We start from the raw sequence: 112,640 nt of genomic DNA, 5'->3' as shown, positions 1-112,640 counted from the left end.
TCTGTATTATAACCTCTTTTTTCTAAAATTCTAATACTCATTTTTGGTTTTCATGAGCTGTACATCCTAATCATCAAAATTAAAACAAAATATTGCTTGAACTATTTCAAGTTATATCTAAGAATCTAAAATATATGAAAGATCCACTTTATAAAATAAATTAGGGGGACCCACCTAAGACCCACCTGTTAACATTAGAATGTGTACATTTCGCATCATTACACACATTTCAACATGATGGCAAATAATGGAAAACCATTATGGGGCACTGAGTGAAGACTAGATCCAAGAATGAAGGTTTTAGTTTCAAAATCAACAACATTTAACTCCTGAGTCTAATTTTTTATTTCTGGTTTATTCAAATTAGTTGAATGTATGTATCACTTATAACAATAAACATTGTTTAAAGGCATACACCTCACACAATCTTTTTTCAGTTAACACATGATTTTAAGTGGATTTTATTTCTCTTGATATGAACATTTGTTTTTCAATAATCAAAGATTCAAATGTCTTAATTAAAAAACTATTTTAAACTATTCAAATACTTTGTTGTGTTTGTTCCTTTTTGGCACAGGTTTCCTGTAATGTGTTTGGTTCTTTTAAATGTTGACAGTTACATTTCTGTTTACACACGTTTATCCAACAACTTTATGAAGTTTAAACATGCCAATGTGAAGAAATTACTCATTATCAGTCTATTGAAAATTAAATTTCAAAACACTGAAAACATGGAGTTTTAATTCACAATAATGATACCAACATATAAAACCCAGAACTTTCAATATAACATTTTGGAAACATTTTACTTAGAGCAGGTTTCTTAAATGCATTGTAAATGTATTCACGATGATTTATCAAATTGTTATATAGAGTGGTCCTTTTTGGGTAACACTTTACTTAAATTCAGTATGAACAAGGCATTATAAACACATTCATGAAGGGAAGTATTTGTAACGCTTCATAATGATGCACTTGTGTTTGTATAACTATTTGCTGTCAGGTCTGCACTCATAAAACATTACGATGATATAGTATCAGAATGCATAATGCAGCTTCTTTTACCTCTTGACAGTGACAAAGACAACATCTTTGCCTTCTGTTAAATGCTCACTGTCAAGTCCACTGTTGGAAGGCATATATGGCATAGAAGACTTCATGATAATATATGTGTGGGGCTTACAGTACCCCCCCCCCCCCCCCCGGATATTTCCCCCTTCATGCTTTTATAAATGGAATCTTGATCAATTTAATTTGGCCTTTTTTACTGTAATTTACAAAAATCCCCTCTTTAATGTCAAAGTGAGAGCAGATTTCCACAAAGTAATGTTAATGAATTAAAACATATAATGCAAAATAATATTTGTAGTGAATATTTATTGTATAGTATTAAAGACACCTATGTCTGGAAGGTCCAGTCACTGGTCAATCCTGGCCACCATGAAGAAAACAGAACACTCTAAATAACTCTAAACTACTTTTTTATTGAAAAGCATTAGGGGATGGACACAAAATAATTCGCAAGTCACTGAACATCCTCTGGAGTTCAGTGAAATCCATCATTAAGCAATATAAAGAGTGTGGAAAATGTGTAAATCTGCCTAGAGCAGGCCGTCACCACTGATTGACGGTTCATGAAGAATACTGGTGGGGAGGACAACTCAGAAGAAGCTAAAAGCTTCAGCAGCTGAGATGGAAGACTGCATATAACAACTATTGCCCGAGTTCTTCACAAACCAAAGCTCTATGGGTGAGTGGTAGCCTAGAAATCTAGACGCACCCTAGCAGCAGTAGCAACTCTCCGTTGGCTTGCGAGCTGGAAAAATGAAACTTCGATCAGGCCAATCACATCATGTATAGAGTCGGTGGGCGGGCATTAAACATAATGATGGCAGAGTTGCAACGGTTTCAATTCCCTGCTACTTGAAACTTGAAGAACAAAGAAGATGGACGCTGCTGCTGGCAAACAGCGTGACACGAGTTAAGCTTTTGTTAAGTTGGCAAAAGTTTGATCAACTAGCCAACTAGCTCCGCTGGTGGGAAAATGCATGGGACTCATGAGTTGTAGCACTATCCTATTGCGTGCAGAGGGAATTTGAAAGACAACTGTTTATCCTGCCCCTCGGATTGAGCACTGCGAATGGTGAGTTCCCAGACCCTATATCTTGATGATGATACTTTATTATCCCAAAGGGAAATTTGTTTTGGACTCATGCGCTGCATACAATGGCTACAATACAATCAAAACTCACAAGACAGACAACACAGCATAAATAACACATAACAGACTGTGACCCCCCCCCAATATTGCACACATCCCATAAACATAACAAACATAAACACCATGGCACCATTGCACAGTGACTACAGCCTCAGGTAGCCTTGTTTTTTTTAAAGCGGTTCAATTTACAGTGTGGGACTCTGTATCGTCTACCAGAGGGCAAATGTTCATACTCTGTGTGTAGGATATGTGATGGGTCAGTCAATATCCTCTAAGCTTGCCTAAGAACAGACTGGTCAAATAGAGACTGAAGGGACTGGTACTCCTTCCTTCCCATCACCTTCATAGCCGTGTGGATCAGACGACTGAGCTTGTTTTTCAACTGCACAGTGAGGTTGCCGAACCATACTGACATCCCATACCTGACCAAGCTCTCCAATACAGCCTGATAGAATACAAACATAATCCTCTGGTCCACACCAAACACTCTGAGTCTACGTAAGAAATATATTACTGTATTCGAGAACTCTCAACATGTACCTTCTAACTAAAAGTGTTATCCAGGTGAATTCCTAGGTACTTGTATGAACTCACCTGACTAATGTGTGTGTCATGTATGACCACAGGACTGTGGTCCCCTACAGACCTGGGGTCCAGGATCATCTCCTTTGTCTTAGAGACGTTTAAAATGAGATGGTTAGCTTTGCACCACTGCACAAAGTTTCCTATTTCTGAGAAATAGGCTGATGTACATGTGTCTTTATGCAGTAGGCTAAGGATGGCTGTGTCATCTGAAAATGTAAAAAAACATAGTTCCCAGGGTGACTGCTTGAGCATTCAACGGTATACAGAGTGAAAAGGAATGGTGAGCTAACACACCCCTGTGGGGCACCTGCGCTGACTGTTCTCTCTACAGAGGGTGTTGTTGACTCTGACACACTGACTACGGTTGGTTAAAAAGGAAAAGTACCATTTGATTAAAAAAGGATTCTAATTCATGTGCTTCAACTTTGAAATAAGTAGATGAGGCTGGAGAGTGTTGAAGGTTGAGCTTAAATCCACAAATAAAATAAGTACGTATGGGGATCCTCTAAGTGTTTGATGGATGATGAGGTGGGTGATGCTGGCTATGGTGTCATCCGTTGCCCTGCTATGTCTATATGCAAACTAATATGGGTCAAGTGCTGGATTGACCCCTAGCTTGAGAACAGACACCATGTACTTTTCAAAACACTTCATATGATGTTAATGCCACAGGTCTAAAGTTATTTTCAGTTAGGCAGTTCTTTTTGGCTATTGGCACTAAGATTGTTTTTTTCCAGAGGGTGGAGACAGTATGTAAGTCCACAGACTTCTGAAAAATGGTGCACTACACTGGAGGGAGCTCTTTTGCACATGCCTTTAAGAGCATTGCAGAGATGCCATCAGGGCCTGTGGCTTTTTTAGTGCATGTGTGTTTAAAATTGGACTGAATCCACTGAGAGTTAACTACAATCCTACACCCAGGGTCAGTAGGGATGTTTTGTATTAAGTTGTCACCTTCCTCTGTAAAGTTACTGTTTTCAAACCTAGAGAAAAACACATTTAATTAATTTGCTTTGTCCAGATCATTATCTGTGAACATGCATTTCCTGGTTGTATTCATATTAGTAATGGCCTTGATGTGGGTCTTGATGTGGGTCTGGCTCGTCAGGCTAGATGAGTGGTAAAGCTCTTATAATCTTGACTAAAGTTCGCCAAGACATGTGGGAGACTCCAAGGTCAAATGGAAGAAGGTTCTTCGTTCTGATGAGACCAAAGTTGAGCTCTTTGCTCAGACTAAATGCACCATCCCTAATTTGAAGCATAGTGGTGTTAGCATCATGCTTATAAGGTAAAGTTAAAGTGAAATGGGCAAAATATATGGAAATCCTGGAGGACAATCTGATTCAGTCTGCAAGAGAACTACAACTTGGAATAAGATTTACTTTCCAGCAAGACAATGAGCTGAAGCATACAGCGAAAACTACACAGAAAAGACAACAAGGTGAATGTTCTGAAGTGACCTAATCAAAGCCCAGACCTCAATTCTATAGAAAATCTGTGGCTGGACTTGAAAAAGGCTGTTCACACTCGATCCCCTTCCAACCTGACAGAGCTTGAGCAGTATTGCAAAGAAAAATGGAGTAAAATTGCAGTATCCAAGCAAGCTTAATTCACCCCTATCCACGCAGACTATTTAACGCAGATGCTTTAATCTACTAAATGCTGACTTGAAGGGGGTGAATATTTATGCAATTGCTTATTTTGCATTATACTGTATATTTCTAATTAATTAACATTACTTTGTAGAAATCTGCTTTCACGTTGACATTACAAAGGGGATATTTGTTAATTATTGTAAAAAAAAAAGACAATATTAAATTGATCAAGATTCCATTCATAAAAGTAGTAAAAGGGGAAATATCCAAGGGGGTAAATACATTTTATAAGAACTGTACTACATCATCAAGACATTTTTGGTGCAGGCAGGTGCAATGATGCATTATGAATACATTATAAACATTTATGATATGTTTATAATGCTTCAAGAACACTGAGTTTAAGTAAAGTGTTACCCATTTTGACATAGACTTACACATTTTGTTTGAATAGGTCCATACTGCAGCAAGTATCGTAATTCACAAAATACATTACCCGTTTTGAAAATGAAACTGGTGCCACTAACTAATAATACACTGCCATTTTCATCTTATGTTCTATATTGTTACATTTACATGATATAGTGGTATGTTAACACCAATACATGTAGCAGACATACCTGCTGTAAGTAAAGTGTCATGGAAATGTATTTTGATAACATTCAGAGAATGTACTGTGTTAAAGCAGGTGAGGACATAGGAACATGAGACTGACTGTGTGCACTGACTTTCATCCTGAAGGACTTTCATGTGAATACATGATTTGATGGAGTGCTGAAAAATATGTCAAAATGAGTCTTAGTATGGTTGGTATGGTTTGTATGTCTGTGCTTTCATTGTGTGTGTGTATGTGTGTTATAGCACTCCCTCCATGAAACTAGTATTCAGGTGTTGTATAAGGACACGTATGAAGCTCATCTCCTTCCGAGTGTTCTCAAAGATAATACGTGGTTCATCTGACATGCAGCGTAGAACATTTGGGGCCATCACCATTGCTAGATTATTCACATCCATTTTAGTTACACTGACGTTCGAGGACTGGGCAAAGACCTGTTAAAAACAGAGAAAGTGACAGTAAATATATTTAGGTATGAAACACAACTGCAAAATGGCTATATATATAATGTAATCCACCTGTGGTAATAATGAACAGTACACTACTCTCTAGGCTCGAAATGTTTTTAGACGTGTCTGACATGGATACAGATAGGGATCCTAATCAATGGTTTTGTATCTCCACTTTTGGCTCTTGAAATATTTTGATCTGGTGATGGCAGTGCATCCAAGGCCAAGCCAGGATGAGTAGGTGCGACTAGGTCGAGCCAGGTGTAATTCTCATAAATGCCCATTCAAAGTTGTCTTAAAAAGGTGTGAACGTGTTTTGAAAAGGGTGAAATGGAAAAACGCACCATAGCCTAAGGCTTTGTTCAGACTAGTGTTATTTTTTGCAGCTGCCAGCGTCCGTTTTACTTTATAATCCTATGGAGTAGACTGTGTTTTCAAAAAAGCCCTTTTAAAGTTTAGCGCCCTACATCATACGTTTTTTGACAGCTGACCAATTACAAGTTGAGTATGAGACATTCGTATTCAGTAGAAACTGAGATGGTAGCAGTGAAGAAATGTATTATGATCAATGTATTATGATCAAATCGACAGTCTAACTTCATTATACCTATACTTATAAAACCTATATAAAAATGTACGTACGAAAAGAGTACGATCACAAATATGTGATTAGAACGTTTTCAAAAAAGGTTCTATAACATGACGCAACAATTACCCTCAGGGACTTTTCTGCCATTAAACAATTTTAAGAACACTGAAACTATAGAACGTTCGTGTAGAATTCTAGAAGTAGCCAGGAAAATAATTCACTCTCTGGGGAACGGCATTGTCTTAAAGAATTCACTCCTCAACAGGTTAAGACAGTATTATCTGAGACTTTGCTTCATTTATTGTAGTATCATGTATTCATTATTGTGGTTGTAAGTAATTATCATATTTCACTACTTGACAGACTAAATAAATACATTTTGGAGACCCCTTAAATGATAAAGTTCAGCAGCAGACAAGCTTTTTTTGGACACACACCTGCAAGAAGCGGATGAGGTAGCAGAGCACAAGTTTGTTGATATGTGGCAGGCTGAGTGCCACATTCACAGCAGCTTCAGGAGAGTCGCAGTGAGATATACACTCCTCATAATATGCATGTGGAATCACAGGTTCCTCCAGTTCCCTATACCATAACTTCAAAAGAGATGCTAAAACAGAAAATGAGACACAGAAAGAGAGAAAAACAGTCTCAGTAGTACAACAGAGAAGGGATAAGAAACAATAGCATATCCTGGTGAGCGGAATCAAATCTGCTGTGAAATGTTCACTTTTTCTTATAAAAGTAAGAAACCTGGTACACTAGCACAGTTTTATGCTTTTCACATATCACCTGGAATATAAGGCAAAAAAATAGGTGAAAGAGGAAATAAGGATAATTTGTGCTCATATGAGAATGGGTTGGCACAATTATGGGGGAATCTTAGAATAAGGATCATGTATTAAAAAGCTTGCTACCAGCTGGATGCCAAGCTACTGAGCACTGCATTGAAAATCATTTTGTATATTGACTGTGAGCCCTCCCATATACACGTTTTGAAAAGAGTCACTAATTGAAGCAATTATAAACAAATAAACAGACTATTGAAGTATCATGCTAGCATTTTGGCATGATAGAGACTCATTCCACGTCGATTCAAATGCCTCAGACACTTAACATTTCAGGATAGAGTAAATTCAGGCTGGCTTCAAGGCTAGGTTGAAATCGGCCCCATAATCAAATCCTAATGACATGTTACCGGACTCAATTTCCTATAAGCTGCCCAGTGGATATATTGGCAGCATCTCAACAGAAATACACATATGCCTGCTCCAACAACTACCCTGCTTCATCAGAGTGTTGAGGAATCACAAGCGCCTGCATCTAAATTATGGGCACAAGCAACCTTCATTCAAGAGACTGATTAGTTATGCAGTGAGCTTTTGCTTTTGGGATATCAAATTTAGTTTTGGTTATGCATTCAGATAACACTGACAAGATATGTAAAAAAGTCCATGTGTGCTAGTTTGCTAACATCAAAACATTGCTAACTGATGGGCTTATGTTTTCGGGGTGACCGTAGCTTTGGCTATCTGTTTGCACTCGGCTAACATTGACAGAGTTATTGTGATATTACGTTGAGAGAACAAGTTTGAAACTGTAAAACATATATTTATATAACCTCAATGGTAATCATCAAAAACAAAATCAGGTTTCTAGGCCAAGTATACTTGCATATACAAGGAATTTAGTCTCTGCATTTATCCCATCCATGAATTAGTGAACACACAGAGCACACAGTGATCACACAGTGAGGTGAAGCACACACTAATCCCAGCGCAGTGAGCTGCCTGCAACAACAGCGGCGCTCGGGGAGCAGTGAGGTGTTAGGTGCCTTGCTCAACGGCACTTAAGCTGTGCCTACTGGTCGGGGTTCGAACCGGCGGCAACCCTCCGGTTACAAGTCCGAAGCGCTAACCAGTAGGCCACGGCTGCCACTAGGGTTAGACAGGGTTCCTACGCAGTATGGAAAATCTGGAAAAGTATGGAATTTGATTTTAGTAATTTCCAGGTCTGGATAAATATGGAAAAAAGAAACAAGGGTATGGAGAAATATTTGTGTTTCCAGACTATTGCATCTACAGTACTCACTTCACTCAGGTCATAATGAACCATTCCCTGTTGTGTAGCTTAACTGTCAGTCCACATCATCAAGATACAATTGAATGGGGGTCCTCAGAGAAAAAATTCTCCCACAAGGGGGCCCTGGTACCAAAACCAAATTGAGAACCCCTGTTCTATGCAAGTGCCCTACACCATTGTGCACTGGTATGTTTGCGTAGCTCTGCTATTTTCGGCTAAAACACTGGTAGACTTTTTTGATTTTGTAAAACATACCAAGACATGGATACTGCATTATCTGATAAACTGTATGATGATTTATGAGGCCTCTGCCAGCAGTGCACTAGTCTCCAACATATGTAGGCTATGCTGTATCTACAGAGAACTAAAAATGTGAGTGCACCTTCCAACACAGCACTGTTCAACGAAAAGTATCCAAGGACTACCAAGTTAATAATAAACATTATTATACAGCTCTTCACAATGCTAGTAGAACGCTCCATTGACAATGTCTAGAATATGGTCAGAAAAATGAACTGTGGCCCCAGCCGTGGCGCAACTGGCTGGGTCACCAACACCGTATGCCGGCGACCCGGGTTCGATTGCCGCCCCGTGGTCCTTTCCCGATCCCACCCCGACTCTCTCTCCCCCTTACTTCCTGTCACTCTCCACTATCCTGTCGCATTAAAGGCATAAAAGCCCAAAGAAATATACTTTAAAAATAAAGAAAATAAAAAAAATGTACCGAAAACTTTGAAAATTTGAGTATGGAATTTTGAAATGGAAAATGTGTAGGAACCCTGGTTAGATGCCTTGCTCAAGGGCACTTCAGCCGTTCCTACTGGCCAGGGATCTAACTGGCACCCCTTCGGTTCCAAGCCTGAAGCCCTAACCAGTAGGCCACGACTGCCCCATCATGTAATACAAAAAAACAAACTATTTACACTATGACTCTGTGAAAGAACTAACCAGTTACAAGGAAGGCAATGTAAAAAGTTCATAAAAGGATTGTGATCTTTTAGTATTGATGGAATGTCAACATAATAAATAATAATGTGGGTAGTAGTTAGGAGTGAATACGCAAAGCAACAACATTTCAGAAAAACTAAAAGCTTAAAACAAATAATAAAACCTTGCCATCCCACTGGAACTGTTGGATGCAACAGGGTGGGGCAGATTAGCTGTTACTAATTAAGCTTGATTGAGTGACAGATGAGAGAAAGATCTAAGAGTGAGCATGCATGCAATGTGTGAATGGAGCGATGTACCTGGGGTCTTAATTATATTGACAACCAGGACAATACGTAACTTATCCCATTTTTTGTTGACATTAAAGATGTCAAAAGGAGGGAGGGATAGGAAATTAATTTGAATAACAGTATATAGACATTGCAGAAATATATTGCAAATTCCAACTCCATACCCTGCTCCAAGTTCAATACCTATTCCAGGTCCAGCCCCAGTCCTATGCCAAAGAACTCAAGCTCCAATACCTGAAACCGTACCAGGTACATCGGGTGCTATGTTATTGTAGAATCAAGGCATTCAAAGTGTTTTACAACAAGGTTGAACTGGACTGGGATATGCGGGACAATAACACCAGTTCATCAGTTCTTTTACTCTAAGATAAAATCGTCAAGGAAGAGACCAAGAGCATAATACCAAAGAAAGAGAATATACCATTATAGAAGTAACAATAAAGATCCCATTCATGACCGCATCAATGCTAGTAGCATGAGCAGGGCCCACACCAAAAGAACCATGAAATGAACACAAGGTACCAGCAACAAGATCAGTAGGAGAACCAACAACTCAACGACCAACCATGCATGTTAATGGTGATAATTACCTCTACCCATTTAGATGCTCTTCGAGTCAAGTCAGAGATACAGTAGAAGCCAGTATGAGAATGAGATAGGAAGGGTAATTTTTTACTTTGCAAATCTTTTTTGGAAAGATTTTTGGAATGGCATCTTTTTGTGCAAGTCTCAAAGGAGGGAATGGGGAATGTGGAATAAATGTGGAATAAATTATCACTATGGTTTGTAGACATCAAGATGAGAGAACGAGTTTGAAACTGTAAAACATATATTTATATAACCTCAATGGTATTCATGTAATACACTGAAGTTACTCTGCATTGGTGGGTTGTGTTAAGGGGGGGGGGGGGGGTAGAAACAGAGTACCGGCAGACGGTGGATCACTTTGTGGAGTGGTGTGGTAGCAACCACCTGCTCTTGAATGTGGCCAAGACCAAAGAGATGGTGGTGGACTTTAGCAGGAACAGGACAAAGCCAAACACCCTCACTGTCCTGGGGGAAGAGGTGGAGGTGGTGGAGAACTATAAATATCTGGGGGTTCACATAGACAATAAACTGGACTGGAAGCATAACACTGAGGCTGTCTACAAGAAGCAGACTCTATTTCTTGAGGAAAGAAAGCAGGCTCTATTTCTTGAGGAAGCTTAAGTCTTTTAATGTGTCCACTAAGATGTTACAAATGTTTTATCAGTCTGTGGTAGCAAGTGCAATTTTCTTTGCTGTCATCTGCTGGGGTAGCAGTATCAGGGCCAGTGACTCTAACAGACTGAACAAACTGATTAGGAAAGCAGGCTCTGTGCTGGGGACTACTCTAGAGCTGGTAGTGGAGGAGGATGTTGCAGAAGGATGTTGCAGAAATTGTTACACATCATGGACAATGCATCACATCCCCTACAGTACATTGGCAAAACAATAAAAAGTGTTTAGTTGGCGGTTTCGCCAACTCAGTTGCAGTAAGGACAGATATAAGAAAACCTTCTTACCCACAGCAATAGCACTTTACAACGACTCTCCTTTGAGTAGAGAGAGACAACTTATCTTTTAAATCTTTTATATCTAATATGGAGGCAATTGTCTTGATTTATGTCTTATTAGGCAGTTACACTTTGGTACTTGGAAGTGTATGGTACCTTGACAGCTATCATATGCTATGTCTTGTGGGTGAAAGTAATTTTTTGTTTATGTATGTGGACTATGTGTGCGTGTGTGTGTGCTTGCTGTATGTTCTTAAGGCTGCTGAAAAAACTGAATTTCCCTGTGGGATAATTAACGTATATCTATCTATCTATCTATTCCTAACTAACATTAAATAACTTTAACTAATACTAATTATTAGTACTAATTATTATAGTATTACTAACTTATACTAATTATTAGTACTAATACTAATAGGTGCTCTAAGCGATGCTGGGTAACTTCTGTTGACTTCCAAACAAAACAGAGAGCTAGCTCGCTACTTCCTCCCCCTCCCTCCCGTGCTCCTCCCGTGCAATTGAAACTCTCCTAAATGCGCATCTTGTCTGTGATTTGCTGAAACAGTTTGTTATGTCTTTATGGGCTAGGTTTGCCCAGGTTGTTTTGTTGCCGTTTTTGGAGCCTGGGCTGTCCACAGAGATCACATTTTTTTTACAGTGTATGTTTGCAGTAAGTGACATAAAATGTTTTAGCCTAAAAAACGCGTGGCATGGCTTAGAGCACCTTTAACATACTAAAGCTATTCTAGCTAATCTTTGTGTGTTCTGTATCCCAATGTCTCTCTGTTCCTCACTGTGGCTGGGTGAATCCTGTTTAAAAAAAGTGATCTCGGCCTTGCAGCTGCGGACATAAACCGTCATCAGAGACGGGCTCTACTCAAAACAGCTAGTAAAGAGCAAACAAGTGAACGATACTGTATGTAACCCATGAACAATGTGTGACCTGTGATCACTGTATAAACCCTTGAACTTTGTGCAACCCTCTGAATTTGTGTTACGGTGAAAAGTTTGTACACTTGGCAACAACAGTACTGACTAGCAAAAGATAAGACCGAACAACGTTCCACTCATAACGTCACATGTGGGTTCGAAGTTGCCAAATGTTGTGTCAGTATCTAAGGAGGGTTATAAATATTTGGTGTTTGACAATTGTTCGGGAGTGCGATCGTGCAATCCACTCAGGCTCTGGGCTATGTAGACATTAAAGGAATTTTGCACGGAACTCTGCCGGACTTTTGCACCCTCTTTTTGGGATAAGTTTTTGACTTCAGCACTTATAATGGGGTATTTTTTTTACGTTGTGGACACGATGTTTGGACTTAAATTAAATTCGTAGGCTGGATTGCCTCACGGCAACAATTGTGTTTAAATGTAGGCTAGTGCTGCTTCAGCCTCTGGCAAGCTCAGAAGGGGGCGGCAAGCGACTGGTATCTTGAGAGCGACGTGTTGGAGACCCATGGTGTAATAGAACAACGACTTTTCATTGGCAACAGTAGGAAGTGTATAATCAAAGATCTTTGAATATAGGCTACCGCTTGGACCTATATTCAAAACAGGTCGCCTGTGACGACCAATTGAAATTGGCAGCAAAGCCACCAAACACCAAGTGAACTGATATCTCAGCAAAGCTTTCACGCATCAAAACCAAACTCGGTACATGGGCTCAGGACCCAATTAGGAGGAGGCTCAATAAATTTGATGACCTTTGACCACTAGGGGGGCGCTATAATCACAAGAAGTAGGCTCATATCTCAGCAATGCTTTCATATAACCAAACTTGGTATATGGACTTGGGACCCCATCCTGAGGACACACAATCCAATCCAATCCAATTCAATTCAACCCAACCCAACCCAACCCAATCCCAATCCCAGCTCAACTATTTGCCCCCCTCATTGCTGCTTGCAGCTATATTTTGCTTTATGTTTGTTTATTTTCTGAATTATAAATATTATAATTTATTTTCAGAATGAAGTCTGATCTGAAGTTATTGCAAAGATCCTCTTGAACTGTCAGTCAACGTGCCAGCCAATCAAACGTTCTAATTCAGCGGTAGGCCCGCTCCACCTGATTACTGTTGCTACCTACTGTATGTATGGCGTTCAGAGAGGGGGACATGGGAGAGCTGAGGCGCTTGCAAGGGGAAATCAAAGTCAAGCTGAAGGAGGCTAAGGAGGACTACAGAAGGAAGGTGGAACAGAAGTTGCAGGAAAACAACATGAAGGAGGCATGGGACGGCATGAAGGTTATCACTGGCCTGAAGAAGAGCAGCAGCTCTGTGGAGGGGGACCTGGACAGGGAGAACCAGTTGAACCACTTCTACAACAGGTTTGACTGCCCTGCTCCAGCTCCAATGGCGGTGGTCTATCCACCACCCCCAGCTGACTCAGACACAGCTCTTGTTTGCGTGCCTGCCCTACCCCCACCTCCCAGCCTCCAAGTCTCGACACCCAACGACCTAAGCCACCATCACCTCATGCCCTTCCCCCGCCTGACGCCTCCTTGCCTGTGCCTGTTGAGGTGTCCACGACTCTTAGAGCTTAGATCGGGCCCAAAAAATCAAGCCCGACCCTACCCGAGCCCGTGCACATTGTGCCCGAGCCCGACCCGGCCCGACACGTTAACTGTAATTATGAGCCCGAGCCAGATTTAAACCCGACATTTTTTAAATACGTGGGCCATTATAACTGACGTTCTCAACTAATTCCGAGCTGTTTGAGCTACAGAAATCCGTTTAGAGGACATTGAGAGGACAAAAGAGGACATTGAAGGCTGGCTATCATTATTTATGCCATGGCAAGCCTGCTTCATGTTCATCTTAAAGTATTTTTGCTGTCATAGGTGAACATCGTGCGCACTTAATGCACGCAACAAAGCATACCTGACAAATGCATACCTCTGACTTTTCTCCAAACTTCAAAAAGTTATTTCTCCTGTTTTCATTTTTTTTTCTTTACATCTTCAAGCTTCACGTTGCACTTAAGCTACACAATACAGCACAGCATACGGCCCGGTGTGATGTGTGCGAGTGGAGAAGCTGCGCATGACACTTGTTGCGCAGATGACATTACAATTGACGTTTTGTAACTCTGAGCCTAACTTATTTAACTTTGTATACACTTGTTACTTAGGCCTACTTTGATAAATATAAAATATTTATCTGACGTGAAAACAGGAGTTTTTTTTTATTTTTTATCTGTAGCCTAGGCAGCACCCGGTGCGTAATGGACGCACTGTGTTATTCATAGGGAAGCGCTTGTGTCAAGGCAGCTCAGTCCCGACCTGAATGAGATTTTGAACAAGGTTGTGAGAGTGATGAATTTCATCAAGGCCCGGCCCTTAAAAGCGCGCCTGTTCCCCGCACTTTACGAGGAGATGGGAGCTGACCACACAGCTGTTGCCTACTGTTTCACAGCGAAGCAAGGTGGCTTTCCCAAGGTAAAGTGCGCGCGTGTTTGAGCTCCGTGCTCCTAGCGATATATTTGGAAAGCTCAATGAGTTAAATCTCCCAGTTACAAGGCAAAGACAAGCACCTACCTCAGATAAGATTACTGCATTCACCAAAAAACTCGAGGTATAGGCGCCTCGATCGCGACAGTATTAATTAATGCCTTTGAGAATCTGAGTGAAATCGCAGAAACGTCTGATTCGAGAGCCACTCTTGTGATCCCATGTATTAAACAGTAGGCCTACATCACATCCCTGCAAAGTTTATTTCAAAAATATTTCCCAACCAGCAGTGCTCAGTATGACTGGATTATGGATCCATTTAATACAGCATGTTGGTAGGCTATTTCATTTAATATATTGAAGCCTGCAATGCTGTAAAATATTGGCCTGCTTGCTAATATGTTGTTGGAAAACAGAAATATGTGTGCTTAATTTACAGTGGCACATTATGTTTATTTATATCATATCTGCAGCACCAGCTGATTTTAACTCTGCTGAAGAGGACATATTTAGAACTTGTCGTTATTTCAATAAATTTGACGATTTTAAACTTGATGCACTTTCTTAGAGTGATGATGGACAGGTGGGGCTCGAAAATGCCCCCTTGATCAAAGTGGGGAATGAAAGAAAAAGTTTGAGAACCACTGGATTATGGAGTGATATGACTCAGAAATGACGTCGGGCAATAGCAGTGGGAAATGTTCAGAACATAAGAGCTAAAACTTCTACAAGCTCAACATCCACAGCGGGAAAAAAAAGGTAAGAAAAATAGTCGGAAAACTTAGATGTGTAAGGCAAGCAAGCAAGTTTGGCGGTGTTACTAAAAATGTGAACATGCACGTTGCACTGTTGTGCGTTGGACTTTCGGAATGAATAGTCATTTCTTTAATATTGAGGCGCCATAGTTTACACATTTTTATCAACTACTTGTGCAACTGTATTTAAGTAGGGAAAACGTGGATGTGTTTGATTACTGCTATGTTCCTCCCTGTATGGCTACGTCTGAGGCCGCTAGCATAGCAACATGCTAACACATTCACGCCGCGAGCCAGTGCGTTTGAGTGCACGTACCCACACGGGAGAGGTATGACTCAACTCGTAAAAGTTAAGGTAAGAACATATATTACTACTGACTTTGGGTGGCGTGTTCCTTTAAGGGAAGAGGAGAGATAGACTTCTCTGCATAGTCTGTCTGCCTCTTCACCCCCTCCATGTTTGGATACTGTCTGTCCACTAGCCACTTTTTACCACTGTCTTTCTGCCTCACTGTTTGCGTGCTATATTAGCACATATGCATAACCCCTCCCTCCATGCCACAGCCGAACTGTGGCCACACTTATACCTTTCTTAAAATAGTTATATACAGATATATAGACTTTATTCTTGCACTTATCTTACTCATTTGCACTATCACCATGACACTCACTCACTCACACAGAGCACCTTACCTTACCTTACTATGCACAGAGAATCACAGGCTCAGTCCATACCTCAGTCATTGCAAGCGCCTCTAGATTGATTAATCACCACTATGTGGATACTGTTTTTAGAATTGATTTAGATTAAGTGTTAGTTAGTATAATTTGTATTTTAGTATATTTAGTATATTCTTTATCTTATACTGTCCTTATTGCTTAGTTGTGTTTTTATATTATATACTTTTAATTACTTTTTCTGCTGTTAGTGAATGTGTGTGTGTTGTCTGTATGCTACTGAGACCTTGAATTTCCCCTGGGGATCTATTTATCTATCTATCTATGTACAACTTTAGCTCACGTCCAAAATGATACGTCCTATATGCTGGAGTTCCAAAGTGGAAATCTTCCCACTTCCCAGCTGCACGAACACACAATTACAAGTGTGCTAGAATATTTGATCAGAATAGCTACAGCGGGCAACTCGATTGACCGTATATACATGTCTGTTCAATCGGAATGTATTACACCATCCCTTTCATTCCAATTAAAATTCTAATCGGATCGGCAGTTTTATTCTGATTAAGGGGTTATGTCATATTTATTCTGATATAGCCAAAAAGTGTCCATGTAAACCCACCTACAGATAGAAAGGGGGGCTTATAAGTTACATTCATTTCCTGAGGAAGTATCAGTGCAAAACATTTAAGAGATGGTTGAAATTTGATTGCACTGTAATAATTGGTTTTGTAAGCTAAAGCTTCAGTTAAAAAAATGCACATTTCCCATTAGACCCCCCTCTCCAAACTATTTTTAGTGACCCTACCCCTGTGGTGACCATTTTGATAGTGTATGGGCATGTGATGGACTGATAAACATACCTGTTGCCCAGTAGTCATGAAGGCTATACACAATGTAGTTCTCAGGGTTCCCACAGGTCATGGAATTTCTGGAATATCATGGCATTTTGAAAAGTCTATTCCAGATATGGAAAGTCAGGGAATTTTATCATTTTTGGGCAAAGTACAGTAATAGCCTGCAAAATCCAAATTCATTCACAAAGTGAATAGTATACTGTCCTCGGTGTGCTAACTCCAACTAGACAGTGAGCTAAACTCTCTTCTATTCATGAACATGAAGAATGCCTTAAATTCTTATTTGCAGATTTATTTTCACTCTTCACATTGTACTGAATCCACATTGATAAGATCAAGAGATCAAATGACGAAAGAGAGTGAAACTAGAAAACAAACAGCAAAGTATTGCAATTAGTTACGTCACCTAGTTTCCATGAACACTACCTTAAGTATAGAAATCACATGTAAAGCTAACTGTTAACATTTCCTAGAGCTAACATTATCCTGAAGGCATCCACATGTTGAAACTAGCATCCATAGTTTTTAACATTTCCACTTAGTTTTTAGCCTTATAACTCAGTTTTTTACATCATGAAATTAACATTACTAATGAGCTAACTTAGTTACAACAAAAATGTGATACATACAAGCGATGCCTCTGCTGGGGAATCAACATGTAAGAAGCAGTTTCTCTGAGGTAATGACCATCTGCACTTAATCAACCTGCCGTTTCTAGCGTTTTCCACACACAATTCGAACGTGATCTAAACTATTTTCCTGCCTACTTCCTGTACAGCCCAAAAATACAAATGTCGAAATAAAAGTCTGGATGAAACTGAAATTGTACAAATTAAAAGCATTAAATTCAAATGAAATGCCTGAAGGGCAGAACAATTCCCATCTGACCTTAAAGGTCACTATGAACTTTTAAATGTCTCTGTCCCTTAACTTCAGTCTTTTGGCAGAAGAACTACTTCTGACACTGGTCTGAGGAACACCTTCGGAGAACCTTGATCCGATGTCCTGAGCTCCACCTTCCTTACTTTGCTGTCTCTCCCTGGAAAGACAGCTGTGATCACCGCCATAGGCCACACGTTGCGTGCAGCTTGATTTTCTTTCAGGAGCACAATGTCCCCTTCTTTCAGGTCCTGGTGGGAATCTCTCCATTTCCGGCGGGCTTGTAGAGTGGGGAGGAACTCCTGACGCCAGCGACGCCAGAATCTGTCAGCGAGGGCTTGGAGGTCTCCACTGCCTGCTAAGAAGATCCTTGTCTGTGAAGTCTCTGTGCAGTGGGGTTACCCCAACCTTCTGGGTAAGTATCATTGCGGGAGATAATATGAAGGGTGACTCTGGGTCAGTGGACACTGGAACGAGAGGTCTGGCATTGATTATTGCAGACACTTCCATCATGAGTGTGCACAGGACGTCATGGGTGAGTTGAATGTTCTCTTGAAGTAGGATAGCGTCCAGAATCCATCTCGACAGGCCTATCATACGTTCCCATGATCCTCCCATATGGGACGCATGAGGAGGATTGAACACCCATGAGCACCCTTGCTGACTCAAGAAGTTCTGAACTGTGCTGTCAGGTTGTTGTTGGCTCATTCCTAGTTCCTTTGCTGCGGCTACAAAATATGTTCCGCAGTCCGATCTTATCTGCTTCGCAGGTCCTCGTATGGCAAAGAAACGTCTCAATGCATTAATGCAACTGGATGTGTCCATGGAGTCAATGATCTCGATGTGCACAGCTCGGGAACTCATGCAGCAAAAGAGCATCGCCCATCTCTTGCTTTGGGCCTCCACCCTGTGTGCACCTGGAGATGACTTGCCATGGTCCAAACACATCCACTCCTACATAGGTGAAGGGTGGGCATGTGTGCAGGCGTTCTTGTGGTAAGTCGGCCATGAGTTGTACCTCTGTTCTTCGGCGTAACTTTCTACACATTTGTGCAGGACTGAGGCAATTAACCTTTTTCCGCCTATGACCCAGAAGCCCGCTGTTCTCAGGGCCCCTTCTGTGAAGTGACGGCCTTGATGTTTGACATCTTCGTGATACTGTCGAACCAGTAGCAGAGAAACATGACTGTTCTTGGGCAAGATGATGGGGTTCTTTTCCAGAGTGCTCAAGTCAGCGTGTTTCAATCTTCCACCCACACGAATGAGGTCACCCTCAAGAATAGGTCTGAGCTTCTGAATGAAACAGTCTTTGGTTACAGCCTGTCCGAGCTCCAGAGCTGAGCTCTTTTGTGAAGACATCTTCTTGAGCGGCTCTGATGATGACGTGTCTTGCCTGATCCAACTCATCCGGAGTACGTGGAAGGCTGCAGTGGTGCCATCCTTTACAGTCACTGGACGTGCCAGTGAACCATGTTGTCTTTGTCAGTTGGGACGCAGGAACTGATCTGGATGCGTGGTCAGCCGGGTTGTCCTCTGTGTTGACGTAGAACCATTGGGTCTCGTGGACTGATGAATTCGGCGGACTTGATTATGGACATAAATGTAGAAGCGTTTGGTCTGATTGTGAATGTACCCAAGCACGACCTTGCTATCACAAAAGAATTTGATTGTATCCAGCTTCGTGTCCAGTTCATCTTGGATGAGTTCAGCGACCTCCACGGCTAATACTGCGGCACACAATTCCAACTGAGGGATGGTAGGTTCGGACTGTGGGGCCAGCTTAGCCCTCCCTAAGATGAATCCTACTTCGACTTGTCCCTCAGCTTGAATGGTTCTGAGATATGCCACAGCTCCAATGGCCTTTGTGGACGCATCAGAGAATACACATAACTCTGTGTGTTCTGCATTGGAAAGTGACGTTGCTGTGTATGCACGTGGGATGTGCAGCTTGCTTAACTCATTGAGTGCCAAAAACGTAATATTACGTTTTTCCTTCCCATGTGTTGAGTTCCAAAAACGTAATATTAAGTTTTTTAGCTTTTTTTTTTTTTAATTACGAAACTAGACACTCTAACACACCTTATATGTGATTTTGGGAACTCTGTGATGAATGGAAATGAAATATATGACGATCGAAAACTCATGAAAACGCACAATCTGGACATTTTATCATAACTCGGTTGCCGCTTTGGGTCGAATCAGTGATGCATGCACGTCAGGTCAAAACCAGGCCATTTTTGTGGGTCTATCACTAGGTGGCAGTCTCGCCAGGTCTCGCTGATTACTTCCCGGAAAGTTTACACAAGTAAGTAACAGGCAACACATCATATTTCATGAAAGACGTTATATCTCCATTTCTAGAAAAAAACAGCGATTTTGATGAAAACTAGCCACTGTTTAGCTTGGGATTTCTCAGGAACAGAGGCGTGTAGAAATACACGGTTTGCACCCACCGAGAGCTTAACGTCTCACCTTTTAATCGAGCCATTGTATGTGTTCATAGCTATAACACAGAATATGCTGTGGCTGTACAAAATCATCAACAATGGTCTAGATTGCTGGCACTCTAGGACAAAGCTCCCGAAAACAGCTTGGCATTCAATGAGTTAAGTCATGCAGTGACTCTCGCCACGCTTCCCATTGCTTCAGCTTTTGTTCTGGAAGAGGTGCATCCCAGTCACATGTGTCAACACTGAGTTCCCTCAACAGACTTTTGCCTTCAATGGTCACAGGTGCGACCATGCCTAAAGGATCAAAGACGCTATTCACTGTTGACAGAACTCCCCTGCGAGTGAAGGCCTTCTTGTGCTCTGAGACTGCAAATGTGAAAGTGTCTGTCGTTGTCTCCCACAGCAGTCCTAAACTGTGTTGCACTGGTGTGGCTTCACCACTGAGGTCAAGGTCTTTCAAGACGGCTCTGTCTTCAGGTGCGAATGCCTGTAGGACGGCTTCCCTGTTTGAGGCGAACTTGTGCAGCCTTAGGTTCGATTCACTGAGAGAGGTCTGCGTTCTCTGCAGGAGACTGATGGCTTCTGCTTCGGTGGGCACACTGATAAGCCCATCGTCTACATAGAAATGACGTTCGACAAACTGGACTGTGTCTTCTCCATGTTTGTGTGCACATTCGTGGATAGCTCTCCTCAGTCCATAGATGGCCACGGATGGGGACGGACTGTTGTCAAAAACGTGAACTGTCATCCTGTCGTCGACGATGTCCTTCGACATGTCATTGTCTCTATACCACAGAAACCTCAAGTAGTTCCTGTGGTCTTTGCGGACGAGGAAGCAGTGGAACATCTGCTGTATGTTGGCAATCACTGCTACCTGTTCCTTGCGAAAGTGGATCAGCACCCCAATGAGTGAGTTATTGAGGTCTGGGCCTGTTAGAAGAACATAATTTAGAGATGTGCCAAAGTACTTTGCGCTGGAATCAAACACCACGCGGATGCTGCCAGGCTTTTGCGGGTGGTAGACTCCGAAGGTTGGCAGGTACCAACACTCTTCGTTCTCCTCTAGTGGTCTCTCATCTCTGGTTTTCTCCGCAGCGTTTTCTCCAGGGAGATGAAGCGAGTGAATACCTGTTCGCGGTTGTTGGATAAACGTTGCCGGGGAACTCTAAAGGGAAGAGGGGCAACCCAGTTGTTTGATGTCCCTCTGTACATTTCTCGTTCCATGATTTCCAAAAAGATTATGTCCTCAATGAATGGGGCAGGTTTGTTGTTGGAATCCGTCTCGTTGAAGACCTGTAGTCCGAGGGCCTCCAATGATGCCTTGTGTGGTGGGTTCTTCAGCTCCCCTCCCTGGGACATATCTTCAGTAAGCTTGATGAAGCCTTCGCAAGGTTTGAGAAAAGTGGGTCGGCCATTCTCTAGCACATTTGTCTTGAATGTGCCCACAGCTGGCTTATGTGCGTTCCCTAGGCACACGTCTCCTACTAGAACCCATCCCAAATCAAGTCTTTGTGCAAAGGGGGCGTTGTGAGGCCCGCTCACTTGCTGTCAGACTTTATGGATCCTCACAATGTCTCTGCCTAGCAAGATGAGGATTTCCGCCTTGGGGTCGAGCTCAGGTAAGTGCGGCGCTAGACTTCGCAGGTGTGGATGGTGACAGGCTGCGTCAGGGGTCGGTATTTCGGAGCGGTCGATGAGTATGTCATTACACTCAATTAGTGATGGTAGTTGTAGGCTGGTCTGCCCATCGAGTGATTCGACCTGAAAACCCTCTGCCTTCCTGCCTGACGTCTCAACTAGCCCAGCACAGGTCTTGAGTGAGTAGGGGAATGGTTGGCCCTTGATGTTGAAAAGCTCAAAGAAATCTGATCGCACAAGTAAACGGTTACTTTGATCGTCCAAAATCACATACACATTGGCTGCTTTCTCACGTTTACCTTGTGGATATACTCGAACCAGACAGATCTTCGCACAGGATCTTGCTGTTCGACCTGGGCCACACACCTGGGTACAGTGTGAGCTGATGGCTGTGCTGTCGCCGCTGTGCTCCTCTTCCTCCCCGCCATTGTCTAATGGGGGTGTAGGCCTTCTGAAGACTTGAGGTGGTGGACCTGGATACATAGCAGCATGATGTCGGTCGCTGTCACACTCCGCACACTTTACTTTTACTTTACAGTCTCTTGCAAGATGGCTAGCTGAAGTGCAGCATTTGAAACAAATTCCATGCTCTTTGAGAAGGCTTTTTCGTTCTTCGAGAATCTTCCCTGTAAATGTTTTGCATTTCCTCAGTGCATGTGGTTAGTTGTGAATGGGACAGTTTTTCTCTGGCCCATCAGGCTTTCCCTCAGGTGAGTTTGCAGGTGGATCTTTACCTGGAGAGATGTCTGTCTTGTGAACGGATATTTTCCTCCCATAACTGTTAGAGGCTACTTTGTCTGACTTCAACCCGTTACTGCTCGCACATGAAAGGATAAAACTGGGGTCATTCCTCCGGCGTGCTTCATGACAGATGAAATCGGCAAAGTAATCAAATGGAGGGTTGTAGCCGTTGTTTTCTTCTTTAAACCTCGAGGCTACTGTTTGCCATTACTGTTGCCATTTTTCCTGTAGCCCATGAGGGAGTTTCTCCATGATGGGCCCTATGCCCCTGGCTGTATCCAGGTAGGTCAATCCTGTGAGGTAACCTTCTTCTCTGGCACCCTGAAGTTTCATAAGATCGCCTAGGTCCTTCAGCTTTCCATAATCTTTGGTTGATATTCTTGGGAATTCATCCAGTCTATTAAACAGAGACTTCTCCATTACTTCTGGTGCGGCGTAGCACTCTTGGAGGCGTTCCCAGGCCTTTTTCAATGCTACGTCTGGATTTCCGACGTGCACAGAGCGGATCCTTTTGATGTGCTTGACAGACTCCACTCCGAGCCACTTAATCAGTAGATCCAACATTTCAGTTGTTGTGAGTCCTAAGCCTGTAGTAGCATTAGTGAATGATGACTGCCATGCTAGATAATTTTCAGGCTTATCATCGAATTGGTAGAGACTTGTACTCTCTAAATCACGACGAGCCAGGTATCGTGCCAGGTGTTCGGTTTCAGGTGCCACGCTTGCAGTGGATGGAGCATACACGGGTACGTATGATGGAGCTGTTGCCTTAAGTGGTGATTTGCGAGGATGTGTTGTCTTGGGTTTTGTAGGTCGTCCGCTGTCTCTAGCAGGTGTTGTGTGATGTCCACTATCTCCAATGTTCGTTGTATGCTGTCCATGGCATCTTACCTGACCTGTATGACCTCCATTGAGTGGTGCGCTGACATGAGTTACTTGCCTAGATTTAGCGCCGGGAAATTGCTGCCTCGGTGTTGCATCATGCCTAGATGGTCTGTAAGGAGTTTCATCCTCTTTTAGGTCTTCCTGTGGTTCAGAGTTGTGCTCTGCTGGAGGATGCCATGTGACGTAGCTCGCCTCTGATAAGGCTACCCCAGGTGATGTGGCATGGATGGATGCCTGAGTCCGTGATACGTCAAGCCCGGCTTGTGCTTCAACATATTCGTTAGTGCGTGTTGCAATTTCATTTTGCAGATTTTCTAATGAAGATGGATCGGTCTTGAACGAATCTCCTATGTCTAGTTCAGCTGCTTCTAATGCCTCGGCTTGGGCAATAGCTGCAGCTGCCTCTCTTTGAAGTGCGAGTGCGCTCAATTCAGCGTCCAGCTTTGCTTTTCCAAATTGTAGCTCTGCTTCCTTCTCTGCTTTTTGTACCTTGAGTGTCGCCTCTCTCTCTCTGCAAATGTTGCTCGGGCCTTCGCCGCCTCTGCTTTAGCGCGCGCCTTTACTGCTGCACTCGATGTCGATGAGCACGAACTCTTTGATTTTTTCGTATGCACAGATGCATTATCAGACTTAGCTAATTCCATTTTTCTTATCTTGCTTTTCTACTTGCTTCTTTGGACGTTGAAACTCCAGTTGAATAACGCTTTTTCACTGTACTGTCCTCGGTGAGGTGTGCTAACTCTAACTAGACAGTGAGCTAAACTCTCTTCTATTCATGAACATGAAGAATGCCTTAAATTCTTATTTGCAGATTTATTTTCACTCTTCACATTGTACTGAATCCACATTGATGAGATCAAGAGATCAAATGACGAAAGAGAGTGAAACTAGAAAACAAACAGCAAAGTATTGCAATTAGTTACGTCACCTAGTTTCCATGAACAATACCTTAAGTATAGAAATCACATGTAAAGCTAACTGTTAACATTTCCTAGAGCTAACATTGTCCTGAAGGTATCCACATGTTGAAACTAGCATCCATAGTTTTTAACATTTCCACTTAGTTTTTAGCCTTATAACTCAGTTTTTTACATCATGAAATTAACATACTAATGAGCTAACTTAGTTACAACAAAAATGTGATACATACAAGCGATGCCTCTGCTGGGGAATCAACATGTAAGAAGCAGTTTCTCTGAGGTAATGACCCGTCTGCACTTTTAATCAACCTGCCGTTTCTAGCGTTTTCCACACACAATTCGAAAGTGATCTAAACTATTTTCCTGCCTACTTCCTGTTCAGCCCAAAAATACAAACATCAAAATAAAAGTCTGGATGAAACTGAAATTGTACAAATTAAAAGCATTAAATTCAAATTAAATGCCTGAAGGGCAGAACAAATAGAGTCTAGTCACTCATGATTGGGATTCTTTACAAGCTTGCATGGTGATGGGTGTAGAACTTCTAAATCATTGGTCCAGCCTAACCAATCACATTGATCAGAGATTCTTCCCGAAGCCCCATTGTACCAAATTTGGTTGCAGTTCCACCAGAGTTACATTGGGGGTGATTGTGGGCGAGTGCAAAATTAATGGGAGTCATTGGAGCTAGACGGCTACATTTTTCTCCTTCACCTGATAGTTGTTGAAAAAAATGCAGATTTTATTGTAGTTTCTGCAAGTTCAATATGGATTATAGGTCGAAAGTTGAATGAACGAGTACTTATGTCATTTCTTGCAGGTTGGGTCGTTGTTGTCCATAACAAGCTAACATTCTGCTAATGAATGATGTCATTAACATTTTTGAAAGGCTTTTTAGAACAAATAAGCGATTTTAAAAATATATAACACTCAGCAGTGTGTATTATCTTTCCCTCCCCCTTTTGAATGCAACATTGAAATTACTAAACTAAAATGCTCCATCCATTCATTCTACACTCGTCGTCGAGCGCCCTCACGTGGAACCAGAGAAGGTACTGCAACCAGTTCAGAAAACGGAAGTTTTCCCGAGAGTGAAAGTTCTCCCTTTTTTATTAGACATTCTCTGCCTAAACTACAAACTAACAATAAAGCATCGGTAGTCAGGAAACAATGTTCACGCGGGAATTCATGCGGAACCGTCACAACTCGGCCGTCATTATGTTAAGCCTTGCTATACTACCCTGGCTGCAAATTACATTTGCTGCCGCTAGGGTACACCTAGATTTCTAGGCTACATTTATTCATCTCCTGCTGCTCTAAAAAAGTAAAAGATTCTTGAACACTACGAGTCTACTCTGAAATCATTGGTCGGTATATTGTACCATTCATGATATAGTAAGTCATGGAAGTTAAGGTTTTTTTGTTGGGGGGAAAAAAAGGGAAAAGTCATGGAATTTTGCATTTGACTTAGAGTGGGAACCCTGAGTTATGTGGTCTGGGAAATATTTAAGAAAAGCTTTCACAGCTTAACAATGGCACTGACCAAATTGGCATGCTAGCAATGTTTTGCCAATGACAACTCTGATGTACACAATGCCAACTTGGTGTAAACAGTTACAAACAGAACAGTACACAAAATGGACCAGGTTATGGTGTTTGTAAAATAAAATACCTGGAATGTGAGGGTCCTCAAGGCCAGTGGGGACTTTCCATTGATCGATTTGAATTTTTAAATCATTCACCTCATCAATATCACCAGGGACTCTACAAATACAAAAAAGGGTACCGAAAACCACAAAGCTTGACAGGGTTGAGCATAGGCTTTTGGCAGAGGTGAGGAATACAATTGTACATTACACATTTTATACACAGAGGAAATTAAATGTGCCTTACATAAGTAAAAGCAAAAAGTTGAAAACAAATAAAGACAAAAGTGCTTAAGAGTACTCAAGCACACAGAAAGATAAAATGTGTTTAACCTTGATTTAAACATTTGAGGCAAAGGGCATTTTCTTTCAATTGCATGCAGCTAACAGCTAAATGCTGTTTTACCCGTTCTAGTTGTATATCTGTAAATGCAAATGTTTCCCACCTAAAGATTCCTTCAGTCTGATCTCCATTGAGTGCAAGTACTTCCTCAGACAGGCGTGTCTGTATCCATGGTAACTGTCTTTCAGGGTATCGTTCCTTCTGTAGTGACATAATTTCCTCTAAACAGGAACCAAACATGGAGGGGTTGAATATGGCATTCCGTGCGTGAATTATTTCTTCCAAACAGGGTGTATTCAAACCCTGCAAAGAGAGAAAAATAGTAGAATTGGGAAATCTGTTTAGTGTACAATTGATATTCATGAATAGAAACAAAATACATAAATGAATACATACACTACCTTTTTAGCACCTGTCAGGGCAGCCTTCTGGAGTCTCCGATAACAATATTTAGCATAACTGCTGATGGCCACACCTGGAAACAGAAATAGGAAGTAAGGGTAGAGCAATATATCTGAGGGGCAGTGTTGGTTTCTTTGCATACATGCAACTGTATTCAAATGTTCCTACCCTTGTTGTCATTAAGAGGGTCCATGTGTCTGTATATGTACCCTTCCAAGTAAGAGTGGAATCGGGGTGTAGGAGGAAAGAAAGCCAGACAGATGGCCATTAGCTCCCAGCCCCTCTCTAGGCTGTCATAGCGAAAGTTTTCAGTTGTTTGACGACACAACTGGATGTACAACTCATCCCGAAGACCTTGTAAGCTCCACCCCCTCACCACTATCTCCAGTGCAACAGTCAATGGTTCTGCCTTCCCTCGGCGATCTCCCATATAGGTCTGGATGAGTTTGAAGAGATCAACTGCTTCTCGTTTGATTATCCTATCTGATGTCATAATCATGGGCTTCTTAATGGCCTCACTGCTCCAAGCCAGCATATTAGCAATTGACACCTTTCTCCGAAACAAGCCCTATTAAGCAAATTAAAGGGAGGCACATATAGTTGATTATACTCCATCACACACTGTTAATGTGATATACAGATATTTTCATGCAACATTTTAATTAGTGTATATGAAATTATGAAGTTACATACCTGTGTGTGTGTATTAAAATGTTTGGATGCCCAGTTTTCAATATCAGTCTCAGAGGAGGGCTTTCTTAGAGAAAAATTTGGGAAAATGCCACAACTGGAACTTGGCATCATATTTCGGGCATTCCGCACATTCTCAAACTGAAAACATGCTCCCAAATCCTCTGACTAAAAGACAGAGAGAGATAATTAAATATATATTATTTATTATACACCCACAAACATTAACATTACCATGTCCTAACCAGTGGTTCTTTGCCTAACTGCTACAATCTGATAAAGAACTGCATCAGCAGGCGAGAAACAATGTATTTTCCTTTTCTGTATAAATGTACATATTCCTCCAATTTTTGTGTTTGTAAGCATTGCTACTACCATTTACCACAACCACTTTCGATTTCGAAATTAATGTCATCCCCTCTCGTCACTGATTGACCCACCATCCTGGTGGCTAAGGAAAACGTAATCACATGGAGATGAGCCACACTAGTATCTCAGTTAAATGAAAATGAGGCTATAGACCTCTCCGGAATAAGTCCCGCCTCCGAAGCAGCCATGTCCACCCAACTTCCGGGCGTCGAATGTCTATGGGAAATAACATGGTGTTTCGAAATATCATACCTGTCAAACATCTGTAGGTGGCGAAGTAGAAAAAAATGGTAGGCCGATTGGCCTACACACTTCTGCCATCTAGTTTCCACTGGATTTTTTGATTGTCGGTGCCGTTAAAGTAGAAATATATCAGTAAGAAGCACTAAGCTAACGCACGCTTCAGACGCCGTGACTCCCCCAGTCAAGGTTGCATAGCAACGGCAATGTTTCAGTTTGTCTTCACCGAAATGGAGTTCGTGGCACCAAAGTCTACAGAGGTAGCACTAACCCTAAAATCATCATGTTTGATAGGTTGTTAATACATTCTGAAAATGTTACTGTTCTGATCAAGGTCATGCAAAATAAAGTTATCGACTCAATACGACTCTGCCTCTGATTCCTAGTCTGCTTATCATTATCTGTTTTTCGTGAAAAAAAATCTCCTCTCGTCATGTCTTTAGTGTCTTTGTCGGCGATTTCTTTCTTTTTCAAATATCTCAATAACAGCCAACAAACTCGCAGTCAACCCAAAGTCTTGTTGAAAAGAGGCTGAACCTTGCAAACGATTTACTTTTATAGACCACTGAAATCACGCATGAATCACACGTGAAAATGACCATCACGTTAGGTTGTGACTGGTTGTGAGCAAGATCTAACGCCCTCCTCTGCCCGCGTACATCGGAACTAGCTCCCGGTTAGCATTAATAATCGTTTACTACTTTAACGGCACCGACAATCAAAAAATCCAGTGGAAACTAGATGGCAGAAGTATGTAAGCCAATCGGCCCACCAGCTTTTTCTACTTTGCCACCTACAGACTTTGACAGGTACGACTTTTCGAAACGCCATGTTATTTCCCATAGACATTTGACGACCGGAAGTTGGGTGGATACAGAAGTTATGGAGGCGGGACTTATTCTGGAGAGGTCAATAGCAGAGTTGCCTGTGACAGTGAAATGACAATGGGCCAATCCCAAAGTGAGCCCTGAGGACTAAGGACTAAAGACTGACAGGCTTAATTGATCTTAGGTGCTAAGTGAGTGAGTGTGTGAGACCACATGGGCTCAGTATAAATGGGATTGGGACAGCACTTCAGATGTTTAATAACAAAGACGTTGCTGACACATGCACCATGCACGTGTGTCATGCTGTTGTTTACTTTTGTAATTTCCGGATTTCCCTATGGAAGTGTATGACGAATGTCTGAGAAACTCCATCGCTACCTTGCATGCCTGGCATGCATGTGTGTAGTGCTATAAAGCAATTTGTTAAATTGCGAGACCGCGAGACTTTCTGACTCTGAGGCCGGCGGTCTGCCGGACCAAAGTTGCAAGGCTAGTTTTTCCGCTCACAGACGGTAGGGGGAAGCAAGATGGTCACCATTAAATCCGGAAAAAAACATTTCAATGACTCCGAAGCTGTTAAAGGAACACGCCACCCAATGTCAGTAGTAATATATGTTCTTACCTTAACTTTCACGAGTTGAGTCATACCTCTCCCGTGTCGGTACGTGCACTCAAACGCTCTGGTGCGTGGCTGGACTGTGTTAGCATGTTGCTATGCTAGCGGGCTTTGCCGTAACTAAGCGTAGAAGTAATCAAAAACATCCACGTTTTCCCGACTTAAATACAGTTGCACGAGTAGTTGATAGAAATGCTACGGCCACGCAACATGAAACGTGGCGATTTTCCAAGCGAATAAACAGGAGAACTACAATGTGTGGCGCAATAGCACTTGGGAGTACTTCGACCTAGCGTAGTAGTATTGTTAACACCTAATTGTAGATCCTATCCACCACAGAGTTTAGAATCCATGCTGGATCGACCCTCAGCCTCTCCCTCCCCTCTGAGCGAGAGAGAGGCACATACACTAGAGATGCGCTGATGGGCTATTATTTCAACCATAACTGCATAGCAAAACTTATCATCCACCAGCACCAACGTTTTTTGACCAATTTTCGAAACGGCACCCGCCCACCATCCGCTGGTTGTTTTAATGTAGGCTATATGGGTGATGCAGCGCTGCTGACGTGAGGCTAGAAATCCTTTCCTGTGCTAGAAAGACTCCAAATAAAGTCTCCAAATAAAACGCACATCGGCCTGTTGCCTATTCTGCCAGCTTGTGACAATATATCGTCCAAAATGCTTGATTGCATTGCATTCTCCACATTTTTAGCTAAATTTTCATGTACCACATCAGCATTTTTGTTCAGTGAATCTGTTGTAAATTGCTTTACAATTACCGTCGGGCCTATAGGCCTATTGCCTGGCTTGCCTCAGCTTCGATCACATCCTTTTACAATTTTATCGTTGTAATAAAAAACGCAATTTGCCACATAATTTCAACATGCTCCTGGCCTACTAATTAATGCCTATTGTACTTTATTTTTTGCAAAAAGAAAGAAATCCTTGATAAAATAACAAGTCATTCACATTATAGGCTACTTTACACACTGTTATTTCAGGGTGACTGACAAGCCTGTTCTGAAGACTCCCATTTATTTTGACTGCACGAGCGCGTCTTTTTCAGACAGACAGCGCAATTCATTTTAAAGCAATTTACAAAAGATTCATTGAACAAAAATGCTGATGTAGTACATGAAAATTTTGCTAAAAATGTGGAGAATGCAATGCAATCAAGCATTTTCGACGATATATTGTCACAAGCTGGCAGAATAGGCAACAGGCCGAACACAGTCCAGCCGCGCACCAGAGCGTTTGAGTGCACGTACCGACACGGGAGAGGTATGACTCAACTCGTGAAAGTTAAGGCAAGAACATATATTACTACTGACATTGGGTGGCGTGTTCCTTTAAGTTAAGGTAAATTAAGCTAAAAAAAAACTGTATAGTTACCCTTTAAACATGGCATTGCATGTAAGAACAGACTGCACATGAATGCAACACACAACTGTAGTACTGAATGGCAAGCTGCACTTCTCTTTCTCATGCATACATTTATGGCAAAGGTCGAGGTAAAAGTAGGAGTTTTGTGCAAAAACATGAGAGCAGAGTCTTAACAGCGAGACATGGCTGTTAGTTTAAGTGATGCTATGGTAACACATAATAATAGGGTAATATCAAGTTGATTTGATCACTTGCATCTTTCAAGTTTGTGTTGCTAACCTACCTACAGTAGGATATAGGATTTGGGTCATTTAGGCCTACTATTTGGGTTTAATGTAATTTAGAAATAGGTTACGCAACCATGGCAAACTTTTACATCTGGAGAGAGCTCCTTGCTAACTATCCCGCTAGCTCAGGTCACATCTGTCAGTAGTGCTCACTAAAATAATTAATGAACATTGCTAGACACTTAGTTAGAAAGTTAGAAAGATTTTCTTCAACTTGTTAGTTTTTTGAACATTAATTTTATCTAATGACATAGAAAACATAATCAATTGCATCCACATATCCTTATGCACTATGCGGAACTTTTATTCACTAGCCTAAAATCATTAGACTGAAGGCTAATTACTCTCACATATTTCTTAAAGTGACAGGCACTCAATTACACCTACACATCACCATACACACCACATTAAAGATATGCGTAATAGTTTAAAAATCAATATGGACTATTTAAATTACTAAATATCTTTAGTTAATAGTAATTATGCAGATTATAAAATACTATACATTATTAACTAAATACACTTTATATGAATTTCAAAATATCAAACATATTTCAAAATAGAAACATATGACATAAGCCATCATTTTCCGTGTGTGTTTGTGTGTGTGTGGAGAGTCAAGCAGAATCTAGGATGGCCACTGGTGTAAATGATCACACTACAGTATATTCAATATTACTGATGACGTCAAGGTGGTGGGGGCCCCAAATCAAATAGATTTTTAAAAAAGTATCGAAGAAGTAATGAAATCGCAATTCTTGACTTGATAGCGCATTTCTCTCTGGTTTGAGAAATGCGCCAAATCGACTGAGAAAAACTGTAGTAAAAGTGTAGTAAATCTTGGTAGATAGAATCATCTGGGTAGTTCCATCAATCAATCGCAAAAACGTTTGGTGGATATTTTGCAGTTGTCAACATTTTAATTGCATTAGTTTGGCTACATTGACCCTTTACATCTATACCTGAACACCCTCCAGCTGAGTATTTCACTTATCATAACATTTTAAATTCACACTTACTCATCTTGAGTGCATGGTGGTTAGACACAACTAATTACATACACTCATTTACACATTGGAACACAACAGAAAAAATTTCTTTCATTCATTATACGTTGGGTGTGCATTCTCAGTAATTACTATGCATGATGCAGTTCTATAGATGCTCTAGTAAATGTGTAGGACTATTTTGTTTTACTATTTACTATTGTCAGTGTTTTTAATCACAGATCTTGCTATTTTCTACCAAACAACACTTTCTAGACACAGTCCTATTTTTTCTTCAATAATAGTTAATCAATGGTTCCTTTCTTGATATTTTGTCCTGGGCTCATCTCCTCCATGCAAGTGTTAACAAGTTTGACCCTAATTACTGTACAGACATCAGTCACATCGTACCACGGTGGTTTAGCAATAACAAAGTTAACTTTTTTAGAAACACACCCCTGCTCAGTTCAGGTCATGGATTTTCTTTTTTTTAAATCAGGACTCCAAAACCCAAAAGCTGTATGCTACTCCAAACACTCAAAAAATACCTTTTAAAGTAAATTTGCTTGTATGTGGATAAAACTAGAGATTGATAGGATATGAGTAGGGAGAGAGAGATGGGAGTAGGATTGGGAAATGACAGGTCAAACACAAAACCTGTGTCCCTATGGGCAATTGGACCCAAATGCCATATGGATGCTGCCACTTTCACCACAGCTACCCCAAAGTCAAGTTAACAACGTTATCCCAGTGGACTGGACATTAATAAGGACAGAGGAAAAACTATGAACAGCACATTTTCGCTAACATGGCATTAGAAGAAAACATGGCTTTATGGTTGCTCAGCATGGAATACTGTGAGAGGTTGTAGTCATCTTCAGCAGTGTAAGGAACTATCCTTCTCTCAATGATGAAATATTGGAGTAATCTATTTTCAGACATGGTTTTAGTTTATCAAGGCTGGATCTACTGTTTGTACTCGTGTAAGGATCTTTTGAGATCTGTTTGCTACAGCTGTGTTTTGTTTGCTGTCCCTTTGCTGAACATTTTAATTTTTAAAGGACACTACACAATTATTTTCCAGGACACAACTAGTAAGTTTTGTTGTAAAGGATGGATGGATGGAAAGGGAGAGAGAGGAGAGAGAGGAGATAGATAGATAGATACTTTAGGATACAGATAGATAGATAGATAGATAGATACTTTATTGCCACACAATAATTACAAGGTTTAGACACTTTCCAACAATGAGGCCATCCTACCAGAATACAGTATGTTAACACTGGCTGAGATCATTCTGAAATGTAAAGTAACTCTTTAACATTATCAAGTTTCTTGGAATCATTAATGAACCCTAAGGTTTTTCCAAATGCATCTTCTATGTTATTAAAATGTGTAGGACAAAATGAGCACATGATAAACTTACAGGACTTAATATTTTCTTAGGACCCTCCATAAAAACTTAGGAAGATATTTGCTCAAGGCAATTACACAATATCAACAACATAATAAAACACTGTTAACAATTAAATCTGGGAACAGTGGTCCAAATTTTGGAACAAAATCATTTTGAAAAAATATATGAAAAACAACCAGTTAATAACAGCAATTAATAAGACCGATCAAGCCCTCCTTTACAGTAACTGTTCAAAATAGTTAATCAATGGTTCCTTTCTTGATATTTGGTAATGACCCTAATAATGGCAAAGGCATTGTGGCCACTGCACTGACCAAGGGAAGATGTCCTGATGTACTGGACAGTTTATAAAAATGCTTTCCTCTGAGTCTTTGACATAGGTACAAAAGATCATACAGATGTACTTGGCCTTTTAAAGTGGACTGCAAGAAAGAAGGTGGAGAGAAGGATACACACTGTAAAAAATACAACTTGCCTTTAGTACTGCCAAATAACTTTTCTGACTAAACAGAACTCAAATAATCAAATAGTGTAGTGAAACTCATTATAACAAGTTTTCACAACTAATTTGGGAATTTCACCTAACAAACTTAAGAAACTGAGTTGACTCAACTTGTATAATTAAGTATCTATAAGAGAGAAGTTTCCCAAAGTTCACTGAACTTTTTAGTCAAGTTGGCGCAAGCGCATTGTTTCCTAACGTATCAAGGCGACCTGTGGGCTGCGGCTTGAATTTGTCAGGAGGACAGAAGCCAGACACCTTCCCTACCTGTATGCAGCGTGGAGCAAATGACAACAGCGTTGTCAAAGGTAAGTAAGGCATTTAGTTTTATCCAATTGTTATGATAGTCAGTCTTTCTCGGTGTCGTGTTGCTTTAGCTAAGCTGATCTGACTGCCCACATTCCGTTAGCAGCTATCACTAGCTAACGTTAGTGATGTCTAGTTATGACTGTGAATGTTAGAAGCTTGCAATGTTCTGGGAAGACATAACCGATAGCTGCTAATGCTGAACAAGGATGTTCCTAAAACATTCACTTTCAGGAACAACTTTGTGTAAAATGGATGTCAGCAAGGAACGTTCTTGGAAATAGTGTGGTGTTGAAATAGTAGCTGCTAGCTATTAGGCTAAGCTAGCCTGCTAGCTAATCTTAGTGGCTAAATTCCACCATAGTGATAGCCATACAGCTCAATTAGCTGCTACAGCTCAATTATCAAGGCAATGCAATAGTATAATTGTCTGGTTAGCTATTTACCTGTTTTGCTGAAAACATGTATGTTCCTAAAATATTAACCTTTATAGAAAGACCTTTGTATTGGATGCCAGCGAGGATAGCTATCTCACTGTGGAGTAAGCTAAACCCCCTCACTCCCGCCCAAAGTTTTTAGCAATGTCTTCCAACTGCTGCCACTCGATCTGCAGAGGCGCTGCATATAGGTTGAAAAAAATTAAATGGCAATGTAATTTTTAATGCAACATATGTCAATAGAATGCAGGCACATAAAACAATGGCAACCCCACATTCGCCGATCGCGCTCCCTTAAAAATGCTTGATCAGAGCCAACAAATGGACAAGTTATAGCTTCATCACTACAGTACGTAAATGTCCTCCAAGATCTTTAAAAAAAGTCCACTACACTACAAACCTATATAAAAAAAAAAACAATTTTCTATTCTTGTTTGTTGTTGCAGACTCTTCTGTTGCTATGCAATGTAAGGACTGTCCATTTTCTCACCCGGAGAGACCCTCCTGACCCATTACAGGCTTCATCACGGTCACTAGGGAAAAAGCTGGCTCTGCCTCCACCCCCAGTGCGTGTGCATCTTTAAGACTTCAGGTAAGCTTACATTAAAATTTAATTTGGCATGGTACCATGCAAAAGACAAATCACCTCAGGTCGAAACTACATTCAGTTGTCAATAGTGTACATTCCAATGTGATTGCAGTGCAGTGGACTTTTTTAAACATCTTGGAGGACATTTACGTCGTGGTGAAGCTATAACTTTCCATTTGTAGGCTGCGACCATAGCATTGGCAATGTACAAAACTTTGCGACACACAAAAGTAGGAAGCACAAACTTCATAATTAGGGAACTCGGAAATGCAGTAGGTGCACCAGTTAATGATGAACTCAACGTGTTTTAAAATGTATGCAAATTATCGCATATTTAATTAGATACTGCCTAATTTGCATATGTAAACACTAAATTACAGAAAACTTGTAATACTTTTTTTTTCATATTAATGTAAGTAATACATTAATATGAGTATAAGTAATACAACTGGGAAAGTTTCATAGTGATATCTGCTAGTTAAAAATGTTACCCTATTCACCTCTAGTGTCTCGCGTTCCTCTCCTTCTCTTTACATTTTCTGTCCTGGCCTGGTTGCACCAGATGGTCGCTAAAAGGCACACGTGCGGAGAACTTTTAATTTATTTTTTGCAAATTTAGTGATGTAGTTCTGTGCTTTTCCACCAAGGATGCAGATGCTGAGGAGGACTAGAGGCATGAAAATTGGAATCTTGACCGTCATTGAAGACGACCACGCCATGAAAGCACCGGACACTGTCACCAATATCGCCATCGTCCTGGAAGAGACTGTTGTTCTACAGGACATCTTATACTTATACTCAATGCTTATGACCCCTGTATTTTAAGGAAGAACATTTATTTATTTATGATACATTATTCATTCACAAAGAAAATTGGTGTTCTAATATGTTGGATATTCCCTCATTTTTTAACTTAAGGCATTAAGATCAATTTCCAAAAGATGATTTAATATTCTTCTTTTTAGTCAGCTTTTGCAGAGGTGCCAATAATTCTGGAGGGTACTGTAGGTCAGGGGTGTTCACACTGGCTAAAAATAAAAACATAGTTTGATCTATTTGGATTTTTGAGTTGTTATTTACACTTGTTTTTGGTTAGAGTCAATGTATTAGTTGGCATTAATATATATTTTCAAGTTGGGAGCATTTGTTGATTCAACTTGCTTATTTAAGTTCTTTACTGTCAAGTAGAACTTATTCAAAAAAGCTAGTGAAATGTGTTGACTTGTTTTTTTAAGTTGGAAGAACTTTTGATTCAACTTGAATTTTTGAGTTGCCTACCTAATGTAAGTCCACCTTACTTACAATACTAAGTTGGCATTACTAGATATTTCAAGTTAAAAGCACTTGATTCAACTTGAATTTTTGAGTTGCTAACCTACTGTAAGTCCACCTTACTCACAATACTAAGTTGGCATTACTAGATATTTCAAGTTGGGAGCATTTGTTGATTTAACTTGATTATTTGAGTTCTTCACTGTCAAGTTGAAATTACTCAAAAAAGCTAGTGAAATGTGTTGACTTGTTTTTTTAAGTAAACACAGAGAGTTTTTTTTACAGTGCAGTTCCATTTCAATATGACAGCATATCCAAACACTAACACTAGCATATCACAAATATTAACATATGAGCACCCACAGACATATTGGTAAAGATGCCTGTGTGTCAATTTCAGCCTCAATTTGCCAGTTGCCATCAGACTATAGAAGATCCTGACAAAATCCCCAAATTGACCGATCGCAAGCCCCACCCATAGAACGCAGATGAGCCAATTGCAGTTCAGTAGACTTCTGCGCAGGCAGAGACACTCCGACATGACAAAAATGACCACAATAGGTGACACTATACAGCTGAATGGGACTTTTTTCCCCTTCATAGATATCCTCATACATTTATACCAGTTTAATCTTCATATTAAGATGCAAATTAGGTAATATCTCATTAAACATACGTACATATAAACTCTTGAAGCTGCAGATTTTCTGAGGTGATCACAATGTTTGGTAGAAAAACAGTAGTTCCTCCGCTCTTCTGTAGGTTGCTATCTGCTGCGTCAACAGGAGGACTAATTCTAGCCAAAGACAGGGGCGGAGTGGGGCACTAAAATCCACCGGGAAAATTCTGACGGCACCGGCCCCCCTTTTTGTAAATTTAAAAAAGGCCTAGCCTACAGACAATGTCAACCTAATAACACAGGTAATTAAATAATTGAAAAACCAGGCACTTTGAATAGAAGAGAACGATTAAAGTAGGCCTATATAGGCTTACATATAGACAGTTCCAACGAGTTCCACAAACCATTCATAAGCCTGAGTGGCCCATTAATTAGTCCCAGCCAGGCTAGGCCTAGGCTACATATCAACATAAGAGTTTCTGCCTAGCAATAACGTCAATGCTTTAGCTCCGCTAACCTTTCTCTCTGCCTTCCATCCATGTGTAAAACAGCAAGCAACCACGCAAATCCGTCGACTGTCAAAAATCCTGTAGTTTACCTCGAACTTGATCGATCATGCCATTAGACGAGGGGCCGCACATTTATCCCCCTACATTTCTGTAAATAGACTTGACCTGCAATTGGTTCATTGGATAAACCAGAAACACATCCCCCATTCCCAGGAGGCTTTGCTCCATTCTAGCCTTAGGCCTGCGTTAATTTAAGAACAAATAAACAAATTGTCATTTTTTTTATTTGTGAGCATGAAAGTTCTGTAACGCCTGAATAAGCCAAAAAATGTATTAAGATAAAAAAAATAATCCTATAGCCTACACAAAAATCAGCATGGGAGAGATGAGGGATGATGGGACAGATGATGTGCAGGGTAACCATGAATGACATATAGACAGTGAGCGAGTGGTATAAATATTTGTTGGACTTCTTAGAACTCTGAAGTGTAGATCTCGGAGATTTTCGCAGAAAATTCTAAATGCAATTATCATGTACGACTTGCGGCCGCGATAAAAGCTCTATGGGCCGGCCCGCACCTCGGCCGGCCGACCTAGAATACTCCCGACCGTCCCGATTGCCACTCCGCCTCTGGGCAAAGAGGAGTTTTACCGGAGCAACACAGATGTAAAACTTCAGATTTTATTTGAAGTGGCAACATAAGGGACTAACGTTTCGACGTTCTGCCACGTCTTCGTCAGAGTCTAGTATGGCAAGCATAGGTAGTGGTACCTTATTTGCCCTTGTGGGTTGGTATACACTGGACAGACAAATTGTCAAAAAGTCAATTAAAAATGAGAATATCAGAACACAAAACAGCAATACGCACTAAAAATACTACATACGCCATGGCAAGACATTATATGCAGGCTAACCATGGTTCTCCAGCCTCATTAAAATTTTGGGGGATAGAAAGAATCACCACACCCTCCAGAGGCGGAGACATTATAAAAAAAACTCTTATGCAGAGAAGCGTTTTGGATATTTACTCTGAATACACTGGAACCTCATGAACTCAATGAGGAATTGAACCTATCTTGTTTCTTGTAGGCCAATGTGCATATTTAATCAATTTGTGAACGGTTTCTATTGATCTTCATGACTTGTTATACTATATATGAAATATGAAATTGAGATGTTACCATGTATGTGATATCTATGTCTATTTTCTCTATGTAATAGCGTCCCTGTTAGTATAATTATTTGTTATGCATACACCATTAAGGGCTGTTAATGTTTTGAGTGCAGCCTATGTCTATGGTAGCCATGTGAAGATTGAGATATCGCCCCCTGCACCTGTCAGGTGTTCCTGTTTAGCTTAATAAGGTACCACTACCTATGCTTGCCATAGACTCTGACGAAGATGTGGCAGAATGTCGAAACGTTAGTCCCTTATGTTGGCACATAAAATCTGAAGTTTATACATCTGTGTTGCTCCGGTGATCACAATGTTTACAATGACCGTGTAAGTGTAAGAATTCTGGTTTGACATTTTTGATAGTGTTTAGATGATCAGTGTGGATGTTGTGTGTGTGTGTGTGTGTGTGTGGGGGGGGGGGGGGGTTGTCCTGTTTAGTGCTGTATTCAATGGAAAATGATAAATACAATTGTATATAAACAAGGGACTGTTTTTTAAAAGAACGAATATACAGACATTTTATATCCAACATTGCTATTATCATTGGAATGTTAAAGGGGTGGTTCAGGATTTTGGACACAGGACCTCACTTCCAAGTTAGCAAGTGTGATATGTATCAGTGGAGACCATTTTCAACACATTTCATCCAGTCCTTCTAGTTGCAAAGTTCGCAGTTGCTAGGCTAGCGCAAGTCATCAGTATGTGTTAGCCTGCCACTAAAAACCAAAGTACACCTGAGGCAAATAAATTATAATGCCAGACAATTGATGTAAATGTCTGTAACTTAAAGTAAAAAATACAGAACAGGTTTATTCCCTGTGTTGCAAGGTAAAACTTTCACAACCGAGTCCAGGTATGGGGATGATGATGAGATCTCATTCAGTGATAGGATTTTTACAACTATTGCCTCCTTTGCATTTGCAGTACTTGCAACAACGGATGCAGCTACCCGACAGGGACAGCCATTCTTGTGTGCACACCAGTAGGCACCTAACCCCTCACTTCCCCGAGCACCGCTGTAGCAAGGCAGCTCTGCTCTGGGTTAGTGTGTGCTTCACCTCAGTGTGTTTTCACTGTGTGCTCTGTGTGTTCACTAATTCACTGATGGGATAAATGCAGAGACAAAATTCCTTGTATACACAAGTATACTTCGCCAATAAACCTGATTTACATTTACATTGCCACACCAGCAGGGATCTGGCTAACCTTCAGATTATAATCTCAGGGACTGATAAACTGGCCTTTCTTACAAAACCATAAGCATCTGCATTTAAGATAAAGGTGGCGTCTGTAAATGGTGCTTGAACCCAAAGCTGCTGTTGACAATAGGCTCTTTGTATATGTTTTTTTGCATTAGTTGAGGTGCAAGCGGCCCTCTCAAAGTCAATCTTAAGGGCATTACTACGGTATAGAATGCAGCAATGCGCAGGTCGTCAAATGTCTCCATGTCCGTTGATGGTTTGAGACATTTGACCAAGAATGTTTCCGCCATTTGTATTGCACTCTCTGTTAGCTGTGGACAGTTGAAATTGAGAATCAGAGAAGAGTTGTCTGGTTTGTGGACAGTGTTCAGAGCTGCAAGTTTGGTTGATATTTTGCTGCTTGTATCATACCCAGTCAGTGCATGTAGAGCTGGGAGACATTGTGTGAGCTCATCTCCCAGCGCTATGCAGATATTGTGAAGTGGTAATATTGATCTTTTTACTCCTGAGTTGCGGATGAGCCAGAACAATTGTTATGTGGTATAATACAGTAGGTACACAAAGACATCTGTGTCACCTGATGACAGTGTCAGTGATGTAGATCCTGTGGATGAGTTGCAGTGTTTCCCATAGAATTGAATTCTATTTGTGGTGGTAGGTTTGCAGAATTAACTTCAATGCAACAGTTTTTAACAAATTAGCGCAGCATGGTTATGATCGAGATTTAAGCACAATTTAGCCAGTCGACTTTTATGCCAACAATTGCAAGATTGTTAATTTTTTCTTTAAACGTGCATGTAAGTTTGTTGAGACACAAGGAGAGGCTGTGCAAAGGTGCATAGCTCTACAATAAACTAATTCCATCCGATTTAAATAGTGCGCCGCCACAAATGAGTTAATGTATGGGAAACACCATCTGTCACTCTCTCCAGATCTTTTCGAATTTTGTAAAATACGATTTCAAATGAATAACTGGTATGTACCAACTTATCTGTTCTTTGTGAGGAATAATGTATATTTATGCATATTTAACAATATATTGCCTCATTTGCATATTTTATTTTATTTTTTAGGTTAAGTGTAATACAAAAAGTATTTATCTTAATATTAAGATTAATCTGGTAGAAATGTATGAGGATATTTATAAAGGGGGAAAAATGTCCCATTCACCTGTGTTGTGATAATAGTGTCTCGTATTATGTTCATTTTCAGGACTTTCGTCCGGGTAGAGATTTTGGCACACATCCCACGTTGTTCAATGGGGTCATATTAGTCTATAACAGTTGAGATATTCTCCGCTAAATGAAGTGCATACAAATCGAAGTTGCATTGTTAAAACTGTAAAATTCTCCAGAGCTGTGAAGGAGGAAAGTCAATGTATACCAACAACCATGGACTGAAAACAGAATGATCTTCATTTTGGTTCGTTCTGAGCTAAAACATTATTTTTCCGTTCCTGTTCCAGTGTTCCAAGGTCTCTCTAAATAGTAACCGGTTAGAACCTTATAGAAGAACGGTTAATAACGTTCCTTTACGTTCCTTCACGTTTTCTTTTGCCCAACATCCTTAAAGCTTAAATCAAATCACATTCGATCAAGGCTAACTGTTAAAATCACTGTGCTTGAATTCAAACGTGGGGCAAGATTTGGAAGTAGGCAAGTAGGCCTATATAATAATAGATCTTAAAAAATGTCTGATAGCCTAACTTCAGGCACAGAAAATGTCCTTGCTTTAAGCCCTGTAATAGCCTAACCTATGTGTGGTGCAATCAACTGCATGACAGGCCTATAGGTATTTTCCTCTCTGATAGCCTTTGCTATTTCACAAAATGTTTCATCCTTTTAAAAGTCAGTTAGATAGTGTTGGATATGAAAATCCTTTTTATCAACTAGTAGTTCTAGCCATACAAGGGAGACACTGATTAATAATTAATAATCGGACTAAATTCAGGGGTCTGGGGAACACTGTGGGCAGGTTACTTTCCATGACTTTTGAATAATATTAAAACAAAGGTTAACCCTTTAGCCGCCAGGGTTTAAAATATATAAATTGGATTTTTACATCAAAATTTCAAAAGGCCATGGCTTGCAAGTGGTCAGAGATAAAGTCCTACTGTAAATGTGAAAATCATTGAGTATGACCAGAAGCTTATGAAGGGGGTAAATGTACTCATCTAATTTGCATATTATGACGTCACTGGATGGCAACCACCGTGAATTATGCACATTTCAGTAAATACTAGATGTTGAACATATTTAAGCAGTTTTACTTTCTTTTTTTGTGATTTCACCGACATAACAAATGAACAGGAAAACAGTCACATGTAAACCAACAATAGTAAACTATTACTTTAATCACAAACCCTATGCTACTATACAATAAAGTAGCATGGTCAAATCAGTTCCATATCGCGGGTGACTTTGAAGTTCTTCAGAGCCCTATTTTTACAACCCCTGCTGTCTATACCATGTCCATTACGGACACTATCATCACTACTGTCACTGGCACCTCCAGCTATGTTGGGCAGAGGGTCGAAATAAGCATGGTATGCTTAGTGGACACTGTCGAAAAAGACGCACCTCCATTCACAGACGCTCCGTGACTATCAGTCAATAGACGATCTATCATATTTGGAGAATCTACAACAGGTCTGCACAATGAATTTTGAAAGGCAACTGCGACTATTGTACGTCTGCCCCATTTCTGATACCGTGGGAGAAGAAAATTAAACCGTGGGGGGCCGCCACTACCAAATCAACATAGAGGAAACACTGTAGTGGTCAAGAGTACAAATGAGATTTTACACTGTACTCGCGTCTATCGTCTGTTTTATTCAGTAATGACGTTTGTTGCAATATTGCGACATGGGCGGTTAGAGGGTTAATCGGAACGATTAGTATTAACCGGTTATCTAAAATTTAAAATAACATTTTCACTCCAGAACAAGTGAAATTGGTTTTGTTCCCATTTTCGGTTATGTTCATCCAAAAACTGTGTTCATTTTCATTTACGAATCCCTGCCATAAACAACAAATGTAGTCCTTTAGCCAGCCAATGGAAATTTTAGGGTTTTATTTCCTAAACCTAAACACATTTATATGTATCCAATGTACTTCATGTGTATGTTGTTGTGCAAAATAATAATGAATGCATGAAGTTACATTGAAATCTCTTACCTGCAAATGCTATACATTTTATTTGTATATTTTAGTTTTACAAAGCTTAAGTAAAGATTCTAAAATTAACTACTTCTGCATCAGATCTGCCAACCTAACAAGCTGGACACCACACTTTAAAAGGGGCACAATAGTAAAAATGCACATCTGCACTGCAGTCCTGTAAGCAGAAACAACAGCAAATTAATCATCATGGCACAACATAGTGAATAAACTGACTTTCACTAACCTTTTCAAATCAGATCACTAATGTTCAGCTGCTCTGGTGTAAACAAACTTTTTGCAAACATTCTCTTACAGCACTGATGCAAACTTTCTGTTGCGAGTTCAACTGCCCTGATAGCACATGCTCAAGCAGAAGCCGTTTACAGCAAAACAAAAGGCTGAAATGTAAGGAGAAAAAGCTGAACTACAAACAAGCTTGCATAAACTACAGATGAAAAGACAGCTGTGCAGAAAATTCTGAAGCAAAGTATTATAAGTAGCTGCTGAGAATGAGGATGAGTATGGACAGTTATATCATCTAAGCAGAAAAAAATAGTCTCAGATCAGCTGAACATCACAGTGAAAGTCCTGTGGTTAACTCCATGCCAATGTCTCAGTCTCTAGTCTTTCTAGAGATTTGAAGCCTCAAATCTATCACATGCTACAAAGCCACCCAGTTTCACACCCACTAATTTACCAGCCAGGCATAGACAGAGGTGAAGCAGCGAGGAGCTACATACAGTAGAACAGGTTGATACACAGAGTAAAATCAGCAACCATGAGTTCATGGAGTTAGATCCACAACACTAATTGAAATAAGACACTACCTTGAAGACAATCCACATCACTGTAAATCCCCTGAAAATGCCATACAGTTATAAAGAGCTTCCTCAAAACATTAAACACACTAGTCATCATGATTACCAATCTCCTCTGCGGTATCTAGCCCATTCAGCTCCTCTGTACAGCACAAGCCCATCCACTCCAGCAGCAAAGTAATAGATGCAACAGGAGACGGTGTGTTCAGGCTTACTGAAAGGCTTACTGAAATCCAATGATCATCCAGAGGATTACTGGACCTCAAAAACATCCTTCCACAGCTGTTTTGATGACTTGAAACCCTCCACTAGAGAAGAGAATTATGCCACTCCCTTTTGGAACTTCAGGCAGCCAGAACAGATGGCTACCTACCTGGTCTGTTGTACCACAAAATATCACATGGGGTCACTCCAAATGTCCAGAGACTCCCACATAATCTGTAAGAAAAATGGATCACAGTAGGATCATGCTAGAAAGAGGAGCAAAGTCCTCCCTCATCCTCCATTCTCAATTTTTGTGAAGCAAAAGTTTCACAGAGTTTGCGATCAGCAATATTACGTAATGATCTAAACTTTGCCAGCATAACAACAGGAGCCTTGTGGCACCAAGACAGAGGAAAGTGTTCATCGAAACACCATGCTGAAACATCAGTAGGAAAGAGAAAACTCAACAGATGACAAAAACAGTGCAGACACTTTAGTGGTCAGAAAGGACCCTAAAAAGCAGTGCTCACTACATAATCACACAGTGCTCACATCTAACATTCCCGAGGACTGTGACAAGGCTGTACAGTTCAAAAACTGATGTTCAAGTAGGCACTATGGATCCAGTTGGGCAAGTCAAGTGACATCAAAATCAAGGTTATTATAGTTAGTTTTTCTCAGTTGCTTTGGTGCATTTCTCGAATCATCATTAACATTTGCACAACTGTGCATTTCTCAAAACAATTAATGCAAACTGCACCACATAGTGGATTACCTGCAAAAGCGTGTATCTTGCGCAAAATGCTTTGTTTATGTCTCAAAAGTAAATATTTAAAAATGATCAATACACAGCAAAACACCTCTTGGTCAGAGCTGTGCACTGTACATCATTCTATACGCCCTGACATTCCTGTCTGTCAGGTCACATATATGTATAGACAGGTTATGATAACTAGTTCAACACATTTGCATGTAATGACACGAGCAATGAAATAAGGCCAATTTATTTTATGGGGTAGGGCTATTCAGCAGGGAACCAGTATAGTGCATTTGACCAACATGACATTAGCAATTGAAAATTGCTATTTGTTCAGGATGGGGAGAAATTGCTTTAATGATGTGCATATAAGATGGTAAGATGATGGAGTTTGAACAAACAGTTTTGAAAATGGCACATGAGATGGGTAAAACATTATATGCAGATAGATGGGTTAAAGTAAAAGAAAGAGAAGGGTGGACTTAGGAATATTATATATAGAAGCGAAAAAAACATTTTTTTTTTAATATAAGTATACTCATAAAATATACTCTCTTCCTGGGGAGGGGGGCGATTTGGTAGGGGTTAATATATAATTTAAAATGTGCATGTGGGGGCAAACTAAATGAAATATGTAAGGTATTTTTTCTTTGTTTTTCTTTAAATATATGTCTTTTGTTTAGATTTTTGAATTGTTATGAATTGTTATTGAATAATGCTTGTAGAAAAAAAAAAACAAAAAAAAACAATACAAAACAAAAAGTTAAGTCCCCCAATGAGGGGGGGGGGGGGTGGTGGTGGGTTTAAAAAAAAAAAAAAAAAAAAGTTTTGAAAATGTCAATTCTAATCTGAGAAATGCGCCAAAGCAACTGAGAAAAACTGTAACAAAAACTGAAAGGAAGTATAAACATTCAAACAAAATACTAAAATGAAAGGTGCTCTAAGCGATGTTGGGTAACGTCACTTCTGGTGATGTTCAAACAAAACAGAGAGCTAGCTTGTTACTCCCTCCCCCTCCCACCCGTGCCATTGAAACTCTCCTAAACTGCCATCTCGTCGGTGATTGGGTTGGAAGAGTTTGTTATGATTTATGGTCCAGGCTGGACTAAGTTGTTTTTGATGTCATTTTTGGAACCTGGCTTGTTATGTAAATGATGTTATTTTATTCAGCTTCCCAGGTAGCCTAGAAATCTAGACGCACCCTAGCGGCGGCAAATTAATTTGCTCAGCCTGTACGTCTAGTAGCAAACCATAGGGATTTCTATTGGCTGACGCCATGGACGTCATCCAATCACAGCGGTCTATTTTGTTAGAGCGTCTTAAGGCGGGCTTAACAGGATGACGACAGTCCTGCGACGGTGAACAACAAGGAAGGTGGCTATGGCGAACGAAGAGCGGTTGTTTGAATCGGCGTTGGCGTCAACTTTGGAGGAGATTTTCTTTGAAAGTTGAGCAACACAATGCACTTAAGTCATTCCTTTCGAAGAAGGATGTATTTGCCGTTTTGCCGACCAGATACGGATATGGTCGTAGCGCTGGCCTATTGCATGCATAGGCAGTTTGAAAGACAATTCTCTGCCCGGCCCTTGGATTAAAGGAATTATCCGGAGTAAAATGCACTTTAGATCGATTTCCGGATGATTGGGGGTATATACGTTGAGTTGACATCAAAATTATGTCATTCGGATGTGTTTTGAGAAAGTTTGATTGTACCGTTTTCAGTCACAACTCGTAGCCTGGAAGTGAGCGGGGCATTTCAATTGCGCCGCTACAAATCGCTATTTTTGTACCTCTTCTACAGTTCCAAACAACATAACACTTACGTGGTAGTGAGTAGAGGGTCCCCAAAGCCAAACCGAAGTATCCCGAGGTCTTTATGTGGTCGAATAGAGAGTCCAGAATGAATTTCATCAAGCCAGTACCTTTCCGGGAATGTTGCCATCTTTGCCGCCACCTTGAGGGGAAAGTCCGTAGGAGTCTTATTGCTGTGTAACACGCTCTGGAAATTCACAATTTCGTCGCCGTTTAAAAAAAAAAAAAAACATAGTCCAGTCCATACAACTTCATTTCAATTTCGAAAGAAATACTGGACTATGTTTTTTTTTTTTTTTAAACGGCGAGGAAATTGTGAATTTCCAGAGCGTGTTACAACACACTCAGCAATAAGACTCCTACGGACTTTCCCCTCAAGGTGGCGGCAAAGATGGCAACATTTCTGTAAAGGCACTGGCTTGATGAAATTCATCAATTCATACAATCGAACTTTCTCAAAACACATCCGAATGACATAATTTTGATGTCAACTCAACGTATGTACCCCCAATCATCCGGAGATCGATCTAAAGTGCATTTTACTCCGCATTTTACATTTTACTCCGCAAGGTGAATGGGTCAATTCCAGACTATACATTTCAATGATATAGGTTGGACCGCCAGGCTACTTCCCAGGCACTTCCCATGTTAAACACAGCCAACCGCTAGCATTTCGCTAATCGCTAGCATCTAGCTAACAAATTACACAGCAATGGACAACGGCTGTTCAAACGAGGGTAAGCAAACAAATGTTTAGTCATCGTTAATATTCCACATCTGGCAGAAAGGAGACATCATCACAACAAACTGTGCAACCAGGAACTGACATTTTAATTTACTTGTCACCAAGCTAATCAACATCAAGCTGGCGGAATAGTGTAGCTGAATAACTGTGTTACGTTAACACACCTCTTAATTCCAAATGGAGACACCGTTGACCGAGTCGATTCCAGTGCAGTTAAGAGCAGGTAAAAAGTTGAGGCTGGCTTGCGAAAGAATAGTTCTTTATTTTGAATGTACGTCTGATACAGGACGTGATATGAAAACCATCGTTGTCAGGATCACGGTTGTCATCCACTCTGTGCATCCTCTCATGTCACTATGATCACTGCTGGTGTCGTCAAACGGCTGTTTGGGGGTTGTGGTCACGGACAGTCGTTTCTGAAATAACAAATAAAAACACAGCAGCAGTATACTAATGTTCACAGAAAATTGGAAAAAAGCATTCATATTAATTTGAAAACAAACATCTATCAAATTATAAAAGGGTCATATCATTTCATCAAATAGCCTAAGGTTCATGTAATTTCTAGTAGTTATGATATGTTAAATATCAAAGGACAGGACTCCAGGATTAGCTATGGTCGTCTGAGACTGCATCACTGGGTGCCCAGCACCCTGTCGAACTCGGCACAAACAGCTGTAGTAAAACCCAGGCTGTCCATTTTAGGCAGCGGTTGACATGCTTGTCCAATCTAAATCTTGGTCACAGGTTGTGTCTTGTTAAAGATCATTTCCTCGCCTTCAACATCACAAAGAGATCGGATGTGGTTTGTGACCGGCAGAATTTGTTCATTTAAACGTAGGGATAGACGTTGCAGTTTCCCCCATGCTCGCTGCAAATCGGCCATAGGCCCGAAATTACCATCATCATTGACGATGCCATATTTCATTTCAATCCTTTTCTCGGTCTCCTCCATCCTGAGATGACTGTTCAAAACATTTCTCACCATTGTTACTATTTCATCTTCACTAATTTGGGGCGGTGCCACCCCACCTATCTCAGTTGTAGGGATCTGGCTGGCACAGGCCCTGTTCCTTTTACTGAACATTGTATGTTAGATGTTAAGATGAAAAAAATAGATATCTAACAAGATGTTACTGGTAGGCTAAGCCTATAAGACGCAGTCTTACAGCCCAGTGCAAAATATTAACAAGCACATAAAAAACTGTGCACTATCAAATTTCTCCTACCTCGCAGCGAAACAATATGCCTGCCTAGCCTCAGCTATGCACCACACCAAATCCAGTCATTCTTTGTTACACCCTCACATCCTGCACCATAGAACTACAGAATAAGACTTGAAACGCTGTCTTACAGCGCAGTGGGAAATACTAACAAGCACATAGTAGCTACAAACTGTAACTTAACCTTAAGCTACAGTTAGCCTCTAATTTAGTCAGTCATCACTACTAAATTAGCCAAGAGATAGAGGACCCTATAATGACCGTCTAAAGCGCATCGTCACTCGTCAAAAGCTTATTCAAATTTAGTAGGATGTCCAGTCCACATTGGGAGTGGGAGTGAACGGCGCAAAGCATGACGTCAAAGAATGCATCTGTATTTTGACAGTCAACTTCGCATTTGAAGGAGGCTGCCTGCAAGACTGTATGGAATAGTCATTTCACTAAACCATGCTTTACTAAAACCTAGCATAGCCTTCACACATTTGCACTCGTCTATTAGTTGAACTCATTGGCAAAGTGAAACTAACTTCACCATGATGTCAGTCAACAACAATACAGTTACAGTACTGTATATGCAGTAAGTTACTTTCACTATTGACTGACAATGGGTTACCATCGAAAACATAGGCTGGAAAAAGCAACATTATCCTAATATTGCTCAAATGACTGAATAAAACAACATTTATCCTGCAGAGGAGTTGCTTATATCTCGTGACAGTGCGTCTTCAGCTGTGCTCCATACATGTCTCTCGCCTCTCCCATAATCACTTTTAACCGTCATTACCAATTTGCAAATGATGGTGAATAACTACTCATCATGAGATCTACAGTATTTCGTAATATCTTTATTCTAATTATGCATCCCATTGTAATCATCAAAACTTGCTCAACACACTGGTACACTCTAGTCAAACTGCATGAAAAAATTAAAAACAACTCACCGTTGAAACAGACTGTTGTCCTCTTCAGGATGAATCTTGTTTTTTCCTTATTTCATGTACAACTGGGTGGAAACACCAACTAATGAATGCTATTAAAAATTGTCTCCTTAAATCCAAATGGAGACACCGTTGACCGAGTCGATTCCAGTGTAGTTAAGAGCAGGTAAAAACTTGAGGCTGGCTTGCGAAAGAATAGTTCTTTATTCTGGATGTAACAACAGAGCTCTGGTAGCCCTGTTGCATGCACAGCACAGCACAGTGTTGCAAGGTGAAGCCAAGGTAATAATGAAGCAAAGATCTAGGAAACTCCTGGCTAATTATAATTCCAGAATATACATTCACGTCTGGGGTCAAATTAGAGGGGGGGAAATGGGTAGTGATATAGCCTTATTCAATTAAGATTTCTCTTGTGGGCGAACAATTAGTTAGGTACACCATTTGCTGTTGTAAGGTGACAACATTCTGTCTGCTTACAATAAATGTCCTGTTCCCGCCGTTTCTGTGGTATTAAACAAAGAACCAAAAGAATGACAAACAGAAAACCACTAAAATCTAACATCCTTTTGTTCTGTGTGCTATTGTGTAGTTGAATATTATTATTATTATTATTATAACCTTTATTTAACCAGGTTAGTCTCATTGAGATATAAAATCTCTTTTTCAAGAGAGACCTGGCCAAGATAGCAGAACAAATAGTTACACATCACAATCACAAAACAAACACAAAAGAGGCAAAGACAACTCAAATGCATTCCAGATTAAATAAAAGTGCGATTAATTAAAACATTTGCACTAGATGGACTCATGTTCTATGGCTTTAACAACAACTTGCCTTTCCAGATACAGGGCCCTATTTTAATGGTCTGAAACGGAAGTGTCTTCGCGCAAAACGCAAGTGACTTTGTGGGCGGATCTTGGGTGCTGATGCTATTTTACCGGCGGGATATTGACTGTTGCGCCCGACGCAAATCTAAAATGGGGTGGTCTGAAGTAGCTACATTAATCATGGGTGTGGTTTGGGCGTAACGTGCAATAAACCAATCAGAGCATCATCTCACAATCCCTTTAACAACAGGCACGCTTGTTCCATAGCTGATTGCTATTATGGTGGCGTATTTGCCAGGCACAGCCAGGAGCGTTCACAGCGCTATAATCACTGTTCAGTTGGGAACAGTTAGCTATTGATTTTTCATCTTGACAAAATGTAATACAGAATTGTCACAAAGACATACTTTCCGATGTTTTGGGATCATTCTCACTGAATCACGAGGTTGCATGGTGATATATTTGCAATGTACAATGTAATCTAACATTACCTCTCTATAGACCAGGGATGGGCAAACTACGGCCCGCGGGCCGGATGCGGCCCGCCAAGCACTTTCATCCGGCCCGCCGAGCATTTCATTTAGGCTAGTTATCAGGCTGCTCGCTATTTTTTTCCTGCGATAGACGTTGGTTAGCTTTACTGCAAACTGCTTTTCACTCTCCTTAGATAACGTTTACAATGTCAATGTCAAAACATCATGTTAAATAGAGATAACATCATGTTAAACTAAGTTAACTCTTAGTTATCTCCTTTGCAGCAGATCTAACGTGAACATATGCAATCCATTTAATTGGGAACGCGTCTGCACTCACGAGAGGGAGAGAGAGCCGCAGGTTCCAGCTGGCTTGTGATTGTTGATAATTGATATCTCCTCCTTATCAGAAAGTTTTAAAAGGAAATCATGAAGGCAACAGTAGTTCCCACTACTGACCATTTAAAAACTGTGAGAGGGCCCAGCCGTAGGTACAGCACTAGCCATAGTGGAGCAGGCAGAAGATCATTGAGAAATAAACGTGAATTAAAGCGACTGTCTTAAAGCGATAGTGTACAATTTATACATTTGTTAAACAGCATAAAATTAGCAGTATTTTTAAAACAAATTAGCAGTATTTTAAAACAAATACTTTTCATACTAAATTATAGGCTATAAAAAAATGTTTTTTTTTAGGCGTGCGTCGTTGGGGGGGTTGTGTGGCCCGCCGGCCAATTTTCAAAACCCAATGTGGCCCTTGAGCCAAAAAGTTTGCCCACCCCTGCTATAGACAATGCATATCTTCCGTCAGTTAATCTGGGCATTTGGGTTAAATGGCATCGGCATGCAGTTCAACATCACGTCTCCTTAAGTCCTCTAACATTTCCTAATTTATGTCATCAACACATCAGTGATTCGTGAAAATGTGTACGCTAGATTTATGCCTATTTTTTCACATGGACACCACACTGATTTCCCTCGAGTGGTAATATTTTTCTTTGAAATTATGTATGGTTTACAGAAATGTGGGAACTACATTGTATAGATGAGAGGAGCTAAGTGTGCGTTGCGCAGCACAGGCGGCCAAGCAAGGGCTTCGTTTAAGTTGACCTAACTTTCAACTCTGCACAGTATCCCATTAACTGCGTGACAGTAGACTATTTACTAGAGATGTCCGATAATATCGGCCCACCGATATTATCGGCCCGATATTAGCATAAAAATGTAATATCTGTTAATATCGTTATCGGATTTTTTTTGCCTTAAAACCGATAAAATAATGCTTGCGTTACACCCAAATAGTGCCTATGCGCTCCTGAAGCGTTTACCGGCGCAAAGATGATGACCTCATCAAGCTGCGTCTTGAAGCATACAAACAAGCGTGGATGGCTGCAGTAACAAACTTGCTCGCTCTGTTTCAACATTATGTCTGTGGTTTGGAATTGGCCATGGCCGTCGTAGCCCCTTGAGTTGGCCGTGACGCCCCTTTGAAAATCAGAGGTTTACAGGCCACGGTGGCCTTGGTGCCCCCTTCTTTAAATATTCTGCTTTGCGTCCTACTAATAGCGATATATATTTAGCCTATGGCCAAATTATGCAGTGGAGAAAGTGACAGCGCAAGAAAGTGCGTCCAAATTAACCCATTCTTCTCAGTTGAACTACTCGCGAAGTAGCCTAGCAGCTACTCATCACACAGACATCACAAGTATCACATGGAAGAGCTTTTTCTCAGCTTTTAAACGATGTTAGCTGCTAATTGCTGTGGTGAACGGTTCGCGAGAAAAGTAAATCATATCATTCAATCATAAATTCTACTGAAGGTTTTGCGTCCATCTCCCTACCCATTCATCTCGGTGGAATACTTCAGAACCCTTCGTTTAACATATGACGAACCATATATCAGAATAAACAGCAGACCTTACCGAAAAGAAAGGTGTAAATCAGTCCGTTCAAACCGTTCCAGACTAATCCCGTTTTGAATTTGCAGTAAATTTCAACATACATGGATGTCTCCAAATTTGGGATTTAAGTTTTACACTGTGTTTAAATTGTTCCACATTATTTCATAACGGGCCAAATACAAAACAAATATTACAAATGTCGCCTAGATATCGGTAAATCAGAGGACAGCTGACTGTAAGAGTTTGTGAAAGTAGCCTTAATGATCACAAAATGCTAAGCATGCATCTAGGCTATTTGAGTTTCTTAAAGCTGAGCTGTGCTTAAATTGTTCAATACATGATGCTCCTTCTCAGCCAGCATCACCGCTGCTAAGACGGCTTTCTACAATGACAAAATCAACAGTGCTACAGACACTCGAAAACTTTTTTCAACCTTCAAATCGCTACTCAACCCTCAGATGCCTCCTCCTCCATCCAGCCTTACTGCAGATACCCTCGCCTCATTTTTTACAAACAAAGTGGCGGCAATCAGCGGTCAATTCTCTACATGCCCACTCAACGCATCGGACTCAGATACCGCACTCCTACAACCTCTAGGGACTGCTAGATCATCTTTTTCAGCATTCACGCCTCTCTCCGAGAATGAAGTATCTAGACTCCTGACATGCAGCCGTCCTACCACATGCTCGCTGGACCCCATACCTACAAGCCTACTTCAGTCCATCAGCCCGACCATCGCACCAGCTATCACACACGTGATCAATGCATCGCTAACCTCCGGCACATTTCCAACAGCGTTCAAAACGGCCCGGGTAACACCGTTACTTAAGAAAGCTTCTCTCAACCCTGCTCAAGTCGAGAACTACCGCCCTGTCTCACTCCTGCCTTTCTTATCCAAAGGCATTGAACGAGCAGTCTCCAAACAGGTCTCTGACTTCCTTTCACAGAACAACCTTCTGGATCCAAATCAGTCTGGGTTCAAAAGCGGCCACTCTACCGAAACGGCTCTGCTGTCTGTAACAGAAGCCTTAAAAGAAGCCAGGGCGACCGCTCGGTCATCAGTACTCATTCTGCTTGACTTATCGGCTGCCTTTGACACGGTTAATCACCGCATCCTTCTCTCTATACTCGCTAACATGGGAATCTCCGGTTCTGCTCTCTCCTGGTTTGAATCCTACCTCACAGGACGCTCGTTTAACGTATCATGGCTTGGTCAGCTATCTGCACCTCACCATCTCACCACAGGGGTCCCCCAGGGCTCAGTACTGGGCCCCCTTCTCTTTGCTATCTACACCACCTCCTTGGGACAGATTATCCGTTCGCATGGCTTCTCATACCACTGCTATGCAGACGACACACAGCTCTATCTGTCCTTTCCACCTGATGACCCCTTGGTTTCAGCACGGATCTCGGATTGCCTCTCAGACATAGCTACATGGATGAAGGCACACCACCTCCAGCTGAACCTCTCAAAGACTGAACTGCTGGTCCTCCCAGCTAAACCTACCATACACCACGACATCAACATCAAATTTGACTCTCTGTCTGTTTCACCTACCAGGACTGCAAGAAATCTAGGAGTTGTTCTCGACAACCAACTAAACTTCTCAGATCATGTTGCCTCAGTCGCCCGGTCATGCCGTTTCGCACTCTACAATATACGGAAAATCAGGACTTACTTAACTCAAGATGCCACCCAACTTCTGGTTCAGGCAATAGTCATCTCACGACTCGACTACTGCAACGCCCTCCTGACAGGTCTCCCAGCCTGCGCAGTGAAACCACTTCAGATGATCCAGAACGCGGCAGCGCGCCTGGTCTACAACCAACCCAAGAGGGCACATGTTACCCCGCTACTCATCCAGCTACATTGGCTACCTATGGCGGCCCGCATCAAATTCAAGGCTCTAACGCTTGCCTACAAAGTAGTCTCCGGTTCTGCTCCCACCTACTTGAATGCCTTCATACAGACATACGCTACCTCCAGACCGCTGCGCTCCTCAGACGAACGACGTCTAGCTCTACCTCCGGTACGCTCAGGCCAATCAAAACTTTTCTCATCTGTTGTTCCTCGCTGGTGGAACACACTGCCAGTTCCTACAAGGGCAGGGACATCCCTCTCCATTTTCAAAAAACTCCTGAAGACCCAGCTCTTTAGAGAACATCTCCTCTCATAGCAACACTTACAACAAGTCTTGCTGATCCTAGCACTCACCAGCCGTCTTAAACTGACACGTAACTGTTAAAAACAGCACTCACTGATGCACTTATTCTTACTGTACTCTAATGTTTTTTTAAATTGTCCTAATATTGTTGAGAATTGCTCTAAACTTAAACTGTTTACCATGTTGTTAGTCGCTTTGGCTAAAAATGCGTCAGCCAAATGTAATGTAATGTAATGTAATGTAATGTAATAACAGGCCAAATATAAAATAAATGTTAAATATAGCCTAGATAACTGAAAATATTAGATGATCAGATGATTTACAGTTATATGTAATATGTCATGTTTTATGTTTTTGTATACAGTGATGCAGGTCTACTGCAGTGAATACAACTTTGATCATTTTTATAGCCTACTACTGTATAGTTAACTTTGGCCTTGGTGCCCTGACATGTGGCCTTTGTGCCCCCCACCAAATATGCCCAACTGAAGGCCAAGTGGCCTTGCCCCTAAAATGGTGAAATTCCAAGCCTGATTGTGGGTATGGCCCGTTATGTACTTCACCTCAAGCCTGAAGTATTTTTTGTAGCTCAAACAAATGTTTTCAAAATTGTGCAGTATAGTTGCTTGCCACATTGTAATTGACTCATATTTGTGCATTCATTCAATTAAGGTGATTGAGTTTCAGTTAAAGAAACAGTTCATGAAGCATCCTACAAATGCAGGCTCATTTAACACAGAAAAAGGGTAGCCTGTCATACACTATGCCTGTTATTTTAGTTGGCTTTACATTCTGCTATGTTGCACATAGTTGTTCAGGTACAATGTTTTATCATTTGTGAATTTGTGAAGTCAAATTTGCCATATTTGTTGTGGGCATTGTCAAGATTATCTCAGGGAGAGTGTAATCCAAACTGTTGTTTGAGACAATTAAAAAATAAAAAATAAACATGGCACTTTTTCCCTAAATTACGTTGAAGTATTTTTCTTATTTTGCACAGACAATGTTAACATTTGGAAAGCCTTGTTGCATTCAAGAATGCATCCAGTGGGGCATCACAATAACATTAAGCATGTTGTGTTAATTCCACAACAGGAGATATGTGATGTTACCTAAATTAGTTTTGAGGAAAAATAACCCACATATCGACATCGGTATCGGCTGATATCGGAATCGAAATTTGAGAGTTGGACAATATCGGCATATCGGATATCGGCAAAAAAGCCAATATCGGACATCCCTACTATTTACAATATTTTCTGTAAAGCAGAGTTTGTAAACACATTATCATCAACTTAATTCACGCACAACTTTTATTTGAGCAGTAGAGAGAATAACAATGAATGGATGCAGCAACTACAGAAATTGTACAGAAAATGTAACCATACTTGCTGCTTTCTTGTACTATCTGTTGCTGGTTAACAGCACATGAAAAGCTGATTTAAGCTAATTCACTAACTCAAGACTTCAAGGCCATCATGGATATAAAACGTTTTTTGAAAATAACGAAAGGATGGAGGGAACATAGGGAGCTTGGAGTTATTTCAGATGGGCTACAACAAGGTAGGCAAAATTATGGTGCTTAAAACCTTACACAACGGTAAATTGGAACAAAACTAAAAGTAACTTTAGCCTTTATAGGGCTGTAGCCTATAAAGTTGTCCAGATTAATAGGTCGTAATTAGGCGTTGTTGTAAAGATATTGCATGTAGATGTTGTACTTTATAGGCTACTAAATATTTAGGTCACCAATGCACGAACAAAACCGGGAAATGGACAAATATTATCAAGGCTTTGAATGTTTCCGTCTGTGCACGGGGGTGTCTGTAGATTGGTGTGCAACGCATTCATTCATGCAGGCCTGTGGTCATGCATGCGCCCTTAAAATAGCATCTGCATTTTCGCCACAGACTTTAGACCAGGGAGTTCCTGGTCTGTGGCGGAATTGTTTTCTGAAACTGCAAAATATCAACAGTGAACGTTTGCGCCGGAACACGCCCCATCTTTTCGCTGAACCGCCCCCGTGGGCGCAATCGAATTCCCTAATTTACAGGCATGTACCTGTGGAGGGAAAATTCCAATATGCGCTGACTGCAAAATAGGAAAGACAAACGCGCGAGTATACAAAGTCAATTGCGCCGGGACGGAAAATAGAGCCCTAAATGTCTGTTCTTGGTCTTGGATTTCGTGAATACATTTCTAAATAAATGCGACTTATAGTCCAGTGCGATTTACATATGTTTTAGGACTGTCAAAATAACTGATTAATTTCAATTTATTAATTTGAGAAAAAATAACTGATTAAAAAAAATAACTGATTAAAAAAAATAGCGCAGATTAATCGATTCCGTATGACCTTTGACCCCGAGCCGTTGTAGTCAGTAACCATTAGACTGTAAAATGAAGGAGAGAGAAGAAAATGTGCTGCCTAGATCATTGATTGGAACATTTACGGCCTGATGGTGTTGATAAAAATTCACAATTTCGTCACCGTTTAAAAAAAAAAAAAAAAAACATAGTCCAGTATTTCTTTCGAAATTGAAATGAAGTTGTATGCAACAGCAAACCCTAGCTTACTAACAGGTTGGAATTTTGAAATGTCACGTGACGTGATGTCTCGTGTGAGGCGTTGCTGTTGCATACAACTTCATTTCAATTTCGAAAGAAATACTGGACTATGTTTTTTTTTTTTTAAAACGCCGACGAAATTGTGAATTTCCAGAGCGTGTTACTCCACACTCGGCAATCGACTCCTACGGACTTTCCCCTAAAGATGGCAGCTGCAGCAGCAACATTTCCGGAAAGGTACTGGCTTGATGAAGTTCATTCTGGACTCTCTATCCGACCACATAAAGACCTCGGGATACTTCGGTTTGGCTTTAGGGACCCTCTACTCAATACCACGTAAGTGTAATGTTGTCTGGAACTGTAGAAGAGGTATAAAAATAGTGTTTTGTAGCGGCGAAATGACATGCCCGGATCACTTCCAGGCTAACGAGTTTTGACTAAAAACGGTAAAATCGAACTTTCTCAAAACACATCCGAATGACATGATTTTGATGTCAACTCAACGTATGTACTCCCAATCATCCGTAAATTGATCTAAAGTGCATTTTACTCCAGATAATTCCTTTAACACCCAGCACACACTGAGGAAATCTAGGCAAAGACTGTACTGTACTTCCTACGTCAGCTGAGGAAGTTCAAAGTATCAGCACCCATCTTGAAGGCCTTTTACTCCTCAGCTGTGGAGAGTGTCCTGACAAGTTGCATCATCACTTGGTATGGGAACTGTACAGCCCGTGACTGCAGTGCCCTACAGAGAGTGGTGCGATCTGCCGAACGTACCATCAGAGCACCTGTCCCTACCCTGCAAGAGACCTACAAGAAAATACTATGTACCAGGGCCCAACGTATCTTAAAGGACTCGTCACATCCTGATCATGGACTTTTCAAAAGACTGAGGTCAGGCAAACGTCTTTGCTGCTACAAGCACCACTTAAGAAGTTTTTTTGTCTTAAGAAGGCTTTGTGAATACGGCCCTAGAATAGAGAGACTGAGGAGGAGCTTCTATCCTCAAGCAATCCGTATCCTGAACACACACAAGACTATATAAACTTTTTTTTTTTTTACACACTTGCACATGGACTGTATACACACTGCACTTTTTATTCTCTCTTGCTATTTATTAAAATATTTCTTGATCTTTCTTTCTTCACACTTGCACAGAAAAAGCTGAACACCAAATGAAATTTCACTACATGTTTTACATTAGTATTGCGATGTATGTGACAAATAAACCTCCTTGTATCCTTGTATCCTTTGATTGTCTCCATGTGAATTTTAGACCAATTATATTTCTATTTTAGATATAGAAACGAGAAGTGTTAAATTATTTGTGCTATAGGTAGGGGCAGGCTTGGAATTTCACCATTCTGGGGGCAAGGCCACTTGGCCTTCAGTTGGGCATATTTGGTGGGGGGCACAAAGGCCACATGTCAGGGCACCAAGGCCAAAGTTAACTATACAGTAGTAGGCTATAAAAATGATCAAAGTTGTATTTAGCCTATTCACTGCAGTAGACCTGCATCACTGTATGAAACATTACTGAAACATGACATATTACATAGAACTGTAAATCATCTGATCATCTAATATTTGCAGATATCTAGGCTATATATAACATTTATTTTATATTTGGCCTGTTATGAAATCATGTATTGAACAATTTAAGCACAGCTCAGCTTTAAGAAACTCAAATAGCCTAGATGCATGCTTAGCATTTTGTGATCATTAAGGCTACTTTCACAAACTCTTAGTCTGCTGTCCTATGATTTACCAATATAGGCGATATTTGTAACATTTATTTTGTATTTGGCCCGTTATGAAATCATGTGGAACAATTTAAACACATTGGTAAAGCCCAAATTTGGAGACATCCATGCATGTCGAAATTTACTGCAAATTCAAAACTAGATTACTCTGGAACGGCTAACTGTACAGGGGACTGCTTTACACTTTTGTGTTCGGTAAGGTCTGCTGTTTATTCTGATATATGGTTTGTCATGTGTTAAAAGAAGGGTTCGTGAAGTATTCCACCGAGATTAATGGGTAGGGAGATCATGGGACGCAAAACCTTCAGTAGAATGTATGATTAAATTGAATTATATTATTTACTTTTCTCGCGAACCGTTCAACACAGCAATTATCGGCTAACATCGTTTAAAAGCTGAGAAAAAGCTCTTTCATGTGATACTTGTGATGTCTGTGTGATGAATAGGCTACTTCGCGAGTAGTTCAACTGAGAAGAATGGGTGAATTTGGACGCACTTTCTTTCTTGCGCTGTCACTTTCTCCACTGCATAAAAGACTAAATTAATTTGCGCTGTGAATGCTAAGATTATTTTGACAGGCCACAGGCTAAATAAAAATCGCTATTAGTAGGACGCAAAGCAGAATATTGAAAGAACGGGGCACCAAGGCCACCGTGGCCTGTAAACCTCTGATTTTCAAAGGGGCCTCACGGCCAGTGCAAGGGGCTACGACGGCCATGGCCGTCGTGGCCGCCGTGAAATTCCTACCATGGGTAGGGGATTTCCCATTGTGGCCATTCAACAACCAAGCCTATTTAACATTACTTAACATGACTCAGGATACAACGACAATGTACAGTTGGCAAACACGCCATTTGATGTGCCCAGGATACGCAATGGCCTTCCTTCAAGGTACCACATGCGCTGCTAGTAGCCTGAATGCCCAAACAAGGATCCAAAGGACAAAGTTGACAACAAAGCAAGCTTTGTGTGCAAAAAAACAGCATTACCAACAGAGCAGCCCTGTATCAAGCAACTGTATCAAGCAAACACCTTTCATCATTTGTGTTTCGTTAGTTAGTTAGGCCCACAACACCTCCAAAAGGCTAAACAGTAGTGTCTGGTGTCCCAGATCCATCCCCCTCCACTCTCATGATGGGTTCAGTAACAACAAATCCTTCGGCCATTCTTCTTTGTTGCTGTGGCCATTTATGGTCCAATCAATAACAAAACCAGACAAACCCTTGATGTCAGCACCAACAAATATTTTTAAAAAAGTCAATTCACCTTATTCACTCGAAAACCAAAACGAGGCTGAGGTGTACACTGACCAGACTAGATCATGTTAACGCTATAGGACATCATTTATTATTTATTGACCAATGTATATCCTAACACCAGAGTTTCCTTTTCAGGAAAGAGTTAGCATGAGCGTCTCCTGTTATTCTCAAACAGTGGGCCTTGTCTAGGCCTACCTGACTCAGCCCAGAGTTTTAAGGCTTCTCTGGCTGCAGTATGTAGCTCACCCACATGTTCATTCCAGCCAGGTTTTATGTTATTATGAACCTTACCTCTAGGTCTAGTAAGAGAAGCACTTGATGTATTAAGGCTATTGACAATGCTGTCATACATGGAACATATAATACAAGGCCATGGTTATGATCTTTACAATTAATGTCCTGACACAGCAATGCATCTTTGGGTAATTTAATGAGGTGAGGTAAGACCAATCGTCTTTACAAAATCTCTCCAGATCGTCCAGATTCCTAGGTCCACACTTGTGCATTCTTCTCACCCCACTGTTTTTTCTATTCAGTTTAGATCAGGGGACTAAGATGGCAATGGGAGAAGTTTGATTTTGTGTTCAGTAAACCATATTTGTTTTGTTCTGGACGTTTGTTTTGGTTCATTGACCTGATTAATAACCAATCATGACCCACACTTTTAGTGTCTTGGTAGAGATGACAGATTTCCTTTATTTTTCTTGTTTCTTGGTTTTTCTTGGGGTTTATGATACCATGCACCTTAATTAGGTTCCCAATGCCTTTGGGAATAAAAACACCCCTACAATATCACAGCCCCTCCACCATAATTCCCATTAAACATGGTGTTCTTTTCAGTATAGTCATTATTCGTGCTCCAAACACACCTAAAGTTTTTCTAGCCAAAGAGCGCAATTTTAGACCACACTTCCAGACAAAGTCACTGTACCATTCAGTAACTCCTGCTATTTACATTGGTAATTAAAGGACTGGACAGGCTTTCACCTGGCATGCCCTTTAAATAATCTATTAGCAGTGAGGTCACTTTTGAAGATTTTTTGGGGGACTTGGTGACCCCAAGATGATAGCTTTTTCTGTAACTCTCCAACAGTGGTTCTTATGGGTTTTCCCCCTGTTACCATCCTCCATACTCTACGTGGGGGCAAGATAACCATGGGTCTTTGTCCAAGCATGTTTGTCACATTTCCAGTTGATTAGAACCTTTTAATCATTGTTTTAACTGTAAATATAGGCATTTTCAACAAAGTACCTAGTTTTTATAGATATTCCCTTACTTACAAATGTCAGCACACTTTCTTTTTATTTAAATTTAGTGTATTCTCTTGTCTTTCCGATGTTGAAAAATGACTAGAGGATTTAGCCTCTGTGTCACTTTATTTTCATACCTTAGTGAAAAAGAAAGTCATGAACTACTTCTGAAAGTTCACAGACACTCTGAACTTAAATAAGTAGAAATGAAATAGGAAAATGCTTCTGTTATGTTTTGTATATAAGATTTGTCTAGGGGTGCCCATAATGAGCAATGTGTTTTTGTTAAAAATATTTATTTCTTTATGAGATTTTATTTTTCTCAGAATACATTTTCTTCCTTTCAAGGATGGATTTTCCCTCATTGTTTTCATTGTGAGAGTACAATAAATCACCAAAAGATGAGGGTACTGTATATACTAGGGTTGTCAAAATAACATGTTAATTTGATTAATTACAGAAAGAATAACACGTTAAAAAATGAATGCTGATTAATTGCATTTCTTAGTGTCATTTGACCCAGTGCAGTCTGGCTATAGTGACTGAAGGAGTCACTTCCATTTGCATTTATCATGCTAAAAATCACCAGCCTGCTCCAAAGGGAAATTTATGATAAAAGAGAGAGAGGTTGAACTTTAAAGTCTATAATGTTGGTTTGGCTCTTCATTGATTCACCCATCTGCCAAAATTGTTTTTTAAATATATGTTCATAGCAAAAATGGATGCATGTGATTAATTTAGATTAATTAATCAGAGTATGTAATTAATTAAATACATGTTTTTAATCGCTTGACATATATACACTTACTTGGTTACATTGTATAGTATACCTATGGGTTTTCATTCTTAGCCTGAGTCAAAACAATGATTTTGACTCAATTTATTTAGCTATGGTACAACATTACAGCACTTTGTACACAAAATGCCCATACACTGAGCTACTTTCACATAGATTTTCAAGTGCCTACTAGCTACCCCACAAACCATTTTAATCCTATGACAATGACCAAAAAACACAACTTCCCCTTGTATAATCCTTAAAATATTCAAGCCCATTATATGTGGAGAGCTCAAATATTGGTACATTAATAAAATATAAGTAAGTATAAGTATATATACTCTTTTGATCCCGTAAGGGAAATTTGGTCTCTGCATTTATCCCAATCCGTGAATTAGTGAAATACACTCAGCACACAGTGAACACACAGTGAGGTGAAGCACACACTAATCCCGGTGCAGTGAGCTGCCTGCAACAACAAATCTGAGACGGTGCAGCAACAACCTTATCTGATTTGACACGGAATGACCCATGTACCATTTGTAGGTCAGACTATGTTCCATTAGGTCGCTACTATGACCTTTCTTTCCTTTCTCTGGCCATTACAGGCAGGAAAGGGAAAAGTCAAATTTGAAAATCCCACTACGTCCCCTAGTCACATCATGTATATCATCATATTGTTATTTGAAAGCCAACAAGAAACAATGATTTCCTTCAAATGTTTTCAGATTTCCAAACATATCAATGTTTTTTTTTTTTTTTACCTGGGATGGGTGAAGTGAGGGTTCAGGTGAAGCCAAGTTGGTCTGCACAGACTGACTTTTCTCAAGCAGACTGTGTGTGAAAGCCAGTCTATCAAGGGTGTGAGTATTCCTCCTCCAGTGACTGTCACTCTGAGCCAGCGCTTCATCTTCACTGAGCGCACGCACAACAGGACCTGGCAGGGGAAGGGGCATAGCCCCATCACTTTCATAGCCATCCTTGGCCCTGCTATGCTGTAATGAAGCTCCACCACCTTGGTCCCACCTCATACGAAGTTTCAGAGCCTGTTGTGCCTCCTGTGCCAATTGTGCCTTTAGCAAGGCAGACTCAGCATTTTCCTGGGCTAAGATCCCACCCTCCAGAGAGGGTTTATATGACTTGTGCTTGCGCTTTCCCCCCACAGCAGTATGCTGCAGTGTGAAGGAGCCACTAAAAGTTGACGCATTCCCCATGTTGTTATAGCATGCCATATGCTCCGCAGTCCTGAAGCCAGATTGTTCCACATAAACTAGTTGCTTAACATACTCTCGTCCAGCTGCACTGTATTCCCGCCCACTAGAACTACAGCTTTGCTCAGTAGAGGTGTAAACTCGTCTCCCAGTGCTGCAGTCAGGCCCACTATGGCAGTAGTCTTGAAATTCTAGGTTAGAATTGTTTTGCTGACTGGCTGGTTTCTGCCGGGTTAGCACCAGCTGGCTGTAAGGGGAGTGACTTTGTTTAGGTGAGGGGTAACTAATGGTGGGCTTCCGTGCTGGAGACATATCAGAGCTGTAATGGGAGGAGTCACGATGCATATCAGTAGGAGGTTCTTCATAAATGGGAGGTGCCTGATATTCAGTGGGTGGTTCCTCATATAGAGGGGGCTCATAGGTATATCTGGGGGAGGGTGGTTGTGATTCCCCAGATGAATGCCTCTGTATGCTCAACTCTGTTCTCCTCAAGTAGGGTGACTGCGATTGGCAATCGGGATGGAGGACAGGTGAGGCCTGAGGCTCAGGAGAAGTATTATCAGGACAGTGATGTGGATGGGTACAGGAGACTGAGAAACCATTCCCCTCAGACAAATAGCTGGGCTCCCGATCTGACACTTTAATCAGCATTCTGAACCTGCAAAACAATGTACAAATTTCCATGTAATCCCATACCCCAAAGAGCACGCATGATCTATATCTAAATCTTAAATTGAAAAAAAAAAAATGCAACCAAAAAGAGCCTTTTACTTATTAGTTTATTAACACTACCCAAGAATGTAGATGGCACAAATGAATTACATTATTTGCTATGATGAAAACTTAAGCTTGCAATAATGGATGATGGAATTAAGTGTAAAATCACAGGATATAAACACAATTGTTTATTTTACAATAGTCTATTTTAAACTTAAAACTCATGTAAAATACAGATGTCTAAAGCCATCTAAATGACTGTAAAGATGTGCATTATGAAGAGACTTTCATTTTAAAATGGTTATTACAAAAACTAATTTTGGGGAGAGACTTGGTGGGCTTTTTTTCTTTGAACTTTAAAATTTGAACGATGGTGCGTAAAAATGGCCAATTGTTTGCTTTAATTGAAGTGCAAACAAAAAGCAAGCAACAAGGCAACGCATCTTGGGCTGTAGGTTCACTTATATATATATACCACTTATCTTGTTTCATAGTACACTTGCCGTAAGATAACCACGTCCAGTATAATAGATGTAAATTTGGCATTATAAAATAAATGCAGCATTAGGAAATAAAAGTCCCTTAAATAAATAGATGTGAAATTATGAAATAAAAGTATTATAAGTATCACTCAGGAGCTTCTAGACAAACAGAAGCTGTCACACAAAATTGTAGAAAACCCCTGGGATTTAAAAAATATAGGTTCCTGATAACAGTATGTGTAATTACACATCTAAAAGCTCTTTCATTGGTTAAACCAATGCATTGGCCAACACAAATATGTTCAGTTAATTTTACAGTTGGCCTAATATTTTGGTGATGGATAAAAAAGCTACAAGAAAATAAGACAACACACATGTGGGTTTGAGTTCTGAAGTGCAGTTGTGGTTATTTCCCCATTAATTTAAATGGGGTCTGAATTGACAAGTATCTCTTGATATAACCAGGATGACTACCAGAGGTATTACTAGGATGACCTTTTGTCTTTCTATAATACACCTTAAAATTATATTTTCTTTTCTCCACAAGGCCATAACAAATCAACTCATAATACAAATCAACAAATCAAATACCTTTCAACCTCTTCCTCTTTCTCTTGTTCAGGTGAGGAGGAGTTAACAACACTGTGTGCAGGGCTTGAGTGTGTTGTCACCGTAACACACTGTGAGGTTGTGTCCGTGTTCTGTTTGAGGGTCTGCAATTTGGCAAGTGGAATGATGTCGCAGGACTTGGGACGGTGCCAAACAGTGCGCTGTGTAGCAGCACTATAGTAGTAGAAGCGAGAGGTTTTAGGGTCGAACAGTTCCCACCACTGATCTTCTCCACTGGGTTTGATACGGACCCCTGCTGGTGCATCCCATACACACTCTCCTGTCAGTAGATTAGCATACATCCGCTCACGTGTGCGTGGCTCAACAATCTCCACCCACTCTAACCTGCAAAATCACACAAATGGAGAAAGGTATTGTAGTATTCATTCAACCAAATAATTCAGTCAATACTGTTAGCATCATAAGAATATTACATGCTTTATACTGCTCCTCAATATTTATCAACATTTTTATACAGTATTTAGTAAATGTTTCATTGAACCTTATGCTTGATCAATACTTTTTTTTTGGCAGCAAATAAATGGAACTAGATGTACCGCAAAGCGGCACAAAATATGACCGCCACTCAGACCTGCACATTGTCTCCGCAAAAATAAATCTGTCAATTTGTCTCCATCTCCTACTCCACCCCCTACTTTTGCAACTTTTGTGTAAATGAGTGTGTGCAAGTGTGCGTTTGCTTTTGTGTATATGTGTGCTTCTCTATGTGTGTGTTTTCGCTTGTGAGAGTGTGTGTGGGGGTAATAGGGTGTGTGTGTGTGTCTGCTTGCCTGCATGTGTGTGTGTGTTTTATGTGTCTGTGTGTGTGTTCACTTGTGAGGTGGTGTGTGGGGGTAATGGTGCGTGTGTGTGTGTGTGTGCCTGCATGTGTGTTTTTATAGATAGATAGATAGATAGATTACTTTATTCATCCCCAGAGGGAAATTATGGTGTTACAGCAGCAATTAATAATATGTGACCCTGCACCAGTCGTTTTGGTAAAATTTACAAAATGAAGTTAATGTGCTCACATGAACAGACATTGACTAAGCTTTCCAACGATATGTATATCGAGGGTATTGCAAAAAGTATCGCTAAGATAACCGCATCCAAAGTTGGCATGGTTCTCCTGTCACGATACACCAGAAGAGGAGAAAATCACCTTTTTAAGTAAATTGTCACGTGCGATAGTGTGAGGACACAGCTATTATTAGCCTTACGGCTAATAATAGCTGTGTTGTTGTAAATCAGGGCCGTAGTCACCATAGACATTGGGTGGGACGTGTCCCCCCCATTATTCAGATGTGACCAGAATGCCCCCCCCAATATTCGGACATAGAAAAAAAAATAAAGAAAAAAACGCTAAAGGCTACTACAGGAAACCAACAAGTCCCACAATCTGAAATGAAATCAAACGTAAATAACGCACAAATTAGTGACCTATTGATGGTTTCAGAGAGAGTAGCCTACACTGTGAGTGGTTTGTCCTGGTGGTTTTGCGTTTTTCGTTAGAGGCGTGTGCTATCAAAAGCTTCCTGCACCCTACTGCGGTGCGGGCTGTCAATAATATAGCAAAAGATACCGGTATAATTCTCACAAAACTTGTTGGAAAGGTGTAGCACTGTCTAAGGAAACCCCATTCATTTTTGAAGCTGATCAGACTCAAAGGGAACTTTGAAGCATTTTCCATACTGTAGCCTATTTTCTCGCAATGATAGCGAAAGTGAAACGTAGTGTCCTTTTATTTGAATTTGTGTGTCCTGTGTCATTCATTTCTTTCACATGTCTTACAACATAAATAATGCATTCATATGCTAGTAGTAATGTCAGAAATGAACCGGTTTATAAGCCTCTTAGAAATGGTTGTTGCTTCTTGCATGTTACATTTAGATGCACACTCAATCCATGCAGGCAAAACATACTCAATGTGGCGACGGCACAAAAGTTGAAAAAACTTTTACGATGGCGGTGATAGCCTACAGTTAATGTGAATCGCGGACAATAACCAAAGAAAGGAATTTCCACCTCCATTCACCAAATAAAGGTTGTGTTTCTACATGTTAAAAACGTAATTTCTGTCAGAAACCAGCATTATGCATAGGATAACTTGAGGTGAGTCAGACAGAAGAGGGACCTGTCTTAGTAGCCTATCTTGAATCCCATCCCTTTCAAACTACCTTATAATTGTGTGATTAGCCGCCAGAATAATAAAATCAAAATACAAAATATGATTGGGCTATAGGTCCAAACCTATGAGTAAGCATTCAGTGTAATATAGAGGTTATCAAAGATACTCTAGTTTGTATTTTCTTTTAAAATATACATTTTGGAGACAAATGGAGTCATACCACAGGTCTATGTCTAGGGATGGATTATTGAATGGACCTACTGGGCCCAAGAGCTCAGGGGGCCCTGAAGCCTAAGACTGTGTGAAGTTGCTTCTCCGCCCTTCTCTTCTATTTCCACAAAACTCACAAGTCGTCATAATATAAAGGGTCATTTTGTTTTTAAATCTTCCGGGGGAGTATGCCCCCGGGCCCCCCTATCTTAACTGGGGAGGGTTTTTTTGCATCTATGCCCAGGGGTTCATAATCCATCCGTGCCTATGTCCGTCAAAAGTTTGGTATATCCTAATTGACTGACTTAACTAATGACTTGTTTGTGATTTTAATAATATTTTTGAATGCCAGGAAATGTATTGAAATTCTGTTATTGAAATTCAGACCCCACAACAGATTTGGTCCCCCCCAATGTTGACATCATGGCTACGGCCTTGTTGTAAATGGGTCATTCTACGAAAACTGGCAAAGCTGAATTAACAATATTTTTTTCATAATTATTTCATATTTTAGGAAATATAATAATGGTAAAAATAAATGATTTACTTTTTAAGAATACATCTCTTTTTTTAAAGGATTTTAAGCACTTTTCGTATTAGGAATATTGCAAAAGCTGTAAAAATGGCTTGTCCCTCGGTATGACTTGTCTAGTATCACTGGCTATTTAGGATTAAAAAAGTCAAATTATCATAAAAATAAATACATGTACAAAAAGCCTCAAGTGTCTGTTCATGGATCATTAAACAATTTTATTTGGAATGTTTTTAAAATTATGAAAAAATCAACATTTTACATTTGTCCCCATGTTGTCGTCAACCCTGTTACTTTTGGATAAAAACCCCTTTGGAGAAAATGAACTGTGCCAAAAGTTACATCATTTTCAGGAAGTGATATCCCCTGCCTTCCAGGAAGTTAATGGTGAAAAGACCAGAAAAGTGTTGTTCTCTTTTAATGACTTTTATTACGGTTTTGCTCCGTCTGACAGAAGGGGACAAGCTAGTTTTGTCAACCCTGTTACCACAAAATCATGCATTAAAAAATAATTTGAAAATTTAGCATTTTAACCTCTCTTGAATGCACACCATGTGGTGTCCTGGTGTCCACCACATGGCTAGTAATGGCTGCCGATAACAATATTTCATCAACCCTGTTACTGTCAACCCTGTTACTGTCAATCCTAAAATCTAATAATTCATGTGTTCAACTCCAGAATTATTTATGTAACACATAATTATTTGTATAATATTCATGAATAGTTACAAGAGCACTCATTATTTTATAATAATATATGGGGTTTTTTTGGTAACAGGGTTGACATAGCACACATACCTCCATTGACTATTTGTTAAAGTAAATAAATAAATAAATAAGATAGCTTGAGATGGCACCGCATGTTTTTCTGAGAGGTAAGAATCTACTTCATCCAAATAGGTGCTTCAAGATTTTAAAAACAGTACTTTGAAAATTAGATATTTTGAATGCAAAATGGCACGTTTTCGTGGAATGACCCAAATAGTTATGGCAGTGGGCAGGAATGATTTCCTATAACAGTCCTCGTTACAGCGAAGTTGGAGCAACCTCAAGCTGAAAACACTCTGTTGTTTGACCAGTAGTTCGTTCAGTGGATGTGAGGTGTTAAGGAGCTTTTGCAACATCCTTCTCTCAACAACTAACTCTAGGGGTTCAAGTGTAGGCCTACTTCACAGCCAGCTCTTTTAATCAACTTTTTGGTGTCATTTGCCCTGATACTGGTACTAGAGCCCGACCGATTTATTGGCGGGCCGATATTATCGGCCGATATTAGGCATTTTCCAAACTATCAGTATCGGCATTTATAATGGCAGATAAATAGCCTGGGTGCCATTCCGAACTTAAGACTACGTCAGGCTAGCCGATAAATGAATATTTTAAAAATAAAATAAAAACGGACGAAACACCCTTCAACCATGTCATGAGTGTTGGCGTTGTATAGTTTGTCCACCAGAGGGCACTCTACACCGTCCCTGCTGGCAACACTCGTGTATAACGCGCCACACATCCTGCAAGCTGCTGATCAAGTGTGTTCATGGTGATTTGGTCACGAGACATACATTGCTTGAATAACAATTAAAAGAACATCCCCATCAGTTCTCTTAACTCAAATAAGCATGACAAAATTTGTGAAAACAATGTCCAGTTTTGCTGCTGTTAAATAAGCAGAGAGTGAAGCGGAATTAGCTACGTTACGTTGTTACAGTGTAGTTCACTGTCTGTCCTTTTAACTTTTGACAATGTGACTGAAGATGTATTTCTTTAGCGTGACAGTAATAGCAGTGAGACGTATCATCTCTCCCCGGCCTGTTATTTTAAAAGCGTATGTTTTACAATTTGCAGTATGACGTTATCCATTGCTAAATTATGACTCATCATAGACTAGCTAACCACAAAGCTAGCTAATGCCATGAATATCAGTGGAAGACCGCTAACGTTAACATTAATGAGATGGAAACCACAAACTTATTCTGCCTAAATAAAGTAATGATTACTGTATTTATAACTAGTATATCTGTAGTTACAGTCCCTGCATTGTAAAATGTAAGTTAGACTTGTGAGGAGTGAACATTTAGACATATAGAAAAAGTATCAAACGTAGCTTGTGCAAAACGTAGCTTGTGCATAAAAGTTAGCTTTTCTTTTACACATGTGTGTGAAATCCAATGATGCCAAGTGTGCGTTTCAGACTGTCGTTCAGCCGCAGCATTAACGAGTTACATAATGGATTTAGATTATTAGATAAATAGTAGGTTTTAGAAGGCAGACAGTAACTGATGATTGAAAATGGTTTGATGTAGCTTGATGGAAATAATTTTAAAAGTGTAGGTAAAGGGATAAGCAAGCTGACATTGTAATTATAAGGTAGCTTATACCTTATATAAGGCATAGGGACTAATTATTACACACGCACACTCAAACATTTAGGAGTGACCTTTATCTTGTTTAATGATAAATGATGATGATAGTAATAATGTCATCATTATTTTTTGTAATTATTAAGTCTTAGTTCAAAGTTATATTTATGAAGCTTACCAAGTCTTTTAATACTGGTAACTTTGATTTGGTTGTTGTTGTTATTGTGTTATTGAGTTTCATATCTTAAGTTTCTATTTTTATACATTTTATTTATCAGAACTTTAATATATTTTGATGTTCCTCTGTTCCACTGTGACAATATTATTTAAAAATAAACAAGTTTGTTTTTAAAATGCATTATCATATTATTTTAGTCAATACTCATAAATAACTACAAATAACTAATGTTAGGGAAATCTGTTAATGTTTTGTTGCGCGTTTCTGAAAAAAAAATATATAGGCCGATATATCGGAATATCGGATTTTTAAATCAACAAATATTTGTATCGTTATCGGCCTTCAAAATCCTTTATCGGTCGGGCTCTAACTGGCACTCCAGCAGATGGCTGCAAAGAAAATGATACTAGAAACGGCAGACTGGTAAAACATGTTCAACATCCTGCTGCACACATTAAAAGACCTAAGCTTCTTCAAGAAGTATAGTCTGCTCTGTCCCTTCCTATAAACAGCCTCAGTGTTGCACTTCCAGTCCAGTTTGTTATCCAGATGTACACCCAGATATTTGTAGTTTTCCACTACCTCCACCTCTTCCCCCATGATGGAGACAGTGTTCAACTTTGTCCTAACCCTCCTGAAGTCCACTACCATCTCTTTGGTCTTGGCCACATTTAAGAGTAGGTGGTTGTTTCCACACCACGCAAAAGCTGTTTACCAGTTCACTATACTCAGAATCCTCCCCATCCTTCACACACCCTACAACTGCAGAGTCATCAGAATATTTCTGCAGATGACAGGTTGCAGAGTTGTACTGAAAGTCTGAGGTGTATAATGTGAAGAGGAAAGGAAAGAGTACAGTCCCCTGCGGTGCTCCTGTGCTACTAACCACCTTCTCAGACACACATCCTCCCATCTGTACAAACTGTGGTCTTTCCGTCAGGTAATCAACAATCCATGATGTTATGGATGTCTCCACAGGTTGTATGGTGTTGAAGGCACTGGAGAAGTCGAAGGACATTATTCTCACCGCACTACCAGATTCATCCAGGTGGTTGTGGGCTCGCTGAAGCAGGTAGATGATGGCATCTTCAACACCAACCTCACATTGGTAGGCAAATTGCAGTGGGTCCATTGAGGTGGTCACCTGAGGTCTGAGGTGTACCAACACCAATCTCTCTAGCACTTTCCTGCAGTGTGATGGTAATGCCACTGGTCTGTAATCATTGAGGACTGATGGAGAAGACTTCTTGGGTACTGGAACAAGGCATGATGTTTTCCACAGCACTGGAACCTTCCAACTGGAACACAGGTTGGTGTTGAATAGGCACTGTAGAATCCTGTGATGTGTGTGTGCGTGTTTGTGTGTGTTTATGTGTGAGTGTGTGCGTACAGTACGTTCCTGTGTGTGTGTCTGCTTGCCTGCATGCGTATACCTGCATGTCTACTGTGTGTGCGTCTGTTTTTATGTTTGTGTGTGTGTGTGCATGCATGCGTATGTGTGAGTGTGTGCGTACAGTACCTGTGTGTGTGCGTGTGTGTGTGTCTGTGCTTGTGTGTGTGTGTGTGTGTTTATGTGTGTGTGTGTGCCTGCATGTGTGTGCATGCATCTTTATGTGTATGTTTGCGTGTGTGTGCATGCATAGTCACTAAATGTACACATATATCGGATCAAAACAAAAAACAATGGTTCCGTGTCATCCTTGTGGGGCTACATGCCCACCAAGTTTCATGCACCCCGGTCTTTCAGTGTCCTGGGAATCGTTGACACAAAATTACTGAAGAATAAAAATACTTAAAATCCAGAAAAAAAAAATCTGACTAAAGCCATATGACCGCTGCTTTGCTGCGCTGCGGTCATAATAAATCACAGGAAGTATTGGCATTAGACCAGTAGGTGTCATTAGACATGCTAAATGGCTGTTGTACAGTGTTCCTGTTTTAACTGATATGCAGACACGTTTGTTTTGTACTGTTTTTACTGGTCCAGTATATACTAAATTATTGTTTTATTTCATTTTTTATTTTTGTTCTTAATTTGAATTTTGTATAATCTGTCCTTTTGTTGTTGTTGTAGAGAATTGCTGCAAAAGAGCTTACTCGGTCAATCTTTCCTAAATAAACAATAGTTGATGATGCCTTATGCCTTATGAAAACAATATTCTTGATTGTATCATCACAATATCAACTTTATAACAGGTAGTACCATGCTAGAAGTCAGCCGCCACCACAAAAATCAAAAAATTAAACCAAATTACAGTGCTACGTCTGTCCGTTGTAGAAGCAATAAGATCAGCAACACAACAATCTGCTTCTGATACTCCAAGATGGGCAGAGGATGGAACAAAAGATGTGACAGACGGAACGTGACAGATGCATTTAGTGGAAACGAGAGGCTAGAAAGAGCAGCCCTTCCCATTGCACAGCTCCAAGTAAGATGTATCCCTTCAGGATTGGTAATAGCTAAAAGGCATGATGGTGACACGGAGATGGTGAAATAAAATCTCTTGGTTCTGTGGTTGGCACAGAGATGGATCCCTTTATATCAGTGGTGGAGATATGGACTTCTACTAAACTGGAAACAAAGTGGGGGCAGCCTGTCTGGAATTTCTCTGGGAATACTCGGCCTTTGGTTAAAATATAATGTATGTTTTTTTGCACAAAACCGCCTGCTAATAAATTTAAACATAAACATAAACACAAACAAACAAACACCTGTGAAATCCCTGACTGCACCTTTATTGTCATGCCAATATTTTAATCTATAGTAGCCTGTGGTACAATATTGGCACTTGGTTCACTGAATGCCAATACATTGAGCTACTTCCGCATAGATTTTCATGTGTCTAATAACTACCCCCCATACCATTTCAATCCTTTGAAAATGACTGAAAAACACATCCTTCCCTTTTTAATTCTTAAAATCTTTAACCCCATTATATGTGGACAGCTCAAATATTGGCACAGCGTTAATAAAATATTGTTTAGATAATTTCAAATATACTCTAAAGAGAATTTAATTTCCTAGTGCTATAGGTAGGGGATTTCACACAGCGCCCAATCAACAAACAAGCTTATTTACTGTCAAAAACAAAATCACTAACTGGATCTCCTCATATGGGCAAAGAGGGCAGCTTTGGTTCCTTTTTGTCGGCAAACTTCAGAGGTCTACTGCAGTCCTCTGCTAAGGATCTGTTCTCCCTCAGAAGTTCCAGTGTGCAACCTATTTCACAATTTTGGATCCACCTTTCTGGGGGTTTACTGTACTTGCTCATGCATTGCAGCGGGAAGTTGTGAGTCCTGTACTGTGGATCTTCGTGTTGATTGTTTATCATCTTGTGGCTCACTGCTGCTACAGTAGGTCTAGCTACTTCTTTGGGGGATTATTTTTAGTATTTGGCCTGTAGCTAAGTTTTGTTTGCTTTAGGTACTTGATGGCACAATAGATTCCCAAGTTAAAGATGCTGTAGTGCTGGTATGCAGCCGTTGTATAGGTTATCTCCTTGGCTATCATTTTATGGAATTAGAATACTCCTATGTTTTGTATCTGCGTATCATGTTTTGAAATGGTAGAAATTATTTGTAACTGTAAAAATGATTTGTAGGCTACAGGTAATTATTTAAGGAGAGATAACTCTTAGACTATGATAATTGTAGTAAAAATGTCAAGGGTATTTATTTCAGAATAAGTGTGTGTACGATTTCAATTAGTAAAAAAAGTTTAATCTATGTATTTGTGTTTTTGCCAATCATTTATTTAAAAATAAATAAATATATATTTTGATGTATTTGCTTATGTTTGTGTATATAGTTGGCTAAAATTAAATCACAATACTTTAATCATATTGCTTAGGTTGTGCTGAAAAAAGGATAAAAGATATCACTGAGTGTATTGCACATTCCTGAGACCTCTATAAAGTCATTAAAACATAGTGCAAATATAATGCAAAATACTGCACAAAATGCTGTGAGTTTTAATAATAATAATAATAATAATAATAATATGTTTTATTTGTATAGCACCTTTCATACACAGAATGCAGCTCAAAGTGCTTTACATTTGGATCATGTAACACAATAATAGAGAGGAGTCAGTTATTCCTCTTCGTTGCTGTGGCCGTTTATGATCCAATCAGCAACATATCAGAAATGTATATATAGGCTTTGCTATCAAATGCTTAGGCCCCGTTGTGAACTCTAAGCGGTTTGCTTTAGTATGTTCTTAGTAAGTGTTGTGATTATATGACTTTATACACAGACGTATAAGGAACAGAACTACGGGAAGACTGTCAGTCTTAACCCTTAACCCCCTACAAATATGGCAATTGTGGCAACTGTGAGCAGAACCTGACTTAATAGGGGGAGCCCGTCTGCAGCTCTAATGGCAACAGTTACATGTAGAATAATCTGAAAAAGTAGTCTAGAAGATGAGTTAACTGAATGCTCTCTTATACAGGTATGTTTTCAGGTATTTATTAAAGATATTCACTGAACTCTCCTGTTTGATGTACAGATGCAGGGTGTTCCAAAGCTTTGGGGCATAATGGACAAAAGCAGCTTCTCAACTTGTCTTGTGGAGCACTTTGGCTACAATTAAAAGATTAGCATTAGAAGATCTAGGCTAAGTTTCCTTTGTGGTTGATAAGATATTGAAAGCTCAGAGATATATGAAGGTGCTATGCCATTCAGAGCTTTGTAAGTAATTAACATAACCTTAAAATCAAGTTAAAAGTTGAGCAGCAGAGCTCTGTATGAGTTCCAATTTCTTTATATGTTTTTTGGGGAGACCAGTAAAAAGTGCATTGCACCTGCTAGTGATAAAGGCATGGATTAGTTTTTCTGCATCTTGTTGAGTTAAAAAGGGCCGCATTTTGTCAGTGTTTCTCAGGTGGAAATAGGCTGTCTGAGTAACTTTACTGAACGGAAATATACAATTGGGTATCATTTGCATAGCTGTGGAAGTTTATATTTTGCTGACTTATGATGTTTCCTAACGGAAGCAAATATAGGGAAAAGAGCAGCCCTGGGACCAAGGCAGCTCCCCTGGGCCACACCGAAAGGCAAGTCATGTTTTACAGACACATGATCTAGACAAATCTCTGCCAGTAATGTAGGTTTGAAACCAGTTTAGAACATTATCAGAGAGACCCACCCACTTCGCAAGGCGGTGAATTAGAATGTTATGTTATGTTATCAATGGTGTCAAATGCTAGCCTAGAAATCTAGACCAACCATAGCGGCGGCAAATTAATTTTCTCAGCCTTAGTGCTAATTTTGTCACCTATTTTTAATTTAGTCTTAGTCTTGTGACGAAATGTCCTTTTTAGTCTTTGTCCTATTTTTGGGGCATAATGGACAAAAGCAGCTTCTCAACTTGTCTTGTGGAGCACTTTGGCTACAATTAAAAGATTAGCATTAGAAGATCTAGGCTAAGTTTCCTTTGTGGTTGATAAGATATTGAAAGCTCAGAGATATATGAAGGTGCTATGCCATTCAGAGCTTTGTAAGTAATTAACATAACCTTAAAATCAAGTTAAAAGTTGAGCAGCAGAGCTCTGTATGAGTTCCAATTTCTTTATATGTTTTTTGGGGAGACCAGTAAAAAGTGCATTGCACCTGCTAGTGATAAAGGCATGGATTAGTTTTTCTGCATCTTGTTGAGTTAAAAAGGGCCGCATTTTGGCAGTGTTTCTCAGGTGGAAGGCTGTCTGAGTAACTTTACTGAACGGAAATATACAATTGGGTATCATTTGCATAGCTGTGGAAGTTTATATTTTGCTGACTTATGATGTTTCCTAACGGAAGCAAATATAGGGAAAAGAGCAGCCCTGGGACCAAGGCAGCTCCCCTGGGCCACACCGAAAGGCAAGTCATGTTTTACAGACACATGATCTAGACAAACCTCTGCCAGTAATGTAGGTTTGAAACCAGTTTAGAACATTATCAGAGAGACCCACCCACTTCGCAAGGCGGTGAATTAGAATGTTATGTTATGTTATCAATGGTGTCAAATGCTAGCCTAGAAATCTAGACGCACCATAGCGGCGGCAAATTAATTTTCTCAGCCTTAGTGCTAATTTTGTCACCTATTTTTAATTTAGTCTTAGTCTTGTGACGAAATGTCCTTTTTAGTCTTTGTCCTATTTAGTCATTCAAATATCATTTTTGTTAGTCAAGTTTTAGTCGACTAAAAGTCTCGTCATTTTAGTCTAGTTCTAGTCAAATGAAAACTAAAGGTATCTTAGTCTTAGTCAGTTTTAGTCAAAACAGTTTAGTCTTTTTTTTTATAACAAATTATTTCTGATTACCATTTAAGTCTAATAGTGTTTCCCAGAGGAAAGAAAATGTTAAAATGAGAGCTCCTCTCTTTCTTAATTGTTTCTCCTAGACAATAATGAGATCACAGTGATATAAAAATGAGATTATTGCTTTTGTCTCCCGCTTCTCAGGTTTGTCTCTGGAGCAAAAGAGTTAAGTTATCTCAGTGTAGACTCCCTTTAATCTACAAATGAGATCTCATCAATATTTTAAATAATGCTCAGTGTTGTCTAATTTATACATCTCATATTTTACTCAGGCTGATCCACCAGAGAGCTCTCCCTGTAAACTCATGCAATTCTCATTTCAGATCTTTTTGGTAAATCTCAGATTAGGCTCCATCAATTCTGTAAAAGAGATCTCTTCACAAGCTTGAACCGTTCTCATTCTAGTTATCTCAGTTTAGTACTTTTTTGATTTACAAAAGAGATCTCAGCAAAGGCTTATCTCAGACTTGCTCAATTTATATATCTCATATTTTACTCAGGCTTATCCATCAGAGAGCTCTCTAAGTGAACTCATGTAATGATCATCCAGACCTATTTGTTTTATAAATTAGACTGATCTGTAAGAGCTCTAGCTGTTGTACAACAATTCTCAAATGATTTTCATTGGCTTATTTGTTTTAATTGCACATATTTTCAAGTTCACAGTAGGCCTAACCATGTGATGTGACCACCACACATGACGATGCTCTGACAGACCTCTGAAGTTCGCCTACAAAAAAGCTACCATCTATGCCCATATAAGGAGATCACCTGTTAAATTCTCGCGCAGGCCAGGGAGATCGGAGATGCAGACGTTTCCTGAACACACTTTTATCTTCAACCTTCGAGTAGATATTATAATCAATGGTACGTGAAGGCGGCACAATTTGATTTTTGCTACCCCAGAGCTAACTTGCGACTTGTTAGCAAGTTAGAGAAATCAAGTTAGACTCCAGAGGTCTATGATGGTCGGACGTGACAAACTCGCGTGCAGAAGCGTACTCGCGTGAAGACTCCTACCAGAAAATGCAGTCTAGATTTGGCGCCCAATGAAACGGTGTGTGGGTATGAAGGATTGTGCCACCACGAAAACTCAGAGAAGGTACATTAACATTTTGGTAATTTGCTAACGTTCTTGCATATTTTTAGACTCAATATATCATTGAACAACCTGATGAAGCAGAACATAAAGTTAGCTAACGTTAGCTAGTTAATGTTAGCTAGAGCTACTTGTAAGTTACATCACTGGCTGTGCCGCTTGTATATAAAGCTAACGTTAGACAATTTAACGTTGCTAGCTTACTTTGCCTTATACAGCTTTAGTCTGTATGTTTTGAATGGTGTTAAGCCATGCTGTAGCCAAAATGCACGGAATTTTAAAATGTCTTTGGGATGTCAGTCAAGATGACAAAGCTAACGTTATTGCCACTGGTTTAGACTGGTTCCAGCTCAATGCCACTGAAAAGAGGCCGGCAGCTTCTTAAAAAAATGGAAGACTACGCTAGACCATCAGATCAAATTGCTGAACAAACAGAGTACCAAAATGGTAAGTATATTTTTCCCCACAATATGTTCTCACTTTTGTTTAACCTGCTATAAATTACAGCATATTGTAACAGGAGTGAAAGGGCATTCTTGTAACCCAGGTAAACTGGGAAGTAGCATTGCTGCGGTTGAGGGATCGAGAAATAGGCAAGTCAGCATCTGCAGTCATGAATAACTTACCAATCAACATTTCTTTTGCAATTAATAGAATCTGTAGCATGCAAATCAAACCAGCTATTAGCCTAACTGAAATAAAACCATGATATATCTAGGTATGGTGAAGGGTATGTGATGTGGGGCTATCTATCTATCTTTTAATTACAAAGGCCAAGGGAACTTTACCAGGATGCATAGTATCCTGAGTCCATTCAATAACTGGCCTTTAAAAATAAAAATCTGCCTGCCTCTATGGGATTTTAACATAGGGGGTTCCTTACTTATGCCTCCTGTATTTTAAGGAATAACATTTATTAATTTACGATACCTGGTTCATTCACAAAGAATATTGGTGTGTTTAAAGGTTGGATTTTTCCTCATTTTTTAATTGAGGCATTAAGATCAATTTCCAACAGATTGTTGTATTCCTCTTTTAGTCATTTCAGCCTGGTTGTCTTACCTTATGCACAGTTGATGGTTTTATAAAGACACCCCTACACCAATAAATAGTTCATGTAGACTGTCACACAATGGTAAGTGGAACATTGGCCACAGCTTGTAACAACTTCATTTTTTACCATTCTTTGCGTAGGGATGTGTACACAAGGGTGTGTAACCTTGTGTAAGGTTAACTTGGGAATTACAACAGAAAGGAACACGTTTCAGCTAATAAAAATCAATGACTGGAACTGTCAGTTTCAGAGCTATTATTACCACACTGATAGATTGATTTTGCTTTTTATTTGCAGCCTACGTTATGCACTGTGGAACGCTCTGCAGATGGACAGCTGTGGAATCCGCAAAGGTCAAGAAGGCTTTTGTTACGAGGGCTGGAGGTTCCAAAACAACCATGAAGCTGGGGTAATTTTCTCTTATTTTAAATTATTTCCAATTGTGGTGAGCATTATTGGTGGGCTTTTTATAAGGGGTAGGCCTCTATTGCACTAACATTATTCAACCTTTATACAATTAACATTAAACTGTGTAGCTACGAAAGCTACAAAATCACATTGTCATAGAAATGATAGAAGCAAAATTTCCACTAGGTTTTATGAAGATATTTTACAGATGGGCTGAACATACATCAAAAGTAAAAAAAATGACATGGCCAAAATGATTAACTCACCAACAATATTTGTTGTATGGTGTATACTGTACCAGTGTCTCTTGAGTGATCAGAGCTAAATGTTTTGGGCTAATTTAGATGTAATATTGAGTCATTGTCTTTGTTTTACTGGATTGACTCTAAAGCACTCCTACTTGTTGATGAATGATGAATTGATCCATAGCTCTTGTTGGAAATCACTGTGTGCTGTTCATAGGAAAAAGAAAATGTGGCACAGCCAATTCTGAGTTATGGACAGGGAAGTATAGCCCAGAGCCGTATAGAAGTACTTTTGGTATTCCTGACCTAATGCAGTGTAGCCGCGGGGTCTTAAAAGTCTTTAAACGGTCTTAAATGTCATGTTCCTTAATTAAGGTCTGAAAAAGTCTTAAATTCTGTTGCCGAAGTCTTAATTTTTTAAACGAAGGTCTTAAATTTTAATTGTACTAGCCTGCAAGCAAGGAGAAATGGGGGAAAAAACAACAACAATGTGAAAATTCAACAGGGGATTGCGTAACATCAGAGATCGTCTAATTTAGTGTTGCACGGTGCACCGATACTACAAAAGTGTCGCAATAGCTATTAGCAGTTGTCACAATACCTAATTTTATTAGTATCAATACTTTTAAGAATGACCGTGTTCTTGTTCGTGTGCACAAGGCATGCTTCTAGTGCTTCCTCCCCAAGCCTGTGGCTGTGCGTCTTTTCTCCTCACACACATATGCGCAGCTGTCGTGCCATAAACAGCGAGACATGGCTGCTAGTTTAGCTTAAGGGATTCTGTGGTAACACATAATAATAGGCTAATATCAAGTTGATTTGCTCACTTGCACCTCTCAACTTTGTGTTGCTAACCTACCTAGGCTATGAGATGTATGTAGGTCTACTATTGGGTTTAATGTCATTTAGAAATAGGCAGCGCAAACTTTTACATCTGGTCATGTATGTCATTCGTCATTACTGTAGTGCTAAAATCATTATTGAACATGATCCCTTCTATGAACTTGATAGTTTTTTATTTACATTTATTTTATCTAATGACAGACAACAATGAATTGCATCCACATATCCTTATACATTATGTGCAACTATTATTCACTAGCCTAAAACCGTGAGACTGAAGGCTACAGTAATTACTCACGTATTTCTTAAAGTGACAAGCACTCAATTACACCTAGGCATAAAAAAAAAAAAAGGTTTGGTTCCTGTTGTTTGTCAGTTGAGGCCATGGGTCGGTAGGGAATTTATTTATTTTTTTTCCCCCAGTGGCAGTAAGGGATAGGTAGAAAATCAGTCCCTCCAGGATTTCGCGAGGTTTTTTGAGACTGTTGCGACCTAAAATGCCTGGATGGAAGTTGCGGTGTTTTTAGCTGTTTCTCATGGAGAAATTACGGGAGGAAGTGAAAATTGCAAAAATAGTTGGGATTTTTTTTTTTTTTTAAATGTAGGGCAATTAAGGTTAGTAAGACCAAAATCACACTGATCATCTTGATGCTTATTAAAAAAGGATAATCAAAGGTAAACAGTAAGGATTACAAAAAATCTAAGTAGGCCTACTTTATTTGTGAAAATGCTTTGACTGAGGTAATTCACAAATCAGTATAACCTTTCGTAGAACTGTCCAAAAAAAGACAGTCACCTAAAGAGATGGCATCATGTCATATGTTTCAATACATTCATATATTTTGTAATTCATATTAAGTTCATATCTTTTTAATAATTCATAGTCTGTGGCCTGCATAATTACTAATAGCAAGTAAGTATCTAGTAATTTCATATTGATTTAAACACTTCTGTTTAATGTCATTACATTGGTGGTGTACGTCTAATTGACTGCTTGCCCCTTTAAGGATGTGAGAGTAGCCTATTTACATTTCTGAGTGGATTGGAAGGCTTGCATCTCACTGTGTTCGGCTACGAGTGTAAATCACTTTTTGCATAGTGCATTACGATATGTGGATGCAATTGGGAATGTCCTCTATGTCATTAGTTAAAATAAATGTTTTTTTTTTTTTTTAAGTATATTTTTTGGGCTTTTTTTATGCCTTTAATCAGATAGGATAGTGGAGATTGACAGGAAGTGAGTGGGAGAGAGAGTCGGGGTGGGATCCGGAAAGGACCACGGGGCGGGAATCGAACCCGGGTCGCCGGCGTACGGTGCAGGTGCCCCAGCCAGTCGCGCCACTGCTGGGGCGAGTTAAAAAAAATGTTAAAAAAACAACTAGAATGAAATCATTCTTGGATCATATAAGAGATAAATGTCTTGCAATTTTATTAATTTCTATGATTTTGGTAGCACTACTCAAACTAAGCCCACAAGCTAGCAAACATGACGCTAAAAGGACATATCCAGGTAAACATTTGCCAATGGGTTGCATAGCCTACTCAAATGTCAGTAAACCAAGTAGGCTTACTTACTTTCATAGCCTAGGTAGGTTGGTTAGCAACACCAGGTTGAGAGATGCAAGTAAGCAGATTATTAACGTTAGCCTTCTATTTATTGTCATCAAAACTGCAGAGGAACGAACACGTTAGGCAGTCTTTGGTGTCATGTGCAGAAGTAAGTGTGCCATCTGGCTCAATATTCTGCGCGAGGGACTGTTGTGGTAGGTGAAATTTCACGGTGAAACTACGATGATTGGTCAAATTTGCGAAGTTGCAGTGTTTGGACCATTGCGAGTGCCTTGGTAAGTGACGAAAACAATCGTCATCGTGAACAGCTGTGCACAGGGTACTTTGTAAAAGAGAGAATACGCTCATCCCTATACATAACGCAAGGGGTAATTAATGTAATTATAGTTCGCATTTTATTTGTGGATTTATTTAATGTAGCCTAGACTATTTAGTGTTATTTCTTCCCCAAGCTCATAAAATAAATTTGGGTCGCACATAAATTGACAGTGTCGGTCGGAAACCGGAACCCAAGAAAAAATTTTTCATGCCCTAGGCCTACACACCACATTAAAATTTGCCTAGGTGTAATAGTTTAAAAATAAATATTAAGTAGTTTAGCAATTAAGCAGATTAATAGTAATTATGCAGATTAAAAAATACTATACATTAACTGTACACTTTATATGAATTCGAAGGTATATGAAATAGAAACATATAAAATAAGCCATAATTTTCTGTGTGTGTGGAAAGAGTCAAGCAGAATCTAGGATGCCCACTGGTGTGAATGATAACACTATATTCAATATTACTGATGATGTCAAGGTGGTCTGGGCCCCCAAATCAAATACATTTTTTAAGAATTATCGAAGAAGTATCGAAAACGCTATTCTTGATCAGGGTATATGCAGGAATCATAGAGTTGAATTTACTACTTTTTACTACCTTTTTTACTACCTCCACAATATTTTTTACTACCAACACGACATCAAGCAGCAGCCCTTTTTTTTTTTGGGGGGGGGGGGGGGGTGGTACCACTTACTACTTGCTATAAGGTATAAATCATAAATATTAGGTACACTAATAATTTCTAATTGTGATCATTAAGTATGGTCATTGTCAATGACAATGTTTTTTTGTAGTGTCGAGGAGTTCAGTTTCAGTTGTCCTTACCTTAACCCTAGCTCTTGAGTTATCCTAACCAGCCCTTAGCCCTAATAAGGTGAATGATAACCTTGGCACAAATGACGCTAAAACACCAAACATGTGTGGTGAAAAATTAAGAACAAACACCGACTACCCCGGCCCCCCCCCCCCCCCAAAAAAAAAAAAAACAACAACTCCAGTCTAAGGATAGGCCCAGAAATCTATTTATATGGATAAAGCCATTATTATTGGTATGGTATTGTTGTTGCACATTTGACACAAAGCAGTCCGTGAAAACATGCACATCAGGTGACTGCTTTACTGATGCAAAATTGAAAACTATGATTTCATTGCATTACTCAGCATGGATGCACGATGCTTGCATGATAAATACTTCCCAAAACAACGTAGGTAAGGATGCCATTTAGGAGTGTAAATCAAGTTTAATCACAATTTGATAAAATATAGATTCTTTAAGCCATTGATTTGATTCTTTTCAATACTTCAAAATGTGTAGCAATGCGATTCGATGCATTACTGGTCTGTTGTCGATAGGAAATTATAGATTTTGGTTAGTTTTCATGGATTCAAATGCCAATATTATAGGCTAAATTATAGGCCAAATACTGAACATTGACTGTGGAATCAAGTAGGTTACAGAGTTTCTTTCCCCCCCTAAAACCTCCTGTCACTAGCTAGATGCTTTCAAATTTAACATGGTTTTAAACTCATATGTTGCAGTTTTCTGTCACTGCAATAAAACTAGCCTATTTGGAATATTTTGTAGGCCTGCTGTTCCTTTTATGAGAACAATTTAACTGATCAAGTTTTCATAGGCTATTGAATGATTTAAATGTGAATGCCATAAACTTAATTCGCCATCAACTTTAGCGTGGTTCTTCACGCAGTTGTCATCTAAATGCAGTGTTTTGTAGGCTATTCAAAGAATTTCACGTTCATCACTCAGTTGTGGTGTAGGTCTGTCTTGAGTGATCGCTGTCCCTTTAAATGTCTGGGACTTTAAATAACGGGACTTTTAAACTGCATGCTGTTTTTGTTGATGCACCGTCTTTGATTCAGTTTTCTACCGTTTTAATAAATGACACGCGCACTTGCGTGGTTAAAACTAAGGAATTGTTTTCACTCGTTTTCTTGCAATTACGTAACATTAGATACTAGGTCTAGGTTACGTTAAAAAATGTTGTCGGTTACTATGTCAGTGACTAGTTCGAACTTTGTTACTGAAGGGATAGGTGGAATTTTATTGCACGGTTCTGGATGATCACAGTCAGATGGCAGCGCTACCGTCAGCTGAACGAAAGCTTACAATAGTCAAGTCCACAGTTGTTAAAACTTCCAGCTGAAGTAGCCTAGTGTAAATTGAGAGAGTTGCCTCCTAACGGAGTGAGTGTAGCCTATATTTTTTTAGCTGCTATCAGAGTGATAGGATAGCCTAGGCCTACATCTACCGCTCCTTTGCTACATGAACAAATATTATTAGATGAGTGACAGAAGCACCGGACACCGGACCAGCAGGCCCATATGATAAACGCTGCTCTGGTAGCCTGCGGTAGGGCCTAGATAGATGACGTGAAAAACGCGAGAGTCGCCGAAAAGCATCCCTGCATCCCTGGCCCCTAAAAAACTCTTCGGATCTGCACGATTCATATAAGTCGCCCAAAGCAACGTGAAGGAGTCACCGAAAAGCGCGTTGTTTGTATCCCTGTAATATCAACTGAAGCAAAAAGGCGAAAATGTTGTTTGTTGGCGTCGCTGATAGGCTGTCAACCACGGAACTCTACACAGTTTACTTCTACATCATTGCTATCGACTCCGACTCACTCAGGTCCTGTTAGCACGTATATATTTTTTAATTAGGCAAGATGCAGTTAAAACATGTAGACACAAATATTAAGCAAAAAATGTAAAATCATATATTGAGGTGGTGATGAAAAATTTACTACCAAGTCAAATTGCATTTATTACCTTTTACTACCTTTCAAGGGCCTTAATTTTGGTAGATTCTATTTACTACCTTTTACTACCGCGCGGACACCCTGTTGATGTGGTATCGGTATCGAAACAATAATTTGGTATCGTGACAACTACACTAGTCTAATTTCTTGGAATATGCGCAAACAATACTTTGGGTTTTCGCACCTGCAGCAATGAATCAACATAATCAGTCAAAAGGAGAGGACAGCACATCATGGGGAAGTGTTGTTTTAATTGTCATTATGGATTTGATCTGGTGTTTTACAACCGCATAATGGGTGTGATGTAGGTCTTAATTTTCATGTAAGTGGTCTTAAAAAGGTCTAGTCTTATTTGGGGTGGTCAAACCTGGGGAAACCCTGTAATGGAAAGAAGATACCGAAGGCTTTTTTGCCATATTGAGTCAGCTTTACTTTCTTGTCCATAACTTGTCTAGGTTATGACACATTTTATTGTTCTTTGTCCTTTGGACAGTGCCTGGTGAGCTCGAACAACAAGGCTTTGAATCAGTTTACACCAGATTTGCCCCTTCAATGAGACTGTGTGACATGTTCCAGCAATACTCATCACTTAAACCTCACTGATCACAGGAGAAATGTTCCTGTTGAAACCCACTATCAGAACTAAACAAGGCAACGCTGCATTTAGTTGTTATGCGTTCTGACTATGGAGCCAGCTCCCAGATGACAAAAACAAATTGCCCAAATTACTTTTTTGACATCAGAGGGGTATTTCACAAAACCTAGATAAGGGATTAAGCTGGGATTTTTAGGTTATCCTGGATGAATTTAGCCTTGACTTGGTTTCACAAAAGAGATGGCACATAAGTTACCATGGGGATTTATTCTCTGCACCTAGCCTGGTCCCGACCAGGCTAACAGCCAAGCTAAGTTAATTCTAATGGTAATTATGTCGTCTTATTGGTTCAGCTAGCTGTCATTCACATCAGACCTCTGTGCTAATTTTTAAGGAGCTTTATTCCATTTATAAACTATTTGCTAAATGTATTTGCTCGTCTTTTCAACTTTGAAACTTTTATACTTTTTAAACTATTAAAGAAAAACGTTTTAAAATTCCCCATAGACTTAACATTGCCGATTATGACATCATAATACGGCCATTAAGCAATTAGAATCCTATGGCAGGTGTTCAGGCCACCTGGATCTCAACTGCCAGTCTCAGGCTTTAAGCATACAAACTGGCCCTATTAAGACTACACATCCTGTTCAACTGCTTCCTCTGCCAAAAACTGTTTCAAAATAAAAGTCCTCACTACAATATTTCACTGTTAAACAATTTAACCCTTTAAACTACTGAACTTTTTAACTGTTTAGCCATTGTAACTGTTACTTGTCATCAACTATGACTCCTACCCACTGTAGCTAGTTAGCATGGTTAGCATAGTTAGCATGCTAGCAAGTTAGCATGTTAGTTAGCATTTTTAGCAAAACTGCTAAAAATGATTAGCTAAGTTAGCTAAGTCACATGGTTAACATAGTTAGCATGCTAGCATGTTAGCATGCTAGCAAAGAGTATAGAAGTAACAAGAGGCGAAACTCTGTTGCAGTTTTGACAACAATCGCTAGTTGGCGCTGCTGTCGCGCTTTCGCCATTTTGGACTGATCATGCCACTATGGCCCTTGACTACAATCAGAACATGCCAACGTAAACCAGCAAGATTGGTCACTATATTGTGCTCAATTTCGAACCACTAGTTCACTTTTAAATACTACAGGTCATATGTATAAGAAAAAAAAAAATTTGAATATCACACCGCTCAAATTAAACGGCAATAATATTAGCCTATGTAGGGCTACATACAATACATGGGCTACCTACAGATCATGTCCATTCACTGGGCAGATCTACAACAAGTTTGACAGAAAGACTTTACAATGGATTTTTAATCTACAACATAACAGAAAGTTTACTTTCCATCACTGTTTCCTCCGAACTGTAAGTCTACTTGAAAATACAGTAGGCCTATGTTTAAACTGGAAACAAAATAGATGGCCATCACTTAGCTCAAGCTACGTTAGCCAGCCTGTCAACTGGAATGACTAGAGAGGAAGCTAACTAACTAGCATACATGGCGATCAGCAAGCGGCAAAACGATAATTCAATAATTTCACGACGAGGGACATACAGTTGGATGAAAAGGTAAATAGGCTAATCTTACATAGCCTACCAACTTCATTTCTCTTAGAAATCGATCCATTTTCTTAACTGTTGGCTACTTTACAGTCAGTGCCCCTGCTCAGCTTCGTAAATCAAAGCACCAATTACCACCCCTTTCGTTCGAAAATTCTAAAACAACGATGTTTTGGTTCTTACCGGGGCTTTTACTGCCTGAAATATCCGATTTTGTTTACCACGCTCAGAGTTTAATGCTGGGCTGGTGGGTGCCTATTTTCCATCTGTCAAATTTGTTGGAAGCTAAATTATTATGAATAAATGTATAGCCTTACTCATCATATTTTGCATTTCTCAACACGATTTATGACAGTTGGGGAATTCAGGGTATAAGAAAAGGTTAGATATATTTTTTTTTAATACTGTAAGAAACTTTTAAATCTGGACCGATATCATTAAGTTATATGACAGTTGTGTTGCGTTCAGTCCAAGATGGCGGAGCTGCAGCTCGGTTATGGGTGTGTTTGTTGCAATGGGACGTTCTATTGAGTTTCGCCTCTTGTTACTTCTATACTCTTTGATGCTAGTTAGCATTTTTAACAAAACTGCTAAAAATGATTAGTTAAGTTAGCTAAGTAACATGGTTAGCATAGTTAGCATGCTAACATGTTAGCATGCTAGTTAGCATTTTTAGCAAAACTGCTAAAAATGATTAGCTAGGTTAGCTAAGTAACATGGTTAGCATAGTTAGCATGCTAATATAGTTAGCATGCTAATTAGCATTTTTAGCAAAACTGTTAAAATGATTAGCTAGGTTAGCTAAGTAACGTGGTTAACATAGTTAGCATAACTGCTAAAATTATTAGCTAAGTTAGCTAAGTAACATGGTTAACATTGTTAGCATAGTTAGCATGTTTAACAAAACTGCTAGAAAATGTTAGTTAAGTTAGCATGCTAGCATTGCTAGCACTGCTTTAAAACATTAGCTAAGTAGCATGGTTAACAGAATTAAAAATCTTAGCATAACTGCTAGCAAACATTAGAGCCGTTCAAACTTTTAGTTATCGTCAAATATCTACCTATGCACAGCCATTAAACTATTTGAATATCAACATTCATTAAACTGCTAGAAAACGTTAGCTAAGTAGCATGGTTAGCAGGTTAGCATTGCTAGCACTGCTATAAAACATTAGCTAAGTAGCATGGTTAGCATAGTTAAAAATCTTAGCATAACTGCTAGCAAACATTAGAGCCATTCCAACTTTCAGTTATCGTCAAATATCTACCTATACACAGCCATTAAACTATTTGAATATCAACATTCATTCAACTTCCAGTCTGTCAACAACTTTTAAACTATTTACCTTCAACTTTTAAACGGTCTACTTTTAAACTATAATTAAACTATCTATTAAACTAGCTGTCTATCAACAACTTTTAAACTATCTACTGTCTATCAACAAATTTTAAACTATCTACATTCAGCTTTTAAACAGTCTACTTTTAAACTATCAACTTTTATTAAGCTATGCAACCACCATGTCTATCCTAGCATCACCGTAGTAACCATCTCTGTATTATCTGTTTTAACTATAGATGATATTTTACATCACAACTTTAGCATGATAGCCTTATAATTATTAACATAGGCTTAGGTAGGCCGACTCATTGTTTGCTTATTTTATTGATAGACGTTTGATGAATAGCCTACTGTAGTTGATTGGAAGAGGAGGGGCAAGTTCTCGAAGGTATTTTCAACTATAATATTAAGGTATATCATACTATGTGCATCTTTGCAGTGGCAAGCGCTTTCTTAATGACGTTGCGTGCCGAGACAAGGAAGCACTCACACGTGGGTGCATACGTAAATTTGCATTCAGTTGGTCTACCACGCCTACTCCTGCTGTTTTACAGAAATAGCCATGATTCCCCATTGCAAAAAGGACAACTTTACTTCATTGTTAGTCTATATCAAAAGCGGTAGTTCACTTTGTGTGAATGACGCTATTTTCCGCGTCTTTTTTATTCCAACCGTGGGCATTTTGGAGCAGAAACGAGAACGCGCACACATCCTGAATTACTTACACCTGGCTTGACATAGTCGCTCCTACTCATTCTGGATTGGCATTAGTGAAACGAGTTGAGCTAGGATGACCAGACAACGCTATGTCAAACCTCGCTTTATCACTTATCTTGGATGTCTTAATTCTGCCTTTGTGAAATACCCCTCAGGACTCTGAACTAAACTATTTTCAGATGCCCATTTTTTACACTGAATAGGCTTAGTCCAACCAAAACAAGGTTTTGCCTAAGCTGGATAGGGGTTAATCCTAGCCTGACAATACAGTTTACTCACTAGATGAGGTGAAGGAATTCAACAAACTTGTTTAAGCTTGACAAATATATCAATAAAATCTGTTTTTCAATTGGGCAACATATAACAAATGTGAGTGGTAGCTATCACATCCCCCATTCTGTGTTTAAGTGATTAATAAGGTGTGTCTGATCTTTGTGCTGTATCAAAATTCCCACAGTTATGAAAGCAGACGGTCAAACAAATGTCTTACTTTGTATTTTTGAGTGGCTCACAAACTAACAATGTTCTATTTTCTGCTCTTCTCTCCCTCCTCCCTTTGGTTGGTTCCACCACCAGGATAAAAGACGCAGATTGACCAGCCCACGCTTTCATCCACCATTGTACACAGTATGGCACGCTTTGGCACAAGTTCAGTTTGTTTATGTTATTGTTTATTAGTTCATTTCTCCATGTTGTATGATTTATAGATAGTCTTAAATTGTCATTGTGCAGTTGGTCCGTACAATGCAATTTGCTTGTGCAGCTTTTAAAAATAATACTCACATACACACTCACACACAAAAAATAAATAAATAAGAATACACATTATAAAAAGAACATATCAAGGCATTAGCATGGTTCCATTGCTTGAAGTCCATTTTAAAGTGCATCTGTGCAAGCTCCCATTGCTTAAAGTCCATTTTTAAAGTACAACTGTTTTGCTTTGTTTTATAAAATAAAAGTTTGAAATGCTATGGAGTACCCTATTTTTTGACCCTCAAACTGATATCTCAATTGTAACTCCTACTTCTCAACAGTTTCTCATTGCAATGTCTCCTCATTTGCTCTATTATTTCTCCTAAGGAGAAACAAGTTGTAAATGAGACTACACTCAAACATATAAGAGATCTCCCGTATTTCTCCTGCTTCTCAAACTAATATCTCTTATGTGACTCCTACTTGTCTTATTGCTATGTGTCTCATCTTTTGCTTGTTTTATTTCTCCTAAGGCAAAATTAGGAGAAATAATTGTGACAAAAGTAATCCCTAAATTATCCTTAAAAGAGAATCACCATTTTGCCTCTTTAGCAACAGAAGGGATACAAATGAGAAGCAAAAGTTTCCTCTGGGTTCACACATCTCAATTTTCCAACAATATTGTGTGTCCACAGAGCTACTCGTCTGTTATAATTACTTATTCTGATTTTTTGTCAGTCAGTATGTTTACATGCACAGGTAAGTCAAGCTACAGTTATAGCTCGGCTGGGATTTGACCATAGACAGTAAAAGATTTGACTGGACCACTGTCATGATATTCGTAGACCAGTGTTTCTCAAAGTGTGGTGGTCCGCAAGCTATCCCAAGTGGTCCGCGAGCAGACGTGGTAAAATATAATATAGATGAGTTGTTTGCAATATTGAACCAACTTGTATGTAAATCCAAACAGTTCTGCAACACTGTCTATGTAAGATATGCCAGTTTAAATCATATGAATCCTCTGACACAATAAGCAAAGTGCAAAGACAATAAGCAAGGTGGTTCAGTGAGTAGGCCTATTGTGTAGACCAGGGATTCCCAAACTGTGGTACGCGTACCCCCGGTGGTACGCGAGCTGCTTCTAGGGGGTACGCGAGATGAAAAGGGCTATGGCGGAATTTTAAATTTTTTGTAAATTTTAAATCTTTTGTAATTAATTAATGAATAAATACATCATTTCGAATCAGGTCATAATGATATGGAAACATGAAATTAAAGGATATAATTTATAAACTCTGTATGTTTTCATCAAAAAAAGGGCAGCTTATTACACCTGACGCCTGGAATAGCTAATAGAATGCGTTCCTTTTGAATGCGTTGGATGGTCCGTGGGGGAAAGTTTCGCGGATATAACAGGTTTTTGAAAACAACAAAAACAGAAAGGAGGGAAGGAGCAAAGCTAGGAGTTATTTCAAATGGGCAAGAAGGGTAACATTAAGCTAGGCTTTACATTTAACAAACTAAAGGTAGCCTAAGTTTAGCCTTTCTAGGCTGTATAGCCTAATGTTGTCCAAACGAATACATCCTTGTCATGCGTTGTTGTAGGCCTATTATAAGATATTGTATGTGGATGTAGTTAGGCTACTATGCAGGCTAATTTTCATGACTTTTTAACTGACCAAATGCACGCACCTAAAACCGGGAAACGGAAAAATATTGTCAACGCGCGGGGGAGGCGGTGGTTCGTGGGGGGAAAAGTTTGGGAACCGCTGGTGTAGACTAATATACTGGTGAAGTAGGTCTAATCTTTCTTTTTTTTTAGCTAGGGTTAGTTATTATGTGGTCCTTCGTCTGAAAAAGTTTGAGGAACACTGACGTAGACCCAAGTATTAATGTTTTACTCCGCCACGCTAGATGGCGATATGCGCCCAAAGGCAACACATTCCCCAAACAAACTCTCCATCTTATCCATAGCTAACTTGCTAGCGAACTTTCCATATTAGCTTACTTGCTAGCAAACTTTGCATCATCAGTGTAACTTAGTCAAATAGTTGACATTACATGCTAAACATTTTCATATGGACATTCTGGGGGATGTTAGTTTGTATGAGAGAAGCTTCAATTTCTGGGTATGTAGCATTGTGTCATAAAGCTAGGTAGTTAGCTTAACTCTGGCAGAAATCTCCGGTGTTCTTGTTCCATGTAGTTTCGTGTTGCAGCAACAGCACGTAGACTAGCCTACAGGAGCATGAACTCATTCGGAATATTTTGAAAACGTAAATGCTAGATATTCTGTCTTTTCATTTTGTAGACGAAAATGAAGAGAGATTTTATCTTAGTTTTTATTTCATGCAAAACATTTTAGTCTAGTCTTTTTTCGTCAACAATAATGCATCTTAAGATAGTCTTAGTTAGTGTTTCAGGACATTAGTGCCGTCTCGTCGTCGTCTCGTCTTAGTCATGAAAAAAAAGGTTGTTGACGAATATATTTCCTCTCGTCTCGTCTGACGAAATTAACACTACTCAGCCTGTACGTCTAGTATCAAACCATAGGGATTTCTATTGGCTGACGCCGTGGACGTCATCCAATCACAGCGCTCTATTTTGTTAGAGAGTCTTAAGGCGGGCTTAACAGGATAACGACAGTCCTGTGACGGTGAACAACAAGGAAGGTGGCTATGGCGAACTACACAAATCTAGTTTACAAGTATGGTTTTTCAGTTTTACAGCTACAAATCATCCTACACTCAAATATTTTACCATTACAAATATATTCAACAGTTACCCATGCTCTTCGCACAAAACCTGCCCAACAGTTACGAATCTAACTGTTCTGGTCGGCGCTAGCCATTTGGGTGCCCTAAGCACAAAATGCTTGGTGCTTGGTGGTGCCCCCCCAACAACAACAATCATTTGCAACGTAACACTTGAACATGAACATGGCTAGTAGGAGCTTACGTTACAAAGTTTATTGACGGTACCTGGCATAAGCATAGACATGCATACACGCAAGGGCTACAAAACTATTTTTTTTCATTTAAAACATTGTCTTAACTGCAAGTGACGCGCAAGCATCATCCCGCTGTCTCTTCTTTTTCCTTTTTTTCGCCCCCGACTCTTAGTGTCTTTTCGAGGCCATGTCTGGTGTCTGCCAAATTTGGGATTGAGGCATAATCGAACAGACCACTGGGAGGTGGGGGAGGGGGGCACCAGAGGGAGACTGGAGAGAGGGCCGTACAGGAGATTCACCTTTTTCTCGACTAATTTGGTCTTACTTTTGTATTGATTTTGCACATTAACATGCTTTAGACATATTTTATTTATACTAGTAGCCTATTGTGGTGATTTTTCACGAACCAGATCTTTTGGTGTCCCCCCAGGCACTTGGTGTGCGGAGCGCCGCCACTGTTCTGGTTGAATAGCCAATGGTGATGTTCAGGTTTGGTTAGCCAATCAGGAATCTAAGTCACTAGAATCACTATCCAATCACAGAGCGGGGAGTGTGTACCAACGTGGGGTGTGTTAGTGTGTTGTACTTGCACTGTACACATAAACTCCATGCCAGCGGCTTAATTTTTATGTTTATGAGTGTTTTTCATGCTAAGGTTCAACTTTATGCTTATTCAGTAGACAATTTAGTGCTCCTCACAATCCCAGACTTTAATGCAGCATGCTTATTTACATGGAAAGCAAAACAGGCTATAATGGCATGTCTACAGCTGTTTCAAATGTCCTGACCATCCTGTAACCCCATGTATTTTAAGTAAATGCACAAATATCTTGGCCTCAACATCAAGATATTGGGTCTGGGAACATACCATTGGCAGGCCTCAATCAGAGGGGTGGGATAAATCCCCCCTGCACGCAATAGGATAGCACTAAAACCCATGAGTCCCATGCGTTTTCCCACCAGCGGAGCTAGTTGGTAGATCAAACTTTTGTCGTATCCGGTCGGCAAAAATACATGTTTATTTTTTAGGAAAGGGTCATTCCATGTCAAATCAGACAAAATCCAGGAAAATGGTTGCAGCATCAACTTCGATTTTCCTTAGAGTTTGCCTACTCTGTAAAATATTTTTGTTCAATTCTATTGTTTTCATAGTCTTTTTGACCTTGATTTTTTACACTCTCTACAAGGCCTTATCTTGGAGGCCATATTTGGACATTCATATCTTATAAAGTATTATTCCTCTCTTACACACACTAATGCCAGATGCCCTGATTTCACTCTGTCCTCCAATACTTTAACCATGCCATGCACTAATGCAACTTCTCTCCCTGTTGCCTCTCCCCGGCCTCTGCTGAGAACCAAGCCTGCTCTGCTGGCCAGTTCCACTCCACATCAGCCTGAGCCATGGCGTAGAAGCAAGCATCACAAGCACGGCAGACAGTCCGGACGGCACTCAGGCCCAGCCCAACCTATACGACTGGAAAACCGCTACGCCATTCTGACCGAGGATGAGGAGCCCCTCCTGCCCCGAGACAACCATCCTGGTCCCTCCTCAAAGTCGGCGCCCCCCCGACCCCCACCTGCTCGGACCTCATCAACCTCCACCCTGGTCATCGGCAGTTCCATGGTTAGAGACCTCTGCATTCTCCCATCATGTAGCGGTCCCTCCAAGGTCTACTGCTTCCCTGGTGCCAAGGTCCTTGACATCCAGCAGAAACTCCCAAGCATCCTGGCCTGCCACACCAAGGTCAACAACATCATCGTACACGTGGGCACAAACGACATCAGAGATAAGCAGTCAGTAGCACTGCAGGAAAACTACAAAACTCTCATCACCACCCTGATGGGCACAGAAAAACGCTTTGTCATCTCTGGGCCTCTCCCTACCTACAGAAAAGGTGCTGAGAGATGGTCCAGACTGTTCGATCTCCACACCTGGCTCAAACGCTACTGCGCTTCCCTAAGCATCCCCTATGTCAACAACTGGGGCTTGTTCTGGGAGAGGCCCAGTATGCTGAAGCGTGATGGTCTCCACCAAAACCAACATGGAGCCAGGCTACTCTCTGACAACATAGCGTCCACACTGAGGCATTGACATTCTGTAGAAAATATTACAGATTCACGCCCCCAGGTATTGATTCAAATGGCATTATACATGTGGATGGGTCTGAGAATGTTTTCTGCAGGGTAACATACAATATTACTACCATAGATCAAGCTGCTTCATGCAATAGCATGACTTATGCTTATAGTTCTATTCCAACGTTGATTTCTACCAAACGTATAGTAAAAAGAAAAGACAAATTTAAAACTAGAAACCTAACAAATATTCTTTCCATACCTCAGCATATTCCACAAAAGCCAGAGGCATTTTCAGCTAACATGGGTTTACTGAATATAGGTGCACTTACTACCAAAACCTTTGCAATCAATGATTTTATTAGTGAAAAACAATTGGATTTTCTGTTTCTTGTTGAAACCTGGCTAACTTCAGACAGCGAAGCTGTTCTTGTTGAAACTTGTCCCCCAAATTATAATTTCTTCCACTCAATTAGACAAGGCAAACAAGGTGGTGGAATTGCCTCCATTCTCTCAAACAAATATAGTTGCACTAGAGTCAACTTTGGTGAATTCGCTTCCTTTGAGTACATTGCCCTCACTCTGAAGGCTGACCCAGCTGTACTTCTATTAACCTTATACCGCCCTCCTAAACTATGGGCTGGCTTTCTCGACCAGTTTTCTGAACTTATGTCGCTCATCATCACTAGCTATGATCGGATAATTGTAAATGGCGACTTTAATATTCATGTCAATAAGACAACTGATGCTAAAGCCAGTAAGTTCCTTAATGTGTTGGACAGTTTAGAGCTAAAGCAGCATGTTACAGGACCCACCCACAACCTTGGCAACACCCTCGATCTAGTCATTTCTAGAGGGATAGAAGTCACAGACTTATCAGTAAATGATATAAATATGTCTGATCATTATTGTGTATCTTTTAATATAGTACTACATAGGGGTGTAAATATGAATCGATTCGTATCGATGCATACATGTAGATTATACAGCCGACGATACGATGCATCGATGCGTCTGCAAGAGTATCGATTAATGTGTTTATTTTGCCGCCTGTCTGTTCGCCTTACTTGCTATTTTCAGCATCCGCTCCAACATATGCGTACAACCTACTCCTAAGCTGCGGGTGGCGCTAACCTCATATATTGTCTTCTACTTCACACAGCTTCACACGCGTTACTTAAGTTTCAGTCTATCTATCACTCACTCAGTTGAGTCTGACTTTCAAGAGCGATGGAGCCGTCGGAGCGAGCTGACAATGAAAGTGAAGTGTTACACACTCCAGTCGGTGCCAAGTCATGGGCGTGGAGGCATTTTGGCTTTAGAAAAACAGATGGAGCAGTGGTAAGAGATGTCAGTGTGAGATAAGATACTGCGGCAATACGTCGAATCTATCTGCACACCTAAAAAGGCGCCATGGTATTGATGGCGAGTGTAAAGAAAGAACACAGGCTTCCACGCCCGCCACATCACTGACAACGTTTTTTCCCCCAAAGTTGTCGAGCACTTCAAAAAGAGCAAAAAACATCACCAAAGACATTGCGTTTTTCATATGCAAAGACATGAGGCCCTATTGCGTTGTAGAAAACGAAGGCTTTAGATACCTGCTCGAAATTCTTGAGCTGAGGTACAACATCCCCTCACGGCAACATTTCAGCGAGTCCTACATTCTGAATTTCTACACCAAAGTTCGTGATGAAGTTATTCAGGGTCTGATGAGTGCAGAGCGAGTAGCCATAACTTCAGATGGATGGACTTCGTGCACAATGGAGTCCTACATCACTGTAACGTGTAATTTCATTGACAACAAATGGCAAATGAAAAACCATGTTTTACAGACTCGTGTCTTGGGAGACACTCATTCAGGAGTTAATATCGGGCAGGTTCTGAGAAGTGCGTGTGAAGAATGGGGTATATTGGACAAGGCACCGGCTCTCGTCACCGACAACGCTTCTAATATGATCAAAGCTGGTGTAGAGGCAGGGTTATCACCACATATAAAGTGCTTCGCGCACACACTGAATCTGACAACACAAGATGGCCTGAAGATTGCTGCCACAGAAAGGCTTTTAGGGCACGTGAGAAGAATTGTGAGTTTTTTTCACCGCAGCGCAGTTGGGAACACAGTTTTGAAGGAGAAGCAAACTTTGCTGGGGCTTCCACGCCACAAGCTCAAAGCAGACGTGAAAACCCGATGGAATAGTTCTTTCGAGATGTTGGAGCGATTTCTTGAACAACAAGCTGCGGTGATGGCGACACTTCTCCTGGCAGATCTGGCCAAGACATACTTATGCATTCCTGGTACAAGTGTATCATCAGAACGTGTATTTAGTACAGCAGGGGACATTGTGCGTTCAGAGCGCAGTGTATTGTCTTCTGAGCATGTGGACCAGTTGATTTTCTTGAAGAAAAATCTGTCAAGGAGCACCACTGAGAGTATTGAAGTGTAGAGGTCAGCCTCCATGTTTTTGGTTGTTTTGCCATTAATGGGCTGTAGGCATATGTTCTAGACTTTTGTTACTTTTGATTCTTACTGCACACCTAAACTGTTTTTTGAGTAACTGTTCTATTTGCAAGGCCCCTGCTATAGCTCAAGCCACGAGCCATGCTTCCAATTACCTAAATACATCATTCTTCTAAAATGCAAATGCATTTTTTTTTTGTAGTAAATGGGCTGTAGGCTTGTCCTACACTTTTTGTTATTATTGCACTTTAACTGATTTTGTGGAGTAACTGTTCCATTTGCAGTTCATCTATACTGCAGAGGATGTGACCAATACCTCTTGTAATGCAAATTATATTTTCAAAATTTTGTATAAAAGAAACGTGCAGGGTTGATGTACTTGAACTGTAAGCTGTAGAGGTCAGTCTTTGTTTTTTTAATAGTGAATAGGCTAATTGGCCATAGTAGACCTGCACTGTAAGCATTAGACTTTATTATTTTTTTTATTTTGTTCTTATTACAATATCTGATTGCACTTTATTGTAAATGTAGATGCAGTAACTGTTATATTTGAGCACAACTGCTATTGTGTAACATACACATTATGTGTGAATACTGTACTGTTTCTGTATTCTAAATAAAAAGCAAATTTTGTATTATTTTTGTTGATTTATTTGAAACTTTAAAAAAATATCTAGTATTGAATCGCATCGAATCTTATCGTGGGCAATTCTGGAGTATCGAAAATAATCGAATCGCTGGCTTAAGAAATCGGTATTGTATCAAATCGTCATGAAGGCTCCGATTTACACCCCTAGTACTACATACTCCAAAAATTCATCCCGAAATTGCAATCAAATCGCGACTCTTGGACATTAGAGCAGAACAGCAGTTCATAGCTCTTATAGACTCCATAAATTTAGATATTTTACATCATCCCATTGATCAAATGGTAGAGGCTCTCAATCATGAATTAGGCGCTATACTTGATAGAGTGGCACCCTTAAAGACTAAAAAAAGGCCCTGTAGCAAACTGACACCTTGGATGAACGAAAATATCCATGATCTAAAAAGATCATGTAGAAAAGCTGAGAGAACATGGAGAAAAACTAAGTTACAGGTTCACCGTGCCATTCTAAAAGAAAAAATAGCAAATTATAATAGAGCTATTCGGAATGAGAGAAGGAACCACTTCTCTAAGGTAATTGCTGAAAACAGTGGAAACTCTAGGGTGTTGTTCTCTACCATTGATAGGCTATTGCATCAAACACCTTTTGATACACTCAGTCAGGCATCCTCTCTAAGATGCGAAGAATTTGCAGACTTCTTCAAAAACAAAGTAATTTCTATAAGGGAGGCTATTGGTAACACAAGTAATATGTTTGATAGTACACCCAAAATCAGCCCCCCAAAATTAAGGTCCTTTAGCACTATTACTCAATCTGAGCTTGGTAAAATTATAACTCAAACCGACTCCTCAACATGTGTTTTAGATCCAATCCCTACTAGATTCCTCAAAAAAGTATATGATAGCTTAGCTCCCTTTATTCTCAAGGTAATAAATACCTCATTAGAAACAGGTATATTTCCAACTGCTTTTAAAACCGCTGTTGTGAAACCTTTACTTAAAGAGTCAAATCTTGACCATACCAATCTGAGCAACTACAGGCCTATATCAAATCTACCGTTCCTGAGCAAAGTACTTGAAAAAGTTGTTTGTAATAAGTTAAATACCTTCCTCAACGAAAACAGTATCCTTGAAAAATTCCAATCAGGTTTTAGATCAAATCACAGCACAGAAACGGCTCTAGTAAAAATAGTCAATGATCTCAGACTGGCTACTGACTCAAACAAAGTCTCAATCCTTATTCTTCTGGATTTGAGTGCGGCATTTGACACCATTGATCATAGCATCCTAATTCACCGCCTTGCGAAGTGGGTGGGTCTCTCTGATAATGCTCTAAACTGGTTTCAAACCTACATTACTGGCAGAGATTTTTATATCAGTCTAGGAGATCATGTATCTGAAAAACATGACTTGCCTTTTGGTGTGGCCCAGGGGAGCTGCCTTGGTCCCCTGCTATTTTCCCTATATATGCTTCCATTGGGAACGTCATAAGTCAGCATAATATAAACTTCCATAGCTACGCAGATGATACCCAATTGTATATTTCTGTGGAGCCAACTAACCCAGATGGCCTTTGCTCCCTCACTGCATGCCTAACCTCCATTAATCAGTGGATGAGCAAAACTTTTCTGAAACTAAATGATGACAAAACAGAGATAAAGCGAGATATTGTTCTTAGCGAGATATTGTTCTTAGTAATCTGGGGAACTTGGCTCACCAGGTCAAACCAAAAGTAACAAGCCTCGGTGTCATCTTAGATGCAGAGTTAAAATTAAGGGTTAAAGGGTTAATCTAAGGGTTAAAGACTTTCGGGTCCGTGTCAAATCAGACAAGGTTGTTGCTGCACCATCTCAGATTTTGTTCAAACTTTGTCTATATCATCAATGGGTCCTAAAACCAAGGCCTGTGAAATATTTCTGTGCAAATCTTATGTCTTCAAATCTTTTTCAGACCTTGAAATTCTTTCATTTGCATCTTGAAAAACATGTGCCATGTTTGGGCATTAATATCTTGACAATTAGTTTTCCCTAGCCTCCTCAAATGTTCAAGGGTGGAAGATCAACTCATAAAAAGCATATGTAAACAATGTAAAGTCTGTACTAAATGTCTGACTTTCGAAAGGGCCCTAGATTTCAGAAAAATGTGCGTTAAGTGTTATATTGAGGGTATTAAAAATCAGTTGTTTTTTTCATTTGGTATCAGTCACTATTTCCTCTTCAAATACATCAGTTTATTAATGTTTTCCCACAATTTGAAGTCTCCACATCAAATGACAATAATAAGGATAAAACAAGGCGTGTTTGTATTTTTGTGTAATTTTCATGCAACTGAAATGGTATGTGGGGTAGCTAGTAGGACCATAAAAATCTATGTGGAAATAGCTAAGTATATGGACATTTAGTGTGTAAAGTACCAATACTGTCCCATTCACGGAATAAATTCACGGAATAAATGCATGTACAGGTGTTTGGGGAACACAAAAATAAACATTTTCAATAAAAAATAGATTTTAGCACCCCTTTAGGTGAAACACAACATAGCACTTTGCTCCTTTTACAAGGCATTACCTCTGATACATGAATGGAACAGAATGGCTATATTTTACTTCACATATTTTAAAAAGAATAAGACTTTCCGGTAACACTTTACTTGACAGTATCAGCATAAAAGTGACATGACACATGAAATCTAACCCTAACCCTAATACTTACCTCTAACCCTAATCCTAACCCTAACTCTAACCCTAAACCTAATCCTAATCTTAATTTGTTATGACAAAAACAGAATGTCACCTAATAACAGAATCGTTATGTCATAAATGTTTATGACTTGTTTATGACACGTTCATGACAGTGTCATGTCACTCTTATGTCGACACTGTCAAGTCAAGTGTAACCGACATTCCTAATATCTTGAAAATGAAAAAGATGGCAAATATATTAAATTATGTACTAGAAATTATATTTTAACCATTGACCTAGAATAGGCCTTAGCTGGGGATACCCTTCATTGTTCCATTATTCATTCATTGGTGGCTATGAAGTTCTCAAAGGCCATTTGAATATCTTCATACGCCTTCTTATACAGGGAATATTGATGTTAGGGCTGGGAGATAAAACGATAGCGATATGTTTAACAGATGTGTGCGTGCGCTTCCTATTTGAAATGTAGCATATGCGTGTTGTTTAATAACTTTCAAACGGTAGAGCCTGTTCTTTTAAAACATAGCCAAAGGACGTATTCTTGCTTAGTATAGGCCTACATTTTAAGCTTATTCTCAAATTCAGATTGTGTAAGGGGGACGGGATTAGCCAATTTCAATCGGACAATTTGACCGGATAGATTTAATTTTGTTGCTGACTCCGACTCAACAATATTTGGGTATACAGGCTGACTGCACCACTTACCAGTGTTCTTATCAACCACACGTCTGTGCTGCATCATATACAGTAAGTGCTAAAAGCTGCAGAGGGCAATTTGTTTGCATTCTTAAGCATTTTCAAGCCATGGTAAGAGTACATGCGTTGGCAATGGTGGCACTGTTAAGCGTCTAGCTGCCTCCAGAGTCCAGAGGATGGCCAGATCCTCTCAGCTATTCATCTCTTCAACTGATGTGAGCATAGTGTAAAGAATATGTTAAGTTCTTCTTCATCCCAAAGGAGTTAATGCCTTATGAAAGGAGCACATTTCTATGCTGTGTTTCACCTGAGGGGGGCGCTAAAATCTATTGTTTATTGTAAATGTTTATTTTGGTGTTCCCAAAACACCACATTTATTCTGTGAATAGGACTTGGGACAATATTGGTACTTCACACACTAAATATCCATATACTTATAGTCCTACTAGCTACCCCACATACCATTTCAGTTGCTTGAAAATGACACAAAAATACAAACATGCCTTGTTTTATCCTTATTATTGTCATTTGATGTGGAGACTTCAAATTGTGGGAAAACATTAATAAACTGATGTATTTGAAGAGGAAATAGTGACTGATACCAAATGAAAAAAACAACTGATTTTTAATACCCTCAATATAACACTTAACGCACATTTTTCTGAAATCTAGGGCCCTTTCGAAAGTCAGACATTTAGTACAGACTTTACATTGTTTACATATGCTTTTTATGAGTTGATCTTCCACCCTTGAACATTTGAGGAGGCTAGGGAAAACTAATTGTCAAGATATTAATGCCCAAACATGGCACATGTTTTTCAAGATGCAAATGAAAGAATTTCAAGGTCTGAAAAAGATTTGAAGACATAAGATTTGCACAGAAATATTTCACAGGCCTTGGTTTTAGGACCCATTGATGATATAGACAAAGTTTGAACAAAATCTGAGATGGTGCAGCAACAACCTTGTCTGATTTGACACGGACCCGAAAGTCTTTAACCCTTAGAACCCGATTGACGCAAAGTGCGTCAAAAAACACACCCTTTCTTCTCTGTTACATTGCTCCGGAATGGTTCATCGCAGCGAGATGAAACCTTTATTGCACGACAGAGCAGAAGTGGGGCTTTCCAACGAGACTACACACTTGTCTGTACGATCAAGTATGAAAATTAAAAAAAATCATGAAATTAAATCAAATTGCATCATATTTACAGTCTATACTTCTCTGCATTCACCTGCACACACATTACTCTAGTTTGAATTACTCGCGAACCCGTGATCACATCGATATGGCAAGCATATCAGATGAAAGAGGGGGCACAGGGCTATCCATTGGTACCATGTTTATCGATCCTTCTGGCTTATAAAACCAGACGAAGTGACTGCAAAATAATAACGTCATGTACACAAACCAACGCTGCACACTGATTACTCTCGTTTGAATTACTCGCGGACCCGTGATCGCATAGATATGCCACGCATGTCAGATGAAAGAGGAGACACAGAGCTATCATTTGATACCAAGTACATCCTTCTGAGTTATAAAACAGACGAAGTGACAGCAAAATAATAACTTCATATAGCTGGACTTACCCCACGTTTTTGTCTGTTCGTGTGGCAAAGCATGTTTATAATCCAATGCTATCATGTGTTTCTCTATGGCAAAGCATGTTCATATTCCGGTTTTGAGATCCTAGCAAATTCCTGCATGGCATCCAATTCAAGGCTCACATTGCATCCCAATTTGTTCAACAAATAAACACCTTTTTTGCCTTTACTTTGTTCATGGCAATGCAGTAAAGAGTTGAGAATTATTATGACTGCATACACACAGGCACGCAGGCTAACACGCAACCTCGGGTCAAGTCAGGTCAGATCAGTTCGTGTCACAGATATGGAGCGCAGAAAGGTCATTTTTCATCTCTAAATAAAAAATGGCATTTATTTCCGTAAATCACACAGCAAATATTTCTGTAAATTGCTCAGCCACAGAGTATCCCTCCAACATGGCAATTATATTGCCCGATTCAGGACAGTCTGCCCTACACACACATGAAATGCATGTAGAGCTGTGAGCTTGCAGTGGTGAGATACATGTCAAAATATAAGAATTTTTATAATACACTTTTTATATTTTAATTCTTTAAAAATCAAAATAAAACCAATGCTAGTATTAATACATGGAATGATGGCAGATCTGAATAGCCTAAACTCTCCTGAAAAAAACAATATATAATATATGTGTGTGGCACTTACAATGACCAGAATAAATCCTTATGAATAAAGGTAGTGAAAATGCCCTAAAAACAGCTTAGGCCTTAGAACCTAAGGGTTAAGAGTCGCGGCCAAAGCCGTTTCGGAAGACTGCTGTTCGACAGCAGCAGCCATCTTCTTTGTTTTCAAGTAGCAGGGAATTCACTTAGAACCGTCGCAACTCTGTCATTATTATGTTAAGCCCGCCCACCGACCCTATAAACGATGTGATTGGCCTGACCGAAGTTTCAAGCTCAAGCCAACGGAGAGTCAATAGACGACCTTGGCTGCAAATTACATTTGCTGTCACTAGGGTGCGTCTAGATTTCTAGGGTACAAATATCTGTGTTTATACAATAGGGCAGCCGTGGCCTACTGGTTAGCACTTCAGACTTGTAACCAGAGGGTTGCCGGTTCATTCCCCGACCCCTCACTGCTCCCTGAGCGCCGCTGTTGATGCAGGCAGCTCACTGCGCCGGGATGAGTGTGTGCTTCACCTCACTGTGTGCTGAGTGTGTTTCACTAATTCACGGATTGGGATAAATGCATAGACTAAATTTCCCTCACAGGATCAAACGAGTATTCATACTTACTTAATAATTTATTGAGGTCAGACATGGAAAAGCAGTTTTAGAAAGATGGAAATATATTTGGGCCCACCAGGTAGGGGGTCGAGTTTTTCCATGTTATCCTATGGAGACTGACGGGCTATGGGTTTTTAAGGGCACTTATTTGGATGTGCTGTGGCCTAACCGACGTAAAAACCTAGTGAAATGACATTTTCCACAATAGAAACATGATATAAATGGGAAAACTTAAAATGGCAGAATCATTCATAGTGCATGATATTTCAATAACCGCGTCATACAGACATTCACTAAGACGTATAGCCCAGCAACAATCTATCTAAAACAACACCTTTTGGGAGAACCATTCACGATATGTTGTAAAATATTGAAGCTGTGGATTGTTATATGGCTTAAATGGCTGTATGTTTCATTCATCCCCCATGCTGTTTCAATCGTCCAGACCAGGAGGGACAAATGAAATATTACGCACATCCCACTTTTGCTGTAATAATTCCTGAACGGTTTTCTTCAAAGCTGAAAATGCAACTGTATTTGACAGAGGACAGATATAGCTAGTGACAAAATATTCGCCTAACTTTCAGTGTGGTACGATCACTTTGTACATTATTTTAATTAAAAAGTGTTTTAACTGTCCCAGCTCTCCCCTACCCACCTTTTGTGAGCTGTTAGAAAACACTTTAGCATGTTCACATAAAAGGGCGTTGTTGGACTTTGTTGGCACCAGATTACTAATCACAAATATGGAGAGGTCTAGCCACCTATAACAAAGAAAAAAGGCACTTCAGTGCCATTTCAAAAAATGAGGATTTTTTATGAATAGCTCAGGATAAAAGCAACACAACAGTTAAAGTCAGAAAGGAAAGCTGGCCAAAAAAGGAATGGTCTGCTTGGATGTATTTTCATGGATACCCTTCCACTATCCCCATACTGTGATCCATGGGATCTTCTAAGAATAGGACACTATTTTCATAGAGAACTGATAGGTCAGTAGGCTGTACTTTACATTTTGATCTCTTATCTCGGACATAACCTGCAGGCCAATTCCATGGAAAATTACGTTTTTTGTAACATCCAGAACGCCAGTAAAATGTGATGGTATAGTATGATGTGAATGATTAAATGGAATTTGAGCATTTGCTATTTTTGCTGAAGAATGTAAATGAGAAAAAATGCACAAAAAATGAATGTCATCATTCACATCATATAATGCCAAGGCATTACACTGGCATTATGGATGTGACAAAAAGTCAATTTTCCGTGGAATTGCCCTGCTACATAGCAAAGTCTGTACCACATTCGGGTCCAAGTGTCATTGCCCAACCATTTCATTGTCCACCCCATCTCTCTCTTGTTTTCCTGTCACTCTTTACTGTCCTGTCTAAATAAAGGAAAGAAGCCAAATAAAGAGTGTATCATTAGACTAAGAGTAGTACCTGGCTACATAATCTAGATGTATATTCATGTTTAAACATGTTTATTTGCCCAGCTATGTTTTTTTTTTTTTTTTCATTTAACATTTAAGTAAATGTCTCAAAACCTATCCACACACCTTAGGCCTATGTATTTAAACACATTCTTGGCTTAACATCTTGTTTTTTTTTTATATCAATTTAGCTTTTCAAACAACCAACACTTTCAGTGACATTGCTGATGACCTTTTCATGTCTTAAAAGTCTAGATTTCCACTTAACTACTCTGTGTGCCCCACCTATCTCTGCAGCGAGCAATAGCCTACTTTGCGGTTAGCAGTGTTCAGTCGTCACGGACAGTAGCGACTTCCCATATTGATTATAGAATCACAACTAAGCACCATGCTACCTGTCACGCACCCTAAGTTTGCGAAATCGTTAAATCTATATCAATGTGCTGTTGTGTGCCACATTAATTAAGACGTCCATCTCAATGGACCCCGTGTGTCGGACCAAAAACTGCATCACACACGTTAGAGTGTGTGCTTACTGCAGACACTCGCTCTTCACTGATCAGCTTCCCTCTCCTTATTTTCAATTGGATTCATTGTTCATGGGAAATCCTTAATGACCCGGGACAGAGTGTTAGGCATAGACATAAATGTCAGTGGTAACAGGCTTGTGTCATAGCATGACCCTAGTAGGCTAGGCTACGCCGACACCAGTTCTGAAACGCGGGCAATCGCTTGAAAATGCAGGCAACACTATCCGCCATTTCTTACAACCCACGATAGCCTAACTGCCGTTTGTGTCTGTCAAATGACATTTGAGAAAGCCAGCTATACAAGACTATGGCATCTTAACATAGAGCGTTTTTTTTTCTGCCGTGGACAGGGCACTGGGGTGTAGCCTATCGCACTGTCAGCCCCGCGAATGATCCAAGGAGCATAACATTCCTCTATGTGAAAATGTATGGGAGGTTTTCTATTATTCTTCAAGGACGTTATCATAAAAGCTCAGCATTAATCAGAAATATTTTAAAGCACCTGCAGAGATCCCCTTAGCCTATGACAACAGCAGGAACGCGCCAATGAAATTAAGTGTGCGCGCCTACACGTTCTAGTCCAAGCCTACCCCAGTAAGGGTGTTTACAGTATTAGCCATAGAGATTATATTTTATTATTTCTAAAGATTGATAATTGCCATTACCTCTCCGCCATTTCGTGTCGTTTCGCCGACAAAACTAGGGCTGAATAATCCAAAGACCGAGATCCATGGCATTAAGAACGCGCCATCATATTACCCACTTCATTTCGTCCAGGCTGATGGAGCACGTAGTCTCATCCGCTTCTGACAGCCTTACGTCACGCAAGTTATTAGGGGCACGAGCACGTAGGTACCCTCATGTAATCAGGGCCAGAAATATATCATTTAAATTCATTAGACGACTTTGACGAGATTTGGAAAATATTCTTGGAAGGTTGGACTCTTTTAACTAATTCTCCCCATTCAAGATTTACTCAAAAGACTACAATCTTTCAAGAATCTTTCCCAAATATTGTCAAAGTCTTCTGGTGTAAGGATGGCTAGATGGCTAGGCCTCAGTGAAACATGACATCATGCAAGCTTCAAATCACCAGCATCAAGACGTTCTGTAGCTTACGAGTTTTGCCAGCATGTGTTCAGTAGGTCATAGAATGACTGCATGCAGACAAATGTAGGCTAGGCCTATCGGCTACTAAGTTAAAACGAATTTGGTAACGTGTAGATGCATATTTGACTACACTACACAGCGGCGTCGGATTGGGGTTAGACTGGGGGCGGGGCGGGGGGCTTCAGGACTGCTTATGCATAGGGCCCAGGATCTTGTGGTATGCTCCTGACACTACACCATCGGCAAGTGAATACATTGTTATTAATATTTAATTAAAAACAAAAATCAATGAGAAACAAACTTAAACAAGCTGGTGAATTATATATTTTATTGTAAATGTCAGAAATACTGGGTAGACCAATAGCAATAGGTAAAATATAACCGCAAGCGGTGATTTACGGGGTCCGAGCAAAACGAACATGAGGTAGCATAGCTTTTTAGTTTTACATATGCTTTGATTGTTTGGGCACAATTGTTCAAAAGAAATGTGATCGGATTTCGGTTATTGGATTTCAGTTACCGGATTTCGGCTATCGGATTGGATCAAATCTTGAAAATGGGTTGTTCAAAAGGAAACAAGGATCCTTAAATTGGATTAGATCACATAATCTATTCTTGGTTTTGATCTGGATAAAACCTTTGTGTTGTTCAAAACTTTTGAGTTAGATTGGAATAAATTTGATCCATAAAATTAGGATTACCCTGTGCTGTAACGTTATAGGGTGCTAACCTCCACAACCCAACAGTATTCTAACAATACTTGATTCTACAGGACTATTTATTTGTTGTGGATAAGATGAAGGGTTTGATAATGGAAGGCAGTGTTTCCCACAGAATTGAATTGCATTTGTGGTGGTGGGTTCTGTGTTGGAGTCAATAAGAAAAACAGCCTATAATTATACAGTTATACTTGCCTTGCACTACAAGTCCATATTGACAAGTAGCTGTAATGCTGTAATGTTATAGTGTGCTAACCTCCACAACATTCTATTCTAGTATGCTAACCTCCACAACCCAACAGTATTTGAACACTAATGCTTCAGGTGGGATTTAAACTCTCAACCTAAGGATGACCAGTACAAGGCATTATCCCACTAAGCCACTGTCAATCCTACATCGTTGCCAGTCACATTCACATGGTGAAAATGTGTATTGGTAAACACACAAGAAAAACTCCAAGTATACATTTGACAATAAAATGAAGGGCTTTCCTGAAAGAGAACACCTGAAAACGTTTGGAAATTCTGGGGCAATTAGACATTTGTAGAGAAGAAGAGTAATGGATGAAATATAAATACGATAGACTTAATGATGAAGGAAAAATAGTAAACAAAGAAGTTCCCCTATATGTCATAGAGTGTCGGCATTCTGATTCTTGGCAACTAATGAGTGTGAATGTTAATTGCCTGATGTCATTCAGGTGCTGTTCAATGGTGTCAATCTTCAATAACCAACAACATCTTGAGCCTCAAGCTCTAGCAGGATTCGAACTCTCAACCTAACAAACACCAGCACTAGGCATTATCCCACTGAGCCACTGACAATCCTACATATTAGGCAGTCACATTCACATGGTGAAAATGTGTGTTGGCAAACACACAACATCAAGAAAATTCCTAGCATACATTTGACAATAGAATTAAGGGCTTTATAAAAAAAAGAGTACAGATCTGAAAATGTGCACTGTTAATGGTATCCACCTAATGATGGTTGTATGGTTGTTATTCAAGAAAAAAAAAAATACTCATATAGGAATATAGGTGATCTAGGAAAAAAGGCCTAAGTGGTCTAACTTTATTGGCCTATATCTCTGAAATGGAACAAAATATCAAAATTCTGAGCTACGCTGCTCGGACCCCTAATAAAACTTAACAATAAGTGTGCTTGCAAGCACACTTAATTATACAGTTATACTTGCCTTGCACGACAAGTCCTGACTAGTAGCTGTAACGTTATAGTGTGCCAACCTCCACAACCCAACAGTATTCTTAACAGTATTCTATTCTAGTATGTTAACCTCCACAACCCAACTGAAGGAACTGTAGGGGGCGATGTGGGTCGAGGTAGAGTGAGTGTGTGGCGAGCAGGCAGAGCCTCGGTCAGAAGGCTCAATGGTATGGAGTGATGACACGGAGATGGCAGGTTTCGGTGCAACACAAGTTAACTTTATTTGAGTTTCAATTCATCTGTTCTTTTGTTCTTTACTTGTATGTGTGCTGCATCAAAGAGGAAACAAACAGAAAATGGAGTAATCAGTGAAATGGGGTAAATCAGTACAGATCCCAACTCACAAACAAACCAATTGACATTTGAACAATAAACTGAAATCATATACCGCCGTCATGCTATCCGGCAAAAGATTCTTTGGACGCCGCTATTTATGTATTTCCGGCTCCCATTGACTTACATTGAACACATGTAAACAAAACGTCAATTATGTGCTCAAACTAACGCCGCTGACTTATGAAAACAACCATTCCACTTTGATACGAAACTACATAATTGTACAACATTTATACAACAAAAATCACAGAATTTGGATCAAGTAATGTGGAGAAATCTTATGCAAAGTGTCAACCCCTAACAATGTGCCCATTGCCCAAATTTATGGTCGACTAATGTCGAATGTCAGAATAATGACATTGAAAAAGGTACCTTAATGATACACTTCAATTCATAAAGGTACGAAGTATAAAAAGAAAAACACAATTTATCAGATGGATTACTCATATAATTTGTAACAAAGTTACAACATTTGTAACATTTATTCGAGGGCACATCTATTCCCAGAACTATAATGGGTGTTAAATATTCCACAACCACTAGATGGGAGCATGACACAGCACATAAAGTACACCTACGTTTCGCTGCGACCTGAAGGATGGCGTGGTTGAATATCCACTTCTCCTGCACTTCGGGTCTAATAGCGGGTGAATTGTATGACCACCAGATGACGCCATTTCACTGCACCTCGGGCCTAATAGCTGCTGTAACTTCGTTTAAGTAATATAAGCCTCGAGGAGCCGACGGTTACACTTGTTTTAGGGGCGTTGTTAGCCACGCTGCAGCAAGCCGGTTAGGCTACAGAAGAAGCCCATAGGCTACAGTCGCGTGTGTTTGTGGTGATTTATTCCATGTATTAACAAAATAATAATGTAACATTAAAGAAATAGCCTACATAGATAAAAAAAAAACTAAATAATTACCTCAAAAAGTAAAGAAGCTTTATCATTGATATATAAGCTTACTGAAAATCAAATATAGGCCTAGCCTACAATTGTGTTCCACAGACAATATGTCCTACAGATAATAACAACAGTAAGAACATAGGTTAACCTAAGTCATGACGACACGGGGGCTTAAGTCTCATGTTGGCCTATGACTACGTAGCCTAGGCTACCAAGCACGTCTGGGTCTGCGACAGTGAAATAGCTCCAATATTAATTGTGTCGCCAATGAGTATGCTAACATGAATCTCATCAGTCACCTATAGATAAGGGTTAGGCTATAACATATGTAGGCTATAATGTAAAAATAGGGTCATATCATATAATGTTGACTTATTAAGATGGGGGAGAGAGCTGAACATATTACACTGAACTAACTGATCCGGATGTCATTGGTCGCAAGGACTGTTAATGAGTGTATCCACAATTGGGACCTTGTTACAAGTTGGTCTTTCAGCTGCTAATGCAATCAGTGGCCGTCAGAAAACATGTTAGACAACTGAGGAATGAGATGCCACACATAAAATGTACAGTCAAACAGAATGCACAAACATCAATGGGAATCCACCAAACACTGCAGGGAACCATGTTATTGTCAATCAGCACTCTGCCACGCTAAATCAGACCCTGCTTATGTTTGTGCAGAGCAGAACAGATATTTGTAGATATGATGCAGGACCTGTTAAGAGAGATTGGCAGCTCAGTCTCCCTCATAGTAGTCCCTACAGTGAACGATGTACTGTAATAGCATAGTGCTGCTGCTTCTGATGTGCAAGACAAGACAGGGTATATTCATAATGTGACAGGCAGCATGTATTTATCATTATGTTACAACCTCTGCACAACTACTATTGATGTTAGAAGAACAAAACAATACATCTTCAAATGTTCATTGCTTATTACATGTGTTATCAAAACAAAATCCTTGTCTGCTTTCTGTGTTTTTGCATGCACCTGTCAACAGGGGTGTAAAGACATATTTGTTCACCATGCACTTAGGCTGTTCTAAGTCATTGTTTGTATGTTATAGTATTTGTTGATTTCCATTTATTGCCCATTGATATTGCATTCACATTATTGTTTAGTATTGCTATTCTCCTTATTAATGTAGTGTCACCAACATTTAAAATAATATCAACTGACATTGTTATTCATAGCCATATTTATTCTGCTCTTATAAGGTAATACAGTGCACATATTTATATTTCATTTATACTACTCTAAACCACCTTCTGAAAATCAACTATAGTACTGTTTCACTGCACCATATTTCTTGACCTGTCTCACCACCTGCCTATAGGCTATTTACACCACCTTACTTACAACACTTTGAAGAGCCAAAAACAAAGCTCAGCACACCTGTTCTGTGCATCAGCAAAGTTGGAGGGTTAATTTATGAACCATCACTTCTAG

General features: G+C 39.8%; 1 protein-coding gene and 1 long non-coding RNA gene across 3 annotated transcripts; one reads left to right on the top strand and one right to left on the bottom strand.

The window, feature by feature from the left end:
* Positions 1 to 1,387: 1,387 nt before the first annotated feature.
* On the bottom strand, positions 1,388 to 107,638 carry arhgap39 (Rho GTPase activating protein 39). Its single transcript, XM_076277783.1, has 10 exons — positions 107,556 to 107,638; positions 65,631 to 65,993; positions 63,394 to 64,498; positions 27,245 to 27,409; positions 26,720 to 27,119; positions 26,551 to 26,624; positions 26,253 to 26,452; positions 25,833 to 25,924; positions 6,493 to 6,662; positions 1,388 to 5,451 (listed from the first exon to the last, which is right to left on the bottom strand). The coding sequence occupies exons 1-10, from the start codon at positions 107,564 to 107,566 to the stop codon at positions 5,257 to 5,259; spliced, it is 2,775 nt and encodes a 924-aa protein (XP_076133898.1). The 5' UTR covers positions 107,567 to 107,638; the 3' UTR covers positions 1,388 to 5,256.
* LOC143116593 (uncharacterized) lies at positions 33,834 to 36,166 on the top strand. 2 transcript variants are annotated; one of them, XR_012985874.1, is made up of 3 exons: positions 33,834 to 34,178; positions 35,060 to 35,205; positions 35,850 to 36,166. It is a non-coding gene; the product is annotated as an uncharacterized LOC143116593 (long non-coding RNA). The 2 variants fall into 2 exon arrangements; XR_012985873.1 differs by having other exon boundaries at positions 33,834 to 34,962.
* Positions 107,639 to 112,640: the final 5,002 nt, after the last annotated feature.

The sequence above is a fragment of the Alosa pseudoharengus genome, unplaced genomic scaffold (assembly GCF_046254945.1).
Source record: "Alosa pseudoharengus isolate Yale_2024_CS ecotype anadromous, Long Island Sound unplaced genomic scaffold, YU_APseudo_1.1 YU_APseudo_1.1_scf_11, whole genome shotgun sequence".
NCBI lineage: Eukaryota > Metazoa > Chordata > Actinopteri > Clupeiformes > Clupeidae > Alosa > Alosa pseudoharengus.
This window is presented reverse-complemented; position numbering and strand designations above follow the sequence as displayed.

Bases quoted from the DNA above. Each gene is read 5' to 3' on its own strand.
- arhgap39 (XM_076277783.1), bottom strand. The intron at 26,625-26,719 runs GTAGGAACATTT...TTCTGTTTCCAG, and splicing joins CCCTCTTAATGACAACAAGG to GTGTGGCCATCAGCAGTTAT. The intron at 25,925-26,252 runs GTGGGAAACATT...TTGTATTTGTAG, and splicing joins CAGACTGAAGGAATCTTTAG to AGTCCCTGGTGATATTGATG.